This window comes from Necator americanus, chromosome X (assembly GCF_031761385.1).
Source record: "Necator americanus strain Aroian chromosome X, whole genome shotgun sequence".
Classification (NCBI taxonomy): domain Eukaryota; kingdom Metazoa; phylum Nematoda; class Chromadorea; order Rhabditida; family Ancylostomatidae; genus Necator; species Necator americanus.
Genome location: NC_087376.1, coordinates 35,031,180 through 35,144,666, shown reverse-complemented (window position 1 = coordinate 35,144,666; position 113,487 = coordinate 35,031,180). Strand labels below are relative to the sequence as shown.

General features: G+C 41.4%; 12 protein-coding genes across 18 annotated transcripts; 7 read left to right on the top strand and 5 right to left on the bottom strand.

The window, feature by feature from the left end:
* Positions 1-7,207: 7,207 nt before the first annotated feature.
* Positions 7,208-7,702, top strand: RB195_026404 (uncharacterized protein; the record flags this gene model as incomplete). Its single annotated transcript, XM_064214941.1, has 1 exon — positions 7,208-7,702. One exon carries the CDS (start codon positions 7,208-7,210, stop codon positions 7,700-7,702), a length of 495 nt encoding a protein of 164 aa, XP_064070822.1.
* A 7,370-nt stretch (positions 7,703-15,072) lies between these two features.
* Positions 15,073-36,214, top strand: RB195_026402 (uncharacterized protein; the record flags this gene model as incomplete). 3 transcript variants are annotated; one of them, XM_064214937.1, is made up of 10 exons in its annotated part: positions 15,073-15,267; positions 32,010-32,092; positions 32,430-32,545; positions 32,600-32,739; positions 34,064-34,191; positions 34,257-34,374; positions 34,429-34,523; positions 34,591-34,730; positions 34,826-34,977; positions 36,017-36,214. In XM_064214937.1, 10 exons carry the CDS (start codon positions 15,073-15,075, stop codon positions 36,212-36,214), a joined length of 1,365 nt encoding a protein of 454 aa, XP_064070818.1. The 3 variants fall into 3 exon arrangements, with proteins under 3 accessions (XP_064070818.1, XP_064070821.1, XP_064070819.1); XM_064214938.1 differs by lacking the exon at positions 15,073-15,267 and adding an exon at positions 30,988-31,182; XM_064214939.1 differs by lacking the exons at positions 32,010-32,092; positions 32,430-32,545; positions 32,600-32,739; ... (4 more) ...; positions 34,826-34,977; positions 36,017-36,214 and adding an exon at positions 15,343-15,447.
* RB195_026403 (uncharacterized protein) lies at positions 16,288-16,515 on the top strand (the record flags this gene model as incomplete). The annotated part of the gene is made up of 1 exon (XM_064214940.1): positions 16,288-16,515. The coding sequence occupies one exon, from the start codon at positions 16,288-16,290 to the stop codon at positions 16,513-16,515; it is 228 nt and encodes a 75-aa protein (XP_064070820.1).
* A 3,987-nt stretch (positions 36,215-40,201) lies between the features above and the next one.
* On the top strand, positions 40,202-55,372 carry RB195_026401 (uncharacterized protein; the record flags this gene model as incomplete). Of its 3 annotated transcripts, XM_064214936.1 has the most annotated exons (18): positions 40,202-40,320; positions 44,377-44,455; positions 44,512-44,634; positions 45,529-45,652; positions 45,710-45,799; positions 45,862-46,013; positions 46,060-46,163; positions 46,752-46,839; positions 47,109-47,219; positions 47,364-47,456; positions 48,856-48,974; positions 49,024-49,116; positions 49,182-49,278; positions 52,535-52,592; positions 52,651-52,793; positions 52,852-52,928; positions 54,635-54,752; positions 54,815-55,372. In XM_064214936.1, the coding sequence occupies 18 exons, from the start codon at positions 40,202-40,204 to the stop codon at positions 55,370-55,372; spliced, it is 2,346 nt and encodes a 781-aa protein (XP_064070815.1). The 3 variants fall into 3 exon arrangements, with proteins under 3 accessions (XP_064070815.1, XP_064070817.1, XP_064070816.1); XM_064214935.1 differs by lacking the exons at positions 54,635-54,752; positions 54,815-55,372 and having other exon boundaries at positions 52,852-52,980; XM_064214934.1 differs by lacking the exons at positions 40,202-40,320; positions 44,377-44,455; positions 44,512-44,634; ... (12 more) ...; positions 52,852-52,928; positions 54,635-54,752 and having other exon boundaries at positions 54,884-55,372.
* A 356-nt stretch (positions 55,373-55,728) lies between these two features.
* Positions 55,729-56,163, top strand: RB195_026400 (uncharacterized protein; the record flags this gene model as incomplete). The annotated part of the gene is made up of 1 exon (XM_064214933.1): positions 55,729-56,163. One exon carries the CDS (start codon positions 55,729-55,731, stop codon positions 56,161-56,163), a length of 435 nt encoding a protein of 144 aa, XP_064070814.1.
* RB195_026399 (uncharacterized protein) lies at positions 55,998-56,333 on the top strand (the record flags this gene model as incomplete). Its single annotated transcript, XM_064214932.1, has 1 exon — positions 55,998-56,333. One exon carries the CDS (start codon positions 55,998-56,000, stop codon positions 56,331-56,333), a length of 336 nt encoding a protein of 111 aa, XP_064070813.1.
* Positions 56,334-56,543: 210 nt separating this feature from the next.
* On the bottom strand, positions 56,544-56,777 carry RB195_026398 (uncharacterized protein; the record flags this gene model as incomplete). 2 transcript variants are annotated; one of them, XM_064214930.1, is made up of 1 exon in its annotated part: positions 56,544-56,777. In XM_064214930.1, the coding sequence occupies one exon, from the start codon at positions 56,775-56,777 to the stop codon at positions 56,544-56,546; it is 234 nt and encodes a 77-aa protein (XP_064070811.1). The 2 variants fall into 2 exon arrangements, with proteins under 2 accessions (XP_064070811.1, XP_064070812.1); XM_064214931.1 differs by having other exon boundaries at positions 56,544-56,762.
* Positions 56,778-56,907: 130 nt separating this feature from the next.
* Positions 56,908-57,912, top strand: RB195_026397 (uncharacterized protein; the record flags this gene model as incomplete). The annotated part of the gene is made up of 1 exon (XM_064214929.1): positions 56,908-57,912. One exon carries the CDS (start codon positions 56,908-56,910, stop codon positions 57,910-57,912), a length of 1,005 nt encoding a protein of 334 aa, XP_064070810.1.
* A 690-nt stretch (positions 57,913-58,602) lies between these two features.
* On the bottom strand, positions 58,603-60,417 carry RB195_026396 (uncharacterized protein; the record flags this gene model as incomplete). Of its 2 annotated transcripts, XM_064214928.1 has the most annotated exons (7): positions 58,603-58,767; positions 58,829-58,890; positions 59,131-59,220; positions 59,301-59,442; positions 59,510-59,647; positions 60,155-60,254; positions 60,398-60,417. In XM_064214928.1, the coding sequence occupies 7 exons, from the start codon at positions 60,415-60,417 to the stop codon at positions 58,603-58,605; spliced, it is 717 nt and encodes a 238-aa protein (XP_064070809.1). The 2 variants fall into 2 exon arrangements, with proteins under 2 accessions (XP_064070809.1, XP_013290965.1); XM_013435511.2 differs by lacking the exon at positions 60,398-60,417 and having other exon boundaries at positions 60,155-60,253.
* An 859-nt stretch (positions 60,418-61,276) lies between these two features.
* Positions 61,277-80,736, bottom strand: RB195_026395 (uncharacterized protein; the record flags this gene model as incomplete). Its single annotated transcript, XM_013435510.2, has 33 exons — positions 61,277-61,308; positions 62,709-62,831; positions 62,916-63,110; positions 63,167-63,427; positions 64,716-64,806; positions 64,882-65,001; positions 65,084-65,218; positions 65,316-65,585; positions 65,642-65,790; positions 65,870-65,996; positions 66,371-66,463; positions 66,554-66,658; positions 66,734-66,893; positions 66,988-67,101; positions 67,162-67,310; positions 67,378-67,463; positions 68,007-68,110; positions 68,194-68,243; positions 71,644-71,685; positions 72,780-72,875; positions 73,259-73,369; positions 73,463-73,547; positions 73,603-73,703; positions 73,811-73,916; positions 73,985-74,084; positions 74,162-74,297; positions 74,361-74,479; positions 76,124-76,253; positions 77,892-78,038; positions 80,208-80,345; positions 80,411-80,465; positions 80,525-80,629; positions 80,693-80,736. The coding sequence occupies 33 exons, from the start codon at positions 80,734-80,736 to the stop codon at positions 61,277-61,279; spliced, it is 3,879 nt and encodes a 1,292-aa protein (XP_013290964.2).
* Positions 80,737-100,122: 19,386 nt separating this feature from the next.
* On the bottom strand, positions 100,123-100,428 carry RB195_026394 (uncharacterized protein; the record flags this gene model as incomplete). The annotated part of the gene is made up of 1 exon (XM_064214927.1): positions 100,123-100,428. One exon carries the CDS (start codon positions 100,426-100,428, stop codon positions 100,123-100,125), a length of 306 nt encoding a protein of 101 aa, XP_064070808.1.
* On the bottom strand, positions 100,123-101,737 carry RB195_026393 (uncharacterized protein; the record flags this gene model as incomplete). The annotated part of the gene is made up of 4 exons (XM_064214926.1): positions 100,123-100,487; positions 100,870-101,075; positions 101,321-101,450; positions 101,503-101,737. 4 exons carry the CDS (start codon positions 101,735-101,737, stop codon positions 100,123-100,125), a joined length of 936 nt encoding a protein of 311 aa, XP_064070807.1.
* Between the last annotated feature and the right edge of the window lie 11,750 nt (positions 101,738-113,487).

Below are 113,487 nucleotides of genomic sequence, written 5' to 3'. Positions count from 1 at the left end.
TCTACGACTAAGTTCGATAGACATCAAAAATGCTAGTCAACGAGAGTGCAAATTCAAGTAACAAAAAATCGTTCATTCGAAAACAGGTCCAAAAAACTTGAAAACGCAACAGAGCGACGAGAAAGTGACGTTGCAATTGAGAAATCTGGTTGGGACATTACGAATACTTGACAAAAACCGAGCATTAATCAATTTACGGTTGCTGAGTTCTGCATTTTCGCTTACAGTCTGGCCTCGTAATAACTTTTATTGATTTCTCAGAAAAAAAGCATAGAGAGAATTCGTCATTGACTGCGAAAAGGTCTGAGTCATTTGTGTTCATCGAACTACTGATAACGGCTTTATAGCGTTAAGAGGCTTAGTTTTGCCAATAAAAGAAAGTTCTGATACCAACTCTCGATAAAAACTAATCAGATAATGAACGGTCTTAGGAGTTGTGTCGGGCGACGCCTACCACGTCAGTTGTGCGTGGCAAACAAACAGTGTTAGATCTGAGTTACAATACGTCTTTTGAGAAAATTACATTCATTAAGATGGCTAAGCTCCATAACCATACTATTCTTGAGTAGTTCAAGCAGAATTCGAAGGACAAGCACCGAACGGAGTATCTGGTAAACAAATTACTATGAAAATGGTTGAGTTAATCTGCTGAATGAGGAATGAAAAATGTAAAGCGGAAGCGTCGCACTTTCTGAGTTTGTTTTTATGAACATGTTTTCAAAGAAGAGACGTCTATACTACACCATTGTGAATCTTGTTTCATTGTGATGCACATATTTCTCGAACTTTCCTGGTGATCGGATAACAAAACACGTTGCCGCACCAAAATAGTATCTTTTATTGTTCTTCAGCTGTTTCGTTTCGATTGATGGGGATCAGCTGCTTTTCTCAGAGGAGAAGCAATTTTGGTCGTAACTAGGAAAAAAAAATATACGCCACGCTGATGCTGAGTCGCTTCCTCCTTCCACTGCCATAAACGGTAGCAAGCCATAAAGGTGACGATGTTCGGATTTTTCGACGAAAAGATAGGGCTAGGGGCATAGATCACGAGCACGCGATCGCGCCCAATTGTTCTGAAAAGTGACATAGGAACGGTTTTGGCAATCCAATCCCCTACGAGGCACCTCGTAACGTGCCACATCTGCGAGAGTAGGCGTACGCGCCGCGTCTGCAATCTGTCAATCATCCGTTGAAGCTGCCTCTTCTGCTCACTGATTGACGCAGTGCACACACCTGCAGTCGCTGATGCTGTCCGTTGCTGGGTGTCTCGTAGGAAAATTCGACCGCCAAGGTCGCTTTCCATAAACTTCTTCAAAACAATTAAGACGGATTGAGCGTGCTGACGCCACTGTAGTGATCTTCAACAATCATATCACTGTAGCCAGCTGAATTTGCATGCAGGTGGCTGCATACTATGAAGCTGGTGCACTGTGTGCTCCGACCTCGAAACACGATAATTGATAATTTGTAATGTTCGTTGCCATACTGTCCCTGCCTTGCTCTTGAGAATTGTTGCTTTTACTGTAGCCGGAGCACGCCGGCAATTATTCTGTGCTCTTGACTTCATTGCTCTTCTTTTGATAAACACTACCACTGAACCACCGTTTACTGTGTTGGGTATAAAATCTCAAATTATCGTGATTCATTCCAATCACGCGCACACTGTGAGTGTATTATTGTAAACCATACTGCTTCAGTTCCCAAGCGTACTACCCAAAATTATTTGCTTGATTTTTTTTGGCGTGAACTTAACCCGGGGCGCTGTCCGCCCTTAAAGGCATCACTCCAGAAATCTGAGGTGGTACGGATTTCAGGTAGAGTATTCGTATACGGGATGGGAGACTATGGAGAGGGGTGGGGGGGGGGGTGATTCCGTTCATTTCTTCCTAATTGCCGTAAAAAACGACTCGGAAGATACGGTTTCAGGCGTTCTGGCGCACTATTTTCTACAAGAAGTTCGACTGGAGCGCGCCAGCCTTGTGCACGCGTGCATCTTGCGGGCCGTTTTTTTTACGGCAATTAGGAAGAAATAAATGGAATCACACCCCTCTCCAAAATCTACTATCCCGCGTATAAATAGTCCACCTGAAATCTGCACCACCTCAGATTCGTGGGATGATGCCCTTAATGTCGTCTTGACCCAGCTGTACCAAGCCTTTCATGCTTCCGTGGTCGATAAACTGGTTCCAGTCTCATGTGGATTGATAAAAGCACTCACTTGATACATCAGTTAGCCCTCGCAAGTCATTGTACAGCTAACTTAAGCGTTCGTGAACCTCAAACGACTCTGAATTGAGGTATAGTAAGGTCAAAACGACATGAAGCACGCGGCATCTCTCGAGGCGGTTCGTTAAAGCGTAGCGGCTAAGACTGTGGTGAAATCCTTGCTGAGACCACCCATCGCTGCAGGTTGCGACGGTCCCACCTCAGTTCCAACGCCGCCTCCACCGCTGCGTTTCGAGCGCCTACGCAAATGCACCGCAACTACACTCGTGATTTAATTCGTTTTGACCCGACTATAAACCAGGTGGTGCAACCCAAGCGGATTGATTAACGCCAGACACGTTCTCTTTATCCTTTATGGTTCGTCTGTTCTACATACGGGTACATTTGTTAGGTCTGCTAATGATTTTTTTGTTGCATTTTATCACACTATTTGGATAGAAGATACCTCCAAATTTCTACTGCTACCAAATGGTATTCAGTGAATAGTGCAGGCCATGTAGAAATCATAACTTTGCTCGTGATCGCAATCACAGTATTTGATACATGGACTGGGACTGCATAGATTGTACGAGGTAACGCAAAAAACGACGACGAGTAAACTATGTGGTATGTATTTAGTACCGCGGTACAAACAGCAAAAATATAATTTTAATGCAGCATACCTTTAAAGTATATTCACGTTGTCCGACACGTCGTACGAAATTGATGGTGTCAGGATCTCTCCACGAAAAGTTAGGGCTAGGAGTGTAGATCATGAGTATGATCGGTCACGCCCAATTCTCGCTAATTGTCCTAAAAAAATGACGTAGGAAACAGCCTTGTCGCACCGAATCCCCTACAAGGCACCTAACAACCTGCCACTAGAGAGCAAAGCTCTGCGTCCTCGAGTGAGCTGATAATGAATCGGCCGCCAGCGCTGTCTCTCACGCTCGCTAGCAGATGCGGCGCGTATGCCCGCGCCCGCAGATCTGGCACGTTGTCCATCGTGGGAAAATTCGATGGTCAAGGCCATTTCCCAATCCATTTTCAGAATAACTGGGAGGGATCGAGCATGGTGGCACTCATACTCGTGATCTACACCACCAACTCTATCGTTTTGTGGAAAGATCCTAACACTGTCAATTTTCTACTATACTGCTTTTAAAGGTTTCATTGAGTACTACGATTTTTATAGAAAAAATCTGCTCCTCTCCTACATCTACAGTTTGGACCAGTGAATGGTGTTGTGTTGGTAGATTAATATTACATATATCTCATTGAGCTGATTACTTTTCAAATAGCGCTGAAAGGGGAATTTCGACGTAAATATTATGCGAAAAATGACATCTGCAACCGGAAATAGGGGTTAAAAAACAGGTTGGGCAAAGATGAGAGTTAGTGCGAAGTAGGCTGCACAAGTTGTCGAAGAACTGCTTTCGCAGTATAACTGGTGCAGTACAATATTGTTGTTGTACGGGCCAATTTTGTCTGTATTTATACAAAGTTTGGTGTTTCTAACTTCTTTAGTTCTTTTTGGAATAGTAGATTTCATTCGCATTTTTGGATTTCTCCCTGCTAGCTTTAGAGAGAAGCAAGGCATGCACGGGGAGAGAACAAGTACAGTTAGGTGCTTCCCTCTAAGTCATGTTAAAGGATGACGGCGGATATTTTAATCACAATACCGTAATCGAACAACGACTAGAAGTGTGAAAACTCAAATTTTTGGATGCGCGTCAAAATGCCTGTATCTTTGAGCAAAGTTAAACAATCCAGCTCCTACCTTATGAAAACTTATCCAGTTTGATATATGTTATAACAAAGGATTTTCTCTACTTCAAAGGCTTATCACTTCCTTTAAATTTCTTTTCTTTCTTCAAAAAGTTAGATGAGAAGAAGCTGGGAAATTTTCTAATTTTTTCAAACTAACTTTGAATAATCCTAGGTGGTCTCTAAGAAGTGTGATTTAAATATTTTACAGCGACACCTTTCCCCACGAAAGCACCCTCATCACATTTCCTAGGTTTTCCAACAACAAGTTACAGATGTTTATTTCAACGTGCCAAAATCCGCGCCAGTCCTGCTCTCGTTCCCAATCGCTCGGGCATCGCTGAAATCAGCTCTAAGTTAGATGCTGTGAATTTACTTTTATTCATGTTTATTTGTTTCACTTGATGTTCAGTATACTAGCTTGTCTCCATTTCTCTTAATTGATCGATTTCCTAATTTTTAAAATTTCTTTTACCATATTAATTTTTAATTGCTACATGAGCGACTTGATTAGAGGGAATGAGGAGAGGAAGGAGAGAGAGCGACGATTTTGTGAAAATCGTGACTCATCTACACACTTGACTCTGCTTACAAACTTCGTCCCAAACCACTTAGTTAGGAATGTAATTTAAAATCAAAGATTTCCATGGATGCTGTCTTCAACATATCGTCACCACTCACTGGTGAGTCGTATGCATTTAAACGTGTAAAACAACACCTAATGACCTAGGTGCGTAGTCCTATTCATCTGTCACTATAGAAAACAAAAGGATGAAAAAATGAAGAGACAGACAACGGAAAGAGAGAATAGATAAAAATACTACCACGGGGAACAATCATGGTGAACGTATTCGTCTGCAAGAAATCAAAGAGTCTCGCTTCTGCGTCCTACTAAAACTAAAATTACATCTCGTCTAATCGGTGTCTTCCGAAAACTGTTGGTAACATTGAACTCAACTTTTTTTTGTCTTACTGAGGATCTTCTTTCTGGCAGCAATCCTTCTCCTTATATTGGAGAATACCATTTTCGCACTCGTCCGACAGCTGCATAGTGAGGTGTTCTAGGGTGACTTGCCTTGACAGCACTCACAAAAACCGGAAAAAACAATCTTTCAAAACGAGTGCTCCTATTTTTAATGTCTCTATTGGTTACTATTTGGTACTCCGGTACATCACGAACCTTACGAAAAAAAAAACCGACATCACTTAGTTTCCAGACAGAGAGAGGTGAGGACTCGCCGAAATATGCGACCATCGTTCCTTTAGGCGCAGATAATGCGCGCAACTGCCCAGTTTCCGGCGCTATGCGTCAAGTGGGTACTAATCCAAAGTGCTAACTTGCTGACTGGTTGATCGGAGTTAGGTCGAGTGGATAGCGGAAATGATAAGTGTCCTCTTCACTCTCCATTGACATTTCCGATATGCTACCCACACTTCCGCTGACACACCATGATATGACAGTACATCGATGTACTACTGTACAGTCGTAGTTTATGACTACGAACTGTACTTTTGTCTGTATTCCCCTACCGTAGTACTTTTGCGGCATTGAGCAGCAAGATGCGAATGCATACCCGTCTGGAAAGTCGGTTTTGAAAAAGGTTGCCAGAGATTTCATATTAGATCAAGCTAGCTCCTGGAGTTTTTTCCTCGCTAATTTCACTTAATAACACTCCTGAAAATCGGAAACGTTTGATGGCATATCGTGCTGCTTCAATCCTTGAAGTCTTTAACGTGATAATCCCAGATGGAAAATTAGAGGTGGTTTATGTTCTAGTCGCATTTCTCCAGTAAACAAGGAGAAAATAAATTGGACTTCACCTGAACTATAGGCCATTAAGGGGTTTTTTGTATAAATGTGTAACTACTCCCCTAACAAAGATGAATTTGAAATTTAGATGCTATTCACTGCTATTTCTGGAAATTTCTCCCTGACGCTACCCTGGATCTCGCTACCACCTCGCGTCAACTTACTATGCTACAGTATTTCTGTATGAACTCATGCGTATTTCTCGCTGGAACCTCTCTTTTCCATGCCATACGCTGGAAAACACTACGATGTGTTGCCGCATTCACTTAGAAGTGTTTTGGAGATGATTAGAAACACTATTTACATAATTGCACAACGGCAGACAGAATCATTTCCATTTCATTTTGTTTGATTTTGAACAACGAAACACTTCAAAACGTCAGCACTGTATTACTGTAAGACGGATCTGCAACGATACTAGTAATTTTTAAATTAGTCGCTTTCAGATAGGCCTGAACATTTCTGCAGCGTTTAGGTCATGCTCGCACTTCTTCATCAAAATGTGCTCCTCAACGCAACAACACGCTTTCTCCTTTAAAATTTAGGGTAACGTTTTGTCACTGATTGTCTTGTTATTGGTTTCGTCAAACCTCTAACCGCCCAGTACACCCACCCCAGATGAAATGTAAAAGAATGCCCGTTTTGACTGTAAAAGAATGACCGTTTTGACGATGTTTATTAGCCTATGTATGTTTTTATTGGGAGAGAAGCGATTGTTGCTGATGTGTAGGATATGTAGCAAATAGGTGCGAAAATCACTTTATGCACCAATATATTGTGCGAATATGGCCCACGTTTTACATATTTTGCACTTCGCTGGCACATTTCACTTCCGCACGTCTTTAAACCACAACAGCTAAGCTGTAGGTCGCTGTTACTATGTGTCTGAACTCAATTCGCGAATTAGCTGTTCTTTTAAAAGAATCTCCGAGTGACGAAAAAACAATGAAAGACGGAAATCCTAGACTAAAGGTGTACCGAAAATTCGGAGAATTCCTCGTCATTTCACTGATCAACATGTTGTGAAGGACTTGATACGAAAACTGCAAGATGAATTAATAAAGGGAAGAAGGAACGAATAGAAATGCTTAAGAATAAACGAAAATTGGAGCTCACACAGTAAACATATATTCTTAGCTCCAGTTTTGGAACACATTGTAGCCGGGGTCGCATGTGTTCCACGGGACGAACGCTGAGCGCAACGCAACGCACATTTCTCTGCACGACAACGCTCGCTTTCCTTCTCCTTACTCCAATCGATAGTATTAGGCTGGACAAAAAGTCTTGTCACCCATTTTTCGAAATTTCCAGAACTTTCCATTTTGAGTGGAACCCATGTTACACCATGTTGTAGTTGTATAACATTTTCGAAGCTTTTCCAGAATAAGTATATATAGCCGGCCGCCTTCCTTGACTTTAATCACTATGTCAATTACACAAGAGCAACTTCGAGCTATCATCTTCTATGAATGGCGAGGCGGCATTGGAGCAACGGAAGCAGCCCGCGACATCAACAGCAGATTGAACGACGGCACCGCTGCCATCAGGACTGTCCAGCGGTGGTTCGCTCGCATCGTGAACGGAGGCACCGACTTCAAAGACAATTCCCGGTCGGGACGCACCTACACTGTCGAAGACTCCGTCATTCTCGACGCTGTCGAAAACTATTGGGAGATCAACAGCCGCAGTCTTGCGACGAGATTCGGGTGTAGCTGTTCAACAGTCGTTTGTCGCCTACAGGCTTTCGGTTATAGAAAAGTACTAGCTCGATGGATTCCTCTTGAAATTCTCTCGATTGATTCCTCTTCCTCTATTGAAAGAAGTTTCTCGGAGATCTTCTTACTGGAGATAAGAATTGGGTCCTCTACGACTCTAAAGCGCACCGTGCTGTGTGGCTTTCTCGAGGAAAAGACGCGCTGACGCAAGCCAAATCGGACCACCTCAAGAAGGGTCTCGGAAGAACGGCCGAGACAAGCTTCGGTGCACCTCCTCCACAATATCGCTATGCTCCATGTAGCTAAGGAGACCCATAAAATAGTGGAGGAGTTAGGCTGGAACACGGTGCCCCATCCCCCTTATTCTTCCGACCTACTCTCCTCATACTACCACTTATTCCGGCACCTAGGCTTTTGTAGCTAAATAACCTTCACCATGTTTGAAAAAGTCGATCGGGCCAAGGACTTCTCCGACTCCCAGTCTCCCCAGTTCTGGGAGAAAGTGATCGCTGACCTGCCCATTGGGTGGGACACTGTTGTAATTAATAATGTTGATTATATTATTGATTAATTTCTATTGCAAGTTGAGTAAAAAAAATACGGCAGAAAAAATTACAAATGGTGATAACACTTTCTGTCCAGCCTAATACATTACGCTCTTTATGAATACTAACGGCTATACATGAGGGCTAAAAACATATAAAGATAGAATACTTATACTGAGGTTCAGTTCTTCGTTAAATTCTCTTCGGGTTTCTCTGCATTCTCTGTTTGGATCCTCATATTTACTTTTTAAAAATCATTTTATGCTTCATCCTACATAGTTTTTTGTGGAAAGACGCAAAAAATGACTTTTAAGAAGCTTATATATTATATGTTGTGAAGTTTTATAGAACTATTGTAGCAAGTCCTTTTCATTCACCTGTGAGATTCCCACAAAAAAAAGCAGCTCAAAGAAGTTGCAGTGTATATTTCAGCTATTCTTAAAATGTACTCACAATTTGCCCGTATAATAAGAAATCAAGTTGGTAATCGGCTGTAAATCTTATTTTCTGTCGCTAGGGTCCTCCGAAGGACAAATGTACGAGAATAGCTGGAGATGATTGCTTTCAAGATAAGCAACAGGAGTTTTAGCTGTAGATTATATCTGTACATAATGATTCGTACTCAGCCCCAAATTTGTTCACCCGGCCAAGCACGATCCACAACTGACTGGAGTTGGAGAGTATATATATATATATATATATATATATATATATATGCATACACACGTATGCACACATATGGACACATTTTGGTTTGTGTGGGTAAAGAGGAGAAAGAGCGCAGGTTGCGTCGGACGCGGCGCGCTCACGCAGCTGAACACATCCGCTGCTGACTCTAAGAACAGGGTTGTGCTCATGCGCGTACTCGTAACACAACAACAAACGAACATTTTCTGTCATTCCTCGAATCGATCCACCGAATGTGACGCTGCCGGATAATGGTGTTTATCGATGCCTTCACATTCAACTTTAATCAAATTTTCGATCAGGCATTCTCATCTCCCATTGGCTAGATTCTAACGATGCCAATGATCATTGCGCTACTCCCCGCCCATTCGATTCTCAACCGTCAGGCGACCTCGGATCATACTGTTTGCACGAATGCACAAGTGTCCGGTTTCCTGTAAACGTCTCCGATGCGCGCTTTCTGCGAGTATGTCTTGTTGTGCGTGCGTGAGTGTTATGTGGAATCTGCAGAAAGGAACCAAAGATCGTTTTTCCTATCATTTCGCTCGTAAATTTATTCAGACATAGTTTTTACATTATGAGTAAAGATGAAATCTATTCCATCTTGCAAGTTTAGGAAGCAAATAACACGTTTTAAATTGATTTTCCTTTCTTTCTCTTTTTCCTACTCTATTTTTGGTCTTATTTTCAAATAGATTCCCCTTCCTTTTTTCTTTTCTCCTTCCTTCTCACTTATTGCGCTTGAAAAATGCGGAGATAGATTATGGGTGAAGAGACTTCGTTAGAAACGAGTGGGAAATTAATGCTCTAGAAATGGTTAATGTTAAAAGAAAGTACGAACGAAAGATTCCTTTTATTATTTTATTCCCTTCCTTTTTCTTTTTCCTCTTTCCTCCGTCGTTAGCATCCGGTTGCCGTGTTCTCATTCGTATGTATTGGGTATGATGTACCATCATATGATAAGGCGTCGTGGTTTTTTGCCAGCCATCATCGCACAACGACTTTCACACATGCACAAATGTTTCTCTGCTGACACAGTGGATCGTGCGGAAATTTCGAGGATAATTTTCACATTGTTTCTAATGCTTACTCCAGAATTTTCCTACTTGTCTGCTCTTTTGTTCATTTTCGAACTCAAAGTAGATGTTGAACTGCGAAGTTATCTTTGCAGTGAACACTTCCTGCACAGCGTCTTTGACCTTCGAATAATTCCTTTTCGAGAGCATGTCTATTCTTTCGAAGTTTCACTTAAATCATTATCAAGTCAGATTATCTTGGTACTGAAATAAAATTAAGGTAAAACTACAACAACCCTGTAAGGTGTACATCATGAGACCGGATTTTCTTCCATGTGAACGGATTTCCTGGACATCATCTATGCTTTCTAGATGTTGCCCGATAGAAAGATACCCGTATTCGTCTATTCTTCAACTCAACACTGTTTCAAAGCGAAAAAAGCGCACCTCAACGACAATTAGCTAAAACTTCAAGATTTTTACTTTGGTCCCACTGGCACAACGCCGGAATTCACTTCTTGTGACTTCTGTTACTCTTCCTTTTTCGAACTCATAATTAGGCTACCTCAACCGCCCTAATTTTGCCTTCTCTTTTTTATTCGATCCTCGTCCTTGAAATTCTACTCTCTTGTTGCCCAACGTTACACTGATCTGGTTCCGTTCACTTCACTCCTCGATTAGAAACGCTGCTTACTCTGTGGATGAGCTACCTGTTTTTCGTGGATTAATGCGAGTTGCATGTCTGCTTTTCCTATTCCTGAACGAAGTAGCAGATATTTTGAAGATATCTTAATCTTGTATACTCAGAGAAAAACATTGCGAGAAAAAAGATTTGCTCAGTAAGAACATCTGCGATTCTGGAACACCTTGAATTCGATCAAAACGTCCTAACTTATGGTGGAACAACGCGCGGTTTATCCAAAAGGCATTTATTAGCTGGTTTTCAAAGTAGGCAAAATTCTCACTGCGCAGACGCCTACTGTAGATCTTTTGGAAGCAAAATGGGGTGCACTAAAATGGAGAGATGGTGGATTCCCGTCTGGACGGTAGGAGGAATGTTCCGATCGCATTGCCTTTTCCACGGATCCCTCCTGCAGGCGATTTTAGTTTTACTTTCTATCGGAGCTAATGGATCTCTCATCTTTACTCATTCTAACTAAATCTTTGGAACGGTTCATCATTTCATTTCGTAGATGCAGCGGTCACATTGTTTGTTCCTGTGTGTTTTATTATCGTTCCATCTATTTGTGCAAGTGATTTTAGTATCAGCAGATGCATTCCTGCAAATTTTCATTGTGCACTTGGAAGAACCTTGAACGATAGGCAATAGAAAGAAGGAAACGCCTATAAAGTTCAGCGAAATGGTCTGATTATTGTTTCCAGCTGTCCTTTCTTCTGAAAAAAATTATGGAAGAGCAGTTGTTGAAAATCACTACTTCTCAGATACCTATGCACTTTTGATTTCATAAAAGAAAGTACGCGGTTCTATTGAAGTGTATCTTCTGTTCACGCACCTTGGGCACATTCTTTCCACGATGTCGGTATATTCGCATCAGTTCTGTGCTTCTAAGGAAAGAACACTAACGAGGTGATTAACTCAGGAAGGAATCAAAGATGATTCAGTGCACAGCCAACAAAGAGAGAACATGCGTCACCACAGCACAACCAGTATTGCCCTTTTAGGAGTTTTGCTATCTTCTTGATACTATCCTACAAAAAAAACGCTGTTCCATATGTTCCGACAAAGAGTCGGAGCAGCATCATGCTTCCCTCAACAGCCACATATATTTTATGGATTGATCTAGTTCTCAATTTACTGGCTTTGTTGGCGAGGTTGGTGTTGGTTGTTAGCTAAGCTAGAAGAGGATGAGGTCTGCACTCCAGTTTTATTTTATATGATCATTTTTCTGAATAGTGGAGCCACTCAGAAAAGCTAAAAGTCCGTTAGCAATAATCTGTGATTGGTGACTAGTTTGCAAGCCAATAGATATCTGTTCCTTGCATCTGTGGTTTTGTTTGAAAGTACCGTAACCCCTCATGTTTTGTGTTTGAGCTCTCATATTTGTGAAAAATCAGAAATCGTTTTATTTAAAGAGGAGGATTCAGCACTTTCCACATATGCGCTTGCTGAAATGAGAGTTCTGACGAGGTGAACTGAACATGAAGGTACAGTCCGCTTCGAACTCGAGGTCGCCGCACTGCTTGCTGTTGTGCTTCCAAATGATCTACAGTAAACATCTGTGCCGCGGAATCATTGCCTAGCCTAACTCTGGCGATGCAAGCCAAGTCGAAGGGGTACATCTGCACATATGTGCGAGCAGTTCTAAACAGGACCTACTGATAAACACCTTCTCAGGCTATGTCGCACCATGAACAAAAACTTTTCGATTCGACTCTGCAGAGGGTTCTCTTTCTATTTTCCGTGGGTACTGCAGCACATCTTTACCTTTTCCTAAGGTTAATCTTTGAACTTCATCATCGTTAGTTAATTGTCTAAAGCATTCGTGTGTTAAATTGTTGACATTGAGGTCATTTGAGGTGAGTAGCCCGAAATATGTTGCAGTAAGGAGCCGGCTATCGAAACAAGCGCCTTTCTGAGTCAGAATGTTTAACAGAATTCCTGCTCATCTTTGTCTTCTGAAAACTGAAAGTATTCAGTTATTTTTATGGTGAATACGGCATTGGAGAATCCTCGAAAACAGCTTTCGATAGTACGTGGAGTATTTTTCGGTTCTTGAAATTGAAATTTAGCTGCAGCAGCGAATTGGATAACGCTTGTAAGACCTGCACTCAGGAGTAGACTAACTTATAATTTTGAATGTGAAGAAAAAGTAAAAAAAACTGGTGTACGTGTAAGACTTATGAAAATTTCTAGCACTATTAGTTTTGTCCTTGGTTGCTCGGGTCGTAATCTTCTTAGATCTAGTTGTCTGTTCATTTTTTGAACATTCATCACTAATGGTTACTTTTTTGAAGAACTAATCTACTTTGTATAGTGTTGATACGATTTTTCTGCCCTAGTAACTACTCCCAAACTGTATGAGTCTTTGAGAGTCAGGGATTTCCTTCAGGTCCCTTCATCCATTTTTTTTTTGCCATCACTTATAAAATTACATAAGGCCATGGAGAAATGTAGTCTAGTTATAATGACACTCACATTGAAGGGGAAGACTAGAAAAACATTTGACTTGAATTTGTTAGTCAGAGACTTTTGACGTTTTCTGGAGCATCTGAAATGAAAAATAAGTGAGTGCATTTTTTCCGTGAGTTTTATATTGGTTTTGATGTCAAACGAGGACCTCGGAAACTCTTTCTCGACAGTTTTTGTCGAGAACAACCTCCTTAGTGCATGTCCACCTTCTTTTTTCCAGAATCAAGCCCACCAACCAACTGCTAAACACTGCAATAATCGTTTTTTTGTAATCCGTGTCAATTGCTAGCATTTGATCACATAGCGGGGATGATGATTTAGCAGCTAACAGTAAATCACCGTTGTTCACTGCTCGACAGCTGAATGAGTAACCACAAGGCACATCACCTGATCGCGAGCGCTGCTGAGACATCGTCACTGAAACCTTTTTTTTAAAATCAAATTGTCAAGTTATTCGTTTTCGGTGTGCATCAATTCTTTCCTTCGCTTTTCTTTATTCTCAGCCTTCTATTGATTGATTTGATTTTGACTATTAGTTAGTTCCGACCCTGAGCTGCAAGCACATATCGTGCATTCTTGGACCTGAGATCTGGATCACTGAGGACTTCGCACGCGACTTTTTCTCAAAGCATTGCCTTGCACTAATTGAATTGAATTCCTCAATAATCTCATCTGCTACGATGCCTCTGTCGGAAAATTGTCTCACTTGTACAATGGAAAAATTTCTCATTTTCTGCGCCACACAATTTGCAAATTATTCAGCTATTCATTTATTTAATTAATTCTGTATGAAGGGAATATCTTCGCACGGTGACACACCACGAGGAACGCTCCAGTTTTCCTTTACGTGCTTTTCATGACTTCATCCTTGTTTTTTTCTGCGAGTGATGGCATAACAGGCAGTTACATTGTCCTGCGACAGCTCTTACTTCTACTATATCATATTCCTAGTACCGATGAAAAGATTATGTGTAGTTATAGGAGGTTATATGTAGTTTAAAGGAGAGAGAGAAGAGAAGGAAAAATGGAACGTGACGGTCATGTAACATTTCAAGAGCGTGTTTGAATGTTGAATGTTTGTTTGGTCTGACTACTTTCAACTACACTCGGAAAACCATCGGGACCGACTTCTGCAGATTTGTTGGAGCTCTTTGGTCTTGTTTTGAAGAATAAGACTCATTGAACTCAACCGAGGTTGGCAGTTCTATGTTCTTACACACAGCTTTTCGAATTACAAGGAAGTTTGTGGCTAAGATTCCGTCACGTCCCGCTTTTCCAGCGGATTTTTCTGTCTCGGAAACTATCGAGCTCTGCAAAATATACTCATCAGGTCCTTTTCAGATAGAACTCATTACGCATTTAGACTGAGATGTAACTGTGCTCTTTTCTTCCTAGAGAATCATGCAAACGCAATCAAACAAGTTTTGCTGGTAGTATTTCGTGAGGACGTCTTGCATCGTACAGGTAGCTGGAATTGTTCGCCGTTACTTGCTGATGTTCTCAAATGCGGTCGAAGAGGGCACTCTGCAGCAGGAATACCTCAGGACGACAATGTAACTTCGCAAAAGAGAACAGCAGCGTTCCACTCGACAGCTTTAATGGACTTCCCAGTTCCTAGCGCATTATTTCTCTCAATCAGGAACTCTTCAGAGTGAACTCTGTCTGCCTTTTTTTTTACTCTAACTTCATCGGAGAAAACTCGTGTGAAGTAGCGGCATCCCTTTCTTTGCATACTACATTATAAATGACTGTTTTCTGTTCTACTACTTTCCTTATGTCCCATAAAAAGCTAATTTTCTAGACGTAGACCTTGATGGCGGAAATAGTGCAGAGATGAATGGTCGTCACTTCGTCTGCATGCCCAGTAGTTCGGAACCATCCTAGGGCAATCAACGTTCTTATCCCTGTATTGTCATCAAGTAGAAGCACGATTTGTTAGGCAGGATAAACACAGTGACTCGATGGAGCGGCTACCCACGCAGCTCATTGTATGATCCCCACAACATTCTCAAACCTCGATAATTCAGAAGTCGAACCTGTTGAAGCATCCCTGAGGGAATTACCAACACCAGAATCTCACCCGTTATCATTTTATGATCCCTTAGACATTTTCGTCATTACATGCTTGCTTAAACTCACTACTCGCAATACTCTCTCGATTTCAGAACCCCAAAATATGTCCATCGAGGGAGTTTTGCGAGCAGTACGACGATCTATGGCGAGCAATGATGACGACTGGTCCGATCGACTGTCGCACCTCATCACCAGCAACATGCTGGTCACAGCAGCCGGAATCGTCTCGTATAAGATGTTCTCCGACGGACCGCTAGAGTGCATGCCACCCAGCTTCTTCCCGAAGTCTTGGTCAAGGGTTAGCAAGTATTCATTCTTCTATTCTTATTTTCATGGTCACTTGAAAAACGAAGACGCTTGCATCAATTTTTAGAAGACAAACAACGGAAATTTCAACCTAGCGATATTTTATTTGATTGCTATTGATTGGTATCTGTTGTCTGTCTACAGTCCACGAGTGGTAGATGAGCAAATTTAAATATTTCTCGACACACATCAAAACAACTGCCACAATACAACACCCCGGCCTTTCAGCTAAGCCATAAGAGTGCTTGTGCACTCTTGCGTTCTCCCATAAAGCAGTGATTTACTGATTTGATATAAGGAATATCGTGACTCTAGTGAATGACCCCAGCAATCAGTTACTTTCATGCAGTCTGTGCAATCAGGAAAGCAGTTTTACCATTCTCTTCTTCTTCGACGTTAATTCGACGTCCCTTCTTGTCATCCAGTACACGACTGTTCCACTAATGCACACAGTCTATCGCTGCTGTTACAACTTACAGTCTAGTTCACTTGTTCGAGGATTCACTGCTCAGCCACAAAAATTTAGGAAACCGAAAACCAAAAATTAGAAGAAAAGCACCTAAAAAGTTGTCAAAATCGCAATCACAGTTTTGCGGCTGGCGCTGTATCGTGAAGTGCAGACAAGCGGTGATGGTCAACGCCAGGTGGGAGTTCTTCGCGGCAAATGGAAACAGTGAAAGCCACCTAATTATCCTCCTCCTCCTCGTAGATGTACTTTAATGCGATTCTGAAGTTCATAAATGTATCATGACTATTGACGTGACATCTACCGAAACCAGAACTATAGCGGAACTATGGTGAGGAACGCCTTGTGAAACAAGTTTTGCATTTCGATTCCTCAGTTTCTAGTAATTTTAGTTTTACTTTCGGTTGCTGAGTGAAACAAAAAGGGAAGTTGCAACCAAGGGGGTCGTTGCATAGGCATCAGGAGCAAACTCGCAGCATCGAACCAGTCTTCTTCGTTGTTGGCTCAATGCTGTGAGTGTTGAAAGTGAAATAGTAATCTGGTTGAATGACTCCTTTCGGTGCGAAAACCCTTAACGAAGGTTCTTCGCTCGTCCGCACAACTGCATTTCGAAGCGAAGGTGACGATTTCCATGAAGAAATGCGTGGAGAGTTTTCAAGCGAGAACACAGGAGAGCACACTTACATGTGGGATTTCTGCTTCTATCTTTTTGAGCCACTGCTCCACCATCCAGATGCCATCACGTTGACGTTCAACCGAGTTGAGAAGGAGTAAGGTCGAAGAAAGTGCAATCCGCCCGATAACTGGTTAATGTCAGTAAACAACGACACAACTACTCTGACACAAAGAGTTTGTAATTTTTATATCTCAGCACATTATGTAGTATTTAGGATATTTGATTCATTCGCTTTGCTGCAGATGGAACGAGAGAAAGGAACGAGTTTTGAACACAAAAACAATGTAGACAGCAAAGCTACACGAATAAAAACCGTTTAGAAAATCAATAATTTAATTGCATGCAGTTTATCTCTTTTTCAAAGAGCATCGCTTAGTTTTTAGGCCAGCTGCTTTGAGCTGCTCGTGTCACCACCATAGCTGTGCGGTGGCTAGAGTGAGGCCAAAACGACTCGAAACCCGATGTAGTTGCATAAGCTGCTGTTTTCGAAACGACACGGTAAACGCAGCGGCTAGGATCGGGGGAGGACCTTTGCTAGAACCACTCATCGCTGCAAGGTCCCGCCTCGATCCCAGCCACTGTCTCTGAGCGCCGCTTCGGGAGCAGCCGCTTACGCAACTACAGCGAGACATTTTGACCCGACAAGATGAAGTCGCCGTCGCCGACGACAGCCGAGTATAATGGCGCCTTTTCCTGAGCGATTTAAACGACAGAGTTGGAGGAAGTCGTTGTTTTGATCCGACTATAACTAGTCATAAACAACTTGCGATGCAATATTATCAATTTGTAGTAAACCCTTCTGTGCTAAATTGTGAGTTGTTATTATTAGTTTTATCATACACACATTATGTCACTCAATTACAATAATATACTGCAATTTTCGAAATTTCAATTCGCCGCTTTCCCTTACACATACAATTTCGTTTAAATTTTATTTTATTCCTATTTGCTTCGAATTAATGTTAGAATTTTATTTCAGCTATTCTATTTGTTATTACTACAACATTATTATTATTTATTCATTATTATTTACTTTCTATTTATGTTTTTACAAAGAATTTCAATTATACGTACTTGTACCAGTAAGTTATATTTTATATTACACATAGGACCTATTTTGTAATTTGCATTCCATAATACGATTCTTCAGTTTTTCCTGGATTATATTGGTCTTGTATTATAGTTTTCTTTTAATTTTGATTAAGTCGGTGGGATTATTTATGGGATGTCTGTGTTTACTATTTCGCATATTCATCTAAACTACTTGTAAACTATTTTGTGTTTGCAAAATCCACGCAGTATCCTCTACCAGTAACTGTATTCGTAATTTTGGATATCATTTCACTACTGCTCGCTAAGAGCTGTCCTCGATACATTACTTAAAAACATTCCACTAACTTAACCTCCTATAACAACAATCTGCTGGAAATTTCCCCCTGTGTACTGAAGGTTCGTGCAAAAATGCGGAAATAAGCAACCTGCACTGGCAATTTAAAAAACGTCCTTCTTTTTTCCTTCTTTTTCAGGTAAGCCTAGCAATTATTCCAAAATGGCCTCAAATCGGAGCGATTAAGCCTCATCGACGGTGACTTTCTACCAGGGGTGCCGAGGAGGCGTTGGTGGCCGTCGACTGCGCAGTGTTGACGCTGGCGCACAGCGCAGTCGCCGCTCTTAACTGATTTTTTAACCAATATTTATTGGCAATCTGCCAGATAATGACGCTCCCTGCCAACGATCGGGCGATACGAAGGATTCTCGATAATTCTGCTATGCTGTTCATTTGATTGCTTTCTGTCCTGGTTCCCTCTCTTTCAAAAGATTTATGGAGAGACTCTGAGTCTTTGGTTTCGGGGGTCAATCGATCTTATCATCATGGGAATGAGATGGATCAACACATACACGAAATGTTTCCGCTGTGACTGACCGAAGTAGCCCGTTCCAGCACAAATCATTATATTATGTCCTATTATTTATTATATCATTTCTATTATAATGGATATCAAAAGTCTTCGTACAATTTTATTTTTTTTTTGTTTTTTTTAACCTGAAAATTGGATCCTTTTAAGCGTCATAACATTTTGAATAGTTATGATTTGTACTGTTTACTCGAGAAGTCTAAGTCTATCTAAAATTTGAGTTTTGAGAATCAAAGTCAAATAATTTTTGCTCACGTGTGAATTACTTGACAACTTCTTTTCGAATGAACTATGGAAACGCTTTTTTGAACACGACCTTTGAGAAAAGAGTCCTTCACCTTTGAAGAAGATAGAACATCGTTATTAGCGAAAAAGGCGGACAGACATTGAAATTATCAGTCTAGAAACCAGCAAGCGAGTGAAAAGAAAAATTCTTTGACCCATAGATCAGGCCCCCTGTGGGATAATCGAAATATCTGACACCTCACTGCGCTTTCTTATCGTGGGTTATAAACTAGTTGTATGAGTTGAATTACAAAACTAAAGCTTTTTGCTTTTGTCTTTTCCACCTACATACTTAACTCGGAATTAGTTTTTTTATGGTACTGACGAGTCACATTGCCATCATTTCTCTTCTGCTTTGAATACTGTCCGGCGGTGCATGAAATAAATAAATAGATGAATAAATAATAAATAAGTTTCCATCTCACGTTTTTCTCCTTAAAACGCAAAGAATCCCTGGAAAGTTTTAGATCATCCTTCTGTATAGAATTTCCCTAAATCCAAGTGTTTTCCTTCCAAACTTTTCTGGTTCACCAGTTCTACGTACCAATTTTACATCAATCACAATTCATCATGAAAGAAATGTTAGATGTCAGACGAAGTGTTGTCTGGTTACTTTAACCACCAAACCAACTCCTCCTCTTCCTCGTGCAAGGTCAACGCAAAAATTTTTCGGTCGTGTTGCATTTTTTGTCCGTCAACCATTTCTGCGCATCGATAATTCACCGTGTGAAACTCACAGATTTGAATCCACTGCGAATTCGAGAATTTCTGTTCGAGAATTCCTTTTGAATATCTATCAATTTATATGTATGAAGGCGTTTATCTGATTCACTATGAGGATTTTCTAGGGACTCGATTAAAAAATCAGATGTTTCGAATGTTTACTTTCAATTCGTAAAAAAACACTTTGGCTGAATAACTGAACAAAAATGGATAGGATTTTGAACTATCCTTGGAGGGGTTTGAGGTGGAAATACTCAAATATGGATAGGATTAGTGTTTTGTGTGCATCCTCTGTTTTACTATCCATCCTTTTCATTTTTCTGTCCCCTTTCTTCTAAACTACAGTATTCTCTACGTCACAAACCATGTAAGAAAAAGGAACTTATGCCCAAATATCTGCAGTTAAAATCAGCGAAATACTTAGAAAGGCTAAAGCGTTTCGTGCAAAATAAAACATTTAATCAAAATCTACATTCAGTTTATTTTTACTTCTATCCAATTTCTGTTGTTTTAGGAGTTTTCCGCAGTTCTCATCGCTAGCTTTGTAAAGCGCGACAAATCTATTCTCAGAAACCTCCTCCTTTACCGATGAATTATCTGAACAGCAACATCAAGAAAATGTGAACGGAAAAAGAAGGATGAAATTGTCTAGTGCCCCTTGAAATTACATATGGCACCCTTCGACTCTCTCTGTTCCCTTACTTTGAAATGTTCCGTTGATTCCTAACTGTCCAGGAAAGGCAGGAGAACGAACTGTCAATGCATGTTAGATTTTTTAGAGCGCAATGGAAATTGCTTGCCCGCTGAGTGCTTTTATTTGGTCGCGGATTTTTCGCACCATCGGTCACGGAACTGGTTCCATCCTATTTAAAGAAACGGATTTGAAGCGATGTTTTACGTTACATTTTAGATGTGAAGTAAGAGATCAGCTAAGCCTAGTTTTTAGTTCGTGGACGCTCTCATTTCTGGCTCTCCTGTGGTTAGTGGATATTTATGTCACCTGAATTTCAGTGAATCACTGGTCACGGCTGAATAATCATTGTAAAAAAGTCAATCATCGGCCACTTCTTCATTCTGTTATTGGGCTACGGTACCTGTGTATTTGTCGCAGTATCTCTACAACTCTTGTGTTATTTTCAACAAGAAGTGTTGGACTGTACAGAAAGAGAGAGAGGGAGAGTGGTGGGGGGATTGCACCTCTTTTAAGAATGTCGTCATGCACTTCGAACATCGAACGTTAATTTTTCATGACAACAGCTGACTCTGTGACTCACCAGTGGGTCACACTAAAACGTGATTTTTTTCTGTGACGAGTGTGGCCTACTACTAAAACACTTTTTGAAGAAATTACCTGCGGCTGCTCATTAACAAAGCAGAGTGCGAGATAATTGCGCCCCAGGGATGTAAGATTTTTAGCATGAACATATTTCTCGAAAAGTAATATGACAGTTACATATTTGTAATCTACATACCATTGCGAAGAATTTGACAGCCCTCAAAGCTTTAATATCATAACTTTGAGGATGTTGAAGAATTGACTAAAGTTACATATTTCAACTTCAGAAACGATCGATATTAGTAGCTTGGAATTCATTTTTTTTTACAAACTCAGCAAGGAAACTACTTGTTGTAGGAGACGCTCCTCTCTCTACTTCCTACCTCAACGGAATTTACAGTTCTTTTTTTTTAATTTTTTGAAATCAACAAAATTCAATAGATTTCTTCCTCCTCATTGAACAAATCCAGTTGATATTTGAAAGAATTCCCGTTAAATCGCTGAAAAATGAGTTATTTGTAAAATCACATGGAAAGTTTACATCTTCACAGGTTCAAAACTGGCCGCAGCTGAGACACATCATAGAAGAAATCGAGAGGGTTAATGGGACAAGTGCTGTTCTCTATTTTGTGTTGTACCGACAGAAGGCAAACCTAATTTGTTACGAACGAATTACGAACTGCCAAAAATCACCATAAATAATGTAAAACACCGAAGTTTTAGTGGTTGCTTTTAAGAGCTCTAATTGCATCCAATCGATAGAACTCGCATACACGAATCTATTCATATATAGATCTTATAATAGACATCAAATTAGGGTGTGTTATGAAAAAAAAGACGAAAAAGCGGATCCGCGCCTTTTTCGTCTTCTGTCGAAGAATTAGCGATTCTACTGTGGATACTAATGCACTAGTGCATATTGTGACAAGAGAGCACATTTTTTAAATTTCAAATATCTAATTTTTTAAGCTATTAAAGCTAAGACCATTAGATATTAGAGTTTTAATAGCTTAACTCTAATAGCTAATACCCTTAGCTTTACTAGTACTACTACTACTTTATTAGCTTCAATTTATTACCTCTAGCAATTAAAAGCTCGGTGGTCCCGCACCGCTTCCGAGCGTACGATACGCATTGTTGTTAGGACATTGAAGAGTTCCCTGCTCGTACCGTTACTGCATTTCCCAGTCCCAGGTGAAAGGAGAAGAGAAGGGAGAGAGAAAGGAGTCTTAACAAGTAGATAGTAGTGAGTTCAGGCAGTAACGGACGTGGAGAACGCCCTCCTCTGAGGCAGTTACAATACATATTGATTACTACTTCTAAAATAATCTTCCTAGAAAAAAAAACAATTGCTCCAATCTATGTGTTTGCTCATTTCTCATACTGCGCAGATGCTTTGTGTGTTTATTCAACAGCGACCTCGGCACTGATTCCGTTTGTATGTGGATAGTGAGATATCAGGATGATCAGAGACCATTGCGAGATCATCTGGTCGTGTCGTTCATTTTCCTCACTAGTGCAATCACATGAAATCGTAGCTCGATGAAGTACTAAAAATCCTTTCCACTTGAGGAATTCGTGTATATTTTTGGATGACGACAAAAGTGCCAATAAAAACCTTTGTTTTCCTTCTGACTACGAATGTTTACGCGGATGTTTTGCAGAAGAATTGATCGATCGAAAGCGATTTCAATATTTTTGATACCAAAAACGTCAGATGTGCACTGAGGGACCTTTTAGTACTTCAAATATATGTTTGGAGAAGTACAAGGTAGTCACATTTTGTTCCACATCACTTTTTATTATTTCTCTTTCTTTTCACTCTTCTCGGAGGAAATCACTGCAAGGTTTTCTTTCTATTTTAGATCCCACTACTCCTTAAAAAAGTATCTTTTTATTTTTTCATTGAGTAGCTCGCTCGTTAACTTGTTATCTATGTCTCTCTACACAGCATGATTCCCAATTTTTTCTTCTTCCTTTTCTTGTTTATCTCTCATCATCTCTCTATTTTCGCTTTCTATTCGGTGACTACAACCCTTCCTTGTTCAACTCGAGGTTGCTTGCGTTTTTGAAGGTGCTTCTTCGTGCTTTTTCCTAAACTCACATTAGAAAATCCTTTTAGGAACCAGCTCACGAGTTCCCATCAAGATCTCGAAGTGTTTCGCCAGTTATGTTTTACATAGTCTGTGTTCTTTTACGGTGAAGCAAAAATTTACATCCGAAGAGATTTTGTTCAGACACGAGAGATTGTTTTAATTTTCACTGAGCTGGCGCTCTTTTTCGAAGGTGTCGCGTTCTTTAAAATACATAGTCGTATTCCGAATAAACCACCACATATGCGTTTCTAACTTCCTCAACAACCTCGCCTTCACATCCGCTTCCGCCTGTTCCAGCTCGTTCTGCACGGGTACTGTATGTGTTCCTGGGAAGCTAAATATCTTGCATTTTCCTTATCCACACCTACAGAAGCGTAATTGATGAATGTTTTAAGAAAGCTATCAAAAACCGAAGAAGCGAGTAGAGTGTATTTTAAAAAAATACTGCAACTACTATAAAAAAACAGGTTACTAAACACTTGTTTAGTATCAGTTTTTTGCGTCCTCACTTTTTTTAGCTATATATTCAACGAGATTCTTCGAAACTGAGACCAAATAAAGCAACTATCAGCCGTAGTTTCCAGAAACACTCTCTTTCGCTTATGTTTTCGCTATCTTTTTTCTTTCTTCCAACCACTCTTTGAAACAGAAGAGGGAAGATGCCAATTCCTAGTATCTCTGCTAGAAAAGGAGAGCCCTGGTTAATAACTTGAATTGTAACTTTTGGGGTCGATGCGGTTTTGATGCATGATGTTGATATGTCCTTTGTCCATCATGGGACCGCCATTAAAAGCAGACGGTGTACGCAGGAGAAAAGCGGCTCGTAGGCACGCAGCGGCAACGACAACGAGCGACAACGCAGGAAGGCTACGCATGATTCTTCCGCATCATTGCGCCAGCGACGGCCACCCTCATCGATTTACAATTTCAACCGATCATCCTTACAACTACACCAGTATCTGCACATGCCATACTCCACTTCACATCTTCTCTCTTTGCTTCCTTGTTCTTGTTTTTTTTTGTTTTTCCTTTACTCTCTTTTTTTGTTTTTCTAGAAATGTTCGTTTATTACGTTAGCGGCACAGAATCGAAGGAAACCCATATTCCTTATCAACAAATGCATCCAAATGTTTGCTTGGCTCGAAACGTAAACAAGTAAACAAATATATTCGGTGATTTTTGAGGTATTGCTAACTTCACTTCAGCAATACATAAAGGTTCCTTCGTTAACTACATGGAATCCTTACTTGAGCACCGTGATTTTTACACTATGTCGTGCATGAATATTTAATTATTAATATTCATATAAATACTCAACCGGTTTCCACAAAAATTTCAGTGTGATAGCACACAGTTCTAAGGGTATTAGAACTGTCTCAGCGTTCCACTGCACCTGAGGTCGGCTGATTTTCTGTTCCACACTTTCTGGCAATAGAGCACTGATCCGACTATCATATTAGATTCGTAAGGCGCTTTGTAACTATCCAACATTTTAAAACCTCTATATGCATAGAATGCATCAGGTCCTTTTTTCCGTTAAAAGTAAATTAAACTATTAAATTTTTTTAGCGATATTGCACATGATATGGCTGGAGTACGACTGATTGGGGCATACGGAAAATTCTAACATTAAATTTTAGCTCTTATTCCTACTTTTCTACATCTAAGAAAATTTTTGTAATTATTGTAATTCTTGCAGAAATCAGGCATATGTGAGGGGCTTTTCAGTTGTTGTGTAAGGAAATTTAACTAAGGTTCGGTAGATACAATTCGCAACACCCTTGTGTACCTTTGTCGGTATTTGTGCTCTTCCTTCAAATTTCTCTTCCCGTTCTGAGTTTTCTGACTCTGATAATTTGCTTAACGAAAGAAACCGTTTGCAAGGACATTCTCAGACCTCAAATATGTAATTTATGGATCCACGGTTTCGGCAGCAAAGAATTTTCTTGAAATCAGCCGAGTACAAACCAGCACTAATCACACTACATCTAAGTTTAAAATAAGTTGTTGCACAGCCTTACACCTACGTATTTCCGATCGCAAATTTCTCAAGCCAGCGAAATAAATAACAGCCATTCCTCCTCGTTGAAAAATCTCAGATTAACTATGCGATAAAGTGCAGATCACTGTCTGCGCCTTTAATGTGCCATGATAGCAGTAAATGGGAAAAATAAGAACAAAATGATCTCTCTGGATACTTGTGTCATTTTATGGGAACCAGGTATATTTGAAGTACCTCATAAAAAGAACAATGGGAGAAAGAGGAAAGAGAACGAGATAGAAAGAAGGAAGGAACGTAGAGAGTTTGATTTTGAATGAAAATTCCTTGTTATTCCGATGCAAAGTTGACAGATAGTCCAACATTGGCATGCTTTAAAGAACGCAATCTCTCATCGCTAAGACCAAGTAACAGTGCAGAGTTCTTTTTCAGTGTTGTTCCTTCCGTACATTCCTATCTCCTCACATTCGTCTTTTGTTCCGCTTATTTTCTTGTTCGCTGCTTGTACGCGATAAACGTACGTTCACGTGTGAAAAATGCGACCAGCAAATCAGCATCAGCATATAAATGCTTTGTCTTTATTCGAATTTATGATCAAACCTCAAATTTAAATCATTTGGGCTCATTTCTTGTCTCTCTGGTTCCTCATGGTCCACAACTGATGCTGATTGTCTTCTAGGACAATATGTGACCACCCGACAATTGCCCGACCTATAACTTTGCATTTGCATCCGTTATTTGCGTGCAAGCACAAATGGGCACTCATACGTCCAGAACGACCGCATTCGAAGAACCACAGTGAATTTTTTCAAGACATTTTCTTATGAAAAGCACTATTGCTTGATGTGAGCTGTGATTGGCACTCGGAAGTTACAAGGCGACTGTGATAGCCTCGATAACAATTTTATATCGGAGAAATTTTTTCGCTCTATTTGCACTGGGTTTCCAGTCATTTTTCTTGTGGATGAGCCGATGAGTCACTCGAAAATAATCACTGCAGATTGGCACATGTTTCAAAGGTGGCGGTTTCGCTTCAGGGAAGTGTTATTTCACTGCAAGGACTGTAGGTTTACTTATCAAAACTCATAGAAGTATTGTACTGAGAATAGGTAGCGGCGAAAATCGTCTATAAATAAAAAACGAATTCGTTTATTTAAAAAAAAAACCATTAGATGGCTTCAGAAGTATTGCCCATGTTCGACTGTCTTTGAATCTTTAGAAGTGTCGCGAAGATGTAGGAGGAGGAAAGGGATTTGAAAAAGTAATTAGAGCGTTTGATTTCAAAAAAAAAAAACTTCCATGATACTCACTGAATAATCAGATGCAATGATGAAGCAAATGAAATACAGGACGTTCACATCAAGGAACAAAAACTTTGATACGGGAGTAGGAAGTTTTCTGTTCAACACTATTCCTAGTCCACGTTACCATTTGGAGTTCGTTCTTAGTGAGACCGATTCGAATTTATATTTTCGTTCGAAATGGTTCTCTTTCGTTTATTTCATTTCAGGTCTGTGAAATAGCTTTGGCTCAGAACACTCTGCTTTTTTCATTCATACAATTTAGCTGTAAATATCACAAGAATCTCATAAATGTTTATGCTAAATTAAAAACTTAGGTTTCCACCAAACATAAAGATTTCTTTCACTTCTTTTCAAAACATTTCTTTCCATTAATGGTCGTAGTAAATTTATAACTGGGACACTGTCGACTTCTCTTTCATTTATTTTACTTCTGGTCTCTTGACCATCCCCTCACTGACTTTCTTTCTCGTCTTCCGTCTTTTTTTTTAGCTTTTTTCTCTCTCTTTCTCTTTCTCTTTTTTGGAAAACAACATCTTCTAGTTGTTTATGTTTGCTCTTATCACTCTATCTTTTGGTTTGTGGAGCACCTTGGGTATATTTATGAATGATGAATGAGCAAATGATCGATTGAATGGACGAATCAATGAAAAAGTGACCGAGTGAATGAGCGAATGAATAAAGGAAGGAATGGGTGGTTGAGCGAATGAATAAATACTAAGCAAGGACGGGTATTAACGCTTGTTTCCAAATTTTGATTGAATAGGTGTACCAGCTGCTACAACATATCTGTATTCATTTTGATTCAGAAAAAAATTAATAAAGCATCAGTACCACCGTCCTTTGCACTTTTTCCCACTGGTGGTCGCCTTCAGCTGGCAAACAGCTATTGAGTGTTGGCCGAGCCATCGGTTTTTTATAACTGTCGCACAACTGCTGTCACATAATAAACCGCACTCTCCGCATCGTTACAGCGATGGATCCAGGTGCTCCCAGCTCAAATCTCATTTCCATTCGATCAGAAATTGGGAATTATTTTTCAGCACCAGTGCTTTTGTATCGCTATTTCTCGGTGTCTTCAAAGTTGTTCTGTGCACTGAAGACGCAGCGAATTCACACCTACAAAAAACTCGGAATGATTCTTAACTGATCCACTTACTTCTTATCTTCTAGTTCTTCTTGCCAGCATCAACCATCTGACCTGGTTTCAAGTAGAAGCGGCCTTTAACCGCATCACATCGTTATCTCGACTTTGTCACTTTATGGATTTTATCGGAGTGTACGGTAAAAAAGGGTTTCTCTGACCTGCATGTGTCCAGAATTCTGGTTTTTAAAAATTCCCAAGTTCTCCTCGTGCAATTTTCTCGATTGTCCGCCGCTGTTCAATGTGTTTCAACGCTTTTCTGAATGTTTCTGCGATCGATCACTTTGCACTTCAACGAGCCATTTATCTTTTCTTTTTCTCATCGGACATTTCACCCGCCTCCATGATTCTCTTAAAGAAGAAAGTTCATCGGCGTTTTTGCACTTCCACTACTTGGATCCGTCTGCAACCACACATGAGATTGAGATGACACTTTTTGAAATAGTTTTATCATTGCAAACACTGCTTGATTTACTCAATGTGAATTTTGTAATCCATAGAGATAACGAATGCTTGTTGATGTTCTAACTTTATCCATATTTTCTTTCATTCCTCTTCGTAGCGGTAAAATTCCAACAGCTCCTGAACTTTTATTTTTATTTCCAAGAATTTTATTTTGAAGTTCCATTCTGTTCGACCAACCTACTTCAGATGAGATCTAGACATCCTTCTACCTGATTTTCAAGACATTTTTTACATGCATACATTGCACTTTCATTCAGGGAATAAGGTAGAACGGAGGTTGTTTATCAACGGAGATTGTTAGTGAAGGTTGTTGAGTGAAGAGTCAGTTCAGCAGCATCGTATGGATGAATTTTCACTGCCGTGGAGTTTGAAACTTCCAATTCCAAACAGTTTCTTTAATCCTTTCCTTAAATCAGTTCTTCCTTAAGTTTTCAAAATATTTCAAACACCCAACCCTTACAGCAAAAATCAAACTTTTCAGATTTGAAGGAGCCATTCAGAGCACTTCTTGATGGATTTTTTTAAAAAGAATTTATCGAGGAGTAATATGAGTGATTTGTTGAATAATACAAAAATAGTAGCAAAATATAGTGAACCAGCACCAGGTTAATATAATACAGCATCATTTATAATAAAATAATGTAATAATATAACATAAATATAGTATGATATAATACAATAAAATGTTATTAGACTGATAGTATCAAATATTACGTAGGTAGTATTTAAATTGCCTGAGAGGTTATCATCATAGCATTTCAATCCTTAAGACATCCAGTACCTTTCCCCCATCTTATTGATGAGTCCTTTGCTTTTGTTCATACATCATTTATAAACCTAACATGCAAACTAGGTGGTCTTTTTCATATTCGCATTAAATTCACAAACAAGTCCTACCCTTTGATAAGGCAGGGCTCCAGGTAGTTCCAGTCCTATGATTTAACACTTCGGCAGATACCGCTGAGAACGGATTGCAGCGTCGGGAATATGTTATATGAATGATTCCACGTGTGTAACTTGCACTCTCATTCCTTTCCACATTTTCGTTCTGAGTAAGATGTCCTTAGCTCCTGCAGCTCCTTTTTCTGGCCACTCAGCAGAACTGCTTATGTTGCTCTAATAGTTCCATAAAGACCATAGTGCTATTGGACCATCCGATAAATATTGTGGCTTTTTGAGTTTCATAAATTTAAGTTTACAGGGAATTTATCTTGAATGAAATGAAAATCAATGAATTAAGGATAAAGGATAAAGTGTCTGGCGTCAATCAACGCGCTTGGGATGCGGCCCCACGTTCACTTCAATTCAGAATCGTTTGAGGTTTACGAACGTGTATCTGGCCTATACAATGGCTTGCGGTGGCTAGCCGATGTGTCAAGTCAATGCTTTTATCCTCCCAGACGAGTCTGGTACCAATCTATCGACCCCGGAGGGATGAAAGGCTTGGTGAGCACTAGGGCGGATTCGAACCTCCAATCAATTGTGCAGTAAGCGGAACCTCTAACCGCTACACCACACCTGCCCTATCAATGAGTTGATTTCAAAAAATTTATCTTGAATGAATCAATGAATTGATTTTCATTTCATTCCAGATAAATTTTTTGAAAGTTTCACATGTACCCTCCTTTATTGTCTACAACCGCCCTTTCTACCTCCGACAGACTTTCGATTCATGGCACTCTTTAATGAAGAAATGAATTGAATTTATCTTGATTATGAGAAGTATAAACTGTGAATAATTTTGCAACAACCTTGTGAACGCCCACCTATGTTATCTTCCACCTCCTATTATTCCAATACCTTGCATTTTCATATGTATTCTCGAGTGCTCCACTATAGTAATTATATGTATTAGTAATGGGAATGTTCCGCTCGCAGCTCTTTCACACGCCCAATTATCTTGATGTTCTCTACATCATACCTTAAAGACAAGTTAAACTGACTAAGAACATTGTGGAAAATATAGAGTTCGAAGTGTAGATTACGAGTATGGGTGCGTCTAACTCCCATTCTCCCCAAGTCCTGAAAAATCCTGAAAAACGCCATGGGAAGGGACTATTTTTCCTACGAGAGAAACTGGAACGCTCCGACAAGCCGTCTACTGAATTGTTTCACTTGGATAGGGTGAGAGGAGACTTCACTGATACTCGACCCCTTGCACGTGGATTGGGGGTCTGCGCAAGAGTGGCGCGTAACGCCTCGCAGACACTTTCAGCTTCTTTTGAGGACAATTAGGGGAGGATGAGCGTAGCCACGCTCATATTCGTAATCTACACTCCAAATTCTGTTCTCCAGTTCAAGTTCCACAGGTTTCCACACTAAATAAATTTCATTATACGCTGCCTTCAACCCATCTGCAACTTGAGAATATTTTGAGTAGCGAGAGAAAACAGAGGATCAAAGTTCTTTTAGAACCTTTACTGAAGCGAACATTTCTTAAACGTTTACCTAAACAAAAAGCTTTTCAAGGAAAATTTGCGACATCCTGTCCTTACTTACATTAGTAACGTTGTTGTTGTTGAGGGTGTTAATTCCCTAAACTAAATTTTCGTACACTATGCCTATGCAGATCCAAGCTATACTTTTTCTAAGAGTGAGGAAATTACTTATTTTTATGATTGTGCGTACTGCAAACTTTTTAGGGTTTTTCTAGCGATGCGTTTAGAAAGTGGTCCTAGCCGGTAGGTACTATTTTATCACTGCTACATGTTCTTCTTACGTGTTTCTTTTTTTACAACTATCTACTTTCCACTACACCAGCATTTCAGAATCTTACTGTTTCAAACAGTGAAAACTGTCTTTGCTATCTTCTCCCTTTGTTGCTTTTACCCCCCTCCCCCGGATGTTCGTTGCTGCTGACGAATGAAAACTTCTCATAACGGTGTTCATAGATAAACGTCTTGCGCTGAAAAAAAAGCAGTCCACGTTGTTCTTAGGAGCGCTGGAACAACATGATTTATGTGAGATTCTAACCATCTCGTCAGAGAAAAATTTGCGAAAATAGGGATCTATGGGCTGTGCAGGCAGTTTTTCCATTGCATAATTTTCTAATAAAAATTGTTTTGGATTTCTTTCCGACAGAATTTATAAACCAAGAAAACGGTTAGGAGTTAGGAGCAATTTCTGGAGTCAGAGCATTTTATTAGCTGCCCGTGAGCATAGCTGCAGAATAATTTTCAGATTTCTGGATTATAGATTCTGTTTGTGGGTAATTTCAAGCTTTTATCCACTATTCTATTACTATTAATCATCGTTGAATGTATTTTTATTTGCCAGTGACCATCTCGTGTTCTTCGTTCAAATAAGAAACTTTCACGTATTAAGTTGTGTGTTTAAGACACTGGAATCCTTGCCAGACTCTCAGGATGATGATCGAGACGTTCATCGGAATGGCGCGGTACTTGTCACCGCGACATGACGATGACTGGAGCGACCGGCTTCATTATCTGATGACACCGAACATTTTGCTGGCATTCTCAGTGCTGATTTCATTCAAACAATTTGGTGGCAGACCCATCGAGTGCATGTTTCCTAACAAATTTCCTGGCAGTTGGGAGCAGGTCAGTCGCCTGTTCGCTGCTTTTCGTCCATTATACGTTGCGATCATGAGCCAAGAGAAGTATTAGTACTGACATCAGATCTCCAGCGATATCTAGAATGTTCTTGGAGATAGCTTGAGGTCAAAATTACTTGAATGTTGGTGCAGTTCCGTGAGCCTGCTGCGCTCAAAGTGAAGCGGAGGAGCTGGCTGCTCCCATCGAGGTGGGACCTTCACTTATTTCTGCAATAAAATTGCAGCAAGCGAAAGTTCGGTCTCTGTCGCACCCGATGTCCCAACCGCATCGAACGCAAGCGCTTACGCAACTGCGCTGGACATCAAAGGCACCTTTTACCCGCCATCACATTCGAGTTTACTCACGTCTTGTGCTTACAGTACTTCCCCCCTATCCCATGAATTTATGGATAAACTCTTATACTCTCTTCATTGAAACTAATTCTCTGCCATTTTCTTAATCATGCAGCTGCAAACTGAAGTAAAAGCGAGAATGACATTATTTCGCTTCTACCCATCACTTCTACTTCCTGGTACTTCCGGAACCGTATAACGCTTTACGACCTACGACGGTCACCAAATTCATTCCTATCTCTTCGAAATACTCTTCAAGCAAAATTTTATGTTTATGGCGTGTGGAAATAGTCTTGGGAGAGTGTTTTTGGTACAATGAAAATCATTCTTTGGGCGTCACAACAATAGACGCCAGTAGTCCATTCCTACGGGAACTTCTTGTTCAAAGATCTCTAGGCTTTTTCAACGGATGCTATTAAGTATTTTGTTTGCTATTTTTCAGCCAAATACTTGAATATTAGACTAAAGTTTAACCTTCAGTATGCTGAAAACTACTGTTGGTCGCAAGACACCTACTTCGTCGAGCCAAAGCAGCACGTCGAACTCTTGAAACCGGATCAGCGGTATGTTCCTGCGACTTCCTCATATTTTCCCCTTAACTTTCACCGTTTCATCGGGAGGTACCACTGAGAGGAACCATTTCAGAGATCGTTCTGTCTTTGTCTCATATCTTGTTTCTGTATGGAAACAACTCTAAGAATACGACCCGATATTTTTTGTTTGGGGAGATAACCTTGGTTTCTTTCCCTTTCCCGTTAAAAGTCTGTTTTGGAAAGTCTACTGGAAATGAACCATAAACCTTTTTTAAGAATATTTTTACTGGGTAAGATTCCCAAAAAATCCTTTAGTGAACTCATATTCCTCTCTGCACTTGCATCCTCCACAAAATTCGCTTCCCAGGTACACTCCCGAACGCGAGCTATCTTATTACCAATGGGTACCGTTCTTCTTGCTGCTTCAAGCAGCTTTCTTCCGTGCACCAAGTTTTTTGTGGAAATCTTTTTCAAATCACTCAGGTAAACATGTTTTATATTGTTGGCAGTGATGAATTTGAAAGTAAAATCTTATAGGCATCAGGATGCACGAGGTTGTAGAGAAAGCAAAGGATTCGGCTAATGTTGAGGAGGAGGTGCGTCAGAAGAACATTTGTATACTAGCACGTCATCTCCAAAATGCACTTCGTTTTCATCGGCGAATGGAGAAGAGGCGGGTGAGTTTCATACCTTCTTCGATAGTGAAATGGAAATGTTTTTCGGTTGGATTTTGTGATGTTTGTAACGAGTTACCGGGAGTTATTCAAAACTCGGTAGCTGCTGCTGAACCTCATTTCGATTAAGGGCAGCGTATCACCTATCATGACTCCGCTCAGATCTCCCTAGTCCTACTAAAAACGGCATGGGAACCCCTTTAGTTCCAACGAGGCACTTTAAAATGCACCTCCTTGTACGCGCTCCAATCTCCTCAGCAGTTCGTTCATTGTTTTCATTTGCATACGCTAGTGAACATCGTTGGTCTTCGACCGCTCGCAGGTGGACGCGGCGCGTCCACAAGGTCTTCGTTTTGCAACTGATTTCGTGAAGACTTTCGTGATATGCTGTTTTTAGCATCATTATTACGTTCTCCAGCGTCCTGTCGCTACAACTAGTAATTTTTAAAGTATTTATAACCAAAGTATTCGATCATTCCATAAATAATGTAGTTCTCTCAATTATTTTACTCTTTCACAAGGAAGTGAATTTCGGAAGGGATTTATTGATTATTATTGTTCTACCAGAGAATGGAAGAGGATTGAAAAGGAAAAATGAAAGAGCTTACATTGGAATGTTTCGTCAACTTTAATTTTCAGAAATGAAAGAGGTAAATGACACTGTGTTATTTATGGGATGACCCAGTATGATCACAAAAAGTCAGCAGAATTTTATTTTCTCTCTATAACCGCAGCTGAAAATGAGGAGTCGTAATTGGAATCAAAGGCACCATCAGAGGAAAAGTTCGACGTTAGCTCGTCTGCAGTTGAAGCCTGAAGTTCACGACGTTGTTTTCAAATATCGCGGGAGAAAGGCTGTTCATTCGCTATAAATCCGTAGGTCAAACAGATCGAGATTCCAAGACGATCGATTTGCCCAATGAAGCAACTCTTTACATTCGAACGAGTAATAAAACCCTTTTGCGCCATTAGTAAAGTTTGCCTGTTTTGTAAAATTTATTTCGATGTTTTTGCTGCCGTTGTTGATCAATCTCAACTCCATTTTTACGCAAGCGCTCCCAGTAAAATCCCAATTCTTCTTGAAAAAAGGGTAACATTTCAATGAGTGACTCATCAATATTCTTTGAGTTTGCCGGTCGTTTGGATGATTTCTGCAGGGTGATGAGGCTGTTGAGGACAACTCTCTGATGGCTTTGATTTTCCAGGCTCTGACGGAAATAATGACACCAAAACTTTAGTTGTTAGTTAATAACAAAAAATCAACACTTATTTTTCTACAACTCAAGAAAATCAATAGAAAGACGCATCAATCGTTCCTCATGTTCAGGTAGTTGTGCATAAGACGGTGACATGTCTCAACTATCAGTATTCGTCGGGATTCGTATCAGCCGTCTACCTATTCACGAAAGCGCTCTATCTCGTCAACGTGGTGCTGCAACTGTGGTTGATGAACTAGTCAGTACATACGCTCGTACGCTGTCATCCCCACATTTTCTCCCAACTGACTTCTTTTTTTCCAGTTTTCTCGGCACCAATAAACACCAATGGTACGGTCTTGGTGTCATAAAAGACATAGTGAATGGTGTTGAATGGGAGACTAGCGGCTATTTTCCGCGTTCTGCAATTTGTGATTTTGAGGTACAGTATCTAGGTCAAAATCATCTCTTTAATTTATCCCCTAATCATTTTCAGGTACGACAAATAGCAAATATTCAAAAATATTCGGTTCAATGTGTGCTCGTCATAAATATTTTCAACGAGAAGATCTTTGTTATCCTATGGTTCTGGTGAGTTCGCAAACTCGTTCCTCCTACCTCATTTTCACTCACTCCGCTTTTACCTTCCGCACTTAAGGTATCTGCTGTTGTTCGTCTCCGCTGCATTCACCTTTGTTACGTGGTTCTTTGTTCTCCTCTTCCCCTGCTTCTCCAGATGGTTTATCGAACAGCATCTGGAACTTAGTAGCCTCGATAGTTTCGACTCAGAGTCGATGAGTAAGTGTGGTAGTTCTACAGTGCCACTTTGTAGACCTTGTTCAACCTTTCCAAGCCATCTTTTCTTACTTTTCTCGAGAAATATTCCATTCCAGAAACTTCCGCCAATGTACGGAAATTTGTTTACGACTACCTCCATCGCGACGGTGTGTTCGTGTTGAGGATGGTCTCCGCTCATGCAGGTATCATCTTTGGGACCGATCTCATTGTGGAGTTATGGAGGACATTCTACGGGATCGAAAAGAGGGTAAGACGAGTGCTGAATCACCGATAATGCTGGTGAACGCTCTCCAGTCTAAAAGACAAACGAGTAGTCATGAGAAATTAGTTCTTGAACACTTTGTTGGTGGTAACATAGTTCTGGTAGTTCTAATCAAACTAGAGGTCCTCAAAACCAAACTTTGGGTTACATATAGCTGCGTCAAGGCGATCTAAAGCGTAGACAGTTTATAGAGCGGGATGCAATCGAGGTGGAACCGTAGCTGTAGTCGGACTGCAGAGATGAATGACGCTAGTGAGTGTCCCACCTGGATTTCAACCGCTGGATCCACCGCCTCACTTCGATGCTCCCGAAACTGCAAGCAAAAGCCCCATAGTTGCTATAACAAGGATGAAAATGTGGAATAATCGACACTGATTAGCAGTGCAACATCGGATGAACGTAAAGTGCAAGGCGTTATTTTCACCCACGTGAGAACACGAGCGTTGCTCATTCCCGAGCTTGTACACCGAGGGCAAAGTTAAAAAGCAGAGTATCACAGAACTGATTATGTTGCGGTCTCTCTGGGCGATGAGCGTAGCTCCACTCAATTCCCTTTGATCGTCCTGAAAAACGGGGTGAGAACGAATGTTGTTCCAGCGAGGTTCGTTTAGATGCGCCATTGCACACGCTCCTCGTAGAAACTATAATCGTTTTCTATCCCGTTTCTTGCGACGTTTAAGAAGATTGGGCGGGACCATGGTCCCCAGTTCATGTATTCTACATCCAGAACTCTACATTTGCTCATAGAAGCCCCAAAATTCTCACTTTCAACATACCCTACCTCTAACAATGATCCATCACCACCGACGTCTACGGTGGAGGCGTCATGATCATAATGGAAAGCAGCAACGAGCATGACAATAGTCAATAGCATGACACTCGGTATAGTAATACACAAAAATAGCCTAGGAAAAAATAAAAAAGGAAATAAAAATGTAGGAAAAATTGATATATTTTCGATTCTTAGTAACTTTGACTTTTTTGAACACAGCATTTTATTCCTAGCACAACCGTTAATATTCAGGCCACGACACCTCTGACACCAAATGGTGACGATCCATTGCAAACGGAATTGAAAACCGTGACCTCCGTGCGTAACAGAAAGAAGCAGAATCTTTTGTCGATGTTAGAAGGCGGCGATATAACGACGACACTCATGCCTTTAACTCCAGAGGATGAGGAGAAGCAGAGTGCGAGTTCGGATGAGGATCGCAAGCCGTAGTGGTGCCATCGCCATCTAATTCACTTGTAAACGAGCTTTAATTTGTTTCTTCACTTCCAATGCAGCTGCTTTCAAGGCATGGTTATTTCCCTCGTTTTATATAGAGTAGATATATTTTCCTATCGTGGCTCCAAGACATTCGCACTATTTTTGTAAACTTTGGAAATGCCTACTTATCTCAAGGCCAGCACCGAAGGTTTCAGCGGAAAAATGAGTCACCCGCTGCTCATCCGCATGCATTTCGATCTACTTCCGCATTCTTAGCTCAAAGCTGGCCACAGACTTGTTTTCTCATTCTCCGATTCCTATGCTTAACCGCTAGAAATTAATGTAGTGCCGTACTATCTGTTCACTTTGTACTCTGCTCAACAAACAGAGAGCAGCCTGAGCTACCAGTAACTTGGTCGCTGCGATTGCGCGATTTTACAGATATCAATTACTTCACTTCTAATTTGTTCACCGTTGAGCTTGTGCCTTACAACATTGCTACTGGTCTCAAATGCCTTATTTAGTTAAACCCATTTTGAATTTCTACATGTTCTGTATATCTGTAACGCTTTCAAAGTTCAATTTTATGAAGATTTTCCTCACTCTCAATTCCAATCCATTTTCAACCAAATCCTACCAAAATTTAAAGGCACAGTTTTTCCCAAAAGTCTTCTGACGTCAGAAAAAGCACAAGATATGATGCAAGTCTTACCTGACAAGCAAACACTGCCTGATCTACTGTAGCGATGCGAGCCAAAGTAGACGTTTCGCTGCAGAACCAATGCCCTTTCTGAAGCGACTGTTCCCTCATATCCCCTTGGGTCCGTACGTCATCCTGCGCGAATGCACTCAGATTTTAAAAAAATTCGTATTCTTCCACCAGGATGACACGTGAGCCATAATCTAGAGGTGAATCCTACTTCGAAGACTGGCAGAATATTCATTACGAAGGGATTGCGGCTGCTAGTTCCGTAACAAAAAATAAAGCAAATGCTATATGCCATTTATAAAAAGTCGTGAACGAGTTCTTTAGGCTGCTAGGCAGACAAGAAAGGTAGACATAGTTATGTATTTGGCGCATAGGTAGATAGCAATAAACACATCAGTCTGGGCCCGCAAGTTGTTGTATGGGGCAGCATGCAGGTATGAACGACAACTATTCCGAACTGCAGTCAAACACGTTGACGCATACCAAGGCACCGGAGCCTTTATCGCTTCAATACAAATATAAATATATTTATCCGGAAACGGATGCAGGGAGAGACAAACAGGTGGAGAGACAGACAAATAGACAAGCAGAGAAACAGGCAGAGAGAGAGGCGGGAACGGCAAAAAGTACCAATCACGTGTCTACTTTTACACCTACGAAGAAAGCAACGTTGTTTTTTGTTGTTGTCATGATTTAAATCATGATATCGAGTTAGAATAGATCAGGAAGAAAGAAAAACTACTAGTGAATTCTGAATTCCGGAAATTGTCCAAGAAATGAGTGTAAATAAGTGACCTCTACACAACACGGTCTAATGATATCGTTGTCGCAGAATTCGCTATATTTTCTACTCAACTTGTGCACTGTCAACGCATCGGAATGGCTAAAAGACTCTTACCAACTACTTGTAGACACTTGGATGTTGGAAACATCAAGACTGTATCCAATCTGTAGGAATGCAGAGATATAAAAGATCTAGAAAATCTAAGATGATTTAAAGGATCACAAGTGAGAAATAGAAGACGTTGTAGTTTGTTGTGTGGAATAAACGCCATATTTGTTATTAAGAGACAATCATCTCACTAGCAACTCTTTTTTTTTAAACGATGATTCGCTAACGAGAAGGAAAAAGAAGAGAAGGAGAGCTATTGCAGAAAAGAAACCAAGATCAATCAAATCCAAGGAATCTCTCCAGCCTTTTCTATCACCTCCATAGCACTCCTTTTCAACGACTCAAAATAACAAAATAATAATATAGAGCAAAATTGTAAAAATATCCAAAAAGCTGCTAATAGGAACCAGAAGTGATGTCTTAGTCGAGTGATCCGTGGTTATCCTGCTCCTGGAACGGTCTCGATAGGTTCAAGCCGTTTCCAACCTAATTCTTACCTTCGCCATCGCTTTTGAAAAGACTTGTATGCAACAACTTTAAGCGTTGTTAGGTAAAAATGAAGAATATCAGGTAACTCTTCTCTAAGAATGCTCATCAATTAAATCACGATCTCAGCCAGTGTTCGCCCAGAACCCGCTTTCTTTCAACGACATCGTCATTGCGCTATCGATTGACAGAATAGTGAATCAAATTCTTCATGTCCCCATAGATTTTTTAGGAAGCAAGTTAGAAATACCACATTTCTTCACATTCACCATCTTCTTTCCCCAATCATCTATCTAATTCTTGAATTTAATCTTTTCACTCTGAGATCCCATGAATTTCCCTTGATTGTTGTTTTACGACCCTCTTGCAAATCTATGTTTTTGTGGAAGTATCTAAGGGGATTTAACAAGTAAGGAGCTTCACTGCTCCGTTTCTGTCAATCCTTAATTTCACACATATTTCGCTCTTTTCTAACCACCTCCGTAACTAAACTCTACTACAACTTGATTGTGAAAGTTCTGATGAGTATGAACTGTGACGTTTAGTGTTTTCAGCGTTATGTCAGAAGACGAGTGTGCAAACGATATACTTTACTATGCAGCAGAAGGCAGTTTGGTACGTTACTGTGTTTCGTTTCTGCGACAAAGAAATGATTTTTTCAGCACATTTTGCTGAGTGATTACGGTTTAAAATTACTCAAACTACCTCTCCGTAAGCGAATACGAACGCGGGTTCCGTGGCTAGGAGGACTTTTTTATTTGGAAGTGCACGCAGTGGGAATTAACAACAAAACTTCCTCTGTTTTCTCGCCCATTCTTCTTTTAAGGTTCGCGGGCACCATTCCCACATCAATTACCTATTCATTTATTCATTTACATATCGCAAACATCAATAGTTGTGCCACAAACGATAAAAAGAAAGGACAAAGCTCACTGGAATTTCACCCAAGCTCTACAGAGCAATGATGGTCTTCTTGTACATTCGTGAGATGGCTTGACCGATCCCACTACAGGGAGTAAGAAACCCCCACACGAGATCTTTCTCCCAAGTCCAGAACGCTAAAGTAGAGCAATGTTGTCAGAGTTTGGCTGACCAACTTAAAGGCACCATCCCACGAATGTGGGATGGTGCGGGTTTTAGGTGAGTTATGCCTATATGGGATCATAGATTATGGATTTTTGGATTACGGCCGGAAAATGCGGTGCGTGCACAAGGCTGGCGCGCTCTAATAGAACTCGTTGTAGGAAGTAGCGCCCCGGAACACTCGAAACTGCCGGGCCGTTTTTTAACGGCGATTAGGAAAGAATGGACGGAATCACCCTCCTTTCCATAATCCACAACCTCGTATAGACATAACCCACTTGAAACCCGCACCATCCTACACTTGTGGGGTGATGCCCTTAACCCAGAAAGAGCGAGTCTATCAAGGGACATGGTGGGGGACCTCAATAGGAAGGGCATTGTTCTTTTATCATACTATATCATGTTATATTACCGTGTTATTTGTATTTATATTACACCACATTATTTATATAATATCTTTATCTGTTTATTCATAGTACATCTGTATTTATATTATATTCTTGTGTATACATTCACCTATCTGCCTATTTTCTTACTCATATTCTCACTAAATGTTCGATTCTGCTGAAGAGTAAAAGAGAAATAAAAGGAGGTAACTGCATGCAAATAAAGAAGTATAATCCAAGTGATTCGATTCTGCATCTAACTCTACATCGACTACTACTTTAAAGAGACCATGTACTAGTGGCACATTTCGCTCCGAAAGTTTCTATTTGAAAGGAGCCTATTTTACTTCTATCTTTCTTCATTTTGTAAAAATACTGGGATGCCAACCTTCTGAGAACGTTCTGTTAGCACTCTATTTAATAGTGTTCTTTTTTATGCCGATATGGAACGACTAGTGAAACGACACAGGGAATGGGTAACATATCGAGACAATCGGGGCAGGACTGCTGCGATGCACGCGGCGATCGCCGATAACGTCCGCAATCTTCAGTTTCTGATGAGGTAGCTTTTCTAGGCCATATTGCGATATTTCCACTCTCACTTAAGGATTTAAAGCCTCACCCGAGTGTTTATGATTGCATCGCCTACAGATACTCCTCAGCTATGTATCTCTATATCCATGCAATCGTATCTACCGTATTGCTGAGTTTAGATAGTTCTCATATCCAGGCATAAGTAATGGCGCTTTGTTCTGAAAGTGACATCCTCATTCAAAAGGGTGCACTTTCGTGTTGTATAGTGAAAAAATCTCGAATTGCAAAACATTGGATAAGAAGGACGGGCGGGTGTTACGGCCTAACGCGGCAATCCGCATCTTTGTCGGGGTGTGTCATCCTTAAACATATTAGAGCCCATCCTGTTCGATCTTCAGCTAGAGGTCGCATTGAGTCTACCCATCCGTCGCTATTCCACAAGCGGCGGAATTTCACTTCTCGACTGAACTGCCTGTCAACACCAAGTGTCCTCAGATCTTCCTTCACCACCTTTGTCTAGAACTTTCTTTTACGACCAGGAGGCCTTTTCCGATAAGGACCTGGAAGCATCCTCAGGACTACTTGGACAAGACGATCAGACGGTCTCCTCATAACGTGACCAAAGAAGCGAAGACCGTTTTCCATGACCAGTTCAGAAGGCCGGGCAAGATGTTGACGTTTTCCACGTGTCATCCGCCGGTACACCATGTCCACTTCCAAGTAAAGTTCTTCGTTATGGCATACCAACGGCCAAAAGTAGTCTAGCAGTCGCCTAAACAGCTCGCTCGTGCAGTCAAGCTTTTCCATCACCGTCGCCGGCGCTGCCTAAGTGTCCGATACGTAAATCATGGTAGGGCAAATTGCGGATAGGTAGACTCGCAGCCTGACTTCGTTGGCCATAGACACTTGGTCAATGAGTTGAATGCCAAGTTAGCTTTAGCGCATCTTAGCTGAATATCTCTCTCGTAGCTGCCATCGTTTTTCAGCATACAGCCCAAATAACAGAACTCATCCACGAGTTCGATAGGTTGTCCATCCACCTTGATACAAGCAAACGAGGGTCTCGAGGAGACCCACGTTTGCTTGTATCTATCAGGGCAGAGTCGCAGTACGTAGGCTGCAGCTAATTTCAATACAAGGTCAACAACATGTTGTAACTTCGTGCTGCTAGAAGCGAATATTACCACATTGTCGGTGTACTCGAGATCCACCAAGGGACCCACAGAAGGTGCTAAGATGACATCGGCGAGACACTGCTCAACTGTTGTTCGCATTATGTCATGTACGGCAAAGTTGAACAGAAAGGGTCCCGCCACGACCCCTTGTCTCACTCCAGTTTTCACTTCGGACGGTGCAGTACATCCTGCTGATGTTCGGACCGCAGCAGTTGTTCTTCTATTCGTTTATTAGGCGTACGAACTCCTGGAACTCCATCGGCGCGAAGCGCATCGAGAAGACGGCCTCAGTGAGGAGATTTGAAAGCGGTTTCGAAGTCCAAAAATGCTAACTGTAGAGGCTTCGAATACCGCTGGCACACTTCAATCACTTTTCCCACAATAAACACCTGATAAATCGTCGATCGACCACGGCGAAAGCCGTCTTGCTGGTGTTCGTGGTTTTTTCGCAATATGGGATTAGTCGATCCAGGGTGATCCGCTTCAAAACCTTGTACATTACACGCAGCAATGATACTCCTCAGTAATTACTAGGTTCCGTACCGGGTAGCTTCTTTTTGGAGAGGAATTATAATAGCGTGTCTCCACGAGTCAGGAATCCTTTCGTCAATCCATATTGAACAGATGATTTTCGTCATCTCATGAATCCACAAGGAGGAAAAGATTTCAGCATTTCTGTCCTAATTCCATCGTCTCCGCAAGATTTCCTATTCGTCATTTTTTGAATGCAGACTAGAACCTCCAACTCCGTCGGTGGCTCTTCGCTGACCATGGTGTAGATCTGTCCTAGGGCGTGCACAAGTTCAGGGACCGACGGCGCTTGTCGGTTCAGCAAAGTGTTAAAGTGCTCCCTCCCTCCGGGCAAAGTGCCTCCACGACAGCGACTCCGTTGGCTGTGTTCAGGACAACCGAACGCCTCTTCATCTTGCTATACTGCCTTAAGAGAGAATAGGCCTTTCTCGGGTTCTTGTCCTCCCACGCTTCTCACGATCACGCTTCAGCTGACGACGCAATCCTCCTTCTCAGACGCTTCTCCTGACTGAAGTCACTAGAAGTGCAGGCAACACATAGAGAATTGTACGTGGATATAGTCTCCGCAGATGCAAAGGCGAACTCCTTCCTCCTTCCGGTGCTAAAACCGGAAGTGTTTTCTTTGCAGCGAATGTATCCTGAATGTATCCAGTGAAAGAGTCAGCGTCGTCCACTCTTGCCCTGGTCCGTAATCCAATATTGATCGGCCCTCGTTGGCGGAACTTCTTTCTGCATTCCTCGTTTTTCAGACCTGCCAAGTCGAGCTTTGGCTGAGGTTAGGCCCCCAGATAGCGTTTCTAGAACCGTACCATAAAGCAGAGAAGAGCTGGGCGGTGGTCCTAATCAAACGCGACGTCCTAGACAGCTCTAGATTTTCGGATATCTGAGAAGGGTATGTTCTTCTTTCAGAACGTAATCGAGCGGAAGCTTAAGAGTCGGCATCTTCGCTTTCGCGGCATTTCTGGCCTTAATGGGATTTTCCCTTGCCACGTAAGCTGACGGCGTCAATGATTCCTCTGAAACGTGGATGCAATGATGAGATTCATCTGCTCACAAAGGTCAATCAGACTATTTCCGTTGTCCGATGTCTGCGCCATGGGATAGAACCATTTTCCAAGCACATAGCATCGTTGTTCAGGTCCCATCTTTGCATTCGTATCAATTCCTACATTTAACACCTGCTGGCTTGGTATCTTTGATATTGATATTGAGTTCATCATAAAACACGTTTTTGTTGTGGTCCTCTGCGGTCTCCGTAAAGGCGTGAGCAGCACCAGAGTTTGAGTCCTCTGCGATCCTACAATGGTACAAAGGTGCATCTTGACGACGTTGGTCCGAACTCCTCCGCCACGTTGTTATAATCGTTCCTAACAGCTATTGCGCAGCCTCCTACTTTTCTTTCATCAGCATCCCCGCAGTAGATGGTGCAATTGTCGATGCTGATGAGAGGGCGATCCTTGATGTGTGTTTCCTGCAAACGGTGCATGCAGATATCGCAGAACTCTGGACAGAGCGGGTTGTTGGAGTTCACTTCACAGCGACCGGCAGTTCAGTGTAACGGGACGGATGTTTGTCGGTAAAGATTCCATGTTTCCCTCAGACATTCGACCTTTCATGGTATAGACTCTGGCATGGTGCTGGACGACAGCACCTTTTTGCAATGTATGGGAAGCTTTTGCCATATAACAGTGCAGGTTACATAGCTCGTATGTTCCCAATGCGTACACTCAAACGCCTGATTGCGTTTAGTTGAAGCAGGGCCACCATGAACAGGTAGCAATCAGACTTGTATACGCGGCCCCAAAAAAATAGGGAAAAAATTGAAAATAGAATAGAAAGGAAAAATAGAGAAGAAAATTTACAAAACCGAACAAGATTTTCTGATCAACCTAATAGAATGCAAAATTCTAAGACTACATAGAGAATAGGCCGACGAGAGGAACAATAACCGCTCTATAGATTTCCAAGAAATTTTGAAGACGTTACAAACTATCGGGATTCAATGAAATTTGATGTCTGGAAAATCTTCTCCGCTTTTGTACAAAATGCATTCACTTTATATTTATTCTTATTCCAACTCTTTTGCAGGTAAATGCAGAGCAAATTCTGCAGAACGCAAATCCTATTAAATCTCGACATATTATGAACTTCTGTGGCAACGTTTCCCGAAAAATCCCACTTGTTATTTCATTTCAGTAACTTTCAGAGTCAAGTTCTGGAAATTACTGCACCGTAGACATACTTGCGTTTAATCACTTTAAAAAAAGACGGTGCTTGAGTGTGTGCTTGGATAGATACAAAAACACCTGTTTCTACCTCTTTCACTTTTACATCCACTTTCCGATAACAGCAGCACGTCAGTGCGACGATATTTTAAGGAAAGGTCTCTCACTCTGGGACACAGACAATGGGGGCGCAACCCCTCTTCACTGGGCCACACAGTGCGGATCAACAAAGGTATTCTATGGTTTTTCCTTAATATGAAATATTTCTCAACATATCTCAATATAAAGGTGGTGCGCTATATTCTTCAAAATGGAAAATCACCTCATGGTTTGGCACCCTTTCTAGTAGCCGATAAAGATGGAGTCACACCGATCCATATAGCAGCATGTGGAAATGGCAAGATCCTGCAGGTAACCCTATTCTTTCTCTGGTAGTAACGGAAACATGTATTTGATCTGAGGATATTTTTGTATGTAATGTGAGTAAAGAAATGAAGTACACAGTCTTACCAAAACGACCAACTTGTCTAGCAAATGCGTTCGGAGGGGGACCCTAGTTCAGCTCCTCGGCCCAAGTGGAGCTAGCGAAGGCCAATCGCTCTGCAAATCGCTTTGCACCACAAAAAACGTTGCTTCGACCATAATATATTAGCCATAATTTATTTTTATTGTATTGTTATTTTAGCCACTTTAAAGCCTTAATGAATAAAATTACTGAACAACCTAATTTTTGAAGACTCAAAGGTCTTATGAAATCCAAATTGTCATTTGAAATATATTCTGACGTTATCGTCATCCTAGCACCTAGATTTCCCAGATTCTGCGCTTCCCGGATTTCCCCCCTGTTTTCAAACATAACTACATAAATTCCTTCTAAATGAAAATAAAATCGAGCAGTATTTACATCTTCTTCTTTTTATTCAATGTCCTGTCGTGCGCCTGTCCAATCATCCTTCTTTCTACCTACCATATTCTAGTTCTTATGTGTAGAAGTCAACTAGAGTATTTCTGTGGCAACTGCTCTAAAATAACTGCTACTGCACTAACTCATAAGCAGATTTCCCCTCCCCCCCAGTTCTTGAAACAAGTTTTTGTATAATTAATTCAAAAAAAACGAAGAGAGAATTTAGCACAAAACAGAAGGAAAGAAAGGAACATGTAAAACAAACAAATAACAGACAGTGTAAACAATGACGGTGTGCGCCAAAGCGTACGGTAACTGCTATGGGAACTCCACAAATTCAGAAACATAAGAAGAAATAAAACAAAAGCTAAAGATAGTGCGAATGTCAATGGTAATTCCAGATGTTCATCGACGCTGTGAGCGCAGCGGACGACGTGTTCGGCTTGGCACAGGACAAGAGAGGTCGTGGCCCACTTCATTACGCTGCATCAAAAGCAAGTGTGGAAAGTGTGAGGTTGATACTAGGTGGAGTTCTTTTTTTCTGAAGTCAGAAGACCAGAAATAATAGAGTTCGTTGCTCAGATTCGCCAACGCTTGGGCTCCCAGTCGACGCGAGGGACTCCTGTGGGCTGACTCCGTTGATGTGTGCTGTTGGGATTCCATTCGCCCAAGGTCTCGTTTAACAAGAGACAGTAATAATAACTGGATTTAAATCTTGAGTAAAACTTCATTAGGGGTTGATGTATGTCGATTGCTCGCACGTCGCAAAGAGATGTCCATCTCAGCCAGAAATCGAGATGGACTATCAGCGATTCATCTGGCTGCCATCGCTAATAATCTTCCAGTACTTAAGCTTTTTGCAGAAGAGATGGGCAAAAATGTTGAGGTACGCGAAGTTAGGAAATTTTACTGTTCGATACACTCTTTTTAAGGTGTTTGACAACGAAAATCGCACTCCACTTCACTATGCAGCTGAGCAAGGTCACTACGAAATTGTGCAATTGTTGCTAGCGTGTGGAGCCAGAAGCACGACAATGTTGGTAGTTTCATGGGTTTTACAACGTCCACGATATTCTTAACAATCTCGTTTCCATGTGAGGATGATGCAGACTGAATGGAAGCATTAAAAAAACAGTAAATAATCTATAACCAACGAAGTAACCAACCAGTTAAACAAAGCGCCTACTGTATTTCCCAAACTTGAACGAAAAAATACCGCTTACAGACGTTTTGTTTTTTTTCCTTTCATCGCTAATTAATAGCATCACAAATGCGTCGTAACAGAGCCGTTCGTATGAAACGTGCAATAACTTTCACAAATTAGGACTATCTACATAGTCGTTGCCAAATGTGTTCAGCCGAATGAGTGCAATGTCGTTTCGATTGCGTTGGGGCAGATTGAAAAGGGATGTACAACATCCGGCTGAATGCATTCGACCGTATTATGCTATGAAAACTGGCGTTTTCAAGTTCCCGATATCAGTTCTTATATTGTGCGTAACTCTAGCTCCCCTTTAGTTATCGTTTCCAAATTCTTAGAATGCAAATTTGTAAAGAAGGAAACTTATAAGAACATATACGCTACTAAGAGTTGATTTCGTTTGCTAAAAGATATCTATTTTAGCGACAAATGGGATGCCAGCCCAGCTCACTACGCTGCACAGTTTAGTGTTAGCTGTCTCGACTTGATTTTAGCTAAAAATAATTATGTGGTAAGTTTCTTTCTACGAATAACTGAGCACTATTCCGTCTTCTCACACGATACGCAGTAAGAACGGTTCAACCCTGAAAGAGGCCGTCACGTCCTGATCCTTGAAAACCATGAAATTCTCGCAGTTAGGTTCTTCCCACTAGTTGATAGAAGCGCTCAATATTATTGAAGAAATGCGATTCATATTTGTGATATATTGCCGTCACGGTGGTTTGCGGAGTGTGACAGTTCTTTTTGTTAATAATACATTTGATACATTTTATTATTAAGGAGATAAAAGACCGAGAGAACCGATCGTGCCTTATGTGGGCAGTGTGCGCTGGAAACGTCGAAGTAATCGAATATCTCGTCAGAAAAACGTCTCCAGATCGTCAGGCCCGAGTACCCTTTGCGTACATATTTCTCAAATATCATAAGAGCAGATAACCATTTGCTCATCTTCCTCGCATATTTTTCATCCACAAATTCAATACTTATCCAAATGTGTAATAAGAGCAAACCTTTAACAAAAATACAGTAACTTAGGACAACCACGGGTTCACTGCGCTACATCTTGCCGCTATGGTTGGGAACGAGAATATCTGCAAAGTCTTGGTTAGGCAGGGCTGGAATCTTTCTGTAAGTTTTACACCTTCAATTTTAGGAAAAACCTTGAAATTTCAAGAGCTTGTGCGTTTATATATATATACCAGTCTGAACGTCTAGCTAAAGCCGGACTTCAGACTTTCTGTGGTGTTTGTTTCGCTCGCCTTCACTGATCAACGAAAATTAATATTATTACCGTTTTCTGTAAAATTAGACTTGTGTATCTCTAAAAACAATCTTTCTTCATCTTTTTTTTATTGTAACTAAAGGCGAAAGATTTCATAGTCTTCTTTCTAAACGCGCCAGTTCCACATTTGGAAAACATTCTAACTTCAGCTTCAAACACTCCTTACCAATATATTATAGATAAAATTTAAGTTTAAATTTAAAAGTATCACTCGAAATATGGGTTTTCCTCCTATATCCCCCCCGACAGTTATCAAAGAATGATGTTTTGGCATAAAATGACGTGAAAGACATCATTCTACTGATAAAGATAACGTCCCACGTCAGATCACATAAACATCTTGCTACTATTTAAGCAGCCGTTTGCATGCGTGTTTCCAGTTTCTGAAGACGGCATGCCACCAACTTGAGGCGAAAGAAGAAGGAAATAGACGCGCGTAGGAAGCATAAAGTTGGAAAGCAAAGCGCCCAGTGGCCACGGCTATGAAACGGCTGCAACGCCCCATTTACCTTTAAAGGCATGCATGCGAAGTTATTGTGCACAATTTTGACTCCGTGGGAGCCGTCGCACCCCCTTTTGGAATTCCGTTCCACACACACAGACACACACACATACACATACACACACACATGTGACAGACTAAACCCGTTATTATATAGCATGATATATATTAAAAGTTAGAACTGCTCACGCCATATTCGCTGTTATTAAACGGAAAGTCATAATTCCCTTTGTTCGATTAAGCATGAATAATTGTAAGTCCTCGGACAGTTTTGAACTAAATGTCTCTCCCAATGTAGAGCCAAAACGATAAGAAGCTCAGTGGAGTTAGGTAAGCAGCTGCGCTAGCGTAGCGGTTGACTCCAGTGCGTGAGACCCACGCCAGAACCCTTCACTGCGGTTCTTCGAGCGAAGCCGCTTACAAAAACGCACCCACCTTCAGGTCGTTTCAACCAGCAGCAGCGCATCTGCCGCAATGATTGCGCTTTCTTCGCCAGAAATCTCTCTTTACTTCTCCGTGACCCTACAGATCGTGCATCAACGTGCAACATGCAACATGTAGAACTTTGGCAGTAACTGTAACTCTATTTTGGACGATGCAATGCGTATGGGTTACGACTGCCCCAATTTCTAGGTTGGATTTGTCCGTGCAATACAATAGAACAACAAAATAATAAACATAAAAAGGTTAAATAAAAAACTTTATCTGGATGATATTCTCACGATCACATGATTCTGCTTCAGGAACGTGACAAACTAGACAACACACCTCTGCACCTGGCAGCTGGACGCGGACATACCGATGTAGTTCGCTTCCTAGTTACCGCAGGAGCAAATATGAACGAAAAAGACGCCATGGATAGGTACAAACAATAAAAACATCCGTAAACATTGTGATGAAGAAATTCGCAGAACACCTGTTTACTGGGCATGCTTTGGAGGACAGGCGCACACATTGTACTGCATGATAAAAGAGTTAGGATTCGAGTGGAGGACAGTTGACAAGTAAGATTTGAAATATATAAGGGAAAAATCGAGTAAAATAGACTGTTCTTGAAAAAATGATACAGGCATCGTCGTGTTCCTATCACCGACGCTCTCGGGCAGACTCCACTACATGCGGCTGCATTTGCTGGTTTCACAGCATGCATCAATGTACTGCTGAATGTAAGGTTGCATGCTGTGAAATTCTGGATTGCAAATGATGGTTTTGGACGAAAAATGTGCTCTTCGTGGTGATCTTAAAGACAGCCTAACACGAAACTGACATAACTGGGAAACCTGTGTGAAAACATATAGAGCGGAGTGTAAATTACGAGTATGAGCAAGGATCATTCAATTCTTCTAATTGTCCTTCTCAAAACTTTATTTTGAAGGGGACTGAATAAGCCGCTCTCATACTTTCGTATACTACACTCTGTACTCTATGTTTTGTAATAGCGTATCTACAAGGTTTTTAGATGGACCTTTTTATTTGCCTGACGTTTTGGCTTTTTCGCCGTCTTCGGAGGCTTAAATAGAGGAGGACTGGAACAATGCTACGTTTACCCCCACAAATGCTACACTACTCTGTGTTTCGATAATCGTTCAAGCACTGCGATACACACAATATCAAGCAGTTATAAGTCACAGAGCAGTACAAGTGGCAAAAACTCATTCGTTATCGTCAGGCATTCATTCCTATTATTATTAGTCATTGAAGGGTTTCTTTTAAAAACCAAAATCGCCTCTAAAATCTTCTTTGCCGATATTTCTGTTTCGTGAGCCAGTATAACGCATTTCACGTCATATTTTTCCATTGTCTTCATGTCTATGCAGTATTATCAAACTTTTACGTGGTTTTCTTATCACATGTTTATTAATCTTCACTCCAACATTCCTATCGGTCTCCCCAATGTAAGGATATTTATAGGGATATTTACCAAGATCACGTTATCTCGTAATTGTGCTTGAACAACGATGCCTTGAGCAGCGACACTGACACTGTCAGAAGTAAAAGGAAGACGAAAAGGAACACACATTGGTATTTACAGTGCGGATTCTTCGTATTGTATGACCATTAACACATGCGATTTTCAAGGCTAGTCTTCGTGATTCGTGTCGTACTGAGTTGCCAGTTCATACTTCACCAGCGGCTTTGAACATATTACGAATCACTGCGAGTTCCACTGCTGTCAGATGCGCAGATTTGGATTTTTTTAGATTTTTTTTAGATTTTTTGCGCAGATTTTGACTGCAACTTTCTTTGCGATTTTATATTATCGAGTTTGATAAGCTGTACACGAGGTTGTTAAACAAATTTAAACAGCTCCGTTTCGGTCGTTGAAATACCACCGAACAATTTGAAACGTCAATTAGTTCGGAATCGTTTATACGATACCATCTGTACAACACCGAACTGTATTATTTGTCTCACAGGTAGATCAGGAGACTGCTTGAGATCCGGGGTAATCTACCTGATTTCTTGCACGAACTGTGGCGACGAGTATATCGGTGAAACGGCACGACCGCTGTATGTCCCCATCAAAGAGCACGTCAGCGGCAAGAATAAGTTACGAGGATGGACACCTTTAGGTGCCCATAGAACACAAAAACACGACGGAGCCGATTTTGAAATTAGGGTCCAAATCTTAGCGCACGAAACTAAAACGTTGGCTCGAAAATCGCCGGAGGCATTTTGGATCCAAGCCAAAAACCCTAAAATGAACCGCAAGGGTGAATGTCTGTCGATAACGCGGGAACTCGCGCCATATCTCGAATGGTTTGTCCGATCCGAATGTGGCATTCGAACCATTCGCCCTCGTGATCGATCAGTCAGCGGTCCATACTAGGCGTCTCCGATATAAGGTGAGCATTCAGTGTAGTCGCTAAATTTGTGATTGAAAGTAGGCGTAGAGTCTATTAGTTTAGTTGTGGAGAGGTTGGTCGTTTGAATTGTAGATTGAATATCGCCCCTTTCAGGCTCTGAAGAAGGCGATATAGCCGAAACGTTAGCCAATAAATTTGTTTAACAACCTCGTGTACAGCTTATCAAACTCGATAATATAAATTCAACTATACCGAGGTTCATTGAATATCGAACTTTTCAATTTCTTTGCGATATCAATTATTCCAATAATGCTATTTGAAGCATATGTATTGATGGACCATTGGTTGAGTATTCGGAAACTTTCGTTCACTTCTGACTGCCTTGATGTTATGATGCAACAGTCGTCACTATATCTGTAATAGACTATTGGTCTACGCGAAAGCACTGGTTCTTCGATTCCGCCCATGAAGCAGATCGCCAGTACTGGCTCTAATCGTTGACCCATTGCTAGCCGTCTCAATGGTGCAAATTAATTCCCTGACCACCATTACAATTCAGACATTCCTTGACAAGCTTTGCGAGTTTTACTAAGACCATAGGTTTTGAAGTTGTTGCCATGTAAATCCGTCACCTCAGACAGAAATTCTTTCTCTGTTACGCGGTTGATAGATCGTTTCATCTTGCAACTGAAGATGTGTTAATTCCCGATCAAGAGCCTGTGGTTCCAGAGCCTGTGGAGACTACGAATTCCTCACCCTAAAAGGCGCATATTCTCTCCTGCAGTCATTTCGCGGATTTTCGCGAAATTCTGTTTTCTGTTTCGCGAGCTGGTTCGAGTTCTTTAGAAGTTGCGCAGAAATGATGTTGAGGGTAATACTCTTCTGCACATAGGTGCAGCTTGTTGACCGTTACTTTCATTCTTTGCTCTGGTTTTTTGGTTGGTTCCAGAGCTTGCGGAGGCCTGCTGTGACTTTACGGAATGTTGACCCATCAATTCAATGTGAAATTGAATCAATGAATCAACAATGCACAAATGCAATTGACCCAAGGATCAGAAAGTCTACAGAGTTAGCCGACAAATGAATGTTACCGAGTACTGTAACTCTTGCCCCTTGATTATTGACAGAATTCGTGAGCCGTTGTTTTAGTTGCTCCTCTTTTGCTAGCAGTTACAAAACATAGACAGAATATGCTGGTATATCTAGTCAAGAGATTGTTCAAACTACTTTGTACTCTATCTTCATTCACAAGTTCAGTTCACATTTCCTGCCTGGAAAGGTGCTTGTTCCTACGAGGTGCTTTAGAACAGCAGCGTCACCAAACCTGGAGCGTTTCCTCGTAGGAACAAACGCAGTTTTTCACGTCGTTTTTTCAGGGCCATTAGGGGGAATGCTGTCATGCTCATGCTTGTAATCTCTACCCGAACTCCATATTTTAACACAAGTTTCCCACTGTTCGTAGTTTCGTAATACTTAGCCTTTATGGTCGGTTGATGATGTGTTTTATGTATTCAATATCTACAGTTACTTCTGAGAAGTTTCTGAACTCAACTCGTCAAGAAAGTTATATCCAAATATCGCTCACTGTCACTGCATTACAATGCACAATTTTAAGATAGAAGCAGAAGACGACTGTCTCATCTCCCCACTAAGCGGTTGGAAAGACAAACATGGTAAGTTGATAGCCAAGAGTCAGTCTCTCCATCAGCATTCCTTATCCAAGATTCACAGGTGAAACGGCGCTGCACGTGGCATGCTCACGAGGCAAAATGGACTGTGTGCTCGCCCTTTTGAAGGGAGGTGCTGCTCCGAACGCTGTGAACGACGCGAGGAAAACGTGCTTACAGTGTGCTATCGATAATAAACACAGCAATGTGAGTTGTGTGTCGCTTGGCAATTCCGCTCCAAGAAATTCGATTCGATTTATGTCAGATTGCTGAATACCTGCGTTCTCAAGGTGCTCTTCTTTTCGCAGAATTGAGCGAAACTGCAGCCCGAGTCATCCAAGGGTGGTGGAGAGCGATATTGTTGCGAAAGCGGATACGCACAATGAGAATATAACATAATTCAGATAAATTCCGTCAATTCTTTCTATGTGAATAGCGTCAATAAGAATACCAAAATAAAATTTCAACAACGAACCTCAGCAACGAATACTGAATGAGAGCAAAATGTTTCTTATCTTCATTCAAAGCTTTGCAACCATTGTGTAGCTCATGCGAGCGGCTTACCTAGATAAGTTTTGATGGATGACAATACGACTACATACAATTTATCAAACTGCGGCTCATCCCACAAATAGTGCGGCTCATTCAAGAACACCGTGGAAGTATGTTTTGTCACCGATAAGCGAAATTTGGAAGAGGAAATTGGAAGCCCTGTCAGGAAGATTGTAAGCGGTAGTTCTGAGACGCTGCGGTGGAGCGTAGCGGCTATAACAGAACGGGAACCCTCGTTAGCACCTCTCATCGCTCCAGTTTGCGACCGTGCTTCATGACGTTTTCGACCTACTATATTTCGAGTTTGAGAAAAAACTGTTTACCTAGCTCTGAAAAGTGCAGCAGTATGCAATGCCGCATTCATAGGATGATCCAATAAATGAATAAACTTGTCATAATCAATTTCATTAGCAACATTTAAAAGTCTATGTTCCTCTACGGACTTCGGCGGCTTTTCTTGATCGAAAGCATCGATCCGTCATCGCTGATCAGAGATCAACGCTTTGTTGGAGATATTGGCAATGCGACACGGCAAAGAGAAAAAAGAGAAGAAACTCCGTATTCAAATGGTAATCAGCATCATTGATCAACATTATTCTCCGTTCCAGACTATGCAATTAAGTTCGTTCTTACTTCTTTGTAGCAGGGTGTGAGTTAGCAGTCCAGTATGAGGTATATTTTTTCTCAGATATATCTTCACTTGAGCTAATCCATGACACCAATCAATTCTTTTACCCATTCTTTCAACTTCAAGCTTTTCAGTAGTGATAAAGACAATTTCCTTTTGTTCTCGTGAAATCTACTAATAATTCACACATCTAAAACATTCTGAGACCTATCCATTTCCATAGGTTTGGACAACTTCACGTCTAAATGTACAAAGCAACGTCATACTCATGAACGCAACCCGAAAACCGGAGTAAAATAACATAAAAGTGGGCGTTGATGGTACTCGCTTCAGTATGACAATATTTACAACATAACAAAGCAGCAGCCTTGCTCAACAAATAATAAATACAAAAATTCCAACTAGACTTATTGAAAGATTAGGTTAGAAATGGATGAGTTTCTGTATCGCTGTCCAAGCTCATCTGAAGGAACAGATTTGAATGCTTCAGCTCCGTCTTTCCACATTTAATTTATCTATTTTGCATTCAACGACAACCCTTGGAAAGGAGCCGTAAACTACTTAGTTCCATGAAATACCACAAGATGGCCATCTATCCAGAGGTCATATTTCTTAATTTGAAGATGGTGTGAAATTCACCCTTTTTAACCGAGCACGGGCTAATGGAAAACCCACAGACGCAACGGGGACGGCCTTAATTGAGGAAAACGAAGATCAGTGGGGGAAAGACGATACATGGTGTTGTAGGATGAGATTTTCACTGTATTATTCGCGTAGCGCATACCCGCACTGAATACGTGGTTTTTTGTGCTGTCCCTCTGTTGTCTTTATTATAACATTCCCTTCTCCTAACTCGCCTTCAATAAAGCTACTCGTCTTCTGCTGTAACGACATTTACAACAACTGGCGATCAGCGAACTACAACGCGAACGGTTGAAGATGACAGCTTCTGCTACAAGGACTCCAACCCTGGAACTGCTGGTCAAGTCCCAACATAGCCCGGCTTTCTGCCTGGCCGAACTGCTAAGTAGACACCCACTCTGCCCAGGCAGTGATCCCGGTCGATCTGCCTGCTGTTACTTCTGTCATAGACCGTGCACTGAGCAGCGGCTCCAAAATGGATGCTGAAACTCTGTGTACCATCTCGAAAGCCCAAACCAATGCACAGCAGCAAATTTTCAATGAGCTGATAAAGCGTATGGAAAGGATGGTCTCCGCTTCAAGCCCAGCCGTTCCACAGCACCCGTCGCCGAATTCGTCACGAATTCTCTATCGACACGCTTACCTGAGTTCGTGTACTGACAATAATTGTACATTCGAAGTCTGGTACTATCGCTACGAGGACGTCATCTCAAAAGACGGTGCTACTTTGGACGATGCAGCGAAACCTCGACTAGTCGTCTCCAAACTCGACGCCGATACATACGCCCGTTTGACGAACCACATTCTTCCTGAAACAACAAGCGATGTTCCCTCAAATGACACCGTAGCTGCTCTGAAGGAATTGTTCAGGCATAATACGTCAGTGTTCGCGAGACACTACGGCTACTTCAAGACACAGCGAAACGAGGAAAGTCTCCCCGACTACACCGGACTATGCTGCTGAAGGATTTCAACTGAAATCGATCGACTTGTGTCTATACACGTGCTGGAGCCCGTTGATCACTCAGAATGGACAGCACCCCTGTCGCCGTTCAGAAGAAAAATGGATCGATCCGCCTCTGCGCAAATTACTTGACCGTACTGAAAGGTGCACTGGAACAAAATCAGGATCCGCTTCCAAGCGCAGATGACACCTTCACGAAACTCTTGGATGGCGCTACTTTTCACAGCTCGACTTAGCCGAAGCGTATCTCCAAATGAACGACGTCTCAAAGCACTATCAAGACGCACTGTGAACTGTATCGCTTCAACTGACTACCATTTCGCGTGAAACCAGCTCATGGTACATTCCAACAATGTATGGATGCTCTTGTCACTGGAATAGATAGAACCGCCGCCTATCTCGACGACATATGGGTTACTGGCAGAACCTTCGGAAAACACAATGCTCGACTAGAAGCCGCATTCAAGGGGATTCAAGACTACGGATTCCGCGTTCGATTCGACAAGTGTGCCTTCCTGCAGACGGAGATCACCTATCTTGGATTCGTCATCCACGCACAAGGACGACGCCCGATCCAGAAAAGATCGAAGATCAGAAAAGATCCAGAAGATACCCGCTCCGAAAGATGTCAGTCAACTTCGCTCTTTTCTGGGACTCATCAATTTCTACGGAAAATTCGTCAAGGATCTCCACAATCTACGTGCTCCTTTGGACACTTACGAAAAAGAATGTTGTCTACACATGGACACCGGAGTCTCAGTCTTTCATCGACAAGATTAAGGCAATCCTAAACTCGGATCTCCTGTTGACCCATTTTGACCCAAGATCATCGTTTCTACTGAAGCTTCAGATTGTGAGATTGGGGCAACTCTCTCACATTGCTTCACAGATGGATGCGAGAAGTCATTTATCACGCAAGCTGCTGCCTGACACAACCACAGAAGAACTACAACCAGATTGAAAAGGAAGCACTCACCCTTATTTTTGCCGTGCAGAAGTTCCATCGTTTTGTCCATGGACGACATTTCACGCTGAGGACTGACCACAAACCACTTTTGGCAATCTTCGGAAGTAAAGAAGGACTTCCGGTCTACAGTGCCAACCTTCTTCACCGATGGCTCACATGTTGCTGAAGACTCACTATCGAGTACATCAACACAAATGATTTCCCTCAAGTGGACGCTCTTTCGCGTCTCGTCTCGTCACAATCATCGATGGCGGATGACAACGTGACCGCTGCAATAGATGTTGATGTCACTTCCGAGTCCTCAAGTGTCGTCATCTTCCAGAATCCACCGATTCCATTTGAACTGTTACGCAAGCTGATCGTTTTATCGAGCTTGTGATCGACTATACGAAGTCCAGAAACAGACCCAAAGTTAACTGCCATTCTCCTCTGTGACATTACTACAACCGCAGAAATACCATGACGACAGTCAAAGGATGTCTGCTAACTGCGTTCAGCATAGTGATTTCAAAATCACTTAAACATAGCGTTCTTTCAGCACTACACAAAGCTCCAAGGCCGAGCAAGGATGAAAATGCTTGCAAGAAGCTTTGTCTATTGGCCTGCGATGCATTCGGAGATTGAAAAACTCGTTAGGACCTCGATCCGATCAAAGCCGAACTACAGTCATGGCCGAAACCACATTCGCCGTGGACTCAAGTTCTTGCTGATTTCGCTGAACCGGTGGAAGGACGATATCTACTTATCGTGGACGCCTACTCCAAGTCTCCAGTACTCCAGTTTCAAGATGTCATCGATCTCTTCAACGGCTACTATCCAAGCAAAGAAGTTCATCTTTGCCACGTTCGGAAATGCAGAGACGCTCGCAACGGACAACGGAACGCAGTTCACGTCGTCTCAGTTCATTCATTCTGCCTTTCCCGAGGAATCATGCACACTCGCACGCTGCCGTTCCATCCACAGAGCAGCGGACAAGCAGAACGCTTTGGACACCTTCAAAAGTAGACTCGCAAAGCTGAAGAGGGAGGAACCAACAGTGGATGCACTACAGACGTTTCTGATGGCACATCGCTCCACTCGCTGCCCGTCGGCATCTGACCAGCGTTCACCTCCCGAAGCCTTCTTGGGATGCCGACTTCGAACGGAACTCGATCTAATTTTACCCTCTAGAGATCTCGCAAACAATACACGAGACGTCAAAAAGGAATCTCAATTCAATCGTCGAAATGGAGCACGACGCCGTAGCTTTGAGATCAACGACGCGATTGCCAAGGATTATCGAGGAGAGAAACCTATCTGGACTCCCAGTTTCATCACACGCGGTGTTCGAAACACAACCAACACTTTTCACTGTGGAAGCGAAGTATGGGCTCGACAAGCGAACAAGTTGCGATCCCAAACCGACACAACACCGACAAACACTTTCTTGGATGTATTCAACCTACCATACTCGACTCCGCGAGCAAAGACGATGGTGCAACACCGACTGCTTACTGGTCCCAACGACCGCATCGCCTTCGACGACCTCACCTCTGACTACAGATGGACTCACGAAGAACTCGATACGAGATAATTTGAAAGGGAGGTTTATTAGGACAGTTTCACCGTTTCATTCGCGTAGTGCAAACCCGCACTGGATACGTTCTATTCTTGTATTTCCACCCTGTTGTTTTTATGTTGACATACCCTTCCCTTTGGCCTTCAATAAAGCTACTCGTCTTCGGCTGTAACGACATCTACAACACATGGGATTGTTTAGACTTTGGTTGAAAAAAATTATCTTTGGCTCTTCTAAGAATTGTCATAAAACTAAGCAAACAAATGTCGACCCATATCAAGATTTAGAAATGTTAAGAGAATAAGATTCCACAAAGGCAAAAAGGAAAGCTGTCGCCACAAATAAGATGCAAATAAAGGCGAGAAATGCTGGAAATGTGTACAAAGATGATAGATATTCACTGAGGTAATGAACAACATTGATACTAGCTGAGAATCACCAAATAATCTACAGTCTGTGGCATTTTTGTTTACCGGCGGCAAAAGGACATCAACTTTCGGCAGACGTATGCCTGCGAGAATTAGCTGCGTGAGGCACCATCTTAATCTAGTTTCAGACTTGTGATCCAGTGGCTGCAATTTTTAAAACGACCCAAAGTACAAAAGAGAAAGATAAGAGGAAAGAAACAACGGCAGATAAAAATATGATGCAAAAAATGGATATGCTAATGGTTATAGTAATTATCGACATATCAAATTTTGGCCACTATAAAAGCCGAACACTACCCTGTTCTACTTGTTGTTGTACGGACAAATATGGTAACAAATGTACGGTGCCTTTTTCAAGTTCTACTACCACCTCTGCTGTTCTGTCTTGGTAGTCAGGAACAATAGCTGATTCGGCGTTCTCCTGCACTACTTCAGCATATACCTGAACTTGGTTCTTCGAGAGCTGAGAATCATGTAAGCATGTCTGCATGGAAAAAACTGACCCTTTCGCATTCCAAATCAGTAACAGGTACAGGAATTTTTTGAAACGATGGTTGCAACCGACCTAAAAAAAACGCATAAGTCATTGTCGAACTTGAAAACCACAATGGGCATTATAGCGAGTTTTTTTTTTTAAGTTTTACTGCCATTTGGAAAGTAGATTCACTCAAAAGCAGAACTAAGTCATAAGATTTCAGTTCAATTCAGGCATATTGACATCAGAAAAGAGATAGCCTTACGCTGCTGCTCGATCGTCTAACTTCTGAGCTTACGACACATTCCTCAGTACCATGTTGTTGCTTACCTAAACAAGTTCTTCCCATCAGTTGTGCTTCTGCTTTCGCATATCGTTCAGCGAATCTTTTCTCTTGATCCGACAACAGAACGGGTTTACCTAGAAAATGCACATTTTCTCTCTTTAGTAGAAAAAACGATCAACACAAATCACAATGAAGCAGCAGAGATTTGAGAAACCTTCAGATATTCTTTCCTGGTGCTCTCTCAATGCACGTCTTGGGTTCTTCTCAATTTTTTGTAGACGTCTTCGCATGTAATCATTAGTTATGTACGTTAGCCTGTGCAATTCAAGGCGGTGTGCAGAAATTCGGATGCTTGCCTGCAAGAAATTAAACTAGAACTAAGTACTATTAGAAGAGCCAACCAAAATTAAACTTAAATATTACCTTGTCTGTTCGTCCTGCCAAATTCTCTTCCATTCCCTCTACTTGATCCACCAAACATTCTATGATATCATAACGATGAGGCAAAAGACATGGTGCAGCCATCTCATTCTGCCATGCAACCCGCATCTGTCGAAGAACCTGAAAACAAGAAGTTAGAATTAACGTCTATTATAAACGTTCCACTTTCCTTCTAAATCACTATATTCCTGTATTCGAGATGGTTTACATCAAATACTCAAATGTTTGAAAACCGATCTCTGAGAAGCGTCACACACTCGAACTTCTTGTGGACGAATATTGCGCATGTGTGAAAACCAATACAATATTTGGCTCCCTCGAATATTCGAACGTTTCAAGACTAGGTTATACAAGTACAAATATTCAATATTTGATAAACATTAAATTCGTCCAACCAAAACAACTTCAACATCCAATAGAACTTAACAGTAAATTGACAAATCACACTTTCAATAAAAGTTTTTTTTCGTGTGATTTGTGATGTAACAACAAGCGAAATAGAGCAAAGCTAAGATTCTACAGTTCCTAAGTGAACTTAAAAAAGAAAGATACCAAAGGCAAAAAAGAAGAATTCAAATTAAGAACAATTACATTAAGCGGAGCTACAAAAGAAAAAAATTCAATAACCTCGTCAGGTGTGATCTCCTCTTCGCCCACGAATGCGGATCCAGTATCAATACCGCTAGAAGTCGAATGAATCGACATCAGCGATTCCGGCAATGACATGCTAGAAAGAATTTTTGCTCCAATCTTTACAACTTACAACTTTTTATGAGCTATCGTTATTCGGAAGAACTTGATGCGTAATAGTCTTCCCTGTTTTATGCTGATGAAAGGAGAAGCAATTAAAAGACGACACAGTAACAGTACTTAGAGAATGAAAACAGCATCCCATTCTTGTATCTGAGGTGGAACTTTCGCGAACTACAGCGCTGAATGGTTGCGAGGGTCTTTCCTCAATCTTAACCGCTCCTCACTCCACCGCACCGCTTCGAGCGAAGCCGCACCGAGCTCCAGGTCGTTTTCACCCTACTATATTTTGCTTTTCAGCATCAGAAACGATAGATGAGTCCCCAGATGATCGAGCTATTTGTTTAGTCGGCACTTACCACAGACGAATAATCTACATTAAATATGCGTTGTCGATAAACAAATACGTAATAATGACGATCATAAGCATAACAAAAAATAACCATGTTTTGAAATTTGAAGAGGAAAATCTCTGTCTCTGTGTTCGAACTTTCAACCTCAATTAGACAAACTAACACTTCCGCGAAGCAATTCCCGACGAAAACACATACTTTAAGCAGTATTCAAAAAGCAGATCACCTACACAAAGGCAAACCACAATCTTCCGAAAAGGTTTATTCCTCAATAACTATGCATTGAGAACATACAAGAAAGGTAGACTTGCCTTTTCATGGAAACATTCCATAAATAAACGTCAAACATGAAATAGAACGGAACCTACAAACACGAGGCGGTGTGTGCATAGAATGGAAGGAGGAAACAGAAGAAAACAGAGACCTTCAGAATTCGACAATGTAAGAACCGGTCAAAACGGGAATAAATAACGCCCCATGCAAACATAAATTCGCATAACAAACCAAAAAATGGGTATCCTTTAATAGAATAGAGCGTAAGGAATTAGGTGATCTACAAGAATAAAAGAGAATAAGTTAAGAGGAGACATGTGATTAACATGAATAGATAGATTTACCGTTATACGTACAAATATCACGTTAAATGTTACTCTTGTGGCTTAACTTCACCAGGTTGGCCTAAAAATAGTGCATCATGATGCAACTTCTTGCATACTCTTATAACTTCTTGCATAATCTTATATTCAAAGAAAAGAAGGTTAACCAACACCAATGAAAAACAAAACGAATGTTGGAGCACTCTAGTAAAAGCTGTCCTCAGAGCACAAAAATCCTTCTCTGTCAGATGGTTTTCCCATTTGAAAGGGCAACATGTAGTCGATAGTGTTTAATTTACTGGATCAAAACATTTAATGCTCCTTGTTGAACACCACATTAAAATAAAATATAAATAATTCCAAACAGATTAACGCTACTTTTCATGTTCTACATGTTATCTCCTTAAATGTGGTTGTCTCCATGTTAACTCATTCATCAAAAATAATGTAATAAGACTGCCCAATGTTAAAGAATCAATGAACAGCTTCTTTGCTGATGATTGATGTCAAACAATGTCATCTATGAACTCATTTTTTCTGCCCAGATAGAGAACATACTTTATGTTAGTGAGTTCCCAATCCACGAAAATACTCACAACGTCCTCCTCGCTTAGACGTTCCTTCTCGCATATCCATTACTAAGAAAAAAGGAAGATAGAACTGGAGCTACTAATGATTTAACCTTACCACTCTCCAAACAGGTCTTCTGAAAATGAATGGGTAAGTGATATTACTTTCTGCGGTAGAAAAAAACCAAAAATGGAATGAGAGACGACATCTGCGCTACTCACACTTGACAGTTAAAATAAGGATAAAGTGTCTGGCATTGACCACTCCGCTTGGGATGCCTCGAGTTCACTTCAATTCAGAATCGTTTGAGGTTTGTGTACGTGTAGATGGCCTATGCAATGACTTGCGGTGGCTAGCCGATGTGTCAAGTCAGTGTTTTTATCCTCACAAACAGGTCTGGTACCAATTTATCGACCCCGGAGGGATGAAAGGCTTGGTTAGCACTAGGGCGGATTCGACCTTCCGATCGATCGTACAGGAAGCGGAACTTCTAATCGCTAAACTACACCCGCCCATTTGACAGTTAAGAACAAATTTTGTGCTCTAAGAACAATTTTTACACTTTAATCGCTAAGCAATGAGAGCAGCTTTGATGTGCTTTCTGTCCCCTCCCCCTAACTCCTTTTTTTCCCACAAACCTCTAATATTATTGGCAGTTTCGTTCAACAACTTGTTTTATTTAAAGGTAAGGTAATGAAACTTACTTTGGTGTGCAGCTAAGTCTAATTATAATGTCATGTTTTATGTGAAGAGAAGGGAACAAAAAAAAAACAAAAAGGGTAAAGAAAAATAGTTATTTTGAAATCCACAAAATTCTAAAGATAGAGGAACTAATTTACCCCAACACCTACAAAAGCAAGCCAAAAGCATTTGTAGGGAGAAATAACATACTATACGAGTACTAAGATGTACCTTGATGCATAGGTGGAGTGGCAGCATCTGCCATGTCAAGCTGTGGGGGTTGCGCTGCTTGTGGTTGTGGAGGGTAACCTGCCGGTGGCTGTCCGTACTGCTGCGGGGGATAGGCAGGGTGTCCTGAACAAATATGTTAGCGAGTAGGAAGGAAGCATTCTTCTTAAAAGAAATACTAAATAAATGCAACAAATTTTATACACATACCCTGCGGAGGGTAACCTGGATAAGCGCCAGGGCGCTGCGGTTGAGCGCTATATCCTGCGGGTGGTTGGCTTTGATATGGGGGACGCTGTTGTGGTGGATAACCACCTGGTTGCGGTTGTGGTGGGTATGCTCCTGGACGTGGTTGCCCGTAGTAACCTGGGGCTCCACCCTGTTGCGGCGGGTACCCCGGATGTCCTATAAATTGAAGACTTAACTTATACAAATTTCAAGAAATCAAAGGCGTAACAAACCTTGTTGTGGAGGATATCCTTGATACGCACCCTGGGGTTGGGTTTGTTGAGTGTAGGCTTGAGGAGGATAGGCTTGAGGTGGAGGGTATCCTGGTTGTTGTGCAGCCGGTGGAGCGGGAGGATAGCTTTGTGGAGGAGGTTGAGCTGCTGCAGGAGCTGCAGGCTGCTGTTGTTGGACTGCAAGGGGTTGACTAGGTGTTGAAGCTCTAGCTGCAACAGCAGTAGCCTCCGCTGGAGCTTCAGTCGACTTTTCAACACTCGCTGGAAAGATGTAGGGATATACCAAGTAAGTGACGGAGCTGTGAACGGTGAAAAAAGATATTGGTATACAAAGTAAGTAAAGCTTTTCTTCTGCATTTTACATTGAATTTCGTTTCTAGTCTGTATCAAATGTTAGGTTTCTTAAAGAAATTCTGGAATGCGGAAAAAAATGGAAATTCGATCAAATCAGTGAATAAGAAACTCACCATCTTATATATTTCTAAATTAAGCAGCCATTTCCGGAAGAACGACAGCTACTGACATCGAAGAAAAAAAATCAAATGAGCAACGCCAAGAGGGTAAGCTACCATTTCCAGTCACTTTATGTTTTCGAATCGAAAACATTTTACTCTGGGTTGGTGAGTGTTACTAGCGACCATGAACAGAGTAATAAACAAAAAACTAATCTTAAGAAAACTCTGATAGATCAGAGAAAATCAATACCAGATGGTTAAAAACAAGATATAAATTTCCTATCGATCAAAACAATCATTTAAAAAAATATGGAGTGGTAATCCATGCGTTGCCCTTACGTCATACAGAAAGGAAATTTTCTATTGGGACTTGTTGGCTAACAGTGAGAGAGATAATAATTATTATCCAATACCTGCTTTTTTAAATTATTATGTTTAATTATTCTGTTTCGCTAGTACGAATCGTAACTGAAGATTAGTAGGAACTCGAATTCACTATATCGATCTGAAAACGTGCGATAACCGGTTCAAAATGTTGCCATTAGTTTAAAAAAAAAGTAGCAGAAGTAAACATGATATGTAGAGGTTCTGTAGGTTCTTAATTACAGATTAGCAGCAAATAAGGAAAGGAGAGGTCCGAAAAATAGGGTGAAATGAAACTAACCCTGGTGAAATGTACAAAAAAATAAAAAATGAAATAATAGTAAATAAATAAATATAAAACAAATATTAAATGGTATTGCGTACTGAAATGTAAGTATAAAAAAAGGTATTGCGTCAACAGAAATATTCGAAAATTTGATGGAGACTCTAGACAGAAAACTTAGGAAATGCTAGAGACGATTATGAAAAGTCAAACTATTGGTAGATGTTCTAAAATAAAGAAAAAGTCCTGTTTTGGAAAGGATACACGATAGTTCTACCATGTTGATAATAAAAAAACTATTTGTGCAATGCATATTTACAACTACGCAAGTGAGCCAGGTGGGTCTTCTTTTCATATGTTGAAATACATTTAATTCCCTATATTCAACCGGTAAATTCCCCACAACCAATGAAGTATTTCTTAGTTTACGACAACATTTATCACACACCTTCCTGTGTCGGCGGAATGGCGACTTGTACCTGTGGAGTAGGCTGAGGAGGACCGCTTACTTCGAACCCAGGTGGTAATGATGCAGGTAGCTGTAACATTAACTCTAGATATAGAAGACAATTTCCAAAATCAAATACAAAATAACTTAGCCAAAAACTGTTTACCTGGCCTGCAGCAACCATTTTGCTATGCGCCTCATGTTTAGCACGTTGTTCCAGATATCTCAACTGGTCCATGTGGAAGGCTTGCCTTTCCAGTATCAACTGTTGACGCTGATACTCCAACTGAAATCAGTGAAAATCATTAACTAGTTGCTCGAGAAGCAATAACTCAAGAAAAAAAAGTTTCAAAGTGAATCCAACGTACAGCTTCTCTTTCCTTATCCATAATCTGTTCTAGTTCGTCAAAATGTCGCAACTTCATTTCCAGTTTCTTCATCTGAGTTTCGACAAGCTGAGCTACCAGCGATTTTATTCGCCGCTCCTCGATAGTTGCCAGATGCTGAAGAGAGAAGTTATGTTGGCTCAAAACGACGGCAAAATATAGGACCATGAGAAGTACAGAAACCTTCAAATGATCTAAAGAAAAGTAATCTCACTTTGGCTTTAACAGCAGCAGCAGCCAGGGCGGCGGCGGCTGCAGCTTGAACGCTTTCGCTAACAGCAACTTTCGCACTATGTTCCACTGCAGCATCGTCCGCCTTCTTCGATGTTTCATCGGTTTCCATTTTCTCGCCTTCCTCTTTTTCTTTCTTATCGTCTGTTGCAATTCCGGACTTAGCAAGTCCGACGGTCCCATCAAGTACTCCAGTCTTCTCCTCATGAGCTTGAACGTTTCTGGCATGCGCTTCCAACACAAGAGCGGGAACCTTGAAATATATCTCTTAATAAAACCCAACTTGCGATGGAATATAGGAAAAAATACCTCATCCTTTATTTTCGCGAATTCCTCAATCGCTGCTTTAGTGGCTGCTTGAGCAACCTTTGGATCCACAACGGAAGCTAAAAACGCGACCGTAGACATCACCGGGTTTCCAGATTGCGAGAACGGAACAGGTTGGAAGGCCAAGGGCCCTGAAGTACAGAAAATTCTCACAGAATCTTCTAATGAATAAATCGTGACAGACATGCCGAGAAAAGTACTGAGGCAAACCTAAAATGGAGTCGCCACATCCTGGTCCATTAGCATCATCTGAGCCGAGATAAGGATCTTGGATCGGCAATTGCAAGAATCGTAGGATGCACTCATCCTGAGTTCGTGAACCTACGTGATCAGAAACCTGAAATATGCATATTCATTCTCAAAAATGAACTGTTGGACAAGGTAACTGGTATCATAAGGAGACTTTTCTGCATCATCGAAAACCCTCCAATTCAAATAGTTATTAGAGAATGCTTTGAAGTAACCATTACTTTAAAGGAAGTGAGATACACTACAGCTATAGCGAGAAAGTGCTTTGAGAATATTCAATCCGGAGCTAAGTAGACCGACTACGTTTCAAAACAAGAATGATAAAAACGGAAGGAGAAGACGCAAAGAAATAAAGTTGAAATCGAAAGACAAGGAAAAAAAACAAGATATGAGAATAAAAATAATTCAAATGGTTCAGAACTAGCACTGCTAGTTCCAATTAAAGAAAAAAATTCAAAATACTTTGTTCCAATCGTCCTTGAACATTTCCAATCCTTCAAGTAGCAAAAGCGTTTCTTGATCGGTCCAGTCACGTCCTGGAGCTGCCCCTTTTGTCTGAAACTTACATAGTGGATCTTCTACTGGCGTAACAATATGATGAGCAAGAAAACATGGGAGGAAGAACGACTTTTGAGATTCAACCACCTTCATTGCAGCAAGTTGTTTCTGGTACTGATCAGTCTTGAGCCCAACATTTTGCAGCTTATCTATAGGCGTTTTTTCAACCTCTTCTCCCTCCTTCTTCTCCTGCTGAAAAGTAGAAAGGGATTTGTAAGCAAACAAAAAAAGGCTTCTAAAGATAAGTACGCAAGACAGGAAACTAACAGTGAAATTCGACACTACAGGACAGATTGGTTGAACACCAGTGGGTGTATCTGCCAAAACCATAAAATGACTGGTGGCTGGAGGAGCAATTGGAGCAGGACGAGCGTCTGAGTCTACCTGGTAGTTGATCAGACCCCACTGCTCTAGAAACGAGTGTACCCTGCAAATGTTAAGAGGTGGTAGGATAAAAGCGTAGCAGAAACAAAAAGTTTTCTACAAAAGTTTTTCTGCCAGACCGCAAAGAGACCACAAACCTGACGATGGAGCATACATCGCCAGCGAGATTTCTTCGACATGCTGTTGCAGAAAGATATTCAAAGGGGTTGAGTCGATATGTGTCAACCATGAAATTTCGATAAGACAAATACCTGAAAAACGAATAATTTAGTAAGGACCAGTTCCAAGAACAAAGAAAGGAGGAAACTAACACTTCCGGCGTTTTGCTTTTGTTACGACCGTTGAAGAACTCCGGCACAGCTCGCTTTTCAATTTGATGCACTGCGTTGTAGTCGAACCAGGAAGCATACGAAGGAACCACAATGTAGTGGGTTTGTTCGATTACATTACCTTCGCTCTCCTAAAATGAGCTATTGGTCTAGCTCTCTGATTTTTGGTAGCTAAACAAAAAGAAAAGGAAGACCCACCTTCCCTCCACCATGATGCGATTCGTCGTCCAAATCGGTTAGCTTCTGACCTTTCGGTGCAGAGAATTCAGGATCTTTCTCGCGGCCTAAAAAAACACGCTTCTTTCTAAATTCTGTTGGCACTCATCTCTGATGGGAATCTGACGTCACCAGTCTTTCGCACAAAACAGTCTAAGTGATAGCAAGTGGTACCCAGAGCAACAGTTATCTCGATCCTCTAATGCTTTGCGAGAAGAATTGTTAAAATAGTGGCTCAGAAACACTTTCAACCAAAAAGAAAACCCACATTAGCAAGACTTAACACCAAAGAAAAGTGCAACACCTGGAACCAACTTTAGGAAGTTTAATTTGGTGCTTAAAGATGATGTCTCGAAAATCCGATGCAAATTTTAGCACTTCTTAAATGTTCTTGAAAGTATAGATTCCTAAGAAGGGTTTCCTTTTTTCTCAGTAAGGAGATGCTCAGGTCTCCATATCAAGCAAATCAAGGCGATAAAAATAAAAGCTAGCTTATGCAATGTTATTTTTTTCTGTTCTGAGAACAGGGGAAGAGAGGTCGTGGCAGGGAGGTTTTGACTTTTAGAGATTTCAAAGCGAAAATTCCACAATTTCCTGTGAATTACGCTAACCTTTGGGAGGTTCAACTTTTACGGCAACGCCACTGCGACTGTCATCGTCATCTCCATGCATCGATACATCGCCATCGTCGTCATCGCGCTTGCGTTTCGTTCCGCTGAAAATTCAAAGTTTACAAGAAATAAATTAAGAATCTAGTGAAAAGGGGCTGCACCACGCAAGTTACGGTGCTGAGCTTACCCTTTCCTCATCTTGGTTAATATTGTTGAGGAGATTCTGCTCTCACTGGTCTAAAGATTGGTTATATCACGTAAATAAAGGAAGTGATAAATAGGTACGAAGAGGACACCGATGAGGACAAAACGAACAAATTCGCAAACTCCAGTAAACAAGAACTGCGATGGAAAACCCGAGAGTACGTTGAAAGGATGCAAACGCTTCAAGCACGACGACACACAGGGGACGCGCACGCCTGCGCTGCGTGCGACCCCAGCTAGGACGACGCCGCTGAGAGAGTGTGCGATCGGAGAGAGGCTGAATATTGCGCGGCAGGATTTAGTTACGAAAAAGACGGATAGCCGATGTTTTTGGTGTGTCTGGTTGGAGTATTCGTCGTTGATGGCCTCAAGAACTTTGCGGATCGAACAGGGTGGAGGCTGTTACTGTCATTGTCATTGTCTATGTAAATACGATGCAAGAATTAAGCTGGATGGTCGTCAACATAGAACTACAGTAAGCCGAAAATTTGTACAGTCAGACAAGAGGTTCGCGACCTCCAGTTTTCTATTATACTTCCGACGGATATGCAGTAATAGTGCGTTTGATGGGACCCTCGCCCATTTTCGTCATCAGAAAGGAAACCAACCAATAGTGTGCTTCGATTATGACCATCTACCTTACTTATGACCAATTGAGAATCGCAAACTTCGAAAACTGCATGTGCCGTAGTACACCATGAATCTGGTCGTTTCGACTGAGCTGTAAGGTCAGGACAGCAGATCAATGGTCATCGCCATGGAAACGCCACCGGCTGGGTCCGCTACTGCGAGTAGCACACTTGGTTGTGTTTGGGACCAGAGATTCGGTATTTTGCATGATATTAAGTACTTAGGCAACTAGTAAGTATGGACATGTGTTGTTTATATGATTTCCCGTGTGCAGTGTGGTGACGAATACATAGGAGAAACAGCTAGACCACTATGTATTCGAATCAAAGAACACCTGGACGACAAAAGGAAATCATGTGACTCCACTGCGTTGGGTGGTCACAAAGTGCGGCATCATAACGGAGAAGATTTTGAAGTTAAAATCACGATTTTGGCGCGCGAACCTAGCATTGCGGCGCGCAAGGCTCTGGAGGCTTTTTGGATCCACTCCAAGAGTCCAAATATGAATCGCAAGTAGGGATGCCTCTCCATTACGCGGGAACCTTATTTAAGGCTGATATTTGATTGCGGTAGTCACTTCACAACAGGTATCTAGCAGTGGCAGGACAGTCAGCTGATCCTAAGGTACGATGTTATCTTCTACTATTAGCCATGAAACCCAACGATTAACGTAGGACTTTCTTTGTTGGGCGGATAAGGCGTTGATCGAATTAATCACGTTCGATTTCACCCCTTTCAGGCTCTGAAGAAGGCGATATTGCCGAAAGGTTAGCCACGAATAAAGGATTATAACAACCTCGTGTCCGGCTCTATTAAAGAAAACAATTATTTAAGTATGGACAATTGTGGAACCTTAGTACTGAAGTGATAAAAAAAAAGATTTGTTGCTGTACTACACGTACACAGCGAGCAACATCCTCACAGCCACTGAGCTACGAAAGTGGCTGTTTCTGTTTTGACCGCTTCTTCCCAGCCATCCATCCTTGTAATGCGATCACGACGGTGTTTTCGTTATGGAACTGAATTGCAATAGTAATAGTGTGTAGTGAGACTCGCATTTGCAGGCATTATGAGTGAATTGAAGAAATGGGTTCATTCCTGAACCCATTCAGCCGTCACACATAGCCAAACCCACAACAAACGCACATCGGCTTTTATCTCACTGTATTTCATGTTTCCATTATGTTTTTTCATTGTCGTCGTGTTATTATACCCGCTTATCCGCCTGTGTTTTTGGAACTATTTTTTCCTCATCCAAATGGACCTCTGCAACTATACTCCGCATGGACAGAAAATATAGCGCCGAATGTTTCCAACGATATTACGTCACAGCGATATCTTTGACTGAGGAAGAACACAAGAGGAAAAATGTGTGCACGTCAAAAGAAGAACATTCGTTCTCGTACACATCATCACATCATCGTCACGGTCATCCATCCTACCAAAGACATCCGACGTTCTCTGGATCGGCCTGAACATGGGTTAAAGGCAAGATACGATAATTACGAAATTGACGATGTTGGGACCTACCATGGACAATGTTCCAAATCGGGGCGTGGACTAAGAGTATGAGCGTGTTCACGCTCAATTCCTTCAAATTGCTCCAAAAAAGCGGCATGGGGAACCTCCAAGTCACCTCATCACGCGCCAACCTCGTACGCACCATGTCCACAAGCCGTTTCCCGCTCCACTTTTCTCGACGAACAGGGGAATTGAGCGTGGTTACGACCTACTCTTAATCTCACCCCGATCTCTATACTGTCCATAAATGATCCCAACATCGTCAATTTTGTGATATGCCGCATTTAATGGATGTCTACCTAAAGTTCTTGTTCAGACCAAAATCGAAGCAGCATGAGTCTTCTCTTGCTGTTTATCTAAGACGGGTTCGCCAAAGAAATGCGAATGCGTTCACAAATCAGTCGTGCAGGACGTTTTCATCTTCTTTCTCTACGGACGGTGTGGACACCTGCAACGACGTATTTGAAGTGTAGTGAATCACAAAATGGACAATATTGGGATCTCCCTACAAGTGGGTATGGGTGTAGTTCATGAGCCGAGCTGGGTAGAACAAGTAAGCGAGTCTTAAAGTAGAATTGGATATTTGGAAGAAACTTATTAACAAACGATAAAACAATTCATGATCCACACGATCTCTAGCATTTGGACCAGAATGATATGAGCTTGGATGCCTGGTTTGATGGTTATTGCCAATCATCTGTCTCACTATTCCTCTCATATTTCTCCATAGGTAACTGAGCAGCAATCAAGATAAATCACTAACCTACTACTGTACTACTGTTGTACTATTTGATTTGACTCACCGGAATCGACTGCAAATCTTAATGTGCAGAAGCTTCTAGTTTGCAGTGTAATGGATGATGTAAATTGCATAGCATGTAGTGTAAAGCACACATGGGAGTACAGTGTATGGTTCAGTTTATTAGGTTTATCAGTTTACATAGCTATAATATTTACAGGAGCGATGATAAGGACACATATTTCACACCAAGACAACATACATATTATTCTATGACAATGTTACAGCTAAACTATTTTATTAAGCAATAGAAGCATAAGATTCAAGTTACAAAACATAAGCTTGAAACAGTTTCGAGTATTGCATATTTCTGATCGATTAATGAATTAGATTAAACGTTAAACGTCCGGGTTAAATAATCACAACAAAAAAATCAATGTGGATATATTACTGATGCTTATTCTTTAGGTGGAAGGGAGACCTAGTAAGCCGCGGGGGTTTCAATGTCGAGTGTATAGAGCTTTTCTTGTCTGCGCTTCTAACCTTCGAAGCGGAATGCTTTGGCGATGAGTGCTTTGGACCTCCCTACAAATGAAATACATGAATACCTATGAGCTAATAAATACCAAGTATAAGTAACAACTACACAGGAAGAAGGTGGTCGACAATTTCGTAGAAAATCAGCCTATTCCTTGAAGGCATCACCCCGCGAATCTGGGTGGGGGGCTGGTGCGGGTTTCAGGTGGGTTGTATGCCTATACGGGGTCGTAGACTATAGAGAGCGGTGATTCCGTCCATTTCTTCCTAATTGCCTTAAAAAAACGGCGCGGAAGATGCGGCGTGTGCACACGGTTAGCGCGCTCCAATCGCTCTCGTTGTAGGAAATAGCGCCCCGGAACGCTCGAAGCCGCATCTTCTGGACCGTTTTTTACGGCAATTAGAAAGAAGTGGACGGAACCACCCTCATCATAATCCACGACCGTGTATAGGCATATAACCCACCTGAAACCCGCACCACTCCAGATTCGTGGGGTGATGCCTTTAAGTGTGCGCAGGAGTTATGCTGATCTCTCGTACTTGTTCGATATCGCGCCCAATCGAATGCGAATGTCGTTCAGGCAAATATGACGTAATATGGACTGATATCTTCCTTTTATATTGCGTCTTCCCTTAATAATTTCAGGATTTGCGCAAGTCCTTTTAACTGATTAAATTCTCGTATGGATATGGTCAATTTTTTTTGTGAAAAAATAGGCATAATATGAAACCGTTGTTGTATCGAGGTCACTGAAAATGAAGGAAAGATGAAAGTATAGATCGAAAAGCTTCAATTTTTTTTTTTCAGAAGGGAGCGTGGCGACAAAGCGCTGTAGTGGGGTCAAAACAAAATGGAGCTGCATGTAGTTGCATAAGCGGCTCCGCTCGAAACAGTGGAGTATGGCGGTCAAGGTCGAGGTGGTACCATCGTGTGATACTTGCTAGGGTCCCCCTCGATCTCAACTGCTACGCTCCAGCGCACTTCGAGCGCACTCACACACGCAGCTGCGCAGAGCTTTATGCCATTTTGACTTGACTGTAATTGACTTTACGTCACAGATAGTTTAATGTCGACTTACACTAACAACAGTACAAGCGTAATCTTATCCCATTACCATAAATCGACAAACAACAACACTAACCTTGATTCGTTTTGTAGGCGTTATCATACTTGGAATAGATGCTGTAGTTGAATTGAAGCATGGGCTCAACGTGGAGTGAGAGTCATAGCGAAGACGCTAAAAATCACACTAACATTATGGATAAAAATGACGTAGAACACATACAAACAATGCTGAAATTTGGTCAGATCATTCATAACAACTGAAAACTTCGATGTCTAGTAGAATCACCACCATCAGTATAATTTGCTGAGCAGTTTCGGAGTGGTCTTTTTCATGATAAAACAGCGTCCACACAAGCTGCCGCATGCGTGGACATAGTTGCGTGAATGCGCAACACATCTTAAGTTTCGACTCGAATATATGCACTGGTAGTACATCTATGCAATTTATTTTCAGAAGAAAAGCATACCGGACACCGAATACTCTGTGACAATCGGTAATCTTATCGCCGACATATTACTACGCTCGCCACAATTTTGAACTTAGACGAAATATACCTTTCGTAGGGGCTCAAGCTTGGACGAGCTCACCGGCCTAGGTGGTAACTTCCCTCTACCTGATTGCGGAGTTCTTAGCGCACTTGTCGATGTCAGATTTCGTTGCATTTGCTGGAAATGATGACATAAATGACAAAAAAAATACGGATCTATAAAAACTACTACTCAAGAAAAAACATAAAATTAGTAAAAGAGAAGACTTACTCTAGTCTTACGCTCGACGTCTTTACTAGCATTGTACTCGTCTATAACCCATTTGACATAGTCAGGTGGTGTGAAGCCTTCCACCCTGGAACAGAAGATATGAAACTTTTCCTGTACAAATAAGAGACAGCAAATCTCACCTTATTTCGTCATCAGGATGGTTTTCACGATAATCATCATATGCAGCAATTAAAGACTTCAACAGTTTCGGCAACGTAAATTCGTTAAGGGTGCGCTCAATCTGAAGTCAAAAATCAAACAAGGTGTAGCGACAGCACTGTGCACTTTTGATCTTTTGAACTCGCTCGGCCCTTTTATTATTTTATTGAAGCTCGGTCTTTTTATTACCTTCGCATCCAGAAATACATTGTTCTCTCTTCCACGATTTTGGAAATACTCGGCGCTCTTCTTCTTGTCCTCAATGGCCATCTTTTCAGCCCATTTTAGTTTCCACCTGAAATGGATTATATAAGAACGAATCAAAAATACAATGATATTATGGAAGAATGTGGAAAAACGCACTTTGTAAGTATATCACAGACTTCCTTTCTGGCTTCGTACAAGCACTCTAGCCGAGAAATCTCCGTCGACATATTATCGAAGTCTTTTTCGGTGTGACTGTCTGGAGAACATAAAATGATTTCCATATAAGAAAAAACCTAACTTCACATGTATTATGAAGAGAAAGACATAACGCACCTGGATCATAAGATGCTGGAACTAATCTTTCGATATCCGCCACATGACAAAGCTCCCACAGCTCGGATAAGCGTGAGTGCAGTTCTGTCCAGCGAAACTCTTTCTCTTGAATATACTCACGGTACATGTCGTTTAACTGTAAAATACTTACTCCATAAGCAAATGATAAATCATGAAAGTCCCGAGTATACTACGTCACCTGGCTATAATATCCTTCAATAGAATTCATCATGTTTTCGGAGAGACAGACTTCTTCTTTCGTAACGTCGACATTAAGAATAACTTGCAGATTTTCATCGTGAGAATCAATGTTGTTTCCTTTAAAAAAGGATATGTAGTCCTCGCATTATGCAGTACCATGCAGAGTAGTGAAAAGAACTGTTTTCATTAAAGCGTACTAGCTTGAACGTCCGGCTAAGGCCGGACTTCAGGCTTTTTTTGGTGTTCACTTCGTCTTCACCGATCAATAAGAAATAATAGTAGCGACATTTTTTTTTGTAAAATTAGATATACTTCTTTCTATCAACGCTTTCTTCAATCTTTTTACCCCAAAATTTAAGCATAGATGAAAGATTTTATGGTTTTTCCTAAACGCGTCAGTTGTACATTAGGAGAACAATCAAACTTGATTTTACATTTATGTTCCTCTCAAACCTCCACAATTTGGGAACATTATTCGAATTATGGATTTACTTCGTTCTCAACTATTAGCAAAGAACGATATGCTAACGTGAGATGACGTGAATATCACTATCGTAGTGATAAAAATAACGTTCTACTTCAGATCGCGTAAGCTGTTGGCTACTATGTACTGTATTTAAGCAGCCGCTCGCACGTGTGTTTCCTCTTTTTGAAGAAAGGATGTTAGCAGCGTCAGAGGAACATGCTGGGAAATAGATATGCGAAGGAACTATAAAAATCCATTCTACTGCGTTGGGGCTTCCGCGCACCAATCCGACGTAGTGGGAACCGTCTCTCCTCACTCTAACTTTCTGGCACCGGCGCACCATTCCGACCCCATGGGACCTGTCTCCTTCTCTTTCTGAAATTTCTTGACTGGAACAGACATACAAAGACGCACACACGTGACTGAATGAGCCCGTTATTTTACAGCATGACAGTTAGCAAATTTGGAAGTACATATTCACATAAAAGTTTATTTACCCTCACTAACATATGAGAGAAATTAACTTGCCCTTATCAAAGCCAACATATATATATATATATATACATATATATATATATACATATATATGTATATATATATGTATATATATATGTATATATACATATATATACATATATATATACATATATATATACATATATATACATATATATATATATATATATATATATACATTTATAGCTTTGGACAATGGTGAGAAGGTAGAGTGCTCGCCTATGAGGTCCATGGCGATGGCTCGGCACCTCACCGTTGCAGAGTTGGTACACACACAGTGCGCCTGGTATATATATATATATATATATATATATATATATATATATATATATATATATATATATATATATATATATATATATATATATGTATATATATATATATATATATATATATATATATATATATATATATATACACGCACGCACGCGAGCGCGGACTAAGCGCGTTATTATATAGCATGATAATTCTCATAAATAAATAAATAACAAATAAATAAATAAATACTATAACAGCTTTAAACTTTGTAGTTTAGAGTTATGGGAGACTGCACAATTTTGCATCCAATAAATGAGATTCAAACTCTCAAAAATGTGGACTCAGAATCCCCATCGAACCCACGATGTTCAAAAATCGCTTTTCTATTTTTGTGGGAAGCGGACATGAATGCAACAGCTGTAAGATTATTTCCAGAGCATGAACATTCCCTCACTATGATGATAAAATAATGCCTCAGTAACAAAAATCAAAATCCTCAAACAATGATGACTAAAACTCACCGAGTACTTTCGCAAATTTCTGCATGGACTTCTGCCATTTCTCAGCTTGACGAACTCTTTTCTGAAGGATGTCTTCAAATCGAAGCCGCCGAGCCTCCAGAGCGCGGATTTTCTCTGCGGGAAGCAAATCCTGAAGGCTCTAGTAATCTACCTATTTGCTAATATTATATTGAATAACCAAAACCTCGTTGGATATCGCAGAACAGTGCATATACTGTTATGTAAGACCAAAGTAAACATCATGCCACAACGGTTTAAATTCCCTCACCACCTCGTCTTAATTAAACGTCGTTGGTGCAAGAAAGAGATAGCGAACATAAAGAGCTCAGAGCTCGAAAAAAATAAGGTCATGATGATCAGTTCAAAGATCAAGAAGAATTGTTTTCACGTGTTCCTTGAATACAAAATAGCGAAGGAATGAATCCTGAGAGCTGTCGTGGTGAAAAATGCTATGAGACAGAGGACAGGGAAGACATGGTGTGCTTAAAAGATACAGCAAGACCAAATAGTGAGATGAGGCATTTTATAACGCCAAAAGTTTTATAGTATAACGTCAAAAGTTTTATAGTATAACGCCAAAAGTTATAAGTTCAAAATGTTAGTGGCAGTATGCTTCCCCACGAAAGTGAGACCCAATCATCAGATTTGGTGTCACTATAAATTGCAGCATTGAGTGTCCTAAAAACGGTGTACATATCTTTTGATACCCTTTCCTCCTTTTCTCCTAATTTCCCGTTGCATTCTGAACTAGTGCATTTTTGAATACGGCATTTTACATCGTAGTATAGTAGAGTCAAAGCGACAAGAAACACGGTGCAGTTGTGTAAGCGGTTGCGCTCGAAGCGGTGCGGTGGAGCGTAGCGGTTAGAATCGAGTGAGGATTCCTGCTACCACGATTCATTGCTGCAGTTCGCGATGGTCCCCTCGATACGAACCGCTATCTTCTGCGCGCCGCCTTGAACGCAACCGCTTACGAAATTGCACCGTGCTTGATGTCGTTTTGAGCCAACTATAGATGTTCACAGTTTCTACGATGTGCGATACTTCTTCATTCTTGTACATTTCCCTAACATATAAATATTATTAACATGCTAATACACAACTTCAACGTATTGAACGAGAGCAATAACAAGAATTGCTGAACTGTCAATATTTCAAGTGTACTGTGCGCAAAACTAAACTCACTGGAGCCAACATTTTAGCTTTGTTATTCCGAAATTTTAAACTGCTTTTCTGCCCGCCTAACAACAACTTAGAGTACTTAATTTTTAATCCTTCGTATTTAGACTCAAGATGAATCACCTTTTATAGTGCAGAATTCCAGCACTTTTTGCCATAAATGCTCAACTGCTGAAATTGGTATCATTACATAAAGGCAGGATACCAGGAAAATGACGAAGTTGGGACTTGTCCAGGAAAAGATAGGTAGATAACTAGTATGCGAGTAATCACCTCAACTCCTCTTAATCGCCCCCAAAAACCTCCTTACTGGGTCGTTTTTTTTCCTTTTGTACAGCGCGTTAGAACGCCACGCATGTATCTAAAATGGACCAGTAAGGCCATTTCTTAGGGCGATCAAAGGAATTGAGCGTGGCTAAGCTCATACTCGTAATCTACACCACAAACTCCGTTCGTCGTTTTTTGGAGCTAACCCGATATCATCAATTCTATGTTTTGTAATTGTATTGGAAGATATTACTGATGCTTATTCAACGTTACGTTAATTACGTCATAATTACGTTTGTTCCGATGTACTAAAATGGCTCACATTGTCATCTCTTCTTGTTGCGTTGTCGTCCTCGATTCCGATACGTAGTGATAACTGATACACCTGTTCTATGAGTTCAGCTTGTTCACATCGGCGAGCTTCGTACAAGGGTTTCAACTTGATTAACTCATTATCCACAGACTTAAGCTGAAACAAATGTCATGTAATGCGAGCGGACACAAATTAGCTATACAATACTGAATATTTCAGAAATTGCAGCCGATTATGACCGAACAAACACCGTTTGACTTTTCAGCTCTAACCACGAACCCAAAGCAGAAATGATACTATCCTTCCTCCTGAAGTGCGGGCTAAACTGTTAGGTCAGAGATAAGGTGAACTTAAATATAGATTAAAAAAGTTAGCAATGGAAGAGTTGTGCGGCAAGTGCTAGTGAATATGTGAACTGAAAACAGAAACATTCAAAATCGTTGCTGAACGCCTTAAAGTTGGAGACCGCAACGTGTCTGCCACAACGGCTATAACGCAAATTCTCTTTCTCTCTCTCTCTCTGCTTCACACACCCCCTCTGCTCTGCTGCATCGCGTTCACCAGGCTGAAGATGTTTGAAGTCAACAATATTTCATCAAATTTCTACAAAATCTGATCTCTACCAATTTTTAACAGCTGGACGACCAACGTTCATTCAAAGATCATTAAAATGGACACTGCACGACTTTGATAAATCAGTTTTCTTGAGAACACTACAGTGAAGTCAAAAACCTGATTTCCGAATCAATTGGGTTGCGGGTGACTTCCGAATCAATTGCGGTTGCGAGCGAGGTAACATTCTCTCTCTCAGTTCCGCATCCCTAAATAGAGATGACGAGTGGAACTGCTTACGCAATTGCTTCGCAGTTGTGTTCGGTTTGACAGGAATGAATAAGTGAGCAATGTAAATTTCCATGTCTCACACCTGCACTTTTCTCTCAACAAAGTGTCACACCAAAATGACTGAAAATATGAATCCTAAATACTTTCTACGTCAAGCCATATCCTGTCCGCATTTCTAGAGTTCAGCAACATTACAAAGCACATTACATCCACAATTATAAATTGGGATGGAATCTGAGCAAAATTAGCTGCACCCATGATAACGAGGTCAGGTGAAGCAATAGAATCATTTACACATAGAAAAATGAGTCAACCATCTTTTCAATCAAATTTTATTTTTGAATCTACTTCAGCCCGCTTGAAATCTATGTGGTACTTTTTGGAAATTTTACTGGACATTTTATAACATTTCTCATCTACGTTTAGAAACACCGAAACCATTTGCAGAGGTAGTAATGTGAATCAGAGAAAAACTGATTTTTTTTTGAAAATGCTCTGGCGAAATGCGCTAACGGATTTATTACGAAGAAAAAAATTATTGAAGTAAACATGTTAAGTTCATTTCTGGCTGAACATGAAGATATGGATGCTACGAAATATCAGGTTTAGTTATGCCGTAAGGTAGGACTTTCCAGAATATAAAAATTCATAGATCTTTGTTAAAACTGTTACTTCAGAGATTCTGTGTTGCTTCAAATACTGAATGGAAAATAGGTGGGAATTTCGCCAAAAGTCTCATTTACTTCGTATCTAGACTCAAAAACAATAGGGCTATCAAAAACAACAACCTCATTTTGCAGAGCAACCCTTACTTAGAAATGGTTCCCTTAGCGCTTCGTGAATGAAGTTATAAGCGTCCTTATCGGCCGTATCAAATCCACGTTTAGTTCAGCAATTTCTATTGTCCTTCGCCACATTCGAGAGGAAAAGTTCGTGTAACAGTAGGAAATAAGAAGCAGTTACATAATGTATGCGTTCCTAACCACTGTAATATCAAGAAGTTTTTGCGAGCTAGTCATAACATTGCAGAGAAAAGGGCTGTTTGCAATGTAAAAACCGGAATTATCACATTTTTGGATAATTTTTACGAAGGCTCATTCTGGTAATCGTAAAGCTGACTATTGAGGTCCAAGAGGTAATTTTGATTTAGAAAGGTGTTTTTAAGGTACATGTATAAGTGATCTGAACTTGACACTACACACATTATTATTTTTTATTACATTTCATTGAAACTTTCCTCCTAGAGTTTACGACATATGAAGAAAAAATCTGAAGTGTCGAGCATGTTCCCCGATTATCGAGAATCGGAAAGCTAAAGTGCCTCCTCACTGAGCGAATGGGTAAAAGTGTGTTATGAGATGCTAATGGAGATCTGTCTCTACAAAGCGATGAAAAAGAAATAAAATTTCTTTTAAAAAATAAAGTTTGTGTGGTGGTAATCCAACACAATTACTATTCATGGAAGAGAAATGAAAAACCCACAAGCTCTACTGAGCCAGGAGGAGCGTTTTTATTCTCCCATGGCTCCATTCCTAACTGAGATCGTATTTTCTCTATTCTCTTGAGCCCATTCTCAATGTCCGCAGCTACGCTAACGACCATCCCTTCCTCCGATTCTACCTATAAAACATTGTGTCAAGCGGAAAATTTATGTATCACTCCAAAAGGAATGAACTATCAATTACCATATCGTTGAGCAACTTGACGATGTGTCCGAAGGCTACGCCGACCCGTGCTACTCTTAACCATGATTAGTAAGGAGAAATGTAATATCTTCAATTTGTTCAGAAAGACATTACCTCGCCGATTCGGACATATGTATTTGGTCCCATAAGTCGTTTAATTTAGCAACTGCTCTCCTAATATTATTTTCAACATCTCGAAATGAATCGTTTACGGAGAGCCTGAAGCAAGGCATAATATCATGGAAGATATAAACTATGTGGTAAGAAATGTTGCAACGCTACCTTCTTGCATTCACTGTTTTCCCAATTCGAAACGGTGAAACCATGCCACACCAGCAAGCTTCGTTAGTTAAAAGACAATTCTACTGCTGTAATCAGAACCAAATAAATATGCTTAACATACAAGAAAAAGGATGAAGTGGACAGCGTTGAACGATCTTTATGGAGATTCTCGTCTGTGCGTTAGCGTTCAATTCAAATTCGTTTGAGGTTTACGAATTTATGTTCAGCCCTAAAACACTTTCTGCCTAATAGATGGCTTAAACAATTGACAAAGAAATGCTGAATCTTCCAAAAAGATAGATAAAGGCAGAGGACTCAAAAAAAACATGAACATGTTGACTTAGAAGGATCTGTTAAGAAGGGAGTAGCGTAGGAGTTAGTACATCAACTAGTTGTTCAGAACCAAATCTTCAGTCTGATCCTTCCGTGTCTGCTTGAAAGAGGTGGTACAGGAACGATCACAAAGACGTCCTACAGTAGTTGTAGTATTGGGCATGCAAGATTTCCTACAGGGTAAAACTGCACGATGCCGACTAGTTTGACAACCTTTACCACTTCCACAACTGCAGCACCAGCATTGTATTGCTTACTTGAGAGCTCAAGGCACAAGGAGTGAAACTACGACTGAACGACAACAACAAAAGACACGAATGCATGTGACCACAATTTGTGAAGAGGTAGCTTGAACACTTCAAATTACATTGATGACAATCCTTCCTAACAAAACTGCCATACATTTTGAAAATATCGTCGTTCGAGCACATCACGTTTGGGTTAGAAGGAAACAGTTGACATTATCAAGGTCAGCGGACGTCCCCGCATTCAAAATATTGAGGTTGGCGCCGCGGCGATCGTGCTGCGCTCTAATCGAGTTGTAAGTGGCGTCTCCTGCGCGCTGTGTACTTTTGAAAGACAGTGTGTCGCGAAGCTGACGTTGTACAGGAACCTCAGGGATGACATATACTTCGGGTTGTGGATGACGGAAACGAGCGTGGCCTCGCTCAGTCCCTTCTATGCGCTCCGATTTCCTCAACGATCTATTAGTTGGTTTTACTTGCAAGGGCTTCTGGAAAGACCTCATTAATCATCGACTTGCTGGTGGAAGTGAAGTTTGAACAATGCTGCGAACTGGTTTCTCAGGAAAGAACCCCACGTTCCACGCCGCTTTTCCTGGAGTTTCCATAACACGTCAAGTTCGAGACATGCTACCTTTAACTGATGAGGACGAGAGTGGAGGTGACGTGTGCTGAACACATGGTGCGTTGGTCCTAAGCGGTGAGCGACTGGGTTTTACGAGATGAGGAAGTTTCCCCTCGGAAGAGATCCGTGACTCCGTAGGGATACTGGCCGTCTCTTCGTCGTAATACTGGCGTCACTCCAGAGGTTCCCTGCACTGCTTTGCCAGATGGGCGATAATGCGTGGCTCTTTAGATATATGTTCAAGGGCTTTTTTCAATGCGTGATAGAAATGACAGATGGAATCCGCAACAGTGCATATTATAGTTTCATGTCAGGAAATGTGGCATGATACAGCCTTGTATGATATTGTCTCCCCAACGATGCGACTCATTACGGACAATAGAACGAGGGAATCCACGAAATCTCTGAGATTGCGCGTGGAGCAGCTTCTCTTAGAAATTTAAAATATAGAATTTCAGTTGTGGACGCTGGACGACGACGATGCTGTCTGCGTTCTATTGCCTAGTAGGTTGCATCGTTGGGTAGATTGTGGGGTCACATAGAACTATTTCACACGGCCTACCCATGGACCTCCCTCACAGCCGGTTCGTTGCGAGGCTACGTGGAGCGTGCCCAGATGGCGGAATAGGGGTTAATCGCGGACCACATCTTGTGTCTGCCCAGAGACGCGGGTGGATTCAAAGGGGATGGACTCCCGGTTTCTGTTGTCCCAGGACCGACTCATAACATTCTTGTAACCCGCACGTCGGTCCGGCTAAAGGCCTGCAATGAAGTGACTGGGAGGTGCAAGGGAGGCAGCAACAAATAAGCTCCATTTGTCCACTCTGAGAGGACAGACGTTCTTCCCCAAATCCGTGGGACTAGAGTCTTGCAACCTGCTCATGAATTCTAAAATTTCACGCATGTCACAATTTATCTGGATTAGTAATGGGAATGCGAACAACGCAGTCCTGACCTACATCCCTATCTATTCGTAGAGAGATCTCAACATCGTCAATATCACGGTAAAGACTTAGACTTGCGACTTAGTGAACTCTCGACTCCATCGGTCCAAGAATTTCCGTTCTTTGAGGAGGCACCTAACAAAGGTGAAGTCCATATCTTTGGGGAAAGCTGTTGTTGACAGATAAAGTTGTGTCAAAATGACAATGCACTTGCGTAAGCGGTTGCGTTCCAAGCGGCGCGGTACAGCTTAGCTGTTATGACCAAGTGGAGATCCTTGCCAGCGCCGCAAATCGCTGTAGTTCGCGACGGGATCTTAGATCCTAGCCGCTAGATTGACCGCGACGCTTGGAACGCAGGCGTTTACGCGACTGCAGGGAGCTTCATGTCGTTTTGACCCAACTATTCCTGGTCTTCCTCTGACGAACTTATCTACAATCCATAGATTACTGAGAGACAGTTTGAAGCTTGGAACTGTTTATGTGTTTGTAAAACATAATTGATCACTACTGCTTAGAAATGTAACGAACACATCTTTTCCAGACATTTCGATACTAGTTGGGGAACTATCCCCATAAAGAAACTCTCGTGTTAGTCAGTGGTGTTTCCAAGCAACACTTTCCGAATCGCTTCGGAGGTATTAGACGAAGGGCACCTAATTGAGTTGCGCGACCCTCGGGTAATGTCGTAATGGATATTGCGGAGCATGTTAATTTCTCGCTTTTACGGCTCGAAGCACTCTCTCTTTGGCAGCTGCTTATTCTTCGGAATAGGAGTTGCTCGTTGGAAAATCTGGATGATTCGTGAGGTCGTCTCAGCTTCACCTTTCGCTCACTATTTTCGAACTGAAAATTCCACTTCGAGGAAAATCTTCAAAGTATTTCATACACTGTAGATTGTTTTGTGCAAAGAAAGACTTAGGAAAATTTGGAAATCCGCTCGGAAAAACTTGAAAAAAAATCCGCTTTATTTTTTGATACACTCTATTAAAGTGCTCTTCACGAACAAAAGTTTAGATGAAAGAAAGATGAAAAAAAAAACTCAAAGCAAAAAAGCATCCTCAGGAACGAGACAAGAAACCAAAAGAAAGAACAAACGCAACTTCATCTCGTTTTGACTCCACTATATATCATATTCAGAACCAATTCTGACACTGAACTCCTAGTACGAATGAGAAATACTGTATGTTTACTGTCAAGATTGATCATTTCACAGTTCACTTCGCGGTTCACGGTGAATCTCCCAAATGACAGTTACGTTCCCAACACAGAAATGCTCGATTAGCAGACAGTGAGAGGGCTGCTTCTCATCGTTTCACTCAGAAAGCTGTTTCTCATGTCTTGCGTTAAATACAGTCTTCTTTCTTGTTTCGATAGAGGTCCCCCTCGCATCGCACAATACACCGCATCCGATTCAACTGCGCAGGACAGTGATAGTTAGAATACTCTACTGGGCATTATTCAGCGTGTCACAGCTTCTATGGTCGGGTCAAAATGATCTGAAACCCGGTACAGTTGCGTAAGCTGCTGCGCTCGAAGCAGAGCAGCAGCGAATGGCTCCAACCGTATCCTATCCGCTGCTCCAGCGCGCAGCCGTTTACGCAACTGTACCGAGTTTTTCAACTGTAGCTTGATGGAACTCTGCAGCTTCGTGATTACTTGGACGAAGAGTGAAAGAGTCAAATCAGAAATTATGGTTTGTGATAAGGTGGTCATTGGTGAACAATGCCTGAAGTCCGATATTCAGTCAATGTCTAGACAAGTAGACGTAGCCAACCGCGCCAGTGCTCAGCCAGTTTGAGTCTGACGGCTGGAGAAAGCTTTGTAGTTCCAAGAGTATGTCCGCTCCTAAAGATCAGTCTCTCTTTTTTTCAGACACCAATCAGAATACTGTTTTTGTTCCATTGTGTTTCCGAAGAATCTGCAGTGGATGTCAGCGGTGGAGGCTCCTTTCCAGGGTTGAATTGTTGAAAAGCGTCCTGTAGACACTGTTATTTGATTCGTACGACTACGAGCTGCAGTAGTGCGGCTCGTTCAGGTCAGGTTACCTGACCTGAGAGGTTGCTTCGAGTTCCCGTTCGCTGCTAGAACGTCGTTTTCATATAGCTCATCCATACAAATGACAGTCTATTGCGAAAACAGGCACGTCGCTTTCCCTGGAATACAAATGAAGGCAAGGTGAAAAAACAAAGCGTATATCTAAGTAAAGAGACGCAATTTACATAAATGTACTGGTAGGTGTACTACTATGAAGGTTAGAAATGGAATCATTATGTCGGTCTCATTGTTTGTGTAAAAAGGATTTCCAATTGAACCGTAAAATATACGGAAATGAGCAGGATTGATGCCACGCAGAAAGTCTTCCTTGAATAAGCGTAAGAATCTGCGGAGAGCTTACATTCAGCCCCCTTCCCTCTTTTTTCCATACACGTTACCTCTATCCAAACAAGAAAGAAGACTCTATTTAATGCATGACATAAGAAACAACTTTCTGAGCGAAACGATGTGAAGCAGCCGCTTTACTGCCTGCTAATCGAGAATTTCCATGTTGGGGACGCAACTGTCACTTAGGAGATTCAGTGAATGAAGGAATGAAAAGAATCTCCCTTTTACCTTACCATTCCTTGATTTATCAATTCCCCGCGATTTGAAGCTTATAATTCGATCAGAAGGACCCGAAGTCTGGTGCAACTGAGTGAGCGACTGCGCCCGAATCGGCGCGCCGGAACAATCGAGGAGACGTTGCTAGCTCTACTTGAACCGCAGAGGTGAGTGCAGCTAGCGAGGATTTTACCTCAGTCGCAATCGAGATCCACACCGTGAAGCTTCGAGCGCACCCATTCACGCAGTTGAACTGGATTTCAGTTCGTTTCAACTCGATTTACCCTTACACCTGCATAATTCGACTCTTCCGTACCGTAACTAATAAAATCACTCGTGTTATTACAATGAGTAAATGAACGAGTGCATTATTTGGAGTCATGAGGAAATGTAGGCGGTGCCTTGAGTTAATAGAGTTGGTCGACTTGCCGCGAACCAATCCAAATAGCCATTAACTGCATTCGATGTCGACTTGCTTGGAGTCTTCATTGTTCCGGTCCATCTCTTGCGGTTCTCTACGAGCCACATCTGCATGTTATCTCGCTTCAGATATTCTATCTTATGATCTTCTGGTATCTGAGGTGTTGATCTTTGATCTTACTGACTTGAAAACCTGGATCTCTTAGGCTTTTTGAACTTAACACAATAGGAACAATCCATCTACATTTGTCTCATTTTTCTAGAAATCCATGGTGGAGAGCCGTCGTCTTTCACTGAGCTCTAGCCGAGGACGAAGCAGCCTTTGGGAAACAGCTGAAATGAAGATGCTGACACTTTTGTACCAGGGAAACCTCATCGCGTTCACTCTAACTCTACCTTGTACCCCTTTATGCGAGGCGTGCTGCGGGCTGAACGCGTCGCGGTAACTCGTCTGAACAGCGGTGCAGACGCGTATACACCATCATTATTGTGGATATTATATTATTGTTTTTGTTCCCGTTTATTAAAAGGAAGGAGGATGTGCTGAGGGTTGATCAGTTTAGTGGAATGTGGCAACGTTTTTGACTTCAATTCATAATCGTTCGAGGTTTACAGAGGCGTTTCAGATCTATACAATAACTTGTGAAGTCCAGCTGTCGTGCAAAAACAGCGTATACATCCTCCCGGTTAGGTACGCTTCCGGTTTTTCGACCCCGAAGAGATGAAGGGTTTGGTTGGGTCACGGAAGTCTCGAGACGTTGAGCATGTAGTCGAAATCTCCTGCCGCTCTTATTAGTGTATTATTCTCTTTCTGTTCACATACTGCATCCGTTGTTGCTTGTTCTACTTTCACGGATTGGCATTTTGCACCATTTTGTACAACCCCCTTCCCCTCCCGGCCCCCTCTGCTGACGTTACATGGGAGAGTATTTTCACAAAGTCCATGGCTGCGAGTTAGTGCGTCTAGTGACCTTCACCAATAATTGATGCTTCGTTGTTCATTTCCCTTTGAGCCGGTCTCGTAATGAGCAGATTAGCCAGTATCCGGGCAAGTTTCATTAGACCATTATAAACATCATTTCTTACGTAATTATGTGCCCATTCTCCTCTCCAACCAGCTATTCAGGAAAGCGCCTACATTAAATTGATGCGCATGTTTGCTGGGCTTCGAAGTCCCTTGCTCCAGTTTTCGAATAATAATTAAGTTTTTAGGAAAGCTCGTTAGTAATTTCAAGAAAAAAAGAAAAGCGTTTCTTACATATGACCAAAGAAAAACGTCCCAGAATTAATTTCGTATTTGACACAGAAACCTGAGGTTGGTAGGAAATTCAAAGGAGTAAAAAACAACTTCTTTGAACTGTCTACAGTCTTCTGGGTTACTGAACTTCTGTTCTAGGAATAGTTAAAGCTCGGTATAGATTCTGAGCTCCGACCCTTCTGATTGTTCTCTCAAGACGACATTCCGCACTATATGTTATACATATACTGTAGAAAAGAGATTTATTCCAAGAATTGAAAGTAGATTGTCTAAAATTGAACAAATTTATTTTTTTGGATGTGTAACAATCTTCTCCGAAGTCACGACTGTTAGTGGAAGTGTATACAAGGAATAATAATCAAATCCTGGAATACTTTATCATCCTAATGAAATAGCAGCTTATTCCACTACCAGGACATTTTCATGATTTTTTCGTTGGAGTAAAAATATCGGCTTTGAATTAACAGAGCTATTAAAGTTACCCTAGACGATAGAACTTAGTCAGTTTAAGAGATAATCGGACGGATGTTTGGTTGTGGAACTAGATAAAGAGAAAAAATCTGTTAGAACTTATCGGAATTGAAAATTGTCTCATAAATGTAATTCTTCTTTTTATTTTCTCTCGTAGTTTCAAGGTGTTGAGATAATAATCATTCTAATCACACAGTTAAGGAGAGTCAAATTAATTACGAAGTGCCCTCCGTTTCCGGAAGCGGCACGTTCGTGATTTCTTTGGATTAGAGATAAAAGGTTTTGTGACGTGAGTGAATTCCAGACGCGGAAGGCGATGATGATAGGGGAGGCGGTGATAGAAGAAGAATGAATATCTGGTGCTCCTGAGAAAATTTGATACTCCAAAAAATAAAAAAGTGTAAATGAGTGATGCCACGATAATTACGTATATAGATGAGCAATGACGCGATAATCCACTTCTCGAAATTACGTGGAAGAAGGTCGGCGCCTGGAGAGATAACAATTACTTCTTTCCGGCTTTTGGAGTAGGTGTTGCAATGCTGTAATTTAGTGCTCTTATTCAGATTTGTCGTTGTTGTATAAGCAATAGATTATTGATTTTAGATATGGTTTCTTCGATGCGCAGATGTGCATAGTTTGATCGGACGCACTAAATCTCGTTCCTCTTAACTCGCTGATTTTCTCAGTTCGCAATTTCTTTTACTTAATTTTTTTTCATAATTTTTCGTTCCAAATAACTTAGGAGCATATCACATTTACTCGATGAGAAGTCATCAACGCTGCGAATAGATGAGGCATTGAGAACAACAAAATATAATGAGGGAAAATTGAATGTTTACCTTATCTACATGCTACCGTACCGCAAACATTTCACACATGCGCGCCTCCAGACGTCGTTCACGACCTTGGATAATGTTTACATTAGCGAATGATGCATTCAAATATGTTAATCGCTCCAGTTCTGTTTACGAATATCGCCCTTTTTTTCCTAGTTTCGTGATGCTTCTCACGCTCAGCTGTACTTTCCAGGCAGCATTCAATGTCTTTTGTAATTCCCTGGGCTCTGATTTGTTGACGAACCCTGAACTTCACAGTATACGGTCAAAGACGCATTAAATGGATCAGTACCGGATAGGTGGGCGAATTCACTGTGTGAACGTTAGATGTAGACGGGTCAAAGCGATGTGATACAGTTACGTAAGCGCAATGAATCTAGGTATGCGGTAGCCTTCGAAGCGGTACGGTGGAGCGTTGCGATTAGGATCGAACGGGGACTCTCGGCAGCACCACTCACCACAGTTCGTGATGGTCCCACTCAGGTCCCAGTCGCTTGCTCGACCGCTCCACTTCAAGGGTAGCCGCTTGCGCAACTGCACCGCACTTCATCTCGTTTTCGCCCAACTGCATGTGCGTCTAGTTTGAGCGAAATATGGACGCGCTACTTCCTCCTCCTTCCTCAGCCGATGCGCTCGTCGAGTTGAGCGCATCGGCTGAGTTGAGAGAGAGATAGTGCGTGTGTCAAACAGAGGAAGGGCATACGTAGCCGCAGACGTGTCGCGCCCACCTGGTTGAACAACAAAAAGTTTGTGGCAAATATTCTTTCTAGAAAAGTACCTAACAGAGGTCTAGAGGCATGTGCAAATGTTTGGTTCTTAGCGTCCAATGCCTTCAGCTTCTTTAATTACCTGGAAAGAGTTCAAATTCGTTATCAATGAAAACATTGGTTATTTTATCGATAGAATTTTTAGTCGCCTTTTTTCATTTCCTGTCCATTTCAGAATGTTATGTTCTCCTGCAAGCGAATTTATTTACTTCAAAATGAATGCACAAATATTTGTAACTTTCGATTAATTCAGGATGGTTTTGAGGGAGCTGTACCAACTTTCGTCCTTTTTTTGTAATTATATTCGAAGCTGAACTGAGAGAATGATGAAGTGGAGTCGCTCATAGCAAAGCATTCCTTCATTTCCCTCCTCTAAATTATGGCTCCGGAGCGAGTGCCAGAGAATGTACTATATTTGCTGGTTCCGCCAAAGTTCGACCATCCGCTTATGGACGGACCCTGAAGATTTACGTCTTCAGGGTACTGTCACATTCGTCCTTTTCGCCCATCCGTTGACAACGCAGTGATGGGAAAGGTCACGTCGTTAATGAATTTCATTCCCCCAAATATAGTTCCATATTTTCTGAATTTCCAAAATTTAATTTTCGTTTATTGGGGTTGTGGCGGTGGCGTTAAACTCTCGGTACGCTCCCATAGCATTAGGCGACGGTCGTTTCCACAAATTCGCTTGCTAAACGTGTATTTTCAGTGAAGCATGAATAATAGAGTTGTGGAAACGACGCAGGTAATCCGGTTGCCTTTCAAAGAGGGCTGTTTTCTCCGCTCCTTCGACGTAGTTCACTATTACTCATGGGAAGCCGGGATGAAGTCTTTGTGCTTGATCTCTCTTGATATATATTTACTGCTTGGAAAGTGATATACTTCCTTTTTTGTTTTCTATCTCATATTTTTGCAAAAATAGCTATTGTGTAGTACGATTCTGCCCCGTCCCCAAGTCTAGAAGTTCACTAGAGTGGTTACATGTTCATCATCCATGTAATCCACCGCTGAACTTCGCAAGAAATAACTAAAAACCAATTAGCTTCATCCTTTAGTTTAAGCTATCATGTAGTGCCAGGTTCACAAAGAACTGTTACTACTTTTCGTGGGAGCCATCAAGGTGCAGCAGAATCCATCTTCAACGGGAAATGTCAAGATTTCGGGTGGAGGTTTTGTTTAAAGAGTACGAGTTTCCCGGGAGTGTCAATCTCAGCCTTTCTCTACTCGGAAACTACAAGTTTATTACAGATCTGAAGTTGAAATTTCTCTCATTAGACACCAGAAGGACGTTGATAATAGCGTCAGTTACATCATCGATTGAGAGTAAAAGTATAGTCAAAATTTTTTACCCTTAGTCTTACAAACAAACAATATTACCTTCTTGCGTTTGCGTGAAATTAACCAGTTGCTGTCAATCAATTCACTTAGATTTTGAATTATTGCTTAATATGCCATTTCTATCTGTCAAGAGTCTTAACATATCTGCGGATATTTCCTTTTATTGTCAAGAGTCTTAACATATCTGCGGATATTTCCTTTTCTTCGGACAGTTTTCCCACTATTTTTTCACTTGATTATAATTTGCTGGTCGTGAAGAAGCGCCCAGCGTTGATGTAGTGAACTTCTAAAAGGCAACTAGTAGTAGTATCAGCGCAGAAAATATAGGAGGCAAGAGGTGTAGTGCAGTCGGCCAGAGATCTGCTGTGGCCGCTGCCCCAGCGCCAACTAAGGAGTCGATAAATTGGCACCAAATTTGTCTGGGAGAATAAAAACTCTGACTTGATGATCGGCTGTCTCTTGCAAGTCACTCCATAGGTCAACACGCGTTCCAAAACCTCGACGGCTACGAATTGCATTGAAGCGCGTTGGCGCATCCTGTATAGATTGACGCGCCACAGACTCTATCCTTTGTATCGTATTGTGAAGGCTGATGCAGCTAAATGATAGGAGTGCGCGTGTACGTCTGCGATGGCTTGAGGACCGCTTGAGGCCATCCGAGCACTTCCTCCTTTGAAGGTTCGTCTGGGAGAGCATAAAAATTGCCTAAACTATCGGTTGACTTGCTTGAGCATCCCGAAGGGATTGCCAACGCCAAGCATTCCTTTATTCTTTATCATTTTATGATACTATGACCGTGCTATACGCGATTGACGCATGGAGTACTGCTTGACTAAGTTATGCTTGTACTTTTCCTTGCTCATCGGTGTCTGATGACCCAAGGTCAGCATGTCTCGACGTGACGTTGTGGTTCTGCATATAATTACTCCCTCCGAGTCCAATTAAATAAGCAGGTGAAGTCGAGCGAGAAGGGGCAACCTGAACGCCGTCGGTGTGGACACACCTCTTCGCCGAACGTGCAGTCTCAACGGCTGTTTTGTGCTCTTCTCGAGTTTTTATTTCGCTTGTAATGAATTCCTCATAAATACCTCCGATTCATGCTTCACTCAGTTACTCGGGCTGAACGTCGTACGCGCGGCATAATTGTATCTCAAGTGCCGTCGATAATTGGATTTCCTCGCATATCAAGGGTTCCGCGAAAGTGGTACCTTAGAGGAACGCTGTACACAAAATTTTACCATGAATCACTCGTTTCATCTTTCATCTAGCTGGCTCCATGTGACTACCTCTTAACCTCTTCAGATACTAGTGGAATACTAGTAAGTGAGAAGAAAATCTTATCTACTAAAGCAAACTTATTATTTTGTCATTTCCAAACGAACGCTACAAGAATAGCTCTCCAAATTCTTGAATCCTTTATTTTGTCAATGTGTTTAGAATCCCTACGAAACATATCTGAAATAAATAATATGCTGTACATGCAGGGCTGAAATCAATTCGATTTTCTATTGAGGTCACCACTATCATTTTTCCTCCTACTTCCTTTTCTTCAATGTTTGGCTCCATCTATCTTTGCGTTATCAATTTTCTACTGAACCTCTACTGATTCTTGTCTAGGAAATAGTACAGAGTACCTCTTAACCTCTTCAGATACTAGTGGAATACTAGTAAGTGAGAAGAAGTTTCATATTTCAGAAAGAAATGAGTACTCCTTTGTTCACGGGGATTTTTTTTTTTTTTTTGAAATCCAAGTATGGTGATTGTGTAGTTTTGGGTGTAACACATAGATGGGGAACACTTAGTGGCGCCCTTACTTCTCGAAATAAATATTTAAATCAACAATTTTGTATTAGGCTACTTGTCTTTCCATGCATCCACTTATTTTACTTTCGTTATGTTGAATCGACTCGGCTCGGCACAGAATCTAAGCAGCTAGATATGCAATACAGACAAAAGGACTCGTTACGTTGCACCCGCGGTGGGACCTCGCTGGCTTCTATCAGCACACGGAGCCTCTCGTGTTCGGTCTTTTTGCGCCAGTGCTTCAGGTCCTTTTCATCCAGCTGTAAGAATAGGTGGCTGGTTGGCCTAAGTCGAATATGCAATCACTAATTTTGTACGTCTCAAGGAAGCCTTCTACTAGAACGATTTACCAGAACGATTTCTTTCTTCGCTCATATACATTTTAGAAATGCAACGTAATTGTTTAGAAATAAATGATGAAGTAGACGTGCTATTTTCTAAAATTAATGTCCTAGATTAATTTAGTAATTAATGGGGTGGGTGTAGTGTAGCGGTTAGAGGTTCCTCTGTGTCTGCACGATCGATCGGGGGTTCGAATCCGCCCTAGTGCTCTCGAAGCCCTTCATCCTTCCGGGGTCTATAAATTGTACCAGACTTGTCTGGGAGGATAACAACACAGACTTTGCACATCAGCTGGCCACCGCTAGTCATTGTATGGGCCAGTTACACGTTCGTAGACCTTAAACGATTCTGTGTTGAAGTGAACGTGGGGGCGCATCCCAAGTGGATTAACGCCGGACACTTTACAGACACTTTATTGTATTAGATTCTTTAGTTTGAAATTTCAACGCACAGTGAGCATTAAATCTCTTTTGATGGGCTCTCAAAGTGATCCATGTTCTTCCTAACCGCAAATTTTCACAGCATCTCAGATACCTTCAGATTAAGTCCCAAGTTCATTTTCGGATTGGTTTTCGTCTTTCCATAAGACTAGCCTGAATGTCCGGCTAAAGCCGGACTTCAGGCTTTTTTGCAGTTCGCTTCGCTCGCTTTTATCGATCAATGAGAAATAACAGTAGCGACATTTTTGTAAAATTAGAATTGCTTTTTTCTATCAACTCTTCCTTCAATTTTTTTAACCCGAAAATTTAACCATAGATGAAAGATTTGCCCTAAACGCTCAGGTCTGTATTTGGAGAATAAGTTTCTCTCAAACCTTCACAATTTGGAAACATCATTTGGAGTAGTTCGAGTTTTCTCCGTTCTCAGCTATCAGCAAAGAATGATGTGCTAACATGAAGACGTGAATATCACTATCGTAGTGATAAAAATAACCTTCTACGTCAGATCGCGTAAACTGTCGACTACTATGTATTGCATTTAAGCAACCGTTCGTACCTACGTTTCCTTTTTTTAAGAAAGGATATTAGCAGCATCAAGAGATATGTTGGGAAGTAGATATCCGGAGGAACAGTTGAAATGCATTCTACTGCGTTGGGACTCCCGCGCACCAATCCGACGCAGTGGAACCCATTTCTCTCCCCTCTATAGCTTCCTGGCACCATTCCGACCCCGTGGGACCCGTCGCACCCCATTTTACAGCTATCTTGCTTCGGGGAACGAATTCGACGCCTTAGGACCCGTCTCACCCAATTTTACCGCGCTGAGACTCTAGCGCACCAAACCGAGGCCATGGTATCCGTCTCCCTCTCTTTTTGGGATTTCTTGACTGAGACACACATACACACACAGACTGAATAAGCCCGTTATTATACAGGATGATAGTTTGCAAATTTGGAAGTATACATTCACATAAAAGTTTATTTATCCTCACTAACATATGAGAAAAACTAACCTGCCTTATTTAAGACAACAGAAATTCCAATACACCCTTAGAAAACGGTAAAGAGGTAGAGTGCTCACCTATCGGGTGCATGGCGATGGTTCGGCACCTAACCGGTGCAAAGTTTTGCATCATTATGGAGTATTTTGCATCATTATGTAGTACGCGTTATTATATAGCATGATAGGGTTTATGCGCCTGAAGTGGCCGCAGCAGCGACACACGTGGCCTTCTGTTTTCATTCTTCCGTCTTGCTAAGTGATATATGGATATTGTTGAACTTTCTTTACGGCGACTGTAGGAATATAAATAATACTACTATTGATGTATGAGAATTTGGCATTAATTCATTTTCTTTCATTTGCTTAAGGTATCTACCGCTCTAGAAGAATTATAATTAAAGGTATGAGTTTGTTTTTTGAATCGCTTTCATCAGATTATGTACTCCAAGAGTGACAGCTAAGAATCAATGCATACAAACGTCTCAACTGTCCTCGTTAATCATCTGCGCTATGAGCAATTCACAAGAATTATTCTCATTCCTTATACCACGACAAGCAAGCAAAATCCACCAACTGGAAGGGTGTTGTGTCCGGACACAGCTACTGGAAGTATCCAAGTTAAGGAATGAAGGATAAACTGCTCAGCGTTGATCACCTCGTTCCTTTGGCCTCAGTGCGGAATCGCTTTACAAGGTTTAATGAACGCGTCAGTGACCGACCTATACAATGACCCGAGAGACATGTCGTTGCAAGTTAGTGCTTTGGTCTGGGACCAGTAAACCTGGTTGGCTCGAAGCGGTATCGAACCATGGACGGACGCAGTGGGGACTTCTTGCGACTGCCCTACACCTCCCATATCGTGTCATGCTTCCGTATCGTTATGAAAGTTGTCATCTTTCTGTTTAATTATTGTCACTTTTTTCTGCTTGGAGAATGGTTGCAACCGTCATTGCTGATTCCAGCAGATTTGGTGGAGACGTTCATTCGGTTCATAACAGTGTTGCAAAATGGTTTTCTCGTGTGCCTGGAGTTGACTTCATTGCAAATGTGACGACTTTTTGGTTCTATTGTTCCTTAAAAAAGCATCGCTCATGGTACATGATGTCATGCAAATGTCGAGCTCTATTATTTATACGACAGAGATCGTAAAGAATCTATAATCTACATGCAACAACGCACTTCATGGAACGTCCACAAGGAGAAATCTGGATTTTCTCAATGATGCAGAAGTTTCGAAGAAAATGATTATAAATTTCGGGAACTTGATCGGGAATGAGACAGCTTGCCACAGAAGCTATGGCTGATCAACAACGAGTGACTTTGAGTCATTTTTTAGCTTTGCAGCGTAGTCTGTTAGCAATATCAAGCGTAACCGAATGAACTCAGAGATTTCTGTGGTGGCATCTACTGTACTTGGAGAACCTCGCTTTAGGGGTTTTCAAAAGGATAACAAAGATCTCTGGCGTTAGTCAGTCCGCTTGGGATGTTCGTTGAATGAACAATGCGTTCACTTCAAATGCGAATGGTTTGTGGTTTATGAACGCTCCTGCAGCTTTACAATGGCTTCATGATCTTCGGGAGGGGCTTGGTACGCTCAAAGACGGCTTCGAACCTTAGACCGTGCACTTGCAACCTCACCAACTGTGCCGTACCTTCACCCACAGGTTGTTAAGATAAGATTCTATTCTTTTGCATTCTGAAATTTTCAGACGAAAGGGACGAAAAATCAGATTGCAAAAGAAAATAATTTTCATCCCAATGACCACCTGCAAGACATAATTCTCTCAATATAATGCGTCCTAGTGATTTTCAATTGCCTGATTCGTCCATGAACTGCTCATAGTCGAAACTTCATTCGCAATGGCCGAATAAAGTTTGTTGTAAAAGCCAAGTTAAATACTAAAGCAGAAGAATTCAGAGATGCAGAGTAGAAAACGACGAAAAAAAAAAAAAACAAAAAAGAAACTTCGGCGAGCAGATATTGGTAAGTCACCAACCACTTGCAAATGTTTACAGAAAACGATTGAGTCGAAAAATCTTGCCAGCGGTTAATTCTCTACCAGAAAACCTGGGCGCTACACAGAGAAACCAGGGAACAGCCCTGGAGTATTTTGATTCCAGAACTTAGAATTCGCTTGGGAACTTGGAATTAAGGGTATTTCTTTAAACGAACCTACATGAACAAGGTTAATTATCAGAAGATCCCAATCGTGATATCCGTGATCTTTCTCTCTATTTTTATCTTTAAAATTTCTAGAAACCCGTTTACTTCGTTCTACTTTGCTTACTTGCTACTAACACTTGAGAGCAGCAACAACAGCAGATCTGGAGCGGACGTTCCGGAGAACGTATCTCGCTGATCAACAACTTAACCACTGGCAGGCGTATACTCTCATATTGGATATGAAATTGGTCTGTTTACCAATGCAGACGTGCGTTTCTTCGGCAATTATTTGAAGTTCTATATCTGAGAAAATGGAGTGCCTGAATCCACACAAAGGTATCAACCAAGGGCGCTCCATGTTCTTTTTTTTCTTCGGGAATTTTCCCCGATTTTATGCGCAGAGACTCAAGAATAATCAGATTAACCAATCTTTCAAATAAAAAAACTATATTTGTCCGAAAGTCCCTTTCTTTGGGTATTTATTCATAGTTTTTCAAGGATACCATCTAATTATATTTTATCTCTCTGATCTTAGTGCATTTTCTATTCATGTGGCGTTTTCATTATCTTCGACTTTTCACAATTTATAACACGAACCATCCGCAGCATACTATTTCCGTGCTCATTTTAACCCACCTATAAAGAGTTTTTCTGCCTAGGTTTGTGTGTTTTTCTAACACTTAAACGATCCCCATGAATCATTTTGCGCTACGAACAATTCACTAGAATTATTTCGACTGCTTATGCCCCACGACATCCCTACCAGAAGCATAATCGGGATGTCGTGCATCCTAACGCACCTGTTCGTTACCATAGCATTCATGCTTTTCATAGAGATTAGCTTTTTGACAATTGTTCAAATTTTGATTACAAATCTGCCATCATCTTTGAATATTCAGAATCAGCAGGTGTCCCGTAGTATTTTCACTTTCTAATTCTAGAGTTACAGGATCAAGCGCTTGACATCATTCAATCCCTCAGGGATGCGCCAGCGTTCGTATAATCTTAAGTAGTAAGGATGAGGAATAAAGTGTCTGGTGTTAACCAATCCGCTTGGGATGCGCCCCGACGTTCACTTCAATTCAGAATCGTTTGAGGTTTACGAACGTGTAAGTGGCCTATACAACGATGACTTGCGGTGGCTAGCCGATAAGTCAAGTCAGTGTTTTTATCCTCCCAGACAAGTCTGCTACCAATTTATCGACCGCGGAGGAATGAGGGACATGGTGAGCAGAAGGGAGGATTCGAACCTCCGATCGATCGTGCAGACACAGAGGAACCTCTAACCGCTATATTACGCCCGCTTGTAGTCCTAAGTATATGGCAGAGTCAAAACGAAATGAAGCACGGTGCAATTGCGTACGCGGCTGCTCGGCGGTGCGGTGGAGCGTAGCATTTAGGAGTGTACTGGAACCCTTGCTGGGACCGCCCATCGCTGCAGTTTGCGATGGTCCCACTACACCTTACTTGCTTCATGTCGTCTTGACCCGACTATATTTTCATCCTTATCCTCCCAAACAAATCTACTACGAAATTGTCGACTCCGCAAGATCAAACTTTCTACCGACCATGTGAGGTCGGTAGAAAACACACACCAGACACACTACACGCTGCGGTAACCTTTTACAACCATCTGAACAGCGAGGGATGACATTTTGTGGGTATTCAGGCATCCAATAGTAGTTAATACATATTTTTAAACATTTGCGCTGCTATTCCTTACGCTCCATTTACTACAAGTCAGCAAGTAGAAAGCCGAACATTTTTCGGAATTGGGTAGCCCATTTTTTCCTTCACGAATGTTTGAAAAAAGTTGCAACAGTGAGGAAAGAAAACGAGGTTAGAGAGATTCCCAGGAATTAGCAGCGGAAAGGTCACTTCACCTAAACGTTATGCAAGCAGGAGTCGGTAGCCATAGAATTGAGTACATTTGCGCTGCCCGGATGCGTGCATGTGCCTGTTCTGTTTGTGTCCTGTTCGGAGTACATTTCTTCTTCAGGATTTTGTCTCCTCTTCTACACCCGAACGTAAAGGTTGGAATTAATAGCACATCTCAGTAGATGTATCAGAAATGAAAGGAGTAACTCTACTTTTTTTACTTTCATCTATCATACCGGGAATGGTTAGACTTAGCTATGTACTACTGGCTTACATACAATGATTGCTCTAGTCAATTCTGTCCGCTAGGATGAGTCACCACTGTCCCTTCCAACTCAATTAACAATGCTCTTTTCGCACTTTTTCCAGCTGAACTAAAGCTCTTTAAACTTATGACTACAGTGACATACGAAGGCAGAAATCGACCGTGGCCATAAATGAAATAGGAAGAAGTGTTTTAGCGGTGTCTGTGAAACATTTCCGTCCACGATCCTGTAATTTCTGCTCAGACATAGCGCACTCGGTAAAAGTTTCGGCTGTGATTGCACGGTAGATCGATGGTTCGAAAATAGTGCCAAATTCTTCATCCGGAGCCAATACCAGACTTGTCTGGCTGGAACCCGCAAATCATTGTAAGGCGGGGATTCTTCAGTTGCTTTACTCACTCTACTCACTTTACTTTTTTATTTTAGCGTAGTCGTGATAACTTTAATAATAACTAACTATAAATATTATTAATTTATTGACGTTTTAATTTTCATGATGAGTGGTATCCGTTTAAGCACCATTTGTGCTGCTACTCAAAGGTACCGTTAAAAAAAGGAAGAATATCAAGAAAGTGTAAAATTGGGTGCAAAAGAAGTCGATTAGACATGTGCCTTATGATGTCATGCTTAAAAATGCAAATGATTGAACATAAATGTAAAACATAAAATCATGAAGAAATGTAGAGAAAAAAAAAGAAAAAAGGAAAGAAAAAAGCTTAAATTTAAAAAAATGTTTTAATGTGGAAGCGTGTGAATGGAAGCGATATTCAATTTGATTTGTGTTATTTTTCTTATTTGTATGCAGATGATTTTAGTTAGCTCCGAGTTTTCACTATTTTTCCAATAACTTAAGTGTAATCATACCTGCTAAATATCGCAAAATTTCTACGAAACCTCTGGTTTACCATGCTTCATCAAAACTTCTCAGCTGGATAATTATCATGCGTACTTTGAAGTTTTGATTCTTTCTTGTTTCTTTGTGCGATTAGTTCCTGAGATCAGAGCTACTGGTTGGTGCGAACAGAAAACAAATCAGGAAACGTCGGTCACCTCGTTCGCACCGTCTTCGTTCAGTACTTAGTCGTCAGCAAGAAGCATTTCCCGCCATTTTGTGAATGTTCGCGCACACTTGTTGTTTTTCGCACCTTCTCTTTTTGTTTTTTAGAGAAAGTATTCCGACAGATCCTAAAATCACGGATTTTTTGAGAAGTACAGGATGACAGCCCATAAATTCACATACCTTATTGTTTTCTGTGCGATAAAATTTTCAGATTGGTTTTTATTTCACTCTTGTTTGGTGATGTAATTGATATTTTATATTGATGGCCCCTTCCTCGACGGGGGGGCCCCTCTTCCTTTTTTTCCTTTTCAAATCGGGCCCCCAAAACCCCTGTTGGGGCCTGGGGGGTTTCCCCCCCTTCTTTTCTTTTTTCTTCCCTCTTTTTTCTTTTCTTCCCCCGCCCCCCCTTTTTTTTTTTTTCCTTCCCAAACCCCGCGGGGGGGGGGGGAAAGCGCAAATTCCTAGGACGGGTTGGCGTTAATTAGACATTGTTGTGTGTGTGTTGACTGGCCGGTTTGCCCACGTTCGCTGCGTACAGGCTGGAAGGACTGTCGAGTCGAACATGGGCACGAAGATCATGGTCCGTGTTGGTCCGTAGTTCCTGACGGCTGCGAATGTGCCCATGCTGCTCTCATTCTTCTATTCAGTTCTTCCTTCAGTGTTTTCCATGTTCATAGAACGTCCGAGGTATACGTATGACGGAGTTTCCACGATTTGGGAGCCTTCAAGTTGTACTCCTCCGTCCTCGCAGTAGGCGTTCTTCATGAACTGTGTCTTCTTTCTGTTTATTCGTAGTCCTATTCTCTTCCCTGCTTCGTTCAATTCGTTGAGCATTGTTTCTGCTTCATTGGTCGGAAAGAGAACGATGTCGTCCGCGAAACGAAGGTTCGAAAGAAATCTTCCATCAACACGTATGCCCCTTTCTTCCCAGGATAGTGATTTCATTATCCATTGCAATGCAGCCGTGAACAGCTTCGGCGATATAGTATCGCCTTGTCGTACCCCTTTCCAATGGGTATGGTGAGAGGGCGGTGGAAAAGCTGTATCCTAGTTGCATCGTTCGTAGCAATTGGCTAATGTCCTCACATACGACGCGTCCACACCTTGATCGACCAGCGCTGACAGTATTGCATTCGTTTCTACGCTGTCAAGGCTTTCTCTAGTCGACGAAGGTTAGAACAAGGGCAGGCGGTATTCCCGGCAAACCTCTATGACCTCGACACGGTCTGATGTGGTCCAGAGCTGAACCTTGGCGGAATCCAGCTTGTTCTTGAGGCTGGCTTCATCCAGCGTCCTAATTGCGGGTGAGGATGATCTTGGTGAATACTTTGTATAACACGCTCAGCAAGCATATCGGACGGTAGTTCCGAAGGTCCTCTCGGTCACCTTTCTTATGGATAAGAACGGTTCGCGAGGTCTTCCACTGGTCTGGGATCCTTTCTTTTACATGAAGCGGATGGCCACCAGCCCGAAGAAAGTCTGCTGATATAAAATCAGGTCCGGGGGCTGTGCCAGGTTTCATGCTCTTGATAGCGACTCGTACTTCCGAAGGGAGAATCCGTGGTGGAGCTTCGCCAGTGGGGATGATTGGGCTTGACACAGGAGTTGATGAACGGAAAAGGTTCAGTAGAACCTCTCCGTAATGATTTCCATCTCACGACGAGAAGACGTCGAGTCCCGTTTCGCTCAGCAAGGTTGCTAGCGGAATATTATATTCGCGATGTCCTGCGGCACTTCTTTAGACTCGTTCTTCTTTGTGCTGCTTCTGAATCTTCTTCAGCCTGTACTTCAAAGATCCTCCTGCAACGCTTTTCTGCAGCTAGTGTTTGCTACTAACCGCTCAATGTGCGATGCATTCGGATCAAGCCTCAAAGCCCTTCTTCTTCCTAACAATTCCTTGGTGGTCTTCGAAATTCGATCCAAGTTTGTCGTGCGCGACTTCGAGGCACGTTCAGGCTCGTAATCCTCTGAGCAGCATCTCGTAGTCCACGTTTGGATCTTATTCGGTGTGCCAGTCACCTTGGGACAAGGAGTCCTCGAGTACGCAATCGTCGTAGACGACTTCTTTTCTCCTTCGTTGCCGATAGCAGATGTTCTTTTCCATCGTGTGGCTAAGTCGTATTTTCGCACGAAGGAGACGGTGATCAGAACCACTACAAAAGGATGGTACTACTGAGACGTCAAGTAGACACCACCTCCGGTTGGTGAGTATGTGGTCGATCTCCGCACGAGTCGCGCCATTGGCGATTCCCATGTCTACCGACGATGATCTTTTTCATGAAAGAGAGTTCCCATGAAAGAGGCGAGCGGCGGACAACAGCCCGGCGAGACGATTGCCATTTTCATTCCGGTCCCCTAGTCCAAATCTTCCAATCCTGTATTCCTCTTCTGTGGCCTTTCCTAGTTTTGGTTGAAGTCTCCGACAACGAATTTGTAAAAGGACTTCTCTTGTGGACTACTTCCTCCAGCTCCTCGTAAAACGCGTCCAATTCGGAATCATCAGTGCTGATGTTGGTGAATAGCAGTTGATGATACTGATGGATTTTTGGCAAGGGCGGAGGCGAAGAATGGCCAGACGAGGTGACAGGATCTCGTGAGAATCGACGAGGTGGACGACAGATGGATGCACAACGAAACCAACACCGCCTACATTTCGCGACGGAACCTTCTCTCCACGAATGACGAGTGTACCGTCATTCATCTGTCGTACGTCGCTCCTTCTGCACTTGGTCTCCTGCAGAGCAATCACGTGAAATTTGATACGCTCTGCAGCTCCGAAAAGGGCATGCAGGTCGGCGTCTGTGGAAACTGTTCTCGCGTTGTAAGTACACAGTCTGAGACAGTCTCCATGGCAGTCGTGCTGTGTCGCCTTGGTCCAGAATCAATGACGTCCTGAGCAACCTGAGATTTGATCGCCTCTCACCGGTCGCCATACCGTCCGACGTCTGAGACGGCAGGGCCCGTGTGCGGGTACTGAGGCAGTGAATATGCTGGAGTGGCAAAGAGACTTTTCCCCAAACTAAGCAGCCATGCCACGGCAGCTTAGCTTTCCCACGGTCGTCGCCCAACCTATATGGATCAGGGAACCACCTTGCGACATTTGCTAAGACGGTGGTGAATCTTAGCACTGGTGTACACTAAACTATGCTTCCTATTCCGAGAAGTTGGAATGTCGATGTGTCGAACTCCTTCTCAGCTTGGAAGACCCTGTCGGAGAACGAACCTCCGCAGTGCATCGCAGTTCGACGCCCAGAGTTACCTCCACGCCACTATGAGGCGGTAAACTGTTGTGGAGGGGTAATGTAATTAGATAAATGAAAAGGGATGGAATTTCACCCGACGTTTCGTCGGTCGTTTTTGTTGCGTTCATAGTGTGCTAGGCTTCCGTTCGCTGTCGCTGCATTAAGAATAGTTGAGCGGTGATGCCCCTTAAATAGTAAATAGTAGAGATGGATATCTTGCCTTTTATAGGATTTATGTGATTGTGATTGCCGGTCCTCATTGACTTTGCAGTCTCCTTTCCTGAATCTTTTAAATTTATTAATTGAAATTATATATCGTATATCCTTACCAATTTTTTTTGAATTGCTTGAATAATTCAAGCAATTCAAAAAAAAATTGGTAAGGATATATGATAGGATATATGATAATGATAATAATATTCCCCTTATCATGCAGATGTTTTATCCACTATTTTGTTGATGTTTCAAGTTCCAAATCTTACCGAAGATTTTCCTTAAAACGCTCATGTAGTTGTGATATGCTTTTGTGTTCATATATTTTGTTGGCAAGAAAGGTTCGTGAAAGTCTCGTGAGAGAGAAAAAGGGTGAAGTGGAAAGAGAAGAACCAGTGCACAAATATTATGACATTTTCTTGGAGGAGATTTAATATTTAGCTGACGCGTTTGTCATTTTGGAAAAACTCGTTTTGAGGAAATCTCTAGCAATTTATCTTACTCGTACGTATTGCTTACCAGTCACTATAATCAAGTGAATCTACATTTCATTGATTTGGTCAAATTGTTGGCAAATGTTGCGAGAACCGTGTCTGCCCAGAAAATCCCCGGTCTGCCTCTGAATTTTCAACGTGGGGTAGGAGTAGCGCAGTTGGTAAGAGTTTCGGCTGCGACTGCGTAATCGAAACCAGTTCGAAACCACCCTAGTGCCAACCGAGCGCTTCATCCTACGGCGTCGATAATCAGAGTCGTCTGAGTGGTTAAAAACACTGACTTGACAGATAGACTAACCGCCTCAAGTCGCTGCATTCGCCATTTACACGTTCGTAAACTTCAACGACTTTCAATTGAAATCGAGTCGTATCTCCATAGAAATTGATCAAAGCCTTGTACTTTGCCTTTTATCCAAACGTAATGCTTTCTCCGTTCTCCTCCTAGTTTTTGGCATTCGAAGATTTTTTTTCGGATTATCCACTTCGCTTAGGGAGATTCTGTTTATTTTTTCTTTATTTCATATCGCTGGTCTTTTCTATACGTATATGCAATGTATTCTCATCATCAACTACTCCGTCGAAAAACGATATGCACGTTTTGCGTCGTGTATAACCTCTTTTTAATTGGTACTTAGCAATTTTCTATCCTGAAATGCTTGGATGATGACTACAGAACTCTGTGTATGACCTTTCACTTGTTTGTGGAAACCTTTCCAGAAGATATGGCAGTAATGCTATTCAATATCTATTCGGCTACTCTCGTTCACTTCTCAAGCAATTGCGAACCTGATTCTGGAGTGATTTCGTATGTGTATCCTTTGAGCGAAGTCGCCTTACTGAAAAGTGATTCAGACTTTAGACTTTTGTTTGTTTTGAGTTCGACTGGTCGCCTGGAAAAGTTAATTAGTTTCAACGCAGGTGACACTGCTCGTCGATATTCTCTCCCAACTCTGTTTTCGTATGTTTTGTTGATTGTCTAGCCCAAGAACACACCAAGTCAAATCAAAGAGGTGACCGTAAGAAACATGGAATAAGCAGCTGAAGTTCTCGACCAGTTTCTCGACTCGGAACGAGTAGTGACGTGCTGTATTTCGCTTCTTCGAGGATGTTGTATTCCCTTTCGGTCCAAGAGGTTGTCAGGGAGCGCTTCAGTCGAATGCTCGGTAGTGATTCCTGCGTGCGGTCAACAACTTGAAAGGAATACTCCTGTGGAAACGCCTGTTTAACTTTCGAAAAGTGTGTTTTATGCTCGCGTGATTTCAAATAACAAACCCAATAAAAAACCAAGGCGGCTTTGTCCCGTTGCCAAATTGCACATACCACTTTGAAGCCACCATCTACTTTATTCTTCTTTTTTGCAAGAATCTATGAGCCCAGATACTACATACACTAACTGGACTTTTTATAGTTTCATTTTCGAATTTTTTAAAAATCAATAGTTCGTTAATTAAAACGAAGTCATTAAAATTAATATATTTAAAGCTGCACAATTAATTTTATTTTGGGTGCTGTTAAATTATTGAACTGAAACTACTTATAATAGTTTAATAAGGTGGATAAATGAATAAACAAGTAAACAAATAGATCACGCTAGAGTATAAAGAAACGAGACATCACTTTGCAAGCTGGATCGGATCTGATCTCATTGGTTTAATTGGTTTAATTTGCTTTGATATCTCATCTACTTTTATCAGTCCAGCGAAAATTGCAGTTTGGACAGTTGGAGCCTATCTATGAATTCGTATTTTTCTCCTGGTACTTCTTTGTTTTCTTTCTCATTCTGGTTGTTGTGGTTCATTTCCTGTCTCAAAAATAACTAATATCTGCGCCTTTTCGTTAACAGAGCTCCAGCTTTAATCGGTAATTCATTGATGACATTCTAAGGACGAAGCCCATCAGCAAATATTTCTCAACTTGTGGAGATTGAGCACAGTCTTTGCTTTCCAACGTACACAGTACATTTTCCTGATCCTGACTAATCTGCTAGCTCGATAACAAACATCTGACGAATAAATATTCGATAACTGGCCTTGAGCTGTCTCAGTATATCCCAATACCTCAAACTGAGTGTGTAGCAATAATTATGCTTCAATCCTTCTTCATTTTCGTGGATTTAATTCTTGATATTCTCTCAAGTTTGGCTGCAAACTAAATTATATTGTCGCCGTCAAGATGTTGTTCATTTTTTGAATTCTTCAGACTTTTAAAATTTTTTAAAAGTCTGGAAAGAAAATAGTCTGAACATACATTCGTCTTTTTCGGATGGACCAAGATTTAGTTTTACAAGCATATTTCATGTTTACCACGAGACTTGCTAAAAAGATTAAACAAATACTGGCTAAAAAGGGAAGAGCCAATTACTTTACAAGAATGGTAATTGGCCGTTACTGGCCTTTGTCATCCTGTTTTTTATTCATTGCTTTTCGTCATCCACAAGGATCATCGTGATTTTAGAAAGCTAGGAAACCTAGCATAATAACTATTTCTTGCTTGAGAGTCTTCGCCTTTGATATTGATAGGGATCTTCTCGTATAGTTATCCAGGTAGCAGTGTAGCGTAGTGGTAAGAAGTTAGTCATGGTCCTACACGGTCGATGGCTCGAAATCCAACCAAGCCTTTGACCCCCCCCCCCCCCTAGATCAAAAAGATCATATTAGACTTGTCTGAGGAGATACCAACTCTACTCCATATTTCCTGAACAACTTAATGAATCTTAGAACTGCTGTATTGGTGCTGTATGTACGCCCAGGTTATGCATAACCTTTTAGCAAAGAGAACAGTTTTTGCCAGCATAATCTACCGAGAAATAATGGATTTGGAAGCACCGCCACAGCAACACCACTTAGCCAAATGGCACTTTTAATCGTTTTTACGAAACATCACACGCTTCGATAACTTTTCCATCGTGTTCGCCAGCCATTGCTTCCTTCCTTGACGTTTGTGTGGTTAGGCAGGTGTAGCGCAGTCAGTATGAGGTCCGACTGTGACTGCACGATCGGTCGATGGTCTGAAACCACTGGAGTACCAACCAAACCTTTCATCTTTGTGGAGTCTGAGAGGATAAAAGCACTGAATTCATCCATCGGGTATAACCTGCAAGTCATTGTATAGTCAAGACGTGCCAATGAACCTCAGCGATTCCCAATTGCACTCAAACGCGTTGGCGCATCCCAAGCGGCTTGATTTTGTCTTGGTTGATTGAGTGATTTGTTGATTTTATTCTTTATGTTTGTTAGGTCAATAGAATCTATGCTGGTCTACTGTTAATTTACTTAGATGTCGCGGTAACTTCTTTCATTCTGCGAGGGCGTGCAGATCGTTTTGTTGGGTGTTCCTTAGTGCAGAGTGATGTCTATGAACTCTCTTCGTGTTGCTAATTTCTCCTTGATTTTTTTTTCTCGGAAAAGCTATTTTCACCGCAATAATTCTGAATTACATCACGACACCCATCTCCGTTTAGAACGATCCCAACATTAAAAGTTCTTCTGATTACAGCTTCTAATATTGACGCTTCCATTGTACTTATTAATTAGCAGCAATTTTTTTCCCGAACATGGTCAAGTTTGGCTGAAAGCTCGCGAATTTTGACTTTTCGAAGTTAGAAACCCAATAAAGTCTCAAGATTCAGAAGTATCTCCTATCGCTGGATCTGAACCATTGTAGTCTTCAAGCAGCAATTTGTTAAAAGTTCCCTCCTTCACCGAGCTTTGCACGATTTTTTCCTACTTTGTCACCCGCCTCCTATCTTCAACAAATATTTCAAATGGATCCTTCTCGGTATCTCCTGTTTATCTTTGTTCAGATCTGGTTCGAACGATACAATGCTTCTTAAATCCTTAGTTGTTTGTTTTCGATAGCCTATACACATTCATTTGCAACCCTTAATGACCCCGATTTTCTTCTGGTTCTCATAAATAAATAGAGAAAGTTAAAGGTTCCGCTCGTACTTTCTTCCGCTGATTCACGTGCGCTAAAATCACTTCTGACTCTGTGAACCCCAAAAGAGCAAAGGTGGTGGATTAGTAGTTCGAAGGAACGAGTGGGGTTAGCACCCGAAGGTGTCTGAACAAGTCGCATTCGCATTATTGTGTGGTCCGTACTCTACATATGAGATTATCCATCATTTTCGGAGTAGAGCACCTTTGAAAATGCCTGCCGACATCACGAAATTTCAATTATTCGAAACCTAATCACTATCGAAAAGTGAAACCACTTGCATATTCAGCCTTTAAAAAGGGGACTGTCCAGAAATAGTATACCAAAACTTCGAAATAAGGAACTAATCTTCGAAAAGAAGAATGAAGAAGATACTCGTGTACTCAAATGCTGAAAAATTAATAAAATGAACGCGAGTCATGCTATACTGTAGGCGGAAAGTGCTGGATCGGATAGGATAAGACGGTGGCGGCATGAAATTTCTATACAGATCAATAACTAATCTTTGAAAAGAAAAATGAAGAAATTACTATATATATATATATATATATATATATGTATATATATATATATTTACACGTTCGTAGACCTCAAACGACTCTGAATTGAAGTGAACGTGGGGGCGCATCCCAAGCGGATTGATTAACGCCAGGACCTTTATCCTTTAACTTTATCCTTTATGCATAGCTAAGTAGTATAAATAATGGACCTATTTCAACACAATGGTGATCGCATGCTTTTTCTGCTGCATGCTTTTTTCGTGGATTCTGGGACCACTATGTATTACCTGTCGCATGCGAGCACCCGTGACTCATATTGTCACCAATGGCGGTTTTTTTTCTTAGTTCTTGTAGTTCTTTTCGGCATTTTTCATCCTTTCTCATTTTCATTTGCGCATGCAACCATAACGTTAAAGGCATCACTCCGCGAATCTGAGGTGGTACAGATTTCAGGTGGAGTATTCGTATACGGGATAGTAGATTATGGAGAGGGGGGTGATTCCGTCCATTTCTTCCCAGTTGCCGTAAAAACGGCCCATAAAGTACGGCTTCGGGCGTTCTGGCGCACTATTTTCTCCAAGGAGTTCGATTGGAGCGCGCCAGCCTTGTGCACGCGCCGCATCTTCCGGACTGTTTTTTTACGGCAATTAGGAAGAAACGGACGGAATCACCCTCCCTTCCATAATCTACTATCGTATACGAACACTCCATCTGAAATCTGTACCACCTCAAATTCGTGGGGTGAGGCCTTTAACGTTTCTGGCGTTTTCTCCAAGGAGTTCGATTGGAGCGCGCTAGCCTTGTGCACGTCTCGGGATGCGCCCCCCATGTTCACTTCAATTCAGAATCGCTTGAGGTTTACGAGCGTGTATCTGGCCTATACAATGACCTGCGGTGGCTAGTGTTTGTTCAAGTCAGTGTTTTTATCCTCCCAGACAAGCCAGGTACCAATTTATAGATCCCGGAAGGGCTTGGAGAGCATTAGGGCGGATTCGAACCTCCGATCGATCGTGCAGACAGAGAGGAACCTCTAACCGATACACTACACCCACCCCATTAATTATTAAATTAATCTAACACATTAATTTTAGAAAATGGCACGTCTACTTCATCATTTATTTCTAAACCTTGACGTTGCATTTATTTCTAAAATGATGTATGTCATACTTGGACATAGTTCTGTCCACCTTCTTCGATCTACAGCAACAGCTCGAACATAATTCATCCATTCATCACTGCTTTATAGCATTCAAAACTTATTGTCCCGCATCAACTGCCTATCTACATCGGGTGACTCGAGTAGTTCCAGAGACCGCAGTCAAATGCCTGATTGGGTTAAATACAAGCAGTACCACTGCGTACAGGTAGAGCAGTTGCACTCATATACGCGGCCTTCTGTTAATGGGATAGAGGCAGCATACCACGAATCCGACGTGGTGAAGAATTTCGCGGGAAAAGCTGGAGGCGGGGTTGTAGATTGCTGAGTCTAGCGTTGTTCTGCTCATCTCTCCATAATCGTTGTAAAAAAAGGGTTAAAGACTCCGTTCTTCAGTACGATTTCAGCTGCAACGCGGCACCCTTGCGCACGCGCCGCCTGCAGCTGCGCAGCAGTCAAAAACTTCTGGGTTTTCCTCGACTCCTTAGTCAAGTGAAACCAAAGAATAGGTTGCTGAGGAAACTAGAACGCAAACACGAGGACCGTTCTAATCTTCCTCATAGGAGCTGAAGTAGTTCCCCTACCATGTTCTAGGAAGATTAGGGAGCGTTGAGCAGAACCACCCCTGAAATCTGCAGCCGCATCTCTAGCTTTTCCCGCAGATTCCCTCACCACCTTAGATTCATGGTGTGGTGCCTTCGAAAGCAAAAGTAATAAGAAGGAAACAAGCGTAAATCAAATGAATCCTTCACAGAGATTACTTAGTAACGTCATGATGTTTTTTTAAAAAAGAAAGGAAAGGGCATCAATATTCATTCAGTAGGGCAACAACCTATAAATCATTCCAGAAACCCATTTATCCAAGTATTTATGCCCTGTTGAATTGCGGGCCTCCGGCTAGAAACTGTTGTTTCCTCAGAGTTACCTGATAGTAACCTTCTCACAAAGCAGCACTCATTCACTTGCTGACAGAAAGCTACTGATGCCGTAGAGGGGCGACGTAGGCGTGTTGAGATGCCGTTCATTCGATTCGGCCCCGAATCTTGACGCTAACCCTGGGTTGGGTGAGTAAACCCTGAACATATTGTCATTTGCTTTGCTTTTTTCGAGAGAAACCGAAGAAGAATTTAGGGGTATACACATAAATAACGCGAAGTCTGTTATCTCAGACTAAAATACTTCTAATTCCACAAAATCAACCTCGTGCTGACATCGGCGTCTCTCTCAAATGAAAGGTCCTGAAAATTACGAGAGGAAAGACAGGCCAGGGAAGTTCTGCAGTCCATTCATTGTGTGAAATGAGCTGTCACTGATGTCCATTGCAGGGCAATAAGTGGTTTCTTAGAAGCACAGCCACAAACGCCTGACATTCTTTTCATTTAGGGCACTTGTATGTGTGTGCTCACATTTACTTTCACTATTTGCAGGCACAAACGGGAGTATTTCTAGCGGAGTGGGTGGAGTCGGAATGGAGTGAGGTTAACGTTAGCGATGAAACTTCCAATTTTACTTACTGCAGCAGCGATCATTCCCGTTTCCTCATTAAAACCTTCCGCTCCACGTCTTCATGCTATGCGGATCCCATTAACGGCGTTTATCAGAATGCATCTGTCTGAACGGGTGGCGAACCGTGAAATATTCTCCAGCAAACAATTTCAGTAATAGCTGGAAGTATGTTACGATGAGAGGAAAACAGAGGAAGAGCGGGTGGCCGTGAGTGCTACAAGTTCTAAAGTTTCATACTTCCTCAACTTTTTTTGTGGAAGAGACGATTCATTCTCTAGCTTCCGCCGAAATGTTTTTGTCCACATTTCTCGAAACAAGGAGAAAGAACAAATTAAGGATGTTTTCCTACTCTTGAATGTTTTCATCTTTGATGAGAGGATGCACAAACATGTTATTACAAGCGCTGTTATTAGAATAACAAAGTAACGTCACCAAACAACCAGATAATCTGATATTTCCCCATGATCCTTTCAAAAAAATAATCCTTACTTCTAACATTTATTTCCATCACTTCTTCATTCACTTCACTTCCTCCCTGATTTATGTTACATCTTTGGACTCGTCCATGTTCAGATTAGATTTCTGGAGACATCTTGTCCCATCGTTGTAAAGAGATCCTTCAGTGCCGCTGAAAAATTGTAGCTACGTTACATCCGAAAATACTTCCCACCTAACCTGATTTCCTCATTACAAGTTCCTTCCCGTTCTCCCGGTAGATTTGAGATTTTCGATGTGAATAGGAGGACCTTTCTCAAATCTCAAACGAATTTAATTCTTTTTTTTTCGGATGTCATTCAGTTTCCGTCTGGTTTTGCGAAAAATATTTGCCAATAATTTTTCGTCTGCATCACTTTCTCTAAGTAATTCTTCGTCTCGCATGCTAACTTGAATTTATGACAGGACAATTTGGATAGTATTTTCTGAGTTTTCATCAATCCACTGCCTTTTCCAGCAATCTCTATTGTGTCATTGACTAATTGACTAGTTACTCCCTGATCCATATTACAGTACCACGAAAGGTGGCACCTTAAGTTTTCTCGCAAAAAATTTATCCTCATGTACTCCGAGTGCCCTTCATTGAGTATTTTTTTTTTACCTTCCTTCTCATGAAAAAAAAAACAATTGTATCAATTGAGCCAAATAGAAAGAGTTCAAAAAGGGACGTATAATAACTAACTTGAATCATCAGACCACTTAAGGATATCAAATCGTCGAAAAATTTTGCTCACATCAAAAAAGATCCAGAACAAGTAGCATTTCGTCTAAATCGCAGATCTGAGTATTTGTCGCTGAAGAATTGCGCCTCCAGTGATTGTCCGAAGGTTGACTCACTCAAAAAATTTTAGGTACGAGTTACTTTCGCCCAACTATGAACCTTCACTTCCATTCACAGTTATCGCTAATATTGCTGCCGATAGTTCATGCTCTGTACTGCTTTTCCGGTGAGTTGCTGCTGGTGGAGTTATGTTTTACTGTTTGTTCTTACTTTGTTTTGTTTTTTGGATTACAATAACCGTTTCAAAAAAGACTTTTTTTGACATACCTCGACACTAAAAGTGCGGTCGCTAGATGATTTATAGTGCAGAGAACTGTTTTCAAGCGCTGTTAATCCATTTCATTCGACTGAGGTCAATCATCTTAAAGGCATCACCCCACGAATCTGAGGTGGTGCAGATTTCAGGTGGAGTATTCGTTTACGAGATGGGAGACTACGGAGAGGGAGGTGATTCCGTCCATTTCTTGCTAATTGCCGTAAAAAACGGCCCGGAAGATGCGGCGCCGCACATGACTGGCGCGCTCCAATCGAATCTCTTGTACAAAATGGTGCGCCAAAACGAATGAAGCCGTATCTTCCGGGCCGTTTTTTACGGCAATTAGGAAGAAATGGACGGAATCACCCCCCTCTCCATAATCCACGATCCCGTATACGAATACTCCACCTGAAATCCGTACCACCTCAGATTCGTGGGGTGATGCCTTTAACCCTGTAGACGTCCTGCTTTCTTATCTGTCTTTGGATATTCCTTTGATTTAGTTAGATGTATTCGTATTTTCTTAATTCTACTGCGTGAAAAAAGTTTATTGCACAAAAAATACCTTACGTTAAGTATCTATTTATTTTGGGCAAATCACTTTTTCTTTCGAATGGGTTTCTTTTGCAGTGCAGAGGCATTTGCTCAATTCCTAAATCCTAGTTTCTGAAGCTACGCTAAGCTTCTGAAGCTAGCTGATGTAGAACCGTAATGGATTGGATTAGTGGATTTCGATCATGTCTGATGTCCAGAGAGGAGGTTATGAACAAACTTTTTCAGCTAACTTTGACTAATTTAATGCAGTCTTGTCTTGAAGAAATAACAAATCTAGAAAGATCTGGAAGCTGAACAATTGCTTCCAACAGAAGAAAGGAGAATGCGTTACGAAAAGAAAGAGAATATTTTCCATTGATTTGAGGACGAAAAAATGTCAACGCAGGATCATTCTATGTATTGGAGAAGGCTTCAAATCACTTCCAGTGTAAATTCAGATTCAGTGCACACAGGTCAAGCAGAATTGATAGAAATTATAATAAAAAGAGTGATGTATAATAATTGTAAGAATTGATCGCTGCTTTCTGTTTCGTGCGCGCCGTACATAACTGAATCATGAACAGAATTCTCGGTGCTCATATTGTCTGGTCGGGACAAGGCCTCCCACTACGCTTGTCCTCAAGTGAGCCATAACTCTGCTCATTCGATATAGCGATTTGTGAACATTTCCGGAAGTCCGAAGTTCTGGAAGTATTGGCAATTCTTTCGAAATTCTGTCTGATTCTTTGGGGATGTTATATTCATATATACATACATATTCATCCATTTATTGTCAAAAGTGACGTCCTGAAGCGGAAATATCCGTTTTATCCATAACCAGTACCAGCGTAAACAGATGGAATTAACTCACGCGGAAAAGTAATCGCTATT